This window comes from Salmo salar, chromosome ssa10 (genome assembly GCF_905237065.1).
Source record: "Salmo salar chromosome ssa10, Ssal_v3.1, whole genome shotgun sequence".
In the NCBI taxonomy this organism is placed as follows: Eukaryota; Metazoa; Chordata; class Actinopteri; order Salmoniformes; family Salmonidae; genus Salmo; species Salmo salar.
The window spans coordinates 33,545,285-33,670,707 of record NC_059451.1 but is presented as its reverse complement, the minus strand read 5'-3'; the positions used below and the strand labels follow the sequence as shown (position 1 = coordinate 33,670,707).

The following is a 125,423-nucleotide window of genomic DNA, read 5'->3' as shown; positions in this document are numbered from 1 at the left end:
GCCACCAAGTACTAAGTCATGTTTTGCAGAGAGGTCAAATACTTATTTCCCTCATTACAATGCAAATCATTTTATAACATTTTTGACATGCGTTTTTCTGGACTTTTTTGTTGTTATTCTGTCTCTCACTGTTCAAATAAACCTACTATTAAAATTATAGACTGATCATTTCTTTGTAAGTGGGCAAACGTAGAAAATCAGCAGGGGATCAAATACTTTTCCCCCCCACTGTATGTCTTATTTTCTAACATTGCTTTCGTCTCTGTCTGCTGTCTAGAGAGAGAAATACAGCCGATTTGTTGGAATTTATCAAGGTTTGTTTCTGCTTTGTCTAGTCTTAGGGAAAAAATCTACTTTGATTGACCACTTTGGATTCAGTTCTGATGATAATTTATTCCTCCCCTCTTAGGAAAGTCAATTGTCAAGGCAGAGTGCCAATGTGGCTGTTCGCCAAGGTAACCATGACCTTATTCAGAAAGTAGTATGTTATGCATTGTTGTTTAAATCTTTAATAGATGCATTTCATTGTTTGTCATGTTAACCAGCCTCCCTTCTTTCCCCTAGTTTCTCTAGGAGACAGCTTCTGTATAAATGATGTCAACCCACAGAAAGGCTGTCCTGTCCTGCACCTCTACCTGAGTTTTGTGTGCAAAACTGTGTGCAAACCTGGTGGCCAACTACAAGAAACGTCTGACCTCTGTGATACTAAGTCATGTTTTGCAGAGAGGTCAAATACTTATTTCCCTCATTACAATGCAAATCATTTTATAACATTTTTGACATGTGTTTTTCTGGATTTTTTTGTTGTTATTCTGTCTCTCACTGTTCAAATAAACCTACTATTAAAATTATAGACTGATCTTTTCTTTGTAAGTGGGCAAACGTACAAAATCAGCAGGGGTTCAAATACTTTTTCCCCCCGCTGTATATAAACCCAGTGATGTGTCTAGATAGAGGTATTGCTCCTGAGCCACACTCTGAAACCCCTCTTCAGTTCATCATCTGATTTTGAATCCAACCAGGTGAGTAGTCTTCTTCTAATTGTCCAATTCACCCAGATGTGTTATCTTTATTCATCTTCTCTGTCCCATTCTCCCTCTCTATGTATATCTGCTTTTTACACTTGAATACTTGATTACAGTGGTTTAAAAGTGTCAGTTCACAGATCACAACAATCACATTTTTGTTAGTGTACTGTTTATCAAATAATTATTCTGTTTCTCACAGCTGCAGCAATGGAAAATACAGGTACCCACATTGCCAATGCAACAGACGACAACATTAAGATTTTTTGCAAAAAGTCAAAGTTGGAACTCCAAGACACCCTTATTAAGATTTGTGGATAAGTCCGTGTAGGGCTCATGGACATCCATGCCAGAGCTACAACAGCGTCAACGTTGAACTTCACTTGCAGTAAAGACGTTTCCATCCAATTCATCCCAGCGAGAGACTACATCGACTGCCCTGCCTTCGGGGTCATGTTTGTCACTGGAAAAACAGACAATGGATATCTCTTCAAAAACTACAAGGCGGTTAATTTAATTGAACAGCCTAGATCCTTCATCATCACCGCTAACAAAGCCATCAAGTATGCCAAGTCTGGAGAGATCTGGGTGGATGATCAGGGAGAAGATCACAAGCCTAAAACAGCATTTGACATTTCTACTCAATGTAAACAAATAACAGAAGATAAGGCAGTACAGATGTCTGAAAAATAATACATATTCTGCAGTCCAAGCCAGAGATTTGCTCCAAAACCTACATTTTTAAACATTTGTAAAATGTATTTTTCAGTGGCCTGTGTAATTTGGGGAAATATATGCTTAATAAACACTATCAAGATGATCTTGCATTCTTGATAGTGTCTGTGATATTGTCATCACTTGAAATTCTAGCTAATAAAAACATTTATGATAAATGTGTGTAAATGTGTGTAAATATTGTCGTGTCTTTGGCATCATTAAAACTGAAGACATATTTATCAAATAACTCTCTAATTATTATTACGCGATTAAAATGATTAATCATGTAACTGTAATTAACTAGGAAGTCGGGGCACCAAGGAAAATATTCAGATTACAAAGTTATAATTTTCCTAATATAACTTTCAGATATTTTAATATCTGATCACTTAGTCTTCTGATTAATGACGTATTCTTTACCTCACGTCAGTCTCATTCCAAATGTCGTAAATTGTTGGTTATCTGCACGAACCCCGCCTTCACTATGAGTCATCCATACATCAATTGTCTTAAATCATTTATTTACTAACTAAGTAATTCACAGAAATGCATAACAAACAGTAGATATCGTTACAAAGAAATCATAGGGGAATGTGCCCTAGTGGGCTAAACCGGCATGGCGGCTTGTTAGACAAAAGGAGAGTGTGGGTCAGCTGAGAAGGCACTACAGAGTTGATAATTATAACAATTGAAATGCTATCCCTTTGCACATGAACGCTCACTCATTCGGGAATAATTGCAATCAATATATATATTTACGCTCAGTGTGTCATCGGGATCTCTGTTGAAAAGTTTGTTTCTGTTGGAGAGTCTCTCCGCCCTCTCTCTCTCTGTCGTGGTTAGAATGGGTAGGTCAGAGTGACATTCATTAATGTCGTTATAGGATAGATGTTTCGGCGGTTGTCGGTCTTCGCGTTCAATGATACCGAATTCCTAGCTGCAGACTAGTAATTAATATCAAAGACTTGTTCTTATTCTGTCGGTATCGATAGTCTAAGAGTTTAACCACATGGTATGGTTAAAAGTTCAGCAAGAGGAATGCATGGTCAAACCTTGGCCCTCTCGTTATCGAGGTAAGCTGGTCTCCAACCTTTAGCCATCTCGTAATTGAGGTAAGCTCGGTCTGGTGATAGAAAACCTAGGTGGGGGCTTTATTCGGAAGAACAGAAAAAGGCCTGTCCCATGACTCCAGACCATAACTGTGCTCATGGGCGGTCCTCTGATTTAGTTAAACTCCAAGGGGAATTGGAGTTTCCTTCATTAAACAGTCCAAAATCACATTACACAATTTCACAAACAGTTCCATCCTTAGTCATTAATTTTATACAACCATTAGATGTAAGTCTCATAGCTGAGGCTATTGTATAAACATGATTATGGCAATGTGGCCGTATTGTCTCTCATGAGTTTCACAAAATTGTACCAAACGGACCAGTTCATAGCTGGATTCTTCACCGATCTTTTATACCTTCTCCAGAACATAAATGTTGTTCGGTTCTCCAGTTCTGTGAGGTGGAAGAACTCCTTTGTTCTCTATGAAACCCACTCTGTCTCTATACTGTGGCCATGAGGAGAGAATCTCCTCATAGGAATTTATGACCACTCTTACAGAGCCTGGTGTCAGAAGTATAGAGGTCGGGGGATGGTGCATAGAAAAGGCCTGGTGTAGAGGGAGGGGGGTCAACTGTGCTCGCTGTACCCAAAGAGGGCAACGTCATGACAATATGTTACTCATAATAATGTATGTCCAACAGGAAATACAGTGCATTCGGAAAGTATTTAGACCCCTTGACTTTTTACACATTGTGTTACGTTGCAGCCTTATTCTAAAATGTATTAAATAGTTTTTTCCCCCTCATCAATCTACATACAATACCCCATAATGACAAAAATATATCGACTCACGGATATGACCCAGATGCAAACACAGGAGGCGGAAAGTTCAGTTCTCAGGTAATTTATTATAACACGGGGGCAGGCAAAAGACAGGTCGAGGACAGGCAGAGGTTTGTAACCAGGTCAGAGTCCGACAGGTACAGGACAGAAGACAGCTCAGGGTCAGGGCAGGCAGAAGTTCATAAACCAGGTCAGAATCAGGCAGGTAGAGAACGGCAGGCAAGCTCAGGGTCAGGGTAGGCAGAAAGATCAGAACCAAAATTAAACAAGACGAAATGGCAACAGACAAACAGAAATCAGGAGACAAAGGGCTGTAAGACAAAGGTTTAATCCTTGACACATGAAAGTTGGGATGTATACGGAGGGGCAGGCAAAGGACATGTCGATGACAGGCAGAGGTTTATAACCAGGTCAGAGTCCGACAGGTACAGGACAGAAGACAGCTCAGGGTCAGGGCAGGCAGAAGTTCATAAACCAGGTCAGAATCAGGCAGGTACAGAACGGCAGGCAAGCTCAGGGTCAGGGTAGGCAGAAAGATCAGAACCAAAATGAAACAAGACGAAATGGCAACAGACAAACAGAAATCAGGAGACAAAGGGCTGTAAGACAAAGGTTTAATCCTAGACACATGAAAGTTGGGATGTATACGGAGGGTGCGGGGCAACAGAAGACGAACAGCAGAGGGGCTAAGAATCTTAGAGATTTGGAAAAGGCAGATAAAACGGGGGGAAAGTTTATGGGACTCCACCCGGAGGGGCAGATCCCGAATGGACAGCCATAGCCTCTGCCCAAGACGATAGCGAAGAGCAGGGGCCCGGTGGCAGTCCACCTGTCGCCGATACCTGGTGGTGGTCTTGAGAAGAGGGGTGGTGTCACTATCTGATGGAGGGAGACCAGTAACGAAGTCCAGGGATATATAAGACCAGGGGCATTGAGGAACAGGTGGCAGCCGGAGCTTGCTGCAGAGTCTTATTCTGAGCACACACAGTGCTGACGGCGACGAACACGGAGACGTCAGGAACTATGGTGGGCCACCAAAAACGTTGTCATACGAGGCCAGGGTTCGATGGGAGCCAGGATGGCAGGCAAGTCTGGAGGAACGAGCCCATTCCAGGACCGGGGAACGGGGCAGAGTCCAGGGCAAACATCTAGTTAGCCCCCCCCCCCCCGGGGGGGAACGCTGCGCCTCTCGGACATGGATCTCTATACCCCAGATGAGTGCAGCCGCTAGACAAGAGGTAGGGAGGGTGGTCTCTGGGTCCAACGGTGTAGCAGCGGGGCTATAGAGGCGTGAGAGCGCATCCGGCTTCACATTCTTGGACCCCGGACGGTAGGAGATGGTACAGTTGAACTGAGTGAATAGTGTCGTGGAAATAGTTCTTAAAAATATCTCTTAGACACTGGAGCTTGTGAGTTCAGAATAGGCTTTATTACAAAGTAACAAGCCGAGCTGTTCCGCGGGCAACTGCCGGTCCCAGACTCGGAGATCTCTTTTTTTTAAAGTTTCAGTTTGACAAATCATACATAGTCACTCCCCTTTATGTAAATGACCAACACCTTTTGGCTTTCTGCCACTATTGTTTCCTAGTCTTACTTATAGTTTGTCTAAGCCCATCTTTACTTGGTTTCCCCTCCTCTTATTGGCACATACTCTAGGGCGTAGATTTTATTGGTGGCGTGACCATAGTAATGATACAAAAAAATAATACACACATACACACATAATGCAGGTGCATGTCTGAGGATAATTATAAGATTATGTATTAGCTTCCCTTAAACCCATAATGATTCTGTTTACTACTTTAAGATTTCACAATACATGTACTGCAAAATTATCCATAATAGCAGGGCCCATCGAGCTTGCCTAGAGTTGAGGCACTTGGCGGTGCAGAGATATTCCAGGTTCTTGTGATCAGTCCACACTACGGATGGATGTTCCGCCCCCTCTAACCAGTGCCTCCACTCCTACAACACCATTTTGATGCGAGTAGTTCTCGATTTCCTACGTTGTAGTTCCTCTCAGCGCGGTTAAGACGATGGGAAAGGAAAGCGCAGGGATGCAGCTTTTGGTCCTGGGCAGAACGCTGGGACAGGACGGCCCCCACTCCGACGTCCGAGGTGTCGACCTCCATCACGAACTGACGGGACAGGTCCGGATAGATTAAGATGGGAGCTGTAGTGAACCGATGCTTGAGGTCCAAGAACGCCCAGTCAGCTGTGACCATGTGAACAGAACATAGGGAGAGGTGAGTGCTGAGAGGGGGAAGCTAAGGTGCTGTAACCCCGGATGAAGCGGCGGTAGAAATGAGCAAACCCCAAGAAACGTTGCAGCTGCACTCTCGATGTGGGTAGAGACCAATCCACCACCGAGTCCATCTGAATATTTCCAGCAGCAATGGCCTACCCTAGGAAGGAAATGGTGGAGCGATGGAATTCATATTTTTCAGCTTTAACAAAAAGCTGGTTCTCCAGGAGATGCTGAAGGACCTGTCGGACGTGGAGGACGAGTTCTTGAACTGACTGGGAAAAAACAAGGATGTCGTCAAGGTAGACAAACATGAACTGGTTCAACATGTCATGGAGCATATCGTTGACCAGGGCCTAGACAACTGCGGAAGCATTGATCAGTCTGAATGTCATAACAAGGTACTCGTAGTGCCCGTTAGCCATGTTAAAGCTGTCTTCCATTCGTCTCCTTCCCGTATCTGAACCAGATGGTAGGCATTCCAAAGGTCCAACTTTGAGAACCTGGAGAGGCTCGAAAGCCGAGGAGATGAGTGGTAGAGGGTAACTTTTTTAACCGTGATGTCATTCAGGCCGAGTTAGTCGATACACGGGCGCAGAGTTTTGTCCTTCTTCTCCACAAAGAAGAACCCTGCGCCGGCGGGGGAGGCAGATGGACAAATACTCCCTGCAGCAAGAGAGTCCTCAATGTACCTTTCCATGGTCTTGGTCTCCGGACCCGACAGGGAATAAGGCCGCCCCCGAGGCGGTGTAGTTTCCGGGAGAAGGTCGATAGCGCAGTTGTAGGGTCGATGCGGAGGGTGAGATGTAGCGCGGGCCTTGTTGAAAACTTCCCGGAGGTCCTGGTACTCTGCGGGAATGGCGGAGAATCCGAGGAAGATGCCTTGGGGCAGGCTGCACCGACTTCAGACCAGTAGCCCAGTCGATCAGAGGATTGTGCCTCTGGAGCCATGAAAACCCCAAAACTACGGGTGCATGAGGGGATTCAATGAGCAGGAACTGCATAGACTCACTGTGATTACCTGACACTCTCAGGTTAATGGGAAACGTATTGTGAGTGACTCTGCCAATAGAGCGCCCATCCAGCGCTCTGATGTCCATGGGAAAGGAGAGGAGTTGTGTGGGGATTCCCAGCTCCGACACCAGGGTAGCGTCTATAAAGCTCTCGTGGACCCCAGAGTCAATGGGCAACCGGAGAGATTTGGACTGGTCACCCCAAAACAGGATAGCCTGGAGAGGGGTATGAGTAATGGAAGATGGGAATCTTCTCGTACGGCTCACCAGTGTACCTACTTGATGAGCCTGGTCTTTTAATAGATAGGTAGATATGTCCTGTTGTCCACAACACAGACAGCTCTTGGTGCTCAGTCTGCGTAAGCGTTCAGCAGGAGACAATCTGGCCCTGCACAGTTAACCTGTTTGGGATAGGGGGCAGTATTTTCACGTCCGGAAAAAAAACGTACCTGATTTAATCTGGTTACTACTCCTGCCCAGAAACTAGAATATGCATATAATTAGTAGATTTGGATAGAAACACTCTAAAGTTTCTAAAACTGTTTGAATGGTGTCTGTGAGTATAACAGAACTCATATGGCAGGCCAAAACCTGAGAAGTTTCCATACAGGAAGTGCCCTGTCTGACAATTTGTTGTCCTTCTGTAGCATCTCTATCGAAAATACAGCATCTGTGCTGTAACGTGACATTTTCTAAGGCTTCCATTGGCTCTCAGAAGGCGCCAGAAAGTGTAATGGGGTGTCTGCTGTCTCTGGGCGAAGAACAGCAGGAGAATTTGTTAGTGGTCAGCCTGGGAACAGTGAGACTGAGAGGCGCATTCACGAGAATTCTCAATTTTTTTCTTTCAGCCTTTGAATGAATACAACGTCGCCCGGTTGGAATATTATCGCTATTTTTACGAGAAAAATAGCATAAAAATTTATTTTAAACAGCGTTGGACATGCTTCGAAGTACGGTAATGGAATATTTTGACATTTTTTGTCACGAAATGTGTTCGCGCGTCACCCTTCGGATAGTGACCTGAACGCACAAACAAAATGGAGCTATTTGAATATAACTATGGATTATTTGGAACCAAAACAACATTTGTTGTTGAAGTAGAAGTCCTGGGAGTGCATTCTGATGAAGAACAGCAAAGGTAATCCAATTTTTAGTGAGCACCAAACTTGGCGGGTGTCAAATTAGCTAGCCTGTGATGGCCAAGCAATCTACTCAGAATATTGCAAAATGTGCTTTCGCCGAAAAGCTATTTTAAAATCTGACACCGCGATTGCATAAAGGAGTTCTGTATCTATAATTCTTAAAATAATTGTTCTGTTTTTTGTGAACGTTTATCATGAGTAATTTAGTAAATTCACCGGAAGTTTGCAGTGGGTATGCTAGTTCTGAACATCACATGCTAATGTAAAAAGCTGTTTTTTGATATAAATATGAACTTGATTTAACAAAACATGCATGTATTGTATAACATAATGTCCCAGGAGTGTCATCTGATGAAGATCATCAAAGGTTAGTGCTGCATTTAGCTGTGGTTTTGGTTTTTGTGACATATATGGTTGCTTTGAAAATGGCTGTGAGATTATTTTTGGCAGGGTACTCTCCTGACATAATCTAATGTTTTGCTTTCGCTGTAAAGCCTTTTTGAAATCGGACAATGTGGTTAGATTAACGAGAGTCTTGTCTTTAAAATGGTGTAAAATAGTCAAATGTTTGAGAAATTGAAGTTATAGCATTTTTGAGGTATTTGTATTTCGCGCCACGCTCTACCATTGGATATTGGTGAGGCGTTCCACTAGCGGAACGTCTGTCCCTAAAAGGTTAAATGGGCTCCGGAGGAAGCGAGTCGAAAGCACCCTTGTTATTCCCGAGGGTACTTGGGTGACATCGGATTCTCCCGGGGACTTCTGGGATTCCTCGGAGGTGAGGTCGGCATAGTGGACGAGCGAGTGTGACTGGGAGCAGACCTCCTCTCCCTCCTATGTTCCCGTAGCCGCCCATCGATTCATATGGTCAAGGCTATGAGAGAGTCGAGATCCATGGGAAGCTCCCATGCTGCGATCTAGTCTTTAACCACCTCTGATAATCCATGCAGGAACATGTTGAACAGAGCTTCCGGGTTCCCTCTAAATACACCTCTGCTGTTTTCAACCAAGATCTCAGCGATCACTGACTCATTGCCTGCATCCGTAATGGGTCTGCGGTCAAATGAACTCCCCTCATCACTGTCAAACGCTCCCTGAAACACTTCAGCGAGCAGGCCTTTCTAATCGACCTGGCCCAGGTATCCTGGACGGATATTGACCTCATCCCGTCAGTAGAGGATGCCTGGTTATTCTTTAAAAATGTCTTCCTCAACATCTTAAATAAGCATGCTCCATTCAAGAAATGTAGAACCAGGAACAGATATAGCCCTTGGTTCTCTCCAGACCTGACTGCCCTTGACCAGCACAAAAACATCCTGTGGCATTCTGCATAAGCATCGAACAGCCCCCGTGATATGCAACTTTTCAGGGAACTTAGGAACCAATATACATAGGCAGTTAGAAAAGCCAAGGCTAGCTTTTTCAAGCAGAAATTTGCTTCCTGCAACACAAACTCAAAAAGGTTCTGGGACACTGTAAAGTCCATGGAGAATAAGAGCACCTCCTCCCAGCTGCCCACTGCACTGAGGATAGGAAACTCTGTCACCACCGATAAATCCACTATAATTGAGAATTTCAATAAGCATTTTAGTACGACTGGCCATGCTTTCCACCTGGCTACCCCTACCCCGGTCAACAACCCTGCACCCCCCACAGCAACTCGATGCAAGCCTCCCCCATTTCTCCTTCTCCCAAATCCAGTTAGCTGATGTTCTGAAAGAGCTGCAAAATCTGGACCCCTACATATCAGCCGGGCTAGACAATCTGGACCCTTTCTTTCTAAAATGATCTGCCGAAATTGTTGCAATTCCTATTACTAGCCTGTTCAACCTCTCTTTCGTGTCGTCTGAGATTCCCAAAGATTGGAAAGCAGCTGCGGTCATCCCCCTCTTCAAAGGGGGGGACACTCTTGACCCAAACTGCTACAGACCTATATCTATCCTACCCTGCCTTTCTAAGGTCTTTGAAAGCCAAGTTAACAAACAGATTACCGACCATTTCGAATCCCACCGTACCTTCTCTGCTATGCAATCTGGTTTCAGAGCTGGTCATGGGTGCACCTCAGTCACGCTCAATGTCCTAAACGATATCATAACCGCCATCGATAAGAAACAATACTGTGCAGCCGTATTCATCGACCTGGCTAAGGCTTTCGACTCTGTCAATCACCACATTCTTATCAGCAGACTCAACAGCCTTGGTTTCTCAAATGATTGCCTCGCCTGGTTCACCAACTACTTCTTCGATAGAGTTCAGTGTGACAAATCGGAGGGCCTGTTGTCCGGGCCTCTGGCAGTCTCTATGGGGGTGCCACAGGGTTCAATTCTTGGGCCGACTCTCTTCTCTGTATACATCAATGATGTCGCTCTTGCTGCTGGTGAGTCTCTGATCCACCTCTATGCAGACGACACCATTCTGTATACTTCTGGCCCTTCTTTGGACACTGTGTTAACTACCCTCCAGACGAGCTTCAATGCCATACAACTCTCCTTCCGTGGCCTCCAACTGCTCTTAAATACAAGTAAAACTAAATGCATGCTCTTCAATCGATCGGTGCCCGCACCTGCCCACCCGTCCAGAGTTCTGACTTAGAATATGTGGACAACTACAAATACCTTGGTGTCTGGTTACTGTAAACTCTCCTTCCAGACTCACATCAAACATTTCCAATCCAAAATTAAATCTAGAATTGGCTTCCTATTTTGCAACAAAGCCTCCTTCACTCATGCTGCCAAACATACCCTTGTAAAACTGACCATCCTACCGATCCTCGACTTCGGCGATGTCATTTACAACATAGCCTCCAACACTCTACTCAACAAATTGGATGCAGTCGATCACAGTGCCGTCCGTTTTGTCACCAAAGCCCTATATTCTACCCACTACTGCGACCTGTATGCTGTCGTTCGCTGGCCCTCGCTTCAAACTCGTTGCCAAACCCACTGGCTCCAGGTCATCTACAAGACCCTGCTAGGTAAAGCCCCGCCTTATCGCAGCTTGCTGGTCACCATAGCAGCACCCACCCGTAGCACACGCTCCAGCAGGTATATCTCACTGGTCACCCCCAAAGCCAATTCCTCCTTTGGCCGCCTCTCCTTCCAGTTCACTGCTGCCAATGACTGGAACGAACTACAACGGGAGACACTTACTTCCCTCACTAGCTTTAAGCACCAGCTGTCAGATCACTGCACATAGCCCATCTGTAAATAGCCTTCATCCCCTACTGTATTTATCTTGCTCCTTTGCACCCCAGTATTTCTACTTTGCACATTCATGTACTGCACATCTACCATTCCAGTGTTTAATTGCATTTACTTCGCCACCATAGCCTATTTATTGCCTTACCTCCCCTCATTTGCACACATTGTATATAGACTTGTTTATCTATTGCGTTATTGACTGTTTATGTATCCTATGTGTAACTGTGTTGTATGTGTCAAACGGCTTTGCTTTATCTTGGCCAGATCACAGTTGTAAATGAGAACTAGTTCTCAACTTGCCTACCTGGTTAAATAAAGGTGAAATAAAAAACCTCACTAATGCTCGTGGCTGAGTGGAAGCAAGTCCCCGCAGCAATGTTCCAACATCTAGTGGAAAGCATTCCCAGAAGCGGAGGCTGTTATAGCAGAAAAGGGGGGAACCAACTATATTATTGCACCTGATTTTGGAATGAGATGTTCGACGAGCAGGTGTCCACATACTTTTGGTCATGTAGTGTATACGAAATAGAAAACATAGCAATCTAAAACAGATGTTTATACATATGAATCACTTTATTAAGGGAATGATTAGAGAAATGTGTTGTAGGGATGATTTTACATGGTAAACATTTCATTAGACATGACACACAGTGACCCTTCACAATGCCCATCTTGGAGAGCTCTGGCAGGGTCTGGAATGGTACAGTACAGGGCGTTCCTTACAGGCTACAGGCCTGCAGCTTCTTGTCAGCCTGCTTCAGAGACACCCAGGTGTTGAGCATGGAGGCCCTTAGTTTGGACCACACCAGGTGGTCACTGAGCCCAAAGATCTGAGCTGCAAACTGGGCTGCAGCATCAGGGGAGAGGACTGTGGAGCAGCCAAGACCTGTGGGAGAGAGGAGCAGTCAGGGTAAACACACAGATTCATTTCCAGGAGAATAACCATACATTACTGTACACACACACACACACACACAGCAAGACAGACCACATGGAGGATGTACTCACCGCTGGGCATGCGAAGGGATGACCAGATGTCCTGTGCCCCCCAGTCAGGGGTGATAGGAGGGCAATTGATGACTGGGTAGGCGGTGTTTCCTGACATTACTGGACCAAGGCCATTGCTTCTGCCCGCCACAGCCACAAACACAGTCGGTACTCCGTCTCCTGAGAAAATACTGTACATTAGCCCATCCATACAGAAGAGTAAAATGTATAATGTTTTATATTAGATAGGCATTATTTTAGCCAGTATACAGCAGTTACTCCACATACCGAGCCATTATTCAATATGTATGTACCATATAATCTTCCACTTTCAATAAACATAAGCAGGCAACGGCTTGTACAATCTATTTAGAGAGGGGTAGCTATGTTCTTGTTTTTTGTCCACCCACACCAAAAGCGATCAGGACACGCAGGTTGAAATATCAAAACCAACTCACAACTAATTATATCCATTTGGGGACAGGTCAAAAAGCATTAAATATTTATGGCAATTTAGCTAGCTAGCTTTTGCTAGCTAATTTGTCCTGGGAAATTGTTATTTGACCTGAAATGCACAAGGTTCTCTACTCTGACAATTAATCCACAGATAAAATGGTCAACCGAATTCATTTCTCGTCATCTCCCCTCCTTACTTCAGGCTTCTCTTTCTTCATATGGCGATTGGCAACTAACTTTAATAAGGTGCATTAACACAACCGACCTCAGTTCATCTTTCAATCACCCACGTGGGAATATGCTCCTAAAAACCAATGAGAAGATGGGAGAGGCAGGACATGGAGCGTCACAAATATGCAGATGCTTGTTGGCGTGCGCGAGCAGTGTGGGTGCAATGATTGAATATCATGCATGTGTTCATTTATCTTGCAACGCTCGCAAATGTGACATGAGCGGTATGGTCAGCATGTTAGGGGTTGCCAGTAAGGTTAGGGCTATAAGGATGAGCTCAGCCCACCTTCGTATTCAGCTTTGATGTGAAGAGTCTCGTCTGGTCCTTTGTGTGCAGAGGTGACTCGGAGGACACAGTGGATTCCGTAGGAGCCACAGGCCTTCCTGATCTTCTCACAGTGGGCTAGGTCAGAGGTGGAGCCCATCAGAACCACCACTCTGCCACAGGCCTTGGGCTCCAGCAGAAGCTAGGGACACAGACACCCCGTCAGCATCTACTGAATGCCAGACCTAAACTATTTCACCATGGGCTGTACTTGTACCATGTCTCTGTGTGTGTCATGTGACAGATTAAAACAAACTGGGTTAAATTGACAGAGGTTGTGAGGGAGTATGCAAACCTGAGATTACTCGGGTTGATCAAAGACTGGCCACAAAAGGTTGAGCCATTTTAAATGCTGGGATTTACATGAGAATCCCATAATGTCTAGGTTATAACACTGGAATGGAGCTCAATTAACAGACAAGTTCATGTTAAACTACCTGGGCCCAGATTCACAAAACCTTCAGAAATTTCTTAACTATAGATTTAAGTCACCATTCTTCAAAAAGGTTCTTATGATTTACATTTCGACTTAACTTTTTGCTTAAGAAATTAGATTGTTGAAAATAAAGTTATTGGAAATGTTGCTAATTCCAAGATAGCTAAACCCTCGTCTTAAACTCAGGGCAGTGAGAAACTCATGAAAGCAATTGTTTGTTTATTTCACAAACTTAATCTGAAAGTTTCAGTATTGATTATTTTAAACCCAAGAACATGTTTTAGAACAGTAATCTCAGTAAGAAATAAGCTAACATGATTTGCTATGCAACTATTTTAGCTAGCAATGGCATACACATCTTAAAGACACTTAAGAACTTTGTATGAACATCATTCATTCTTAAAGTATTGAGGGATTGCACTTACGAAGTTATTTTTTCTTCTTAAGAACCTTTAAGTTTTTGCATAAGTAGTGTTTTGTAACTCTGGGCCCTGATCCTCTATCATTATGGTATGTTGATTCAAAACAAACTAGTGGCCGTCGTCCTGACAAGAAATACAGCTAGTTGGCTCCTGTTATTTTAGGCTAAAGGGCACAAAGCTAGCCTACCTTCACTCTTTCAGAGACCCACTCAAAGTTTTTCTTCACCATCTGCATGGCCTCAGGAGTCACCTCCTTCAGGTCCCGGTACACCTGCAGAGGACACAAGTTTTTACTACAGCTAACATGGTGTAACTCAAAATCTGAGGTGGTTAAATTATGGCAAAATTAGCATTTTTCCATGAAGGGAAGGCAGGATAGCAGCATTGGACAGAGCTACGCAGCAGACGATCTCACCTGCTTGTCTTTCTGCTGACTCCGATCTCCCGCAGGCCACAGCCTCCAGGAATCATTGTCAATCACGTCAGCAAGCACAATCTCTTTGGTGCGCACATTCACACCAAACTCAATCTGTCAAACAGTCAGAGAAATGCATGTTAACGGGAACTAAGAGCAAAACAATGGTCCACTTCATTACCTCCCATGACCATCTGAGGGTGGTGCTGAGCCACATACCTTCATGTCCACCAGTGTGCAGTTCTGGGTGGCCCAGGCCCTCTCCAGAACCTCAAAGATGGCAACAGTGCTGCGGTTCATGATGTCCACCTCACAGCGGCCGACGTTGAGCCCAGCCAGAGAGAACTTAGTCTCCAGCAGCTGCTCCTCCGACCACTGAGGGTCATTGTTGGCATCATCCTAAGACAAACAAATAGTGACCAAGATTTCAGATAATGATGTAAACTGTAGAACACGGCAATATTTGTATGAAGGTGGATGAGTTGATGATGGATGAAGCACCTAACTTGAAATGTTTTCACTTGAGTGGAAAATTAATGTGTGCAAATTAAGTAGGAAGATTGGATTATCAGAGAGACTGAATTTCTCTGCTGGACATGATTGGACAGATACAAACACCTTGAAGAACATCTCCAATTTCAGAGGGGAGAACCTGTAGCCCTCCTTGACCCCTGGGTTCCTCTTCAGGAAGGATCCAGTAGCCACCCGCCGACAGACCCACTCGATGGGGATCATCTCACAGTGGGCCGCCACGAACGCAGTCTCTGACTGCTGCCTTACAAAGGCTGTCTTGATGCCTGAGGTATAAAAAGAACACCACGAGGACTTACTCAGCCATTGGTGATTAAACAGCACCACAACTACAGCTGTGAAGGAAGCCAATTATCAGTCAGTGAAGCCATTGTTTTACATTTTAGCAGACGCTCTTATCCAGAGCGACTTACAGTAGTGAATGCATACATTTTTTTTCTCTCTCTCCGTAGTAGCTAGATGAAGGGGAGGAAAGGGGGCTGGGTCACGTTCTGTTTGATTAAAAGATGTTCCGAATCAAGGAATTCCTTTCCACAGTTTAGCTTACATCATGAGGGACACATCGGATGCAATTACCCCCCCCCCCCATTTCTTTTAAAATTGCTGTGATATGGAGAGTCATTTCTGAACAGGGGGTGTTTAATAATGGACTACCATGATCTCAAGGTCAAAATACAGGAATACAACATGACCTGGATACCCAGGACAGCTGCCCACTGTGGTCAGTTATAGACAGAACATTCACTAATCATAGCTGTTTGTTTGCATTCTAGCCTGTGGACAAATGCATTCATGAACGTTGGCACACTTTACTGACCCAGACAATATATATTTCTCACATTACCATAAAGCTTTAAAATTGATTACAGAATATTATGAATATATGGAGGGAACAAACTAATCATTAGCATTAACGAGCTACAATCATGAATGATAATTGAAAATACTGTGGCCTGAAGACTCACCCGCTTCCTGCAGTAGCTTGAAAACACAGCTCGTGGTTCTGTTTGCTATCGCGGCCTTGCCCTCCATCTGGTCCTTCCTCACCGCATTCCCGGCTGTGATTTGGTCCTTGGACTGGACCAGAACATGGCCTGGCTCATCCACGAGCTCGAAGATCTGCTTGGTCTTTCCCTCATTTAGTTTCTGTCCAAGTTTCAGCACTTTAACAACTGAAAGCAGAAAAACATCAGTACGAAATCGACGCTGAAACAATTTTTTTTACGGGAAACGCGGGTTTACAGTGGACATCCAATTATATTGTCACTTCGACTATCAATCTGACTTGATGCTGTTTGCAACTGAAGAAAAATATGTTGTACAAGTTTTATTTTACATGAAACCATACCTGATGCAGGCGCCATGTTGGTTGATAATCTGAAAACCTGAAAAATAAAGCAAGTAAAGTTAAATGAAATCAACAGTGTGGGAAATGTACACCAAAAATATCTTACTTTCATCTAGATTTCTCGCCACTTTACCTGCAACTCGTGGAGTCCGCGCAGAAAGATAAATGTGCAGCAGGAATCACGACTGCTTTTCTAAAGCCAAAAAGCCAATTACAACTTAGTATCGATTCAGGAATAACCAATTATAGTAATGTAGTCCTCACCACGTGGGGAAAACTTTTTTTCTTCCGCTGCTCACCCCAACATATCCTATCATCCCAAACACGGGCATAGTTGTAAAATAGGTGTCTTTGAATTTTTACTTAGTATCTATTGAATACTTTCAAATAAATCTAATAACTTTACCACCAAAAAACATAGGGTGAATGATTGCATATCGGTTCTCAGTCAAAGTCCTAATCGATATTTGAGTTTGTATTACTTTCGCAATTTGACACCGAGTACTCCGTCTGTTGTCAGGGGATGTCAACGAAGTTCCCCATTTTGTATCCCTGTAGATTGAGCCCGTTCGTGTAGCCGGAGCTCTGTTGTCAACACGTGGCCAGTGTTTGAGCGTGGAGATACACGCTGTGTGAAGTAGACAAGCACCGGAGGCCCAGGGACTTAAGAATGAGCGAGTTCGAAGAATCTGGCATCGGAGAAGAGTGCGGAGTTTTCGGCTGTGTTGCAGCAGGAGAATGGCCAACACAACTAGAAGTTGCCCAAGTGTTAACTTTGGGACTTGTCGCGCTACAACATAGGTGAGTTGATATTTTCTAGCTAGCAAATTTATATAGCGTCGTTAACGTTTGTATAGCAATCCGCTAATCACAAATTCCCACAATCTTGCCCATAATTGACTAGCTACACTGCTATAATGGTTACAACTTTCATCACTTAAAAAAATGCATTGTAGTGGGCAATGTCTCAAAACAACATGGAGGTGTGACGTCAACGTTACACATTGCTTTGCAACTTTGTACATTGTGTTACATTGTTTCCCGTTAAAGTATGGCGATCTCTGGACTTCCTTGGATTCCAGACTGCTACATTTCTCCAATGCAGACTCCACTCAATATCTTTCGTAAAGGTATTGTGTGCCACAACTTTCAGACTTCTATTGTATACAACAGTCAACTGGTTACAATGATAACATCATTTGTAACATTCGGACGTGATTAGGCCTACCTGTTTTTGTCGGACAGAGGCTGCCATTGAGTAGACTGAGTTGATCTCTATAATGGGAATGTATTGGTCCTCCTCCAGTTTGCACTGGAAATGAATACTCTCAGCACAGCTGCCCCCAGTATCATGTCCCTTCACAATTCTACAGGTATCTAAAGAAAACAAGGATTCAAGAGGGCTAATACATCAGAGTTTGGGTTGAGGGGTTAAATGCCTTCATCATTGATTCATCAATCACTTTTGTGTAGAAGTTTGATTCTTGACCTTGGTCCTCTCAAGTTGATTGTGCTGATGTGTTCTGAGAACATTTAAAAATGTATACTAAAGAATGCAATCTGCACAATCTTCAGTTTACTGAAAACACTGTTCTGCGTTTTGAGCACATGGATACACAGAATTCAAATTGCAGTTTTGTAAAGAAGGCTAGTGGTTTTGCCCATTCTCAGACATTTTCTGGCTACTCTCACCAGCCCGCTCTCCCATGATTAGATTAGGAGTCTTATTGGTAAGTCACAGGACTGACTCACACAGTCACACCGGCCATCATTAGTCTGTTACTGAGCCTTTGGTCACGAGTGGATTTTAAAATGACATGAGACATAATTGTGGTACAATTTGAAACCTTGATCCAACGCTTTCCTTTTCAGTCCTCTTTTTGCAGTCAGATCCTGTCTTTTATCGGTATCAGAATTGTCTGGAAGGAACACAGAGGCATGCGACATCACTGTTAATGCACAATATCATCACTTATTTTCCTCAACCAGGTTCTACTGGCTCCAACTACCAGCAGTAGGGCCGATTGGGTTTATTATTTTATTTTATAAATTAGCTTGTTATAGGCAACAAAAGACTTGTGGGATATGTCTGAAGATGTAATGGCGTGCGTTGGAGTGTCTGCTATTTTTTTATATAGTCACCACTAAACTACAGCTATGAAGGAAGCCAATTATCAGTCAATCAGGGAAGCCATTGTCTTAGATGAAAGGGGGCTGGGGTGGGTCACGTTCTGTTTGATTAACAGAAGCATCTTCCGAGTCACAAGGAATTCATTTCCACGGTTTAGCTTACATCATGAGCGACACATTGGATGCACTTACCCCATTTCTTTTAAAATTGCTGTGATATGGAGAGTCATTTCTGAACAGGGAGTGTTTAATACTGGACTACCATGATCTCAAGGTCAAAATAAAGGAATACAACATGACCTGGATACCCAGGACAGCTGCCCACTGTGGTCAGTTATAGACAGAACATTCACTAATCATAGCTGTTTGTTTGCATTCTAGCCTGTGGACAAATGCATTTAGTGGTGACTTTTATATAGTCACCACTAAATGATTTGGAGTGACCTTAGGTTGATCTACAAAGGAGTCACTTTCTTACCTGTGTGTGTTTGTTTGTCCTCATTCTTTGGGATAACCTCATAGCTTTGAGCTGTGTAAGAGTTAACTGGACAAGTTATGGCATCTGTGTCATCCTCATACCCCATCATGGCCCCAGCCAAAATGGCGCCAGCCTCTGCTTGTTCCTCATATCCCATGGCAGGTCCACTCTCCGACCTGGTCAAAATGGCATCCACCTCGTCATAGAACCTCATGAGACGGCGTGGGTCTGTGCTGTCAGCCCTGCCCCTCTGTAGGGAGCGATACAGGTACTTGAGGTTCTTGTATTTGGTGTGACACTGCTTCCAGTCGCGCTCCACCCCCTGCTGCAGGAGCCGGCAGGAGATCTGCACAAAGATATCCCTCTTCCTGGTGGAGCTCTCCAGCTGCCTGCACACACCCTCCTCAGACCACACCTGGATCAGAGCACGCACCTCCTGGTCACTCCAGTTCCGGCCTGTGTCAGACACCGTTACCACGTGGAACTGCTCGGAGCTAGATTGATCCAATGGTGATAGATGGACTCCTAGGATGGGAGACAGAATGTAGAATAGAGTGAGCATAAGCAATTATGCCAAGCCCATGTACTGCACAGCATTTCAGAAGGCTTTTCTGCCATAGGTTATTTGATTACACATACCTGATTCCCTTTGGTTTTGGTCTGTGTCTAGCTCATAATCGTCACTGTTGTCATCTGAAAGATGCATTGTTCTAGAAATGTTAAAAATAGGTCTAAGCAATGTATTCATTCAGTATCTCATCACCATCTGTAAACTTGTAGTATTATTTTTGTTGTTGTTAAAATCTCACCATCGTCTATCTCAATGACCAGGTCTCCTTCAGGTTCTTTAGACTGTGTCTTGCCTTCCAGAAGGCCCAGCCTCCCAGCTCCCTGGTTCCCTTCAGGTCCTCTCTGCATATCCTGGTCCCCATCAAATCCCCTGTCCAGCACTATGGCCTCTACCTCATCAAAGAACTTCATGTACCTTCCTGGGCCACTTCCACTGCTGCCTGCAGCGGCCTGGGCGCTCTTGGCTGTCTTGTACTCATACTTGAGGTTCTTGTATTTAGTGCGGCATTGTTTCCAGTTGCGCACCACTCCAAAGCCCCTCTGCATGCAGCGGGCCATCTCCTGGAAGATGGCCTTGTTGCGTAGCGTTCCTTTGAGGCGTTGGCGGACGTGGCGGTCAGACCAGACACAAAGCAGAGCTCGCACCTCCTCATCTGTCCAATGGCGGCCCCCCTCAGGGCCCACGTATTGGCCATAAGGGAGAGCCTCGCGAAGAATCTGACACAGGCCTCCTAAACAAACACACACATACATTTTTAAAGAATGTCAATCAGGGGATCTATTTTTGATATTGTCTGTTATTGATACTCTGGTTTATTTAGATTCAGTGTAACCCTTTTTCTAGGCTAATGGTATGTGACTCCAGTTATGTCTGAGTCAACATTTTGGTCATGAAGCAGCCTCTAATCTAAATGAGGGATACCTCAAAGATGATGCTAATTAGACTACTGCTGTGTATACTAAACATCTTCCGATGTTATTCTTTGTAAATTAGTCTATAAAAGTCCAGTGTGTCAGCATTATAATATTTTTTCTCAGCCAGTACACTTTTCCAGTTACCTTCCTGTATTATGACTGAGGAAGAGTGAGCCACTTTCTCACTGGTCAGATCCTCCTTTTCCTCCCAGTCACTTTGGTTCATTTGGGTGTCCATCATGGCTGCTTCCCCCTGGCTGTAGTTGGTGGATGTGCCTGGCTGTTCAGCCTTCCTGCCCTGCAGTCCCAGCCTCCTGCACTGGGCCTGGCACTCCCTCCAGCCACGCAGCACGCTCAGCCCTTTCAGCTGCTCTGAGATGCATTCAAATGTGGCTCTACTGCATACACCTGAATGCTGAGCTGCTCCCAGCTCCCCCCACACTGACAGAAGAGCCAGCACCTCCGCTTCCCTCCACTGCCCTGCTGCACCTGTCTCCTCCACCTCTAGAATCTCCTCCTCTTCACCTCCTCTTTGTCTCCCTGCTCCTTTCTCCATGTTTGAGCTGACCTGGAAATGCTTCTTTCTCTCCCAGCCCCCCTTCCTCTGGTGCCTGGTTCCCAAGGCAACCAGGCGGTTAAGCCGAGAGGAACGCCCACCAAATCAAAGCAGCCTCACTACTGGCTTAAGCTGTGTGGTGTGGGGGAGGGATGGATGGACTGTAATCCGAGAAGCAGCTTGGTAAATCGGCTGATGCTGCAGTGCAAGGCCACTCCATATAAGGCAACTCCACTGCAGATACACATAGCCCATCATTTTTCCTCTGTTCTAAAACCCTTCTCCTTTACCAAACCGGTTAAGTCTGCCCTAAGACGATATACATACAGAAAAGCTAGCCTCAAACATGTTGCATCAAGCAAATTGTCTGAAGACTAGAACCTAAATGTTATTCAAGCAATTTATTTGTCTTTGTTTATTTAGGGGTCAGGAAAGTGCTGGAATCGTCACAAGTAATGGAGTCAACCCACCAACGTACAACACCCTCAAGGTAAAAATGTGTGACATATAGAACCATTCAGTACGAAAACATGAAAGAGAAACATGGCTATAATCACACTCATTCCAAATAATGATGATTACTCAACATCCTTTCAGTGTCCTCAAACTAAGCACAATACCACCACCTTTCCCCCAAAACACATTAACACGTCAACTAAAGTCTCAGACGGGGAGGGAACCTACTGTACAGAAATAAGACAACAGTTATATCATCACGCTAAAGCTTTACTGATCACATTTAGGCTACAATTTGTATTTATTTTTATGAATGCTCAAGATTTTAGGAGTCAATGTTCAGTATGTGTGTCCAAGATGTCTGCATGTGTTATTGTTCTGATTTGGTATGTCGCTTCCCTTCACAGGGGATGGGGTTAGTGAACAATGCCTTTCCGCCTGAGGACCTTCTGAAGCTGCGCTATGGTAACCTGGGCATCGGCCACACACGCTACTCCACCACGGGCATCTCTGAGCTGCAGAACTGCCAGCCCTTTGTGGTGGACACACTGCACGGCAAGATAGCTGTGGCACACAACGGGGAGCTGGTCAATGCAGCCGCACTGCGTAAAAAGGTGGGCCATGCTGTCATATGCAATGACTGTGTGTGCATTTGTTTATATTGTAGTTGATTATTGTGTATTTGTGTATAAGCATACATAACTGTGTGTGTATGGCAGGTGATGCGTCACGGCGTGGGCCTCTCCACCAGCTCAGACAGTGAGCTCATCACCCAGCTGCTGGCTCTGACTCCGCCCATGGAGGAGCTGGATGCCCCTGACTGGGTGGCCAGGTACATACTATGGCCTTCTAATCCATTCCAATAATACCCCATTTCTTTAACCCCCTGTAAAGATCATCATCTTGATTGATTGTTTATTCTCTCCATTGCAGGATAAAGAACCTGATGCATGAGACCCCTACATCCTACTCACTGCTGGTGATGTACACAGATGTGATCTATGCTATCCGTGACCCGTATGGAAACAGACCCCTCAGCATCGGACGCCTCGTCCCCATTTCTAAACTCCACACTGCAGGTGTTTTTGGTCCTTCCTTAGCGCTGCATGGTATTTGTGTATCTTTGTCATGTGTATTTTCGATTTAACTAATCTACGAGCAGAGTTACTAATCTATGTAAAGTTAGTCAAATATATTGGCATACTTGCACTTTATAATGGAGTGCAATGGTGCAGAATGATCTGTTTTCTCTTTTCTAAACTGGTTGAATGGCTATTTTTACCCAGTAGGGACTTGCAACTTACCACAGGTAAGATAAATTAGAATCACTTGCCTCCAACCAAATTATGATTCAGGCATTTTTTTGACTAAAGTGAAAATTCTAAATTGTATTTTTTGGTTCTGTGCAATTTGTAAATCAAACAAATACTTGTGTGAACACAAAGTATAAAAAATAAGTCATCTTATTTTAGAAGAAATAGTGAGTCGTGCAAGTGTGCCAATATATTTGACCGCAACAGCTCTGGAAAAAATTAATAGACCACTGCAAAATGATCAGTTTCTCTGGTTTTACTATTTGTAGGTATGTGTTTGGGTAAAATGAACATTTTTGTTTTATTCTATAAACTACTGACAGCATTTCTTCTAAATAAAAATATTGTAATTTAGAGCATTAATTTGCAGAAAATGACAACTGGTCAAATGAACAAACAATATGCAGTGTTGTCAGAACTCGAATAATGCAAAGAAAATAAGTTCATATTCATTTTTAAACAACACAATACTAATGTTTTAACTTAGGAAGAGTTCAGAAATCAATATTTGGTGGAATAACCCTGATTTTCAATCACAGCTTTCATGTGTCTTGGCATGCTCTCCACCAGTCTTTTATATTGATGTTGGGTGACTTTATGCCACTCCTGGAGTAAAAATTCAAGTAGCTCGGCTTTGATGGCTTGTGACCATCCATCTTCCTCTTGATCACATTCCAGAGGTTTTCAATGGGGTTCAGGTCTGGAGATTGGGCAGGCCATGACAGGGTCTTGATCTGGTGGTCCTCCATCCACACCTTGATTGACCTGGCTGTGTGGCTTGGAGCATTTTCCTGCTGGAAAAACCAATGTTAATTGAAATGCATTCATGAAGCTGGTTGAGATAATGCCAAGAGTGTGCAAAGCTGTCATCAAGGCAAAGGGTGGCTACTTGGAAGAATCTCATGTGAAATGTTTTTATTTGTTTAACACTTTGTTTTGGTTACTACATGATTCCATATGTGTTATTTCATAGTTTTGATGTCTTCACTAATATTCTACAATGTAGAAAATGGTAAAAAAAATTAAAGAAAAACCCTTGAATGAGTAGGTGTCCAAACTTTTGACTGGTACTGTATATAAAATTGAGAAAGGATGGATGATTGACAAGGCCATATTGTGTCCTCTGTCAGGTGCTGGCGAGGGAGACACAGAGGGCTGGGTGGTGTCATCAGAGTCCTGCAGCTTCCAGTCAATCGGTGCCAAGTGAGCTCTCATCACCAGTGACCAACCTCTTATTGCCATGGCAACATGTGGTCCTGTGGCTCACAAGCTTCTTTCTCTCTCTGTCTGTTCCTTAGGTACTACAGAGAGGTGATGCCTGGAGAGATAGTCCAGATCTCTAAACACGGTGTGAAGTCCCTAAGCATTGTCCCTCGCCCCGAGGGAGACCTCCCTGCCTTTTGCATCTTTGAATATGTTTACTTTGCCAGACCAGACTCCATATTTGAAGGTAGGCATAGATAGTAGTTGTCCTGGCTAATAACACAAAAACGTTTTAAGTTGTACTGAGTCAGTGAGAGTAGTAAATACTTTGGCTGGGAGGTTACAGCACATTACTTGCTTTTTAGCTGATGCCAGAGTAGCTATAGTTTCCTCAATGTTTCCACCTGGTGTTGCAGGTCAGATGGTGTACACAGTCAGGCAGCGCTGTGGACGGCAGCTAGCCATTGAGGCCCCTACAGAGGCAGACGTGGTCAGCACTGTGCCTGAGTCTGCTACTCCTGCTGCACTGGGATATGCGGAACAGGTGAGTCGTGGCACCTATTGAATGTTGATAGCAATAGGGTGCATATTCTGACTCGTGCATATACAATATTCTGGGCTTCAGTTTGTACTCTTCTGTTCCGTCTCTGCAGTCGGGATTGCCGTACGTAGAGGTTCTGTGTAAGAACCGCTACGTTGGGAGGACATTTATTCAACCAAACACACGCCTCAGGCAGTTGGGGGTGGCCAAGAAATTTGGTGCGCTGACAGACAACTTTGCAGGCAAGCGGGTGGTGCTTGTTGATGATTCCATCGTCAGGGGCAACACCATCGCCCCCATAATCAAGCTGTTGAAGGAAGCAGGAGCCACAGAGGTGAGTGGCCCAGAGTTGATCATTATCAGTACTCCTCTTAATATCAATTATACTGCATGTTAGTTTCTCTCTCCTGTTTATAATGGTTGATTACTCAAGTTTCAGTAAAGTTTTGTTAGTCGTATGTATGTGATATGCATGGTATACATCGTCCTATGAAATGCTTACTTGCAGGTTCCTTCTCGACAATGAAACGACTACATCGGGTCTCACATTGTCTGTCTGTAATGACCACTCATTTTGGTTGCTGACCTCCCTTCCCTAGGTCCACATCCGCGTTGCCTCCCCACCCATCAGGTTCCCCTGCTACATGGGCATCAACATCCCCACAAAAGAGGAGCTCATTGCTAACAGGCCAGAGTTTAAGGACATTGCTGGCTACATTGGTGAGATTTGGAATACTTATTATTCGATGTGTGTGTGGTCCAGATTTTAAAACGGTGATGTTGTTCTGTAATGTAGGTGCCAGCAGCGTGCAGTATCTGTCAGTGGAGGGCCTGGTGTCAGCGGTGCAGGGGGGAATCCCCTCCCTCCAGAAGGATGAGCGGATCAGCACCAACACCAAGGCCAGCAGGAGAGTGGGCCACTGCACCGCCTGCCTCACAGGCAAATACCCTGTGGAACTGGAGTGGTGACCGCTGACCAACCTCAAACCACAACCACTATCTTGACCACACTACTGCTGTTATTGTACTTAACCTAATGTCTAAAGTGTAAACCTTAACCCTACTCTAACCAAGGAAGTGCCTCTTGGAGCCTACTTGGTCACAGTATGGGTGCCTGGGGCATGGCCTCACCTTGACAAGTAAACACAGAATTGCTGTAGCTACAAAAAATTTCCTGAAAGCTGTTACTGTTTGAGTGGTGCCTGGCCTGCTTTGGTCTGAAACCTTTGGGCCTTGATGCTTCCACGCTGGCAGCACAATAACCTTATGCATGTCAATGTTTTACATTTAAACCCAGCCTTTTCATTCCACATAATATTCCATTGTTATTAAAAACTAGCATTCTGACCCCTTTCTCTCATTGGAGAGATTAGTTACAAGTGGCCTTATCAGCTGTAAGACGCACAACTTCAAACCAAAAACGTTATGTGAAAACAACTTGCTTCCATTTCATTTAACCTAAAACCTGAACTAAATAGACCTGCAAATGTATTTTGCTTATATCCTGTATACAAAGTGGTTGAATCCTGTTTCCCTAACTTTCAGACTAATCACTGTCCCTCCTGTAGTGCATACTACACTGAACAAATATAAATGCAACAATTTCAAATATTTTACTGAGTTAAGAGTTCATAAGCAAATCCTCAATTGGAATAAAATCATTAGGTCCTAATCTATGGATTTCACATGACTGGGAATACAGATATGCATCTGTTGGTCACAGATAACTATCCTTTGCAGAGTTGATCAGGCTGTTGATTGAGGCCTGGGGAATGTTGTCCCACTCATCAATGACTGTGCAAAGTTGATGGATATTGACAGGAGCACGCCGTCGTACACATCGATCCAGAGCATCCCAAACATGCTCAATGGGTGACTTGTCTGGTGAGTATGCAGGCCATGGAATAATATATAGGCCATTTTCAGCTTCCAGGAATTGTGTAGATCCTTGCGACATGGGGCTGTGCATTATCATGCTGAAACATGAGTTGATGGCGGCGGATGAATGGCACAATGGGCCTCAGGATCTCATTCAAATTGTCATCAATAAAAAGCAATCATGTTCGTTTTCCGTAGCTTATGCCTTCCCATACCATAACCCCAACTATGGGGCACTTTGTTCACAACGTTGACATCCGCAAACCGTTCGCCCACACACCATACACACTGTGCCATCTGCCCGGTACAATTGAAACTAGAATTCATCCGTGAAGAGCACACTTCTCCAACATACCAGTGGCCATTGAAAGTGAGGATTTTCCCACGGAAGCCAGTTAGGATGCCGAACTGCAGTCACGTTAAGACCGTGGTGAGGACGTGCATGCAGATAAGCTTCCCTGAAATGGTTTCTGAGGAAGTTTTTCAGTTGTGCAAACCCAGTTACATTAGCTGTCCTGGTGGCTCATCTCAGACCACCCTACACGTGAAGAAGCCGGATGTGGAGGTCCTGGGCTGGCATGGTTACACGTGGTCTGCAGTTGGACGTACTGCCACATTTTAAACCGTTGGAGGCAGCTTACGCTAGAGAAATTAACATTCAATTTCTGGGATCTTTTATTTTTAACCTTCATAAAACATGGGAACAACACTTTACATGTTGCATTTATATTTTTGTTCCATGTAGATTGAAAGACTTTGAACATTTAATTTGTTAATCGTGCTTTCATTTTCCCCATCGTGATAAACAATTCATGAATATGTAAGAAAACGAAAGCAATTAATATAAAATACTTTTGAAAACCTTGTATTTTTTTTAATTACAATTTAAGTCATTCAGTATTTATTATGCATTCAGATATGAAACACCCCCATGGCAGTAATAACATCTATAGGAAATTCAATCTATATACAATACCAAACGTTTGGACACTACTCATTCCAGGGTTTTTATTTTTACTATTTTCTACATTGGAGATTAATAGTGAAGACGTTCAAACTATGAAATAACATATGGAATCATGTAGTAACCAAAAGTGTTAAATAAAAATATTTTATATTAAAGAAGTAGCCACACTTTGCCTTGATGACAGCTTTGCACACGCTTGGCATTCTCTCAACCAGCTTCATGAGGTAGTCACCTGGAATGCATTTCAATTAACAGGTGTGCCTTAAGTTAATTTGTGGAATTTCTAAATGCATTTGAGCCAGTCAGTTGTGTTGTATACAGAAAATAGCCCTATTTGGTAAAAGACCAAGTCCATATTATGGCAAAAACAGCTCAAATAAGCAGAGAAAGACATTCCATCATTACTTTAAGACATGGTCAATCAATACGGAAAATTAAGAACTTTGAAAGTTTCTTCAAGTGCAGTCGCAAAAACGATCCAGCGCTATGATGAAACTGGCTCTCCTGAGGACCGCCACAGGAAAGGAAGAACCAGAGTTACCTCTGCTGCAGAGGATAAGTTCATTAGTTATCAGCCTCAGAAATTGCAGCCCAAATAAATGCTTCAGAGTTCAGACATCTCAACTGTTCAGAGTAGACCGCGTGAATCAGGCCTTCATGGTCAAATTGCTGCAAAGTAACCACTACTAATGGGCCAAGAAACACGAGCAATGGACATTAGACTGGTGGAAACCTGTCCTTTGGTCTGATGAGTCCAAATTAGAGATTTTTGGTTCCAACCACTGTCTTTGCGAGACGCAGAGTAGGTGAACGGATGATCTCTGCATGTGTGGTCCCCACCGTGAAGCATGGAGGAGGTGGTGTGATGGTGCTTTGCTGGTGACCTTCAGTGATTTATTTAGAATTCAAGGCACACTTAACCAGCTTGGCTACCACAGCATTCTGCAGTGATACGCCATCCCATCTGGTTTGCGCTTAGTGGGACTATCATTTGTTTTTCAACAGGACAATGACCTAACACACCTCCAGGCTGTGTAAGGGCTATTTGACCAAAAAGGAGAGTGATGGAGTGCTACATCAGATGACCTGGCCTCCACAATCACCCAACCTCAACCCAATTAAGATGATTTGGGATGAGTTGAACCGCAGAGTGAAGGAAAAGCAGTCAAGAAGCTCTCAGTACGTGGGAACTCCTTCAAGACTGTTGGAAAAGCATTCCAGGTGAAGCTGGTTGAGAGAATGCCAAGAGTGTACAAAGCTGTCATCAAGGCAAAGGGTGGCTACTTTGAAAAATATAAAATATATTTTGACTTATTTAACTTTTGGTTACTACATGATTCCATATGTGTTATTTCTTAGTTTTGAAAAGATCTTCACTATTATTCAACAATGTAAAAATACAGAAAAACCATTGAATGAGTATGTGTGTCCAAACTTTTGACTGGTACTGTATATAAAGACATTGCATAAACATTTCATTATAACAAATTAGTTAATGGTTATTGAGACATCCTAAGTATCTTTTCAAATGCAGATAAACAGCAGAGATGTTTTCAACTCTGACATATAAAACTCAGGTAGAGGTGCAGGACAGGACAGCCTTTCTGTGGGTTGACATCATTTATACAGAAGCTGTCTCCTAGAGAAACTGGGGGAAAGAAGGGAGGCTGGTTAACATGACAAACAATGAAATGCATCTATTAAAGATTTAAACAACAATGCAGAACATACTACTTTCTGAATAAGGTCATGGTTACCTTGGCGAACCTCCACATTGGCACTCTGCCTTGACAATTGACTTTCCTGAGAGGGAAGGAATAAATTATCATCAGAACTGAATCCAAAGTGGTCAATCAAAGATTAGACAAGTAGATTTTTTCCCTAAGACTAGACAAAGCAGAAACAAACCTTGATGAATTCCAACAAATCGGCTGTATTTCTCTCTCTAGACAGCAGACAGAGACGAAAGCAATGTTAGAAAATAAGACATACATTATCATTTTTCTTGGACTGCATGTACATTGTTTCTGTGGCATGCCCTTACCCAAGCAGGAGAGTGCTGATCAACGTGCAGGCCGGACCAGGAGCCTTCAGCTTTCCTGACGGCTGCATCTGATGAGTGATGTTGGTGATGGGGGCTGTGGTGGGTATGAGCCAGACTGGCCTTGTGGGGGCTCCAGTTGTGGGAGTCACAGGAGATGTCCCAATGGGTGGAGGACAAATGGCTGTCTGAGCGGTTCTGGCACCTGAACATTTCTACCCTCTGGTGGAGGGATCCTGGGGAGTACACAAAGGAGCTATCCCTGAAACATTTGGACTCTGGGGACTGTTCTTGGACCAGCTCCCTGCGACGCTTCCTCATGACAGAGTGGTGAGGAGACAGGGCCAGGGCGGCCAGAGCAGAGGATGAGGTTCCTCTGGTGGTCTCTGCTCTCCTCTCACACATACGGCAGGAGGAGGATTTGCCCTGACAGACAAGCTTGTGGTAGAGCTTCTGGAAGTCCTTATCAATCTGCTTAGCAGAGTTTCGTAAGAGACTGACAGATGGGGAGAAGGAATCCAGGGAATAGTGTCGCCGGAGCCTTGGCTGGCCTGCCCCAGACTCATGATCAGATGATGATCTAGACGATTGGAGTTTCAGCTGGTGGGGCTTCCTGGGTGACATCAGAGGCCTATTAAGAGAGGAGGGTGAAGACGCAGGGGAAGATCTGGGCTCCACAGTGTTTCTTTGATGATATCCAGCAAAGCCAGACTTGGGGCTTCTGTGGTGGGCGTTAGATGCTGCACGCTGGCCGTCCCAGATCAGCAGTCTGGCTCTGTTGGGACTCGGTGCTACTGGGGAGCGGTAGTCTGAAGACATCTCCATACAGACCACAGGGCACACCGCTGTGAAAAACCTCTGATGGGGAAGTGTGGGGAGGGCACACTTCCTTAGAGATGGACTGCTCAACCCTCCTGCTGTGAAGGTGTCTTCAGATCTGGCAGGACTGAAGACCAGGGTAGTATGTCTAACCCTGGGGGATGGGGAAGAGGGCATGGACACCATGAAGGTTTGGTTTAAGGGGGGCTCCTCTGGCTCAGAGCTCTCCTGTAGGGAGGAGTCTACAGAGGATAGAGAAGAGGGAAGGGAGGCTGCAGAGGAGGGAGGAGAGGAGTCTGCAGAGGAGGGAGCAGAGAGAGGGGAGGAGGCAGGACTGGAGCCTGCAGAGGGGGGGCGAGAGGAGAAGTCCATCACTAGAACAGGGTGGGGCAATTGTCCGTTCCCTGAATCTGTACCCTTCCTGTGGGACAGCCTCTCTGCTGGCCACTCCTGGAGGTTGACCTTGGTCTGTGGAGGATGGGTGTGGGTTGTTGTCATTTTGAGGTTAAACTTTGGACTCTTGGGGTTACTCACATTCAGTATGGTGTTCTGAGATTTTTGGAGGAAGGATTGGCCATTGTTGAGGCTAGCCTTTCTGTGAGCAGGTCTGATGTTGAAGGTGCGGTTATTGAGGTTTCTGTTAGAGAACCACCTGAGCCTGTGGTACCTCCTCAAAACCCCTACAGCCACGTTGGACATATGTTGGCGCTGCCAGGCCTCTCCTACCTGGCTGACCATGCTGGGATACAGATCCAGTAGAGTGCGACTTTGACTGCTCAGAGAGCGCTCCAGCTCCTCTGGCGCACCCCACAGGCTACTCCTAGTCCCATTCAGTTTGGAATTATCCACCACTGATGGAGGCAATATAAACACAATTTATTAATCAGAAATATGTAAATGAACATGAAAAATGCTGTTGTAATTGTATTTTATATGTTTACTTTGACATGCTCAATACATACACTACCGTTCAAAAGTTTGGGGTCACTTAGAAATGTCCTTGTTTTTGAAAGAAAAGCACATTTTTGGAACAGAACACCATACTGCTCAATTGTGCACAGGGGCCTCCCACTCTTTCTATTCTGGTTAGAGCCAGTTTGCACTGTCCTGTGAAGGGAGTAGTACACAGCTTTGTACGAGATCTTCAGTTTCTTGGCAATTTCTCACATGGAATAGCCTTCATTTCTCAGAACAAGAATAGACTGACGAGGTTCAGAAGAAAGTGCTTTGTTTCTGGCCATTTTGAGCCTGTAATCGAACCCACAAATGCTGATGCTTCAGATACTCAACTAGTCTAAAAGAAGGCCAGTTTTATTGCTTCTTTAAATCAGAACAACAGTTTTCAGATGTGCTAACATAATTGCAAAAGGGTTTTCTTATGACCAATTAGCCTTTTAAAATGATAAACTTGGATTAGCTAACACAACATGCCATTGGGACACAGGAGTGATGGTTGCTGATAATGGGCCTTTGTACACCTATGTAGATATCCATTACAAAATGAGCTGTTTCCAGCTACAATAGTCATTTACAACATTAACAATGTCTACACTGTATTTCTGATCACTTTGATGTTATTTTAAATGGACAAAAATGTTGCTTTTCTTTCAAAAACAAGGACATTTCTAAGCGACCCCAAACTTTTGAATGGTAGTGTACATAAGTCACTAGGGTTAATGTTCAAATAATTGACTTACAGTGGCTGTTCTCTGCAGCCTGCTGCATAACAGAATCATTATTGTTGACAGTGACAGCACCCTCATCTACACAATCATCGTTGGGATCATCCTGGTGGTATGAGATGTCCATCTGTTGAAAAACATGAGAAGTACATAAGCTATAGTCAGGGTTGGGCAGGTTACTTTCTAAATGTAATCCATTACAGTTACCTGTCCAAAATTGTAATCAGTAATGTAATTTTGGATTACAAACTCAGTAACATAAGCTGATTACATTCAGTTACTTTCCCCTTAAGAGGATTTAGAAGAAGACAAAAATATGTTTCTAATTGAACGACATCTATTGCAGGATAAATCAATGTTAAAGTTCACATAGCTGGCCATATATGGATGCTCAATTTTACTTTATGGGTTGGTTATGGAGGCTTCTTCAATCTAACCCATCGCTTTCTACTACATTAAATTATATGTTTATATTAAGTCCAAAAATGGATGTGGCAACTACAGATCGCCCCTTTAAGTCTATAAAAAGTGTGCGAGTTTGAGCGTGTGTCAATTATGCCTATGGATTTACATTTATCAGAATGAATTAGATTGAGCGATAAAAGCCCAATTTTTATTCCATAGGCTTGGAGCCGCACTGTGCAGCTGTTGCAAGAGCGCATTTTTCATTGGCTCTCCACTGGTTTCAAAAACAATGATTGATAGGCAGCTTAAACTTCTTGAATTCAACCATTATTGGGTTCAAATACACATTTAGATATGTGAACAGCCATCCTCAACAACCACAATCCGTACGGCACAAATAGCTAAATCAGAGAGAAGCAGTGCGATTTACATCAATGCGCTATGTAGATATCAATAATAAGTGATATCTGTATCACTGTAGACAACACCACTGCTGTCATCCTTACCTCCAAGTGTGTATTCAAGTTGGATAATCTTTGGCTGCCAAAAGCAGTCGCACCATTGGAAGACATAGCTTGGACTGTAGCCCACAAAAGCCTATTCCTGCTCTTTTCCTGCGATTGATCAAACACATTTGGTGTGTCATCATAGTGGTCTCTGACTTGTGGTCAGACTTGCTCAGGTGGAACAAACTTAAAACTTGCACCTTTTTTTTAATGCTGATTTGAATGTCATTGATAAAACAGAGAAGTGTCAAAGAATATTTTTTCCCGCGAACATCCTTTCTGAATTTAAAAGTAATCCTCGATTCATCTAGTTTTTCAAAAGTATCTGTAATCTGATTACAATAGTTGTGCTGGTAACGTAATGAATTACAGTTACCATAAAAAATAAATAAATGTAATACATATAATCCGTTACTCCCCAACCATGGCTATAGTAATGTGGGCTGTTAACATCTGGTTAGACAAGTCTCCAAAAAGACAGATCTGTTCTGTCCACAATCAGTTGTCGCCATATGTACCTGGAAGTCTCCATTGGTGTTCTGTGGCCTGTGTATTTCAGAAACATCTGAAATAACAAAATATATGACATAAATATACCTTCAAATCAATGTAATAATTAAAGGGCTATATTCAATCCACATCGCGGAAGTTCAGCTTTAGAGCGTGACTGAAATGTAAAGGCAATGTTCCCACTTTAGCAGAAACAAAATATACATTTATATTGCAGAATCTGTAACGCTTCAGTGCAAATCTCACAGAGAAACAAGGTGTTGCAGTTCCTACCTCCTAGTGACAGCTCTGCTAGGTCAACGTCATTCTAAAGAGATGGAGTAAGAGGTGTGAGTGTGATCCAAAAACGTAAGAGATTCCTCAGAAAAAGTACCAAGTGGGTCTAAAATAATTAGCTACAGTACATAACGTCTTATCTTACAAACCTTTGACAATCCCAGCTTTGATAGCTCCAACTCTGACTTGACCATGCATACTCTCACCTCTTCTCCAGCCAATGACAAGACACATGAAATTACAATAAACATCAGAACATTGAGCCAACTCGATGGAGTGCAGAATTTGTAACCATTAATATAAAACTAGCTACTGTATATCGTTGTTGACAAGGCTAAACAATTATTCAAGTACTGAGAAGCAGATCATGTGTGTAACCATAGATAAGGATAATTAACTCGTGTCCACGGACATAACATGGACACTGGAGTTTAAGTATTCTTAGCTAACTAGTGTAACCATAAACGGACTGTTGTTTACCTTGGGGTGTTATGTCCTCCAGGTTCACCTCAGTCCCATTGTCATGCAGCTTTGAATACTGTTGTCAAGGAAAAGTGTAAATACTGGCACATTCTGAGGCTTCATCTGTTACAGGCCTAGTAGTACAGAGTGACATTGCTTACAAGCATTTCGCTACACCCGCAATAACATCTACTAAACACGTGTATGTGACAAATAACATTTGATTTGATGAGGGGGTGCATTGCTTGTGCATTTCGTCCCGTGGCCACAAGGGGGACAGTAAAAGAAGGCTAGTTGGCGAGAGACTACTAGCTAGTTACAATAATACGATTTCAAAAATGTGCCTCTGCTCTGTGCTACTACTACTTGTTGGCTAACGCTAGCTGGGTTAGAGAACATCAATAGGGTGTCTTTGCTAATATGTTTGATTATCTAACAACATCGTCAGAAGAACACTAGTTAGCAGGCATCTGGCTAACGTTAATTATTTAGGTAACTATCAGCACATTTTCCACATACCTTTTGAACTATTCGTTCCAAAGTGTTACTGTAAATCCTGGCATTGCTCTTAAGCTTATTTTTGACAACGTCATCCATGTCGTCGGACAACGTTTTATCAATTAAACATTACAATTCAAGCACTTTATTCCCCTCATTCGTTTTGTTCTCTTCGGGTCCAAAGCCGACGGACGTTTTACGTTAGTCTCGAAAACCCGACGTAGGCAACAAGGGTCGGGTTTTCGAGATTAACGGACGTCGACCGCGACGTGAAAAAAGTTCAAATTTGCCACAATAAAATACTAAATTATGATTGGATATTTCACGATATGACGCAATATTTTCTACACGCTGTCATCTTCATGCGACAAAACGTACTGTAACGAAGCAGGCAGGGAGCAGGTCTCAACCCTCGACCTTCTAGCCCGAAGTCCAGCGCGCTATCGACTTTGCCCCAAGAGCATGCTCAAGCGGAGTAGTTGATATACGCGCTTATAAACCCAGGGTCGTTACACTACACCCTCCTTTCAAAGAGTGCGACCTCGCGCTAGCTTGCGACTCTACGTCTTATAGGAACGCGCTCACTGGCCAAGCACGCGCACTGTCGTGGATGCAAGGTCCGATCCCACTTCTGACACCAGTGTAATGAAACAGGCAGGGAGCAGGTCTCGAATCCTCGACCTTCTAGCCAGAAGTCCAGCTTGCTATCGACTGTGCCCCAAAAGCATGCTCAAGCGGCAGAGTCAGTATACGCGCTTATAAATCCAGGGTCGTTACAGTACTTTTGCAACAATTAAAATATAAGTTAGTTAGTTAGCTACTTGTAACATGAATTTGATAGTGAATGACTATACTTTAGATTTTCCGTGTTCACCCGGAGATGGCAACGAAAACGCTACAAGACATGGTGTTCGCAGCTGTCTCTGCATAGCGGCAAAATAACTGTCACATTTGACAAGGGGACAACAGAAAAATGTCCTGTGTTGCTTTAACCTTATTACAGCGAACTTGTTGCTCATGGAAATGAGTTAACACTTCTACAGACGCAGCGTGTGCAAAATACAAGAATAGTCGCATTATATTTTCAGACAGATGTCAACCTGCCAGTGTGGATTCTGGGGTAAGTTTGTTATTACTGATAGTTAATGTTTCTCAACTGGGGGTTGATCAATTTTATCAGCAGTTTCATACCAAAGATTAGTATTACCCAAGTCTACTGTAAGTTATATGCTTGGACTACTATAAACAGCTCTCAAGGTGGTCCTCTGTCTGTCAGCATCCTCCAGGTACCTGCTGCATATGTACTGTTGCACATAGTACTGTGTTCTACAGAGTGACCTGTTGCAGGTAAAGGGTAGACTTCACAGAGCATTATGATAGTGGTTTATATTATAATTGTGGTTTAAAATTATAATTACTTAATGACAGGTTTCACCCTCTGACTATTTTACTTTTATCTCTCTCTTTTTCCCTGTAAACAATTCAAGACTGCATTTTCCAACCTCATGTCTATAGAGGTGTGTGCAGTATGGTCTGCTCACAACCTAAACCTCATACTAGTACAGCACAGTCCAATTGCAGCCCATGTCCAGGATGGGGTAATGGCCCACAAAGGGCAGCCAAATGCTGACCTCTTTACTCCTGCTGCAGTGATAGAGAGTGCCTGCCAGGGGTCGCTGGTGTATATATTACACACATCTGGAACAACAGGGCTTCCCAAGACAGCGAGGGCACTATACATGTGTTATGCATTTATTTCTGTATCTCAATGTCCATGTCGCTGGTTGTATGTATTGAATTTCAGTGAATGTTGTTTGTTAAACAGCATTCTGTCCTTATCTCTTCAGATCTCTGTTTCAGATGACACCAGATGATGGAGTGTTCCGGGCCTCTCCCCTGACCTTTGACCCTTCAATGGTGGAAATATTTCTGGCGTTGTAGTCAGGGGCGTGCCTCCTCATTGTCCCCAAGGCAGTGGTGTAAAGTACCTAAGTAAAAATACTTTAAAGTACTACTTAAGTTGTTTTTGGGGGTATCTGTACTTTACTATTTATATTTTTGACAACTTTTACTTTTACTTCACTACATTCCTAAAGAAAATTACATACTCTTTACTCCATACATTTAACCTGACTCCCAAAAGTACTTGTTAAATTTTGAATACTTAGCAGGACAGAAAATGGTCAAATGTATATACTTATCAAGAGAACATCCATGGTCACCCCTACTGCCTCTGATCTGGCAGATTTACTAAACACAAATGCGTTATTTGTAAATGATGTCTGAGTGTTGGAGTGTGACCCTGGTTATCTGTAAAAAAAAAAAAAATTAAATAAGGTTTTAATTGTGCCGTCTTGTTTGTTTAATATGAGAAATGTTTAAATATTTGTACTTTTACTTTTGATACTTAAATATATTTTAAACCAAGTACTTTTAGACTTTTACTCAAGTAGTATTTTACTGGATGACTTTCACTTTTACTTTAGTCATTTTCTATTAAGATATCTTTACTTTAACTCAGGTATGAAAATGTAGTACTTTTTCCACCACTGGCCCACGGTGATTAAGAAAATGCCCAACAGAGTGACTCATGTGCTATTTAAGAAACACAAGACAAGGTAAATATGACAGTGGGATGAGAGTAACTTATCAAGCCTTTTGTTGCTTTTTGTTGTTGCATGTGGTAATTTTGTGTCTTGTCTCCCTCTGGTGACTCCCACGCTGCTTGGATGTTTTGGCAGGCTTGTCCTGCAGGAAGAGGTCCTCTCTGCTGGCTTTTCTCTGTGTGTGTTAGCCCTGTGGGGCGAGGCCTGTCCCTCCCCAGCCCTGCTCTGTAGCTGGAGGCAGCATAGGAAATGTACTCACAACATCTATGGCATCACTGAGGTGTTCCGCTGGGCCTGCTACTAGCACTTCCCAGAGAGCCTCCTGCAGTCTACTGATGTGAGTCAGCCCTGAACCCTGATCATGTAGTCATAGCACTAGCTCTTCTGTTTCAGTGATATGAGTACGGAGGTACCTTTTACTCAATTTATCCAATTGTTCTTGCATAATGTAGTTTTTGTGCTCGCCTCACAGGACTGAATCCTCTGTGCAGCTGGTCCTCCTCTGATGGAGACCACAGTTGAAGTAAGAGATGAGGATGGCTGTGTTGTTACTCAGGAGGAAGAACAGGTGTTTATAGGTGGGATGGATAGGGTGTGTCTTCTAGACCAGGGGTTCCCAAACTTTTTGACACCGGGCTCCCTTCCAGCGCTGGGGAACATCTCCCACCCCACGTCTATTTCTATGGGCACAAGCACTGTTCACTCCCGTCTTGTTGGTGGAGATACATTTTTAATTCTACACATTTTGTCATGGGGTGCAGAGAACATGTAGCAGTTTTATAGCATTTTGATTTTGCAATTCTATACAATTTGCTATGTAAACTCAGCAAAAAAATAAACGTCCCTTTTTCAGGACCCTGTCTTTCAAAGATAATTCGTAAAAATCCCAATAACTTCACAGATCTTCATTGTAAAGTATTTAAACACTGTTTCCCACGCTTGTTCAATGAACCATAAGCAATTAATGAACATGCACCTGTGGAACAGTCGTTAAGACACCAACAGCTTACAGACGGTAGGTAATTAAGGTCACAGTTATGAAAAGTAAGGACACTAAAGAGGCTTTTCTACTGACTCTGATAAACACCAAAAGAAAGATGCAATGTCCGTACTGTGAGACGCCTAAGACAGCGCTACAGGAAGAGAGGACGGACAGCTGATCGTCCTCGCATTGGCAGACCACGTGTAACAACACCTGCACAGGATCGGTACATCCGAACATCACACCTGCGGGACAGGTACAGGATGGCAACAACGACTGCCTGAGTTACACCAGAAACGCACAATCCCTCCATCAGTGTTCAAACTGTCCACTATAGGCCGAGGGAGGTGGGACTGAGGGCTTTTAGGCCTGTTGTAAGGCAGGTCCTCACCACACATCACTGGTAACAAGGTCGCCTATGGGCACAAACCCACCGTCGCTGGACCAGACAGGACTGGCAAAAAGTACTCTTCACTGATGAGTCGCGGTTTTGTCTCACCAGGGGTGATGGTCGGATTTGCGTTTACCGTCGAAGGAATGCGCGTTACACCGAGGCCTGTACTCTGGAGCGGGATCGATTTGGAGGTGGAGGGTCCGTCATGGTCTGGGGTGGTGTGTCAGCATTATCGGGCTGAGCTTGTTGTCATTGCAGGCAATCTCAACGCTGTGCGTTACAGGGAAGACATCCTCTTCCCTCATGTGCTACCCTTCCTGCAGGCTCATCCTGACATGACCCTCCAGCATGACAATGCCACCAGCCATACTGTGTGTGAGTTCCTGCACGACAGGAATGTCAGTGTTCTGCCATGGCCAACGAAGAGCCCGGATCTCAATCCCATTGAGCACGTCTGGGACTTGTCGGATCGGAGGGTGAGGGCTAGAAATGTCCGGGAACTTGCAGGTGCCTTGGTGGAAGAGTGGGGTAACATCTCACAGCAAGAACTGGCAAATCTGGTGCACTCCATGAGGAGGAGATGCACTGCAGTACTTAAAGCAGCTGGTAGCCACACCAGATACTGACTGTTACTTTTGATTTTGAACCCCCCTTTGTTTAGGGACACATTATTCCATTTCTGTTAGTCACATGTCTGTGAAAGTTGTTCAGTTTATGTCTCAGTTGTTGAATCTTGATATGCTCATACAAATATTTACACATGTTAGGTTTGCTGAAATAAACGCAGTTGACAGTGAGAGGACGTTTATTTTTTTGCTGAGTTTATAATGTGTATTCAGGTGATATTTAAGTGACTCAAACATTACTTATAAATAGGCACAAAAAAAATAGCTGACATGGACTAGTTGATCTTGGCATTTCTGGCAGGGTATGCAATAACTGACATGACGAGGAAAATTGGTGCTGCACTACCCAATTTCGACGTTTCATCTTGTGCATTCCACTATTACAACATTCAAGAGTAAGTTGAAGGCCTGTCTGAGTTCCTTGAAAAAAAGTTGCATTTTTTAAAAATATTTATTTATTTTTCCAGTGGATGGGTATTTTTCTGGTGTAAATTAAGTGTTGTGTTTCTTCAGGGAAAGTGTCTATGGGTGAATTTATGAAGATCTACCAGAGGCGAAGAGCAAGTTCAGAGTCCCATAGTGCACGTTTTAATAAAAAATAAAGGTAACCTTTATTTACCTAGGCAAGTCAGTTAACCTCTATGGGCTAGGTGGGACGCTACGTAACAGCCACTGCCAGCCTGTGTTGCGATTTTCAAAACCTTAAAAATCCTATTACTTCAATTTCTCAAACATATGACTATTTTACAGCCATTTAAAGACAAGACTCTCGTTAATCTAACCACACTGTCCGATTTCAAAAAGGCTTTACAACGAAAGCAAAACATTAGATTATGTCAGCAGAGTACCAAGCCAGAAATAATCAGACACCCATTTTTCAAGCCAGCATATAATGTCACCAAAACCCAGAAGACAGCTAAATGCAGCACTCACCTTTGATGATCTTCATCAGATGACAACCCTAGGACATTATGTTATACAATACATGCATGTTTTGTTCAATCAAGTTCATATTTATATCAAAAACCAGCTTTTTACATTAGCATGTGACGTTCAGAACTAGCATACCCCCGCAAACTTCCGGGAATTCGCTAACATTTTACTAAATTACTCACGATAAACGTTCACAAAAAGCATAACAATTATTTTAAGAATTATAGATACAGACCTCCTCTATGCGCTCGATATGTCCGATTTTAAAATAGCTTTTTGGTGAAAGCACATTTTGCAATATTCTAAGTACATAGCCCAGGCATCACGGGCTCGCTATTTAGACACCCGGCAAGTTTAGCACTCACCATAATCATATTTACTATTATAAAAGTTTGATTACCTTTTGTTGTCTTCGTCAGAATGCACACCCAGGACTGCTACTTCAATAACAAATGTTGGTTTGGTCCAAAGTAATCCAGCCGTGTCAATACTGCCCCCTAGCCCTAACAGGTTAAGAACAAACTTATTTACTTATCTTATTTACAATGACGGCCTACACCGGCCAATTGTGTGCTGCCCTATGGGACTCCCAATCACGTCCGGATGTGTTATAGCCTGGATTCAAACCAGGGTGTCTGTAGTGACGCCTCAAGCACTGAGATGCAGTGCCTTAGACCACTGCGCCACTCGGGAGCCCTAAGAGAAATGCACTGAGAGAAAGACTCCAGTCTCTGTGGAGGGTACAAGTCATTAGGTTGTATTATTGTCACATACAAGTCAGTATCCCTTTTACATCAAGAGTTTACATATTTGTACATGTACAGTGGGGCAAAAAAGTATTTAGTCAGCCACCAATTGTGCAAGTTCTCCCACTTAAAAAGATGAGAGGCCTGTAATTTTCATCATAGGTACACTTCAACTATGACAGACAAAATGAGGGAAAAAAATCCAGAAAATCATGTAGGATTTTTAATGAATTTATTTGCAAATTATGGTGGAAAATAAGTATTTGGCCAATAACAAAAGTTTATCTCAATACTTTGTTATATACCCTTTGTTGGCAATGACACAGGTCAAACGTTTTCTGTAAGTCTTCACAAGGTTTTCACACACTGTTGCTGGTATTTTGGCCCATTCCTCCATGCAGATCTCCTCTAGAGCAGTGATGTTTTGGGGCTGTCGCTGGGCAACACGGACTTTCAACTCCCTCCAAAGATTTTCTATGGGGTTGAGATCTGGAGACTGGCTAGGCCACTCCAGGACCTTGAAATGTTTCTTACGAAGCCACTCCTTCGTTGCCCGGGCGGTGTGTTTGGGATCATTGTCATGCTGAAAGACCCAGCCACGTTTCATCTTCAATGCCCTTGCTGATGGAAGGAGGTTTTCACTCAAAATCTCACGATACATGGCCCCATTCATTCTTTCCTTTACACGGATGAGTCGTCCTGGTCCCTTTGCAGAAAAACAGCCCCAAATCATGATGTTTCCACCCCCATGCTTCACAGTAGGTATGGTGTTCTTTGGATGCAACTCAGCATTCTTTGTTCTCCAAACACGACGAGTTGAGTTTTTACCAAAAAGTTCTAATTTGGTTTCATCTGACCATATGACATTCTCCCAATCCTCTTCTGGATCATCCAAATGCTCTCTAGCAAACTTCAGACGGGCCTGGACATGTACTGGCTTAAGCAGGGGGACACGTCTGGCACTGCAGGATTTGAGTCCCTGGCGGCGTAGTGTGTTACTGATGGTAGGCTTTGTTACTTTGGTCCCAGCATCTCTACAGGTCATTCACTAGGTCCCCCCGCGTGGTTCTGGGATTTTTGCTCACCGTTCTTGTGATCATTTTGACCCCACGGGGTGAGATCTTGCGTGGAGCCCCAGATCGAGGGAGATTATCAGTGGTCTTGTATGTCTTCCATTTCCTAATAATTGTATCCTTTGACAGCTCTTTGGTCTTGGCCATAGTGGCGTTTGGAGTGTGACTGTTTGAGGTTGTGGACAGGTGTCTTTTATACTGATAAGTTCAAACAGGTGCCATTAATACAGGTAACGAGTGGAGGACAGAGGAGCCTCTTAAAGAAGAAGTTACAGGTCTGTGAGAGCCAGAAATCTTGCTTGTTTGTAGGTGACCAAATACTTATTTTCCACCATAATTTGCAAATAAATTCATTAAAAATCCTACAATGTCATTTTCAGGATTTATTTTCTCATTTTGTCTGTCATAGCTGACGTGTACCTATGATGAAAATTACAGGCCTCTCTCATCTTTTTAAGTGGGAGAACTTGCACAATTGGTGGCTGACTAAATACTTTTTTGCCCCACTGTATATTTGTGTATGTCAGGAGACTTTAGGTCAGGCAGAGGATGAAACCATCCAGGAGGACTCAACGTCCTGTTTAGTGGAGGTGACTCACTGCAAGCCCTGCATCTCTGTGATGACATCACCACCACCGTAGGAGTGACTTCATCTGGGCTTCTGGAGGTTATACTGAACGGATCCTTCTCAGACGTCCTTTACCATGTTGCCACAGAAACACTGTCTCTCCAGTTAGAGCACAGCTGGACGTCCCATCCTGTGGCCAAGAAACATCCAGCAGACCCTGTCTCCTCAGCACAGCCCAAGAGACCGCATACAGACCCTGTCTCCTCAGCACAGCCCAAGAGACCGCATACTGACCCTGTCTCCTCAGCACAGCCCAAGAGACCACATACAGACCCTGTCTCCTCAGCACAGCCCAAGAGACCGCATACAGACCCTGTCTCCTCAGCACAGCCCAAGAGACCGCATACAGACCCTGTCTCCTCAGCACAGCCCAAGAGACCGCATACAGACCCTGTCTCCTCAGCACAGCCCAAGAGACCTCATACAGACCCTCCAGAGACGCCACTGGGAGTTGTCATTTATTCTGTGAAGAGGGCTTTAAGATGTACTGTGGTAAGGAGACCAGGGGAGGTTGTAGAGATGGGTCATTCAGACCCTTTGAGGACCAATGAAAACTCAGACTCAGAGGGACCAATCATAAGAACAAGAAGTACACTCACACAGGAAAAAAGAGCACAGAATCCAGCCACTCCCAGACATTTGGGTCCAATAAGAGGACAGAACACAGCCATTCCTAGGCAGTGGAAACCAATGAGCCTAGTGCTAGCAGTGTTATCCCTCCCCTTAGAGAGGCTGTGGGTCTGGAGATGAGGGTGACCTGGCAGTCAGACAAGAGAGGTGTGTGGATGCCTCCAGTCCTGCTGGTCCAGAGAGGAGGCCCCAGGGCCACAGTGTGCATTGGTTCCCATTCCCACAGGATGCAGGCCCTGGACCTGGTCACTGGGGGGTGTTGTGTTGTAGAGGGTCTCAGGACAGGATCGAGTCCTCTGCTGCTGTGTCCCGATGTGGAAGACTCATCGTGGTTGGTCAGCATCCACATAAAGCATCTGTTTTTTGGTTATGTTTAATTTAGTCTTCTGTTCTATGTCTATTCTACAGTGTATATTGAGGGTCTATGCTGTGTGTTAACTGTGTTTAATCTCAGGGCGCTATGATGGTTGTGTGTGTTAACTGTGTTTAATCTCAGGGTGCTATGATGGTTGTGTGTGTTAACTGTGTTTAATCTCAGGGCGCTATGATGGTTGTGTGTGTTAACATTTACATTTTACATTTTAGTCATTTAGCAGACGCTCTTATCCAGAGCGACTTACAAATTGGTGCATTCACCTATAATATCCAGTGGAACAACCACTTTACAATAGTGCATCTAAATCTTTTAAGGGGGGGGTTAGAAGGATTACTTTATCCTATCCCAGGTATTCCTTGAAGAGGTGGGGTTTCAGGTGTCTCCGGAAGGTGGTGATTGACTCCGCTGTCCTGGCGTCGTGAGGGAGCTTGTTCCACCATTGGGGTGCCAGAGCAGCGAACAGTTTTGACTGGGCTGAGCGGGAACTGTGCTTCCTCAGAGGTAGGGAGGCGAGCAGGCCAGAGGTGGATGAACGTTAACTGTGTTTAATCTCAGGGTGCTATGATGGTTGTGTGTGGAGTCTGGGGAGACAGTGGGTGTTTGAGACTGGAGATGCTGTCCTACTGTGGACCCCCTCGCAGGCTTGGTGATGGTGGGGTCGCAGGATGGCCACGTCTATGCCCTTGACCCACAGGTGTGTGCGTGTGCATACCTTTCTTTCAAGTGTAAATCTTGCATCACATGCTCAGTACTGTATAATTGTGTTTTTGTGTGTATTCTAGGTTCGGCAGTGTGTGGACGCATCACTGTGGGAGTGGAGATGTGTTCTCCTCACCCTGTCTCCATCCCTCTCTGACAGAAGTGTGTCGCCACCCTTGGTGGAAGCTTCCTCTGTCTCCATCCTGTGAGTGTCCATGCCTTCTTGCCTGCAAAAATCACAGATGCTTGTATGTGAATGAGAAAAGAGTCAAACTCTTTTTCTGTTTCAGGACACTGGTATTGTCCTGTAGATGTATTCCAGGAAGACTACATTTTTCTCCATCCCAAGCTGCTTCATTGGAAACCTAATCATCGGCTCTGTGGATGGAAACATCTGCTGCCTCAGCCACACAGGGAAAATGGTGAGAGGAAGAACTGGCACTAAGATAATGTCAATTTTTAGTCTTTCACTTTAACATCTTCATTTTCACCAAGTAACTATTGATATTGCTCACTTATGTGTTTCGTCTTTAATACTGTGTTTTCTGCAGCTGTGGCAGTATGTGACCAAGGGCAGTCTTCTCATCCCCCTGCATCACACTAGACAAGTAGAGCATTGTGTGTGGGTCACATGACAGGTGTGTGTACTGTCTGAACTGTGCTGACGGCTCATTGGTGTGGCGCTACCAGAGGGTGTACTCCAGCCCCTGTTTGTTTGAGGGGTCACCCTGAGGTATGGAAGGTACATTGGTGGGCCTGGCCTCCACAGATGGGACCCTGTGTGTTCTGGATGGAGAGAATGGAACTCTGAGAGCCTCTCTCTGCCCAGGGAGCTCCTCTCCTGTGGTGTGGCAGCGCCCCTGGTGGTCGGATGACGCAATGACATTGTGTACTGTGTGGAGCCGACAGATGAGCTCAAATAGTTTCCTGAGATGACATGTATGACATCATGTATTTTTGTACTATGTTATAATATTAAAGAATAATATAGGAAACAAATGCAAAGTATTGATACTAATTTGGAGAAGGAATATGACTTGAGGCTTTGAGTTCAGACATTTAATTTATAATTCATAACATTTGCATCACTTTAAAGATGTTCTCATGAATACCTTTTTTAAGTGGGACAAAAAAGTGCAATTATTACCCCAATTTTTTTTTACATACAACACTATGTACACTACACTATTGCACACGACCAAAGGTAAAAAATAAAATAAAATGACAAAGTGACTGATTGAGCCTTACGGGCTTCTTTCTGACCAATGTCCTGGTGAAACCGCCTCTAACATACATCCATACTTACATCCATACATACAGATCATTACATTGAGTAGTGAGAGGAAGATAATGGAAGAAATATCCATATGCTGTCGGTCACCAACAAACAGCCCAGCAGAGGTTCTCACAGCAGGGCTGATTGGTTCAAATCACATTGAGGTAAATTAAGAGGATGTGATACAGTTTAACTTGTCCAATGATGGGATTCAGAGAATGTGACTTTCCAAATGATGGAGGACCATGTAAAGGCCTTATGGATCATCACATTAGCGGTGACTTGAGCACATGGATGTTACAGCAGGCAGGTAGTCTCTTTCCATAGCAAAGCAAAATCCATGAACATTAGAATGGTGAGAATACTGTGCAATTCACAACCACCTGAACCTTGGTCTTTAGTGCTGTGTTTCAGTGCAGTCGACATTTGATTATGACAGATTTTAGTGTTATTTTACAAACTGCGGTGATTTTCAAACAACTTTGTTAAGGGATTTTTAATTTTTTTTACAATATAGTATCTTAGACAGCTGTCACAGTCATCACGGGCACAGTGAGAATAGTTATACTAAGTACTGCTTTTGAATACAAGTAAAAAAAATAAGCTTTTGTACATCGCAGACAAGGCTCAGAGATTACAAATATATTGTTTCATCACTGTTAAAATCAGTGCTTGAAATAATACCCACGAGATAAGGTAACAGAAATATTGTTGTTCTAAGGGTGATACAACTGGGTGATCATCTGTCATGTTGGTTTATTGGTTACTGGTAGCCCTTAAAACACTGTTCCCAAAGTACCCCTGAATGAAGAATCTATATCCTTTTTCAGACCTGTGGGATTTATCTTTGCAATACATAAGCTTTTTTTTCTTGTATTATGTTAAGTGCATGATCTATTTACAGCCGTGGTGCTTTGATTGGCTACTGTTGGGAAGTAAGGGTTGGGATTGGCTATTGCAATGGCAAGCAGTGGCCATGATTGGCTACTGTAGGATCTTTTGACTTGTTGGAAGATATACAGTTGATAACATACAGTCAGGTAATCTTAAAGTTTGTGTTTTCAGGTGTTCGTATAAGTGCATGCTTGTACTGAGTGTTGGTGTTTGTAAATGTGTGACTGTGTTTATATTATGAATGTGAAACACACTTTTAATCATACAAGTACATGGTTATGGTGAAATGGGAGGAGGCTTGGGTTGAGGTTAGAGTGCAGGGGCAGAGAGGAGAGGTTAGGATGGTTTGGGACAGGGGTCATAGTTCATGGGCAGTGTGTGTACAGTACTGATGCAGTGTAGAGGTTAAAGAGGAGGTTATTTGATGATCTGAGGGCAGTCACTCCAGGCCTTGGCCTTGCGCTTGGCCAGAGCTAACCAGGCCGGTTCAGTGGACACCTGGGGAGAGTCAGTGGACGGGAAGCGCTTGGTCACCTCCTTCACTGCAGGGGGCGATGGTGTGGAGTCTGCAATCTCAACTGTAACACAAGACCCAGAGAGAAACGGTTATAATGCATGCTGAGGACACCATAAAAGTGTATAATCCACACAAGTTTGATAATAGATTTGTTTGATTATGATGATACAGATGTAATAGAATCATGTTTCATATGTGAGATATCCTAAATGTTTGATGTGATCTTGGGAAAGTGTGATAACAAACAGTTGTGAATATGAAAGCTCTTACCTGTGACTGTGCTGGGCAGAGTGTTGGCTTTCTTCAAGTGGTCCCGGCGCTCAAAGCAGCCCAGGAGGGTGTCTGGTCTCTTGGCCTCCTCCGGTGTCTGTGATTTGGGAGGGCTGGTGTTTCCACTCCCCTTACCCTCTGAAGGACTAACCAACACACACTGTGAAACACATGTACCTTTTAGCGGACTGTCCCAGTCTCTCCTACTGCCCTGAATGCATTTCTCTCTCTTCATAAGCATAATCATAATGGTATGAAGGTAAGGACAGTAATGTGTGTTAAAGTGCAGTAACATACGCTGTCTTTGTCCTTGGCCTGTTTCTCAGGCAGTTTGGCATCTCTATTGCTGCGGCGCTCGTCTCGGCTCTGCTGCTGCTCCTTGAAGCCCTTCTGTTTCTGCAGCGCCAGCGTGATCCACGGAGGCCCCGCCTCCTTGTCCTGGACCCCTACGCTGTCTAACGAGTGCCTGCTCTGCAGCGATGGCTTCCCCTCTGTAAGTGGTGAGATGAGACAACCATCAGACTTGACATCATACACACAAAATCACTCAAGTAATTAAAATGCAGGTGTGACATCCCTACTCGCTTAAAACAAAAAAAATCCATAAAATCTCTGTCATGGAGATTGGAGCACTAGCAGCACATGCACTTCCCAAGGTGACACTAACCTTTCCTGATGAGCTCTGTTTTCCTGTCAGCCTTCTCCCTCCAGGGAATACTGATGGAGGGGAAGAAGGACCTCTTCTCCTTGGGCTCCTCCTCCCCCTGACCCCCCTGGCCCTGTCCCTGGCCGTTCCTGTGGAGCTGGGCCACAGCTGAGGTTTCTTCCCTCCTCTCATCTCGCTCCTCATGACCAGCTGAATCAGCCCCCACCCTCGTCCTCTGGACCACTGCATCGCTTGAACCCCCTCTGCCCACCTTGGGGAGTGGAGAGGGGGGAGGGGTGGCAGGTTTAGGGGATGTGCTCGGTCTTTGGTAGAGTGAGGGTTTGGACGGCTTCTCCTCCTCGCTGTGCATGGAAGGGGTGGGAGACTTGCCTGCTTTGGCACGGGGCTTTGGAAGAGATACAACCATATGTCCAGGCTTTACCCCAGGAATGCTCTCTCTGAGTGGAGACGCAGGGCTGGATCTATCAGAGAAAACTGAGGTGTCAGAGTCAGGGTCAATGGGGGTCAGAGGTGAGGGGACACCGTTGAAGCTGTCACCGGCGCTGTACCTCTTCTTCCTCTTGTCTGTCGACTGATCACTGCGAAAGCGGAGGGAGTAGTTGGTCCTCCTCAGCTTGATCCCAAACGGAGAGGGCGGGCCCTGCTCCCCCCCTTCCTCCCGGCCGTCAGAGTCCTCTGATTCTCCTCCCAGGCTCACAGCGTCTGTCACTGACCCCTCAGGTCTGGGGGACCACTGGGAAGACCTGGGGACTATGAACGATGGGAGGTCTTTGGCAAACATGCACTCCCCTTTTCCGGCTGCGATCCAGACGGTCTTACCACCCCTGCTCTGGGCTTTGCTGCCTGGGGCTGGTGAGGCTGCAGGGGGAACAGAGGTGCTGGAGGAGATGTTGGAGAGAGCAGAGGCTGGGCTTCCTCCTTCCTTCTCTTCCAGATTCAACACCTCAGAGTCCCTGCTGGAGTCGGCAAACTTATTCCTGGCCGGAGTGATGGAGAACTTGGCGCTGGCGGACATGGTCTTCCTGAGGTTGGTATGGGGGAACGGACTCTGGTCCTCACTGCTGTGTCGGCTTTGGTTATGGGGGTCTGGGTATTCCTCAAACTTCCCCTCCTCCGCCCCCTTAAATATCTTGCAGCGGATACTGGCCCACTCTGCAAGAACGGCTGCACTGGACTGGTCTGTGGACTCACTGAGGGATTTGGTTTTTCCAGACTTGCGTACTGGTGGGGTCTTGCTCTCGGTTGGTGGTGGGGTTCCCATGGCAGCTTTCTTTTCATCTGCCAGACCCAGGAGAGACTTACAAGTGATTTCTTTGATATGGTCCAGGTTGACAGCAGTCCCACATAGCTGGGCACCTGTCACCAGGATGGCTGTGTGGCGGACATACTGAGAGGACAGGAGGGTGGGGGAGTCTGCTCCTCCAAGCGATGAGGCCTTGGCTCTGTCTCTGTGTTCAGTCACAGCGCTCCCCTGCTGACTGGAGGCTGGTATAACAGGCGTTAGGTTGACCTTCTGGAGCAGGATCTGCTTCTCCCCAGAGGACCCTTTGAAGGTGAACGGCCTCTGTCTCTTCTCCATCTCTCTCCAGCGCACCTCCTCTGCCCTCCTCTTCCTCTCAGGGTCAGAGCTACTCGCAGCCGCTTCTGCACACAGCCTCTTCTCCTCCTCCTTTTTCTTCCTCTCCTCCTCTGCATGCAGTTTTCTCTTTTTCTTCACCTGTTTTTTCATTCTCTCCTCTTCCTCTTCTGCCTCTGTTACACTCTTTTCCTCATCTACACGAAGAGGCTCTGCCTCCGGTTCACACTGCTTCCTCTCCTCTTCTTCTTTCCTACTTCTTTCCTCTTCCTCTTTCTTCTTTTCCTCTTCCTCCAGTGTCCTCTCCTTCTCCTCTCGTTGCATAAGCTCCAATTCCTCCCTCATCCTTCTTTCTTCTTCTTTCTCTATCCTTTCCTCTTCTTCTTTCATCCTCCTCTCCATCTCCTCTCTCTGCCTCCTCTCCTCTTCTTCTTTCATCCTCCTCTCCATCTCCTCTCTCTGCCTCCTTTCCTCCTCCTTTTTAAGTATACGTCCCTCCTCTTGTTTGCAACATCGCTCCTCCTCTAACTCACACAGCCGCCACTCCTCTGCTTTCTTCTTCCTATCTTCCTCTTCCTCTCTGTGCCTCTGTTCCGCCAGTTCTCTCTTTCTCCTGGACTCCCATCTCTCCTCCTGCAGTTTCTGCTTCCTGGTTTTCTCTGGGGGTGTCTCCTCCTCAGCGTTCCTGTGTTGGCTTTCTGCTGCATCTTTCTCCTCCTGCTGTATGCCAGGGATATCCACCTCTTGCAGATCCTGGAAAAAATTATGTATTTTGATTTCTATTGTTGAGCTTTATCTCACTATATCCAGTCTACATGACAATTCTATGTATGCACATTCAAACCAAAGAAAGACCACCAACTGTAAGGACCATGGCCCCCTCTCACCTGTGTATACCGGTGGTGCTTGCGGGAGATCCTCTGGTTTTTGGGTTTGACAGACAGCTTATGCTTGGCAGCGGTGTTGTCCAGCCGAGGGACAGACTGTGAGACTCCATCCAGGTCGATGGACTCAATGGTGCCGATGGCTGGAAGAACTTGTTTGGACCTGGGAGATTTCACTGGAGTGCTGGGGGCTTCAGCCTGGGGAGCTCCATGGCTCTCACCGGCCTCTTGGTCCTGACTGGCCCCCTGGTTGTCATGGAAACATAATATTTTCATTCTCTTCCTATATTTCCAACACAAATTCTTTGAGTTAATACTGTATCATTATAAGCTAACAGTGAACCAAAGATTATGCAATTAATGATTCGCTATTACCTTTGGCTCTGTGTCCACTGGCTCAGCCTCCACCTGGGCTAAGACCCTCAGAGGGCTACTGGGCACCTCCTCTTCATCCGAGCTGCCCTCGTCTCCCTCGCTCTTCCTCAGAGAGGGGGGCTTCTGGCCAAACTTGATATTCTGTGCTATCTGCCGCTGCATATTCCACACACACACACACACACACACACACACACACACACACACACACACACACACACACACACACACACACACACACACACACACACACACACACACACACACACACACACACACTTTGGGTTTGGTGTTAGACATTGAAGACAGCAGTAACGTTAAAGTGTCTGTTATCTGGGAGCAACAGTTGACTTACGAGTACATGGTAATTAGAGTCATCAACCAAGACTGTGAACATACATCTGAATGTGTGTGTGCCCGTGTGTTTAAGGCCCACCTGCAAGTTCCTGACTTTATCGGAGACGTTTTCCTGGGACATGGTTTGTTCTGGGCTGAGCTCCTGTACTGCTTCCCCTGGAATAAACACACTGTCGTGGGAGAGGGCTTGAGACCCAATGGGGTTCAGCTCCCTGCAAAGACATAACGGGAGCTATAGTTATAGCATACTATTACAGTCAGTCACTCATTCATTCCTGACAAGATGTAGTATCCCTGAGCAAATTAATTTGCACAAACAAAAAAATCATTTCACACACTCTAAACTCCACCAATTAAAATCTAAAAGTCAGTCAAGCAGTTTATAGACCACATTTAAACTGAACTGCACCCCTTTCTCACCAGACTGAGATTTAGTCGAATCTGCTGACTCGAAAATAGATAACATTGCATGCCAAACGAGAAGCCACATGATAATATATGTGGGATCCACGTTGGGTCTTAGTGGAAATAGTATTATAGGCTTTATCTGTGGTCTGGGTGTGGCTTACTGGAAGGGATTAAAGACAATGTGCTCAAGTCCATGCAGTCTAAGTTATTGATAAGACCTGTGTTCAGAGCTTGTTTCATTTTGAGGTGAGGACCTGTACAAGCAATAGAGGGAAAACAGCAATGTTGAGCCAACTCAACTGCATTGCATGACAACATTATGAACAGTGTATAAATGCAACCTGGACTACTGGAGTATTTCTCATAATATCAAACCAAATGCATAGATGTCCTGTTTACCTCAGATGTTGATTGGTCTCCTCATCATCTGAGGGGACTCCGTTAGACACTTCCCGTGTGGAGAAGCTAGCCTTCAGCTCTGCTGTATCGAACTCCCGCTCTGCTGCCTTCTTCTTCCTCTTCACAAACAGGTGTCTGAACGGCTGGAATTTGCCCTGTCGTCGCCTCTCTGCAGGCAGAAAGAGAAATGATAACCAAAGCCACACACTATCACCTTATCGCTCTTTATTATTACATCTGTGGACTGTATAATTACATCTAAATGAGTGGCCCGTAGTGTGAGTGTGTGTGAATGTATACAAAATAACTCCACAGCAGATGAGGTGAAGAGAAAACCTTGGATCGGTTGATAATACTTACCTTGAATAACAGAATGTGCTAAATAAAGTAGGAATAGTCAGAAGGACATGGAGGAAAACCAACATTCGAATCATAAAAAGGCTGAATCATTCTGACCTGGCTGGACCATTGGGAGTCATTCAGGAAATCACTCACTCATTGAACGACTGTCTCTTTTTCTCATATGCAAACATACATTTCTTTCACTTGAACAGATACTCAAGGCTACGCAGATACTCTTATCCAAAGCAACTTTAGATAGTTCAATACTGTTCATGTTATCTACACAGCTTGGTGTGCTATGGACTTTTGAGGTTCCAGGCAGTCTAATTCCACATAGATGTGATTTATCACTGACGTTTGCACATGCTCCTTCATCACATAAATACTCTTCTATCGTGGCATGTGCCAAATTGATTCATAAATTGTCCCCAAGGAGAGTTATTATACCAACTTCACTATACCAACTGCTGGGTGGTATGGAGCAGAGTATTCACCACCACAATTACTCATTACAAATCAACCTTGAAAATCCCAGCTATGTAATCACAAAACCAGAAGTTTACTACAAATGCAGAAACAATGGCGGTGAAGCTCATCATGACTGCCTGCTTATCATCACTGCCTCCTCGTCCTGTCTCTGTGACCTTGTCAGATGGTGTTTCATCTGAGCAGCAACTTAGCTGACCAACAGATCTCTTATTAAAGTGTAGGGAGCTCCTAATGTCAACGGTAAGGTTATTATATTTTTGTGTTTTTATTTCCATTCATTTTTATTTATTTTTTCAAATCAGTTCAGTTTCAGTGAGTTTTCAGACCTGATTTGCTAGTTTTTATTTAGTTTAAGTTCGTTTTTATATTATTTAGTTTCAGTTTTAGGTTTAGTCTTAGGGACAGAAAGCATGCGTGGGAGCCTAGGAGGCATTTGGGTTATATTGTTTTTTGTTTGTCACTTCATGCAACTGCACATAAGGTCAAAGACAGAAGAGAAAGCGAGTCATCTCACTGGCACATTTTCTTCTGGTCGGGCAGGTATGGCGACCAGGGAGAGGACAAAAAAAGGACCAGAGCCAGCTGTTCCCTCTCTCCTGTGAGCATGCCAGATATTATGGAGGAACTGTGTGTCATGCCCTGATCTGTTTCACCTGTCCTTGTGATTGTCTCCACCCCCTCCAGGTGTCACTTATTCTCCCAGTGTATTTATCCCTGTGTTTCCTGTCTCTCTGTGCCAGTTCGTCTTGTATGTTAGTCAAGTCAACCAGCATGTTTTTCCCTGTACTCCTTTTGCTATTCTCTTTTTAATTGTCTTCCTGGTTTTGACCCCTGCCTGACTCTGGACTTTGAACTGGTTTTGACCCTTTTTCCTGTCCATGACCATTCTCTTGCCTTACCCTATTGGATTAATAAATATTCTAAGACTCCAACCATCTGCATCTGGGTCTCGCCTTGTGTCATGATAGTATGAACTGGCCATGACAGACCCAGCAGACTTGGACCAGCTCTGCCAAACAGTCTCCATGCTGGGAGCCACCATTGGGAGACATCAGGAGCAGGGGCGAAAATCTGATATCAACTTTGGAGGGGACAATTACATGAAATTTTCTCAAGAGCAATTCCTGAGGGGGACACCAAAAGTAGTGCTGTAACACATAGCCTACATTGTAATATGGTAAATGTATATTGAGGAACCAAAGAAATAAGGTGTTTGCCGTACTCCTAACTACCGGTACCCAAAACTACACAACTAATCACAACAGCAATACCATTGCCTTTAACAAATCTTAGTTCAGTCACCAGTTTAAGTTGAGAGTGGGGGTATCCATGGCATTTTCCAATTATGTTCCTATTTTACAAGTCAAAAAAATTGAGAACCTTTCATAATGTTGCCAAACAAAGACTCAACAAACTTACCTGAGACTCCCTGTCTCTGCCAGTCTGTCCCTGCATATCTGTCCCCAACTCTGCTGTCTGTGTGCCATCTGTTGCCTGCTCTGCCTAATGACATCATTGTGAAACATTTCCATTAGAATTTCATTTCTTTCTTATAAACATTTTATCAACTAGTCTTTGAGATATTAGGCTACTAGGGTTCTTACTATGCGTTTTGGTGTATTGAAAAATACTCTGATGTCCGTCTTTTATTTTTCTGCCATTTTTCTACCTGGCTGGCTGGCTGGCTACACACACATACAGTGTGTAGGTTATTTACAGTAGGAGATGGGCTTCTATCATTCTATTTGGGCTTCGATCTAAAAGGTAGCTAGCAAATGTGAAACGGATTAAAATGACAAGAGTTGACAGCTGTATGAGTTCACCATTTACACAACATATGCTGCAACCTTTTGTAATTGTAATAGTTTGTTTCATATTGGCTGGCTTCCAACAATAGCTGAATTTGCAAAGCTAGCGAGCACCAATTCAGTTTCAGTGGTGTTTGCTATAATCTTTGCTACCCGGGTTAAATAAAGGTGAAATAAAATAAATAAATAAAAGTTCCCTTGCGACAATTTAGCTTTTGCAACGAGACCATTAAATATATTTAAGACAATGGTAGAAGAGAGTGTAGTTCTGTTCAGTTTGGACTTCAGTTTATCGCTAACCTTATCACAGGGACTTTGAAGCACTAACTTACATCATCTGCATGCTGATCTTGGAATAAATTGACGATAGCAAAGATTCCATCTTTGACGACGCCACATAAATGGAATAGGTACTAGCTAGCTTAATAGTTAATATTTGCGCGCTAGCTCTGCATATTCAGCTAGTGTGTGTGCGCGATTGACTGGATTAACCTTAAGTCAGTTACGTTCATTGAGTGCCTTTCAGACAGTAGACACGACCCCTCTGTTACCTTGCCAACTAAGGAACTGGCAGTGGATCAAACCATTGTGAGGCAAAGGGTGGGGGGGTCGCAATCTTTTGAAACTTAAAAACGCGCTATTAAGTGTCTATAATCAGCACAATTGCTTTCATTGCGTATTATTAATATTATTTAAATTACATAGTTATGTTTCAGTGATATATTTACATTTACATTTAAGTCATTTAGCAGACGCTCTTATCCAGAGCGACTTACAAATTGGTGGATTCACCTTATGATATCCAGTGGAACAACCACTTTACAATAGTGCATCTAAATCTTTTAAGGGGGGGGGGTTAGAAGGATTACTTTAGGTATTCCTTAAAGAGGTGGGGTTTCAGGTGTCTCCGGAAGGTGGTGATTGACTCCGCTGTTCTGGCGTCGTGAGGGAGCTTGTTCCACCATTGGGGTGCCAGAGCAGCGAACAGTTTTGACTGGGCTGAGCGGGAACTGTGCTTCCTCAGAGGTAGGGAGGCGAGCAGGCCAGAGGTGGATGAACGCAGTGCCCTTGTTTGGGTGTAGGGCCTGATCAGAGCCTGAAGGTACGGAGGTGCCGTTCCCCTCACAGCTCCGTAGGCAAGCACCATGGTCTTGTAGCAGATGCGAGCTTCAACAGGAAGCCAGTGGAGAGAGCGGAGGAGCGGGGTGACGTGAGAGAACTTGGGAAGGTTGAACACCAGACGGGCGCGGGGGGGACAAATCATATTTTTCCCAGGATGGTGGGATCGTGTCCCCCCCGTCCCCCCCGGGATTTCCGCCCCTGATCAGGAGTTACTACAGGACCTTTTGGAAGGGCTCAGTTCCTTGACAGAACGCCACGACCATGGGTTAAAGGCTATTATGGAGCAAATGAGCAAAACCACCTCTGAAAAACCCCAATCACCCAGTAATTTTTTCCCTATCTGTGGTGAGTTTGTTCAGCCTATCCCGACTCCCCGTCAACCCCGTTTACCACCTCCAGAGCGATATTCGGGAAATCCTGGTACCTGCCGGGGTTTTCGTTCTCAGTGCTCGCTTATTTTTGAGCTACAGCCATCTTCGTTTTCTTCAGACCGATCGAAGATAGAGTATATAATTACGCTAATGTCGGGAAGGGCGCTCTCCTGGGCTACGGCAGTTTGGGAACAACAATCTGTCATGGAATTCATGGCAGAGGTGAGAAGCTTTTGAGTCTCCGGTATCCGGGAGAAAGGCGGCCAGCAAACTGCTTGACTTACGTCAAAACTCCCGTAGTGTGGCAGACTACGCAGTGGATTTTCGCACGTTGGCCCTCTAGAGTGCCTAGAATCCGATGTATCTTTTCGATACTTTTCTGCACGGATTATCTGAGGAGGTAAAGGATGAGTTAGCTGCTCGGGAACTGCCGGTGGACCTCGACTCTCTTATTGCCTTAACCATTAAAATTGATGGACGCCTAAGGGAACTCAAGAGTGAGAGGATGTCTGGTCTCAGGCACACTCGTGCACCTGATATGGCGTGTTCACCTATGGAATCTGGAAGTTTCCGATGGCAGCTTTTCCGAGAGGAGTCGAAGTCACCCGAGCTCTCTCGTGAATCTACGACGGGTGAGTTGGATACTCCTGAGCCTATGCAGTTGGGAAGAACTAGGCTATCAGTTTGGGAGGGCTCAGGGAGGATGAATAATAACTGTCTGTACTGTGGAGGGGCAGGACATTTTATAGCTACCTGCCCTATTAGGAAACCCTTGTCTCTAGTGGGTACCAGTACATGGTGAGTCAGACTGGGAGTTCCCTAATTCCCATCACCTGCACACCCCTTTTTGCTCTTGTGCTATGGGGAGACCAATCTAAGTCTCTCTGAGTGCTCATTGACTCTGGGGCTGATGAATGTCTTATGGATCCCACGATAGCTTCGGAGCTTGGTATTCCCACTCAGCCTCTCTCTGTGCCCATGGATGCTAGGGCACTGGACGGACACTCTATAGGGTAAGTCACCCATAGTACTGTGCCCGTTCAATTACGGGTTTCTGGTAACCACAGTGAGACAATACAGTTCCTCCTCATTGCATCTCCCCATGTTCCGGTTGTTTTAGGATTATCCTGGCTCCAAAAGCACAATCCTGTGATTGACTGGACCACAAGCTCCATCCTGGGTTGGAGCCCATTTTGCCATTGTCACTGCCTTCAAGCAGCACAGCCTTCCCCTAGTCGTCTTCCTCAGGAGGTTAGCAAGACGGTGGATGTCTCTGTTATCCCCATGGAATACCATGACCTCCTGGAAGTGGTTAGCAAGGCAAGTGCTACTTCCCTTCCCCCGCACCGTCCTTATGATTGTGCCATTGATCTTCTCCCAGGCACTATACCATCTCGGGGTCGGTTGTACTCTGTCCGGACCAGAGACCATTGCTATGGAGGAGTACATAGTCTCTGGCCACTGGGGCCGTCCGTCCTTCTACATCTCCTGCTGGCGCAGGGTTTTTCTTTGTGGAGAAGGACAAGACCCTGCGCCCGTGCATTGACTACCGGGGGCTTAATGATATCACTGTAAAAAATTGTTACCCCCTACCTCTCCTCAGCATTTGAACCTCTCCAGGGGGCTACCATGTTTTCCAAGTTGGACCTTCGGAATGCCTACCACCTGGTTCGGATACGCGAGGGGGATGAGTGGAAGATGGCCTTCAACACAGCCAGTGGACACTATGAGAACCAGATCATGCCATTTGGACTCACCAACGCCCCCGCTGTCTTCCAGGCTTTGGTCAATGATGTGCTTCTGGACATGCTACACTGGTTTGTGTTCGTCTACCTGGATGACATCCTGTTTTTTTCCCCGATCTGCCCAATAACATGTACTCCATGTCAGACAGGTCCTTCAGCACCTCCGGGAGAACCAATTGTTCGTGAAAGCCGAGAAGTGTGAGTTCCACCACTCTTCTATCCCCTTTCTGGGATATGTCATTGCTGAGGGCAATGTTCAGATGGATCCTGGAAAGGTGAAAGCAGTGGTGGATTGGCCTCAACCAACATCCAGGGTGTAGCTGCAACGGTTTCTTGGTTTTGCAAACTTCTACCGCCATTTCATTCGGGATTACAGCACCCTGGCGGCCCCCCTCTCGGCACTCACCTCCCCCAAGGTACCGTTCAAATGGTCTCCAGCTGTCGACAAAGCCTTTGTGGACCTGAAGGATCAGTTCACAACAGCACCCATCCTCATCCATCCGGACCCCTCGCATCAATTTGTGGTGGAAGTGGATGCTTCGGATGTTGGAGTGGGGGCCATCCTGTCCCAGCAATCTGCCCAGGACCAGAAACTTCATCCATGTGCCTTCTTGTCCCATCGTCTCAATCCTGCTGAGAGGAACTACGATGTTGGCAACCGAGAACTCCTGGTGGTGAAGATGGCGTTGGAGGAGTGGAGGCACTGGCTGGTAGGAGCAGAACAGCCATTCCTGGTCTGGACCAACCATAAAAACTTGGAATATCTCCGTTCAGCCAAGCGCCTCAACTCAAGGCAGGTCTGGTGGGCCCTCCTGTTAACCAGATTCAACTTTACCATTTCCTACCGTCCTGGGTCTAAAAATGTGAAGGCTGATGCTCTCTCCCGCCAATACAGTTCCTATGCCACACCCTCGACTTCCAAAACCATTCTCCCTACCTCATGCCTTGCTGCCACTGTGGATTGGGGTATTAAGAACCTGGTTCGCGAGGCGCAACGCTCCCAATCTGGACCTGAAGGGGGCCCGGCTAACCAGCTGTTTGTCCCTAACCCAGTCCAGTCCCGGGTCCTGGAATGGGCTCATTCCTCCAGGCTGACCTGTTATCCAGGGTCCCGTCATACACTAGCCTTCCTTCAACAATGTTTCTGCCGAGATTATGGTGCAGCATGTCTTCCGGATCCATGGACTCCCGGTAGACATGGTCTCCGATTGGGGTTCTCGTCTCAGTTCTGGAAGGCATTCTGCACCCTTATTGGGTCGTCGGCCAGCCTGTCATCCGGATTCCATCCCCAAACTAACGGTCAGTCGGAGCGAGCCAGCCAAGACCTGGAGACCACCTTAAGGTGCCTGGTCTCAACCAACCCCACTACCTGGAGCCGTCAACTGGTCTGAGTGGAGTATGCCCGGAACACTCTTCCCAGTTCTGCCACGGGACTCTCCCCTTTCGAGTGCTCCATGGGGTGTCAGCCTCCACCCCTCCCTGAACAAGAGCAGGAGGTCAGCGTACCCTCGGCCCAGATGTTTGTCCACCGCTGTTGACGTACCTGGAGAAGAGCCAGGGTGGCTATTCAAGACCAACTCCAGGTATCGTCGACAAGAGGACCGTCGCCGGACCCCAGCTCCCCGCTACCGCATTGGGCAGAGGGTATGGCTTTCCACTCGGGATCTGCCCCTTCGGGTAGAGTCCTGCAAGCGGTCTCCCCGGTTCATTGGTCCTTTTTCTATCTCCAGAGTCCTGAGTTCCACTGCTGTCCGTCTTGTCTAGGATTAAGCTTGTGTCTCACTGTCCTTTGTCTTCTGTCTCCAGGCCCATCCCTCCCCCCGGGTTATCGGTGGCCAGCCAGCGTATACGATGAGACACCACCTGAAGGTTTGACCATGGGGCAGGGGTTTCCAGTACCTGGTTGACTGGGAGGGTTATGGCCCGGAGAGGTGCTGGGTCCCTGCTAAAGACATGTTGGACCCAGCCCTCATCGCCGATTTCCACCGACGTCAGACAGGTATGCGCCCAGGGGGGGGGGGGGTACTGTCACACCCTGATCTGTTTCTCCTGTCTTTGTGATTGTCTCCACCCCCTCCAGGTGTCGCTTATACTCCCCAGTGTATTTATCCCTGTGTTTCCTGTCTCTCTGTGCCAGTTGGTCTTGTATGTTAGTCAAGTCAACCAGCGTGTTTTTCCCGTTCTCTTTTTGATAGTCTTCCTGGTTTTGACCCCTGCCTGACTCTGGACTCTGAACTGGTTTTGACCCTTTTGCCTGTCCACGACCATTCTCTTGCCTTACAATATTAATTAATCCAATAGGGTAAGACCCCAACCATCTGCCTCCTGTGCCTGCATCTGGGTCTCGCCTTGTATCATGATACCGTGAGCTCATGCGGGAAAGCATGCTCACGCGAGAGAGGGAACACCCACTTACACAGATGGAACCTTGAAAAAACATTTAAATGGCCTGAGTAAACTATCTTATTTATCCACCATCTTTGATAAGGTGATGGGTCAAGTCATAGGTTAGGTTACCCCTTCTCATGACTCCAATGCTATATATTGGAGTAATTCCACGTCCCATTTGATTAGCTGAGGTGATTTTTGTCAAGTGTGAAACGCTCTATCTAGAAACAATTGATCCTTGATTACTATACGGTTTTGGAAATCTTGAACACTCAACTTAATTATAATCCAAAATAACTTCACAAATACAAAAGATACACTTACAGTTAGCTGTTTTACCACAGATGTAACTTTTTTTTTTGTGTAACACAGTTTTGACTCGACAGGTTTTTTTTTGTTCCCTCTGAGTTTCCATCAGGAAGTGCAACACAAAACACCCCTGTGGGAATCTGTGTTAAAACGGTGCACAGTAAGTGTATCTTTGTATTTGTAAAATAATTTTGGTGATATGAAAGAATTTCTGAGTTTTCTAAATCTGCATTGCACGCAGTGATTAACGGTTAGACAGAGTGTCAGGACTGTTGTACACATTGGCCCTGCTGTGGTCAGTTCAAATGAGAACCATATGGCTGTGTGGCCTTGCGTAAGTTGGGTTCTCGAGGGCTAAGGTTAGGTTCAAATCTTTAAGTCATTATCAGTGACTTGGATTTAAAAGGAATAGCGCGCCAATATGGTGGAAGGAACATTTTTTACTTAAGTAGTACAAGTAAGAAGAATCAAGTTCACTAACTAGACATTTTTCTGTGATAGCTAGTGATAGTGATGCACACGCTAGGACTATTTAAAACATGGCTATATACTAGCAGCATTTACCCTCCAGATTCAGTAGCTTGAAACCCCATTAGATTTTTGCCCAAAGTTTAGAAAAAAAAACTCAAACTGAACATAATTCATTATGGTTATTATTTTAGTTTGTTTTGGAGTCAAAGATAATATTTTCAGTGTAGTTTTAGTTTACTTTTCATGATTTGTTTTCATTTACTATAATAACCTTGGTTCACAGAGCATTTCAGAGCTGCCATGTTGTAGAATGCTAGCACACCAGGTAGGCCACAAACAAAACAAACCAATACATCTACAGAATCCCCTGTAATAATTTAGAGTGAAGCTCTACCACACAGGAAATTATATTAAGATGAATTTCCTGTTTATCAGAGTACAAAATGCGGTTCCCTGAGTAAAGAAGTTAATCTCTGGAAATGACAATGTGCACAAGGACACATCAGTGTCCATATAGTTACTATTCTCTACAAATTAATTTGAAAACCACACTCTCAGAGATATTAACCTTATATTGCACAAATCTTACTGCTATTTTAGTTACAGCTCTTATGAAGGAAGCTTGCTGTTAGTTTATCTACAAGGCGGTTGCTTACTGCTACTATAACATAATGATTACATTACAAGAGCAAAATATAATTTTGTTAGTATTGGCTATGTGATTTATTGACCAATAACCAGGTGTGAAATATTATATCAGTAAATTACTGTCAAAAACATAAATCATAGGTACCTGCTACACAACCCTGGCCGATGTAACCCCCTTCACTAGCAGACACTGACAGGGTATGATTTCAGATGGTAGTGATTGAGTCTTGACAACCAAGCAGTTTCCATGCCACAGAGCTGAACTGAAGATAAGAGGACCTTTGCTTCCTATCTTTATTTCCTCATTAGCTTTCCTTGCCAGTCAGTTATACACTCCCAGGAATATAAAATACACATTTCCGTGTCTAAAATAAAACGTCTGACAGTTGTCTCTCAGGGATCTCCTGACTGCTGTTGACATGATGGGGAAATCAGTGTAGATATGCTAGCCATAGATATTATATTGTTACTGTATCTCAAGAATGGAAGGAGCAGTGCTTGACTTGGGCAGGAGCTCACTGGCGCTGAGTACACCTCAAATGTTTTACTGCTTGACATCCTGTTCCTCTTATAGAATATTAGCTCAAAAGTATTGTGGAGCTCCTGCACCTAAATATAAGCAGTACCGGTACCCAAATTGAGTACCGGCCCCTTATTTCAATCCAAGTCAAGAACTGGGAAGGAAGTTACCACTTCTCCCACTAAAATGTTTTTCTATCCTCACTGAGTGGCCTGGTTGAAAACTATTTCACATGCCAAGGTAAATTAAGAAAATTCGATCGAATGTTATTTTACACTAGACTAGTGCATACCGGTAATTGCATACCTTTGCCTGCCAGTATGAGAGGTGTGTTTCAACACATGTTCAATACACGTACAGTGCATTCGGAAAGTATTCAGACCCCTTGACTTTTCCCACATTTTGTTACGTTACAGCCTTACTCTAAAATTGATTAAATTGTCCCCCCCCCCTCATCAATCTACACACAATACCCCATAATGACAAAGCAAAAACAGGTTTATATTTTTTAGCAAATTTATAACAAAAAAATAAAATGACATTTACATAAGTATTCAGACACTTTACTCAGTAAGTATTCAGACACCTTACTCAGTACTTTGTTGTAGCACCTTTGGCAGCGATTACAGCCTTGAGTCTTACAAATCCAAGTATATCGGACCAATTATGAAAGACAAGAATTGTACTTCTGAATTCCGTAAAGTCGGTGTGGAAGAGGTGAAAAAAGAATTGTTGTCTATCAGCAATGACAAGCCACCAGGGTCTGGCAATCTGGATGGAACATTACTGAGGATAATAGCAGACGATATTGCCACTCCTATTTGCCACATCTTCAATTTATGCCTACTAGAAAGTGTGTGCCCTCAGGCCTGGAGGGAATCTAAAGTCATTCCGCTTCCCAAGATTAGTAAAGCCCCATTTACTGGCTCAAATAGCCGACCAATCAGCCTGTTACCAACCCTTACTAAACTTCTGGGAAAAAATTGTTTGACCAGATACAATGCTATTTTACAATAAACAAATTGACAACAGATTTTCAGCATGCTTATAGGAAAGGACACTCAACAAGCACAGCACTTACACAAATGACTGATGATTGGCTGAAAGAAATTGATGATCAAATGATTGTGGGGGCTGTCTTGTTAGACTTCAGTGCAGCTTTTCACATTATCGATCATAGTCTGCTGCTGGAAAAACAAATGTGTTATAGCTTTACACCCTCTGCAACAACATGGATAAAGAGTTACTTGTCTAACAGAACACAGAGGGTGTTCTTTAATAGAAGCCTTTCAAACATAATCCAGGTAGAATCAGGAATTCCCCAGGGTAGCTGTTTAGGCCCCTTGCTTTTTTAAATTTTTACTAACGACATACCACTGACTTCTTCGTAAAGCCAGAGTGTCTATCCATGCGGATGACTCAACACTATACACGTCAGCTACTACAGCGACTGAAATGACTGTAACACTCAACAAAGATCTGCAGTTAGTTTCAGAGTGGGTGGCAAGGAACAAGTTAGCCCTAAATATTTCTAAAACTTAAAAACATTCACTAAACCTCAACAAAATCTTGTAATAAATAATGTGGAAATTAAGCAAGTTGAGATGACTAAACTGCTTGGAGTAACTCTAGTTTGTAAACTGTCATGGTCAAAACATATTGATACAGTAGTAGCTAAGATGGGGAGAAGTCTGTCCATAATTCTTAACAACACTATCAACAAGGCAGGTCCTACAGGCCCTAGTTTTGTCACACCTTGACGACTGTTCAGTCGTGTGGTCAGGTGCCACAAAAAAGGACTTAGGAAAATTGCAATTGGCTCAGAACAGGGCAGCACGGCTGGCCCTTAGATGTACACAGAGAGCTAATGTTAATTATATGCATGTCAATCTCTCCTGGCTCAAAGTGGAGGAGAGATTGACTTCATCACTACTTGTATTTATGAGAGGTATTGACATGTTGACTGCACCGAGCTGTCTGTCTAAACTACTGGCACACAGCTTGGACAACCCTGCATACACCACAAGACATGCCACCAGAGGTCTCTTCACAGTCCCCAAGTCCAGAACAGATTATAGGAGGCACACAGTACTACATAGAGGCATGACAACATGGAACTCTATTCCATATCAAGTAACTGATTCAAGCCGTAAAGTTAGATAAAAAAACAAACATAAAAAAAATACCTTATCAAACAGCGGGGACTGTGAAGCAACACATGCATATACACAGACAAATCATTCTCTCTCACACACACACACACACACACACACACACACACACACACACACACACACACACACACACACACACACACACACACACACACACACACACACACACACACACACACACACACACACACACACAGATTTAATACTGTAGATATGTGGTGGAGTTGGGGCCTGAGGGCACACAATGTGCTGTGGAATCTGTGAATGTATTGCAATGTTTTTAAAATTGTATAAACTTCCTTAATTTTGCTGGACCCCATGAAGAGTAATGGGGATCCATAATAAATATAAATACAAAATATGACGCTACAAGCTTGGCACACCTGTATTTTGGGAGTTTCTCCAATTCTTCTCTGTGGATACTCTCAAGCTCTGTCAGGTTGGACAAGGAGTGTCACTTCACAGCTATTTTCAGGTCTCTCCAGAGATGTCCAATTGGGTCCAAGTCAGGGCTCTGGCTGAGCCACTCAAGAACATTTAGAGACTTGTCCCGAAGCCACTCCTGCGTTGTCTTGGCTGTGTGCTTAGGGTCGTTGTCCTGTTGGAAGGTGAACCTTCACCCCAGTCTGAAGTCCTGAGTGCTCTGGAGCAGGTTTTCATCAAGGATCTCTCTGTACTTTGCTCTGTTCATCTTTCCTTTGATCCTGACTAGTCTCCCAGTCCCTGCGGCTGAAAACATTCCCACAGCATGATGCTGCCATCACCATGTTTCTCCGTAGGGATGGTGCCAGGTTTCCTCCAGATGTGAATCTTGGCATTCAGGCCAAAGAGTTCAATCTTGGTTTCATCAGACAAGAACATCTTGTTTCTCATGGTCTGAGAGTCTTTAGGTTCCTTTTGGCAAACTCCTAGCGGGCTGTCAGGTGCCTTTTACTGAGGAGTCGCTTCTGTCTGGCCACTCTACCATAAAGGCCTGATTGGTGGAGTGCTGCAGAGATGGTTCTCCCATCTCCACAGAGGAACTCTGGAGCTCTATCAGAGTGACCATCGGGTCGTGGTCATCTCCCTGACCAAGGCCCTTCCCCCAATTGCTCAATTTGGCCGGGCAGCCAGCTCTAGGAAGAGTCTTCATGGTTCCAAACTTCTTCCATTTAAGAGTGATGGAGGCTACTGTGTTCTTGGGGACCTCAATGCTGTAGAAATGTTTTGTCACCCTTCCCCAGATCTGTGCCTCAACACAATCCTGTCTCAGAGCTCTACAGACACTTCCTTCAACCTCATGGCTTGGTTTTTGCTCTGACATGCACTGTCAACTGTGGAACCTTATATAGACAGGTGTGTGCCTTTCCAAATCATGTCTAATCAATTGAATTTACCACAGGTGGACTCCAATTAAGTTGTAGAAACATCAAGGATGATCAATGGAAACAGAATGCACTTGAGCTCAATTTCGAGCCTCACAAAGGGTCTGAATAGTTATGTAAATCAGGTATTTCTGTTTTTTATTTTTAATACATTTGCAAAAACTTCTAAACTGTTTTTGCTTTGTCATTATGGGGTATTGTGTGTAGATTGAGAATTTTTTACATAAATGTTAGAATAAGGCTGTTACGTAACAAAATGTGGAAAATGTCAAGGGGTCTGAATACTTTCTGAATGCACTGTATGTGCTCTAGGTCAGTGTTTTCCAGGATTACTTTATATGTTCATATGAGTATCTGTATGATCAGATGTGTGTAATGTATCTGTCAGTGTTTGTGTGTCTGAATGTTAGTGGGAGATCCCATGGATGAACTGAAGTGGGAGAGGTTACCAGGCTACTCTACACCACTGTGAAGACAAATGCTTTCTGGTCTCTCTGGGTATCCCTTTCAGGGCTATAAGTAGTGACTAGTGTGTGATTTCACTGTGTGTTGCTGCACAGGGGCATTGTGGGAAATTATACAGTAAACTAATTTCTACTCTCTGGTCACAAACACCATCTCTCTGAGCTGTGTGAGTTTGAGTCAGTAGTGTTAAAAAGTTGCATCTGAATCCATCTATCCTTCGTGATTAAAATACTATACTGTAGGTCGACTAACTCCTGACCATGTAAATCATATTAAATGTTCAATAGCCATCAATCACCTCTAGCAAGACCTCACCCAAATCATTATCTGTACTCATCCAAACTACCATATCATCTGTGGTATAATTCAATCATGTAATCAGTGTTACCTAATCATTTATTAACAATGGCGCAATTTAGAGAAACAAAGGCTTCAACAGAACACTGTACCGGCAGTTTACCAACAGGGTATCAACAGTGTGCCAGTCTGTTGACCCAAACTGCTGACTGAGCCAACCCTGAGAGACTACTGGGTTCAGCCTCTGTGTCTTAGTGTGTTATTGAGCAAACTGATGAGCTGCTCCAGCCTATTTCTCTCTGTCTGTCAGACTATTTCTCCCTCTGGGGAAGTACTGAGTGTTGTACTGTGGATGATGTCCTATTTTTCCCAGCATTAGGGCCTGTTCTGCACTGCTTCTGCTCTGTTCGCTGGCCGGCCAATACTGTTCACACACTCATGCATAGGGCGGCAGATAGCCTAGTGGTTAGAGCATTGGGCCTGTAACCAAAAGGTTGCTAGATCGAATCCCCAAGCTGACAAGGTAAAAATCTGTCATTCTGCCCCTGAACAAGGCAGTTAACCCACTGTTCCTAGGACGTCATTGTAAATAAGAATTTGTTCCTTAGGATTTGGCGTCATGTCAACGGGACAGTTGTAAATCATGCAGCGCCTTGTGTCAAGATCGCAGATTTTAGAGAAACAACAAATGTCGGTACATATAACTGTCTTATATTGGCTGAAAACTTAAATTCTTGTTAATATAACTGCACTGTCCAATTTACAGTAGCTATTACTGCGAAAAAATGCCATGCCGTTTGAGGAGAGCTCCTAAATCAGAGCAAGATTTCAGAATGTATCATCCAAAGGGTCCCAGAGATAACATGGCGTTTTGTTAGATAAAATCCTTTTTCATATCCTAAAAAAGTCCATATTGCATGCACAATCAATTTTGTATTTCCACTTGTTCAATTTGCAAAGAAAGGAATCTGAAAATCTCACCCTTAACGTTGTTTCAACCGGTGAAATCACATTTGTATGTATTCATCAGAGATCCAGCACGTAACCAGACTTCACTATATCATTAGGGGTGTAGCATATCTTATAGGACACCATATTTGGTCAGAGCGACGCCTTGATGTCACGCCGATGACGCGGCCGGTCTTCATTTGATCGACTGTATCTTTCATAAATAAGCACCAATCGGGGTCAAACAAAGCTAGCTAGATAGCCAATGAGCTGGGCTTTACGGGAGTATCCGGAAACCTCGTCTGTTGCAAAATGTAGGTGCTAACCTTTTGCGACAGCATGTCTTTTCCTTTTGGCCAAAAATTATATGAATATTCAGAGTTGTGAAGTTACGAAAACTGGTTGTTTTGCAAATGTTGAACTTATAATATGGCTACTAATACTGGAAAAGCTAAATCAAAGTCCAAGTATACAGATTTGACAATATTCTTGCAGAAAAATGTAATATGAATGCAAAGGTCTCCTTCACGATTTGCCCAAATGTACCTGGGTGACTTCACACTAAATGTCATGGAGAACGCTCATACTTCAAGTTATCATCTGAAACCTTGCACATACACTGCTGCCATCTTGTGGACACCATCGGAATTACAACCAGAGTGATGGCTAGAACTGGGACGTTTCTCTTGCATTTCAAAGATGGTGGTAGAAAAAAAACGGTTGGCTTTTTCTTTGTATTTTCTTCTACCAGATCTATTGTTATTCTCCTACATTCAATTTACATTTCCACAAACTTCAAAATGTTTCCTTTCAAATGGTACCAAGAATATGCATATCCTTGCTTCAGGGCCTGAGCTACAGGCAGTCAGATTTGCTATGTCATTTTAGGTGAACATTTTAAAAAGGGGGCTATCCCTAAGACGTGACTACTGGGTTCAGCCTCTGTGTCTTAGAGTGTGTTGTTCAGCAAACTGATGAGCTGCTCTAGCCTATTTCTCTCTGTCAGACAAACCATCAAACAGGCAAAGCGTCAATACAGGGCTAAGATTGAATCATACTGCTCCGACGCTCGTCGGATGTGGCAGGGCTCGCAAACTATTACAGACTTCAAAAGGAAGCACAGCCGCGAGCTGCCCAGTGACACGAGCCTACCAGACAAGCTAAATCACTTCTATGCTTGCTTCGAGGCAAGCAACACTGAGGCATGCATGAGAGCATCAGCTGTTCTGGACGACTGTGTGATCACGCTCTCTGTGGCCGACATAAGTAAGACATTTAAACAGGTCAACCTACACAAGGCTGTGGGGCCAGATGGATTACCAGGACGTGTGCTCCGGGCATGTGCTGACCAACTGACAGGTGTCTTCACTGACATTTTCAACATGTCCCTGATTGAGTCTGTAATACCAACATGTTTCAAGCAGACCACCATAGTCCCTGTGCCCAAGAACACAAAGGCAACCTGCCTAAAGGACTACAGACCCGTAGCACTCACGTCCGTAGCCATGAAGTGCTTTGAAAGGCTGGTAATGGTTCACATCAACAACATTATCCCAGAAATCCTAGACCCACTCCAATTTGCATACTGCCCAAACAGATCCACAGAGGATGCAATCTCTATTGCACTCCACACTGCCCTTTCCCACCTGGACAAAAGGAACACCTACTGTATGTGAGAATGCTATTCATTGACTATAGCTCAGCGTTCAACAGCATAGTACCCTCAAAGCTCATCACTAAGCTAAAGAACCTGGGACTAAACACCTCCCTCTGCAACTGGATCCTGGACTTCCTGACGGGCCACCCCCAAGTGGTGAGGGTAGGTAGTAACACATCTGCCACACTGATCCTCAACACTGGAGCTCCCCAGGGGTGCGTGCTCAGTCCCCTCTTGTACTCCCTGTTCACCCACAACTGCATGGCCAGGCACGACTCCAACACCATCATTAAGTTTGCAGACGACACAACAGTGGTAGGCCTGATCACCGACAACGATGAGACAGCCTATAGGGAGGAGGTCAGAAACCTGGCCGAGTGGTGCCAGAATAACAACCTATCCCTCAACGTAACCAAGACTAAGGAGATGATTGTGGATTACAGGAAAAGGAGCACCGAGCACGCCCCCATTCTCATCGACGGGGCTGTAGTGGAGCAGGTTGAGAGCTTCAAGTTCCTTGGTGTCCACATCAACAACAAACTAGAATGGTCCAAACACACCAAGATAGTCATGAAGAGGGCACGACAAAGCCTATTCCCCCTCAGGAAACTAAAAAGATTTGGCATGGGTCCTGAGATCCTCAAAAGGTTCTACAGCTGCAACATCAAGAGCATCCTGACAGGTTGCATCACTGCCTGGTACGGCAATTGCTCGGCCTCCGACCACAAGGCACTTCAGAGGGTAGTGCGTATGGCCCAGTACATCACTGGGGCAATGCTGCCTGCCATTCAGGATCTCTACACCAGGCGGTGTCAGAGGAAGGCCCTAAAAATTGTCAAAGACCCCAGCCACCCCAGTCATAGACTGTTCTCTCTACTACCGCATGGCAAGCGGTACCAGAGTGCCAAGTCTAGGACAAAAAGGCTTCTCAACAGTTTTTACCACCAAGCTATAAGACTCCTGAACAGGTAACCAAATGGTTACCCCGGACTATTTGCATTGTGTGTCCCCCTCCCAACCCCTCTTTTACGCTGCTGCTACTCTGTTTATAATATATGCATAGTCACTTTAACTGTACATTCATGTACATACTACCTCAATCCAAGACGGCGTAGCAGTGCAGACATGGTTTGTTGTCCTCTCGTTTACTTTTTGTATTCGTCTTTTTTTTGTATATATTCCAATTTATTTTACTTTTTCCATTTTTAAATTAAATATACCTTCCGGTAACCCGCCTCACTCAATGTAACACAGATCCGCTATTTTTTTTTAGACCCTATAGCCAAAACTTTCATCATAAGGTAGGCAGCTAATTAGCTAAGTTACTAGCCATTTAGTCATTGTTAGCCACTGCTAGCGGCTTTTACCCTCTGCTCAGGCACCAGCCGTTTTTTTTGCCTGGATAATACCTGCCAGCCTCGGACTGTTTTTCTCCACTACAACGGCAGATTCCTGCCGACCATTGATCATCACAGCTAACTATCTTCAACTGAGTGACCCAGCCCTGAAGCTAGCTCTGAGCCACGCACATCTCCCGGCTAGCAAACAAAATTCCCTGGCCCGGTCCCTTCGACACGGCTCCCCGCCGTACCACCACGACTGGTCCGCAGACGTAATTCCATCAGCTGTGCCTTCAACCGGCCTTTGCCAGACGACGGAGCAGACGCTTCTACTTACCCCGGACTGCTAACTTGAAACGCCATGTCTTCCTCGTGCTAGCGTAGTAATGGCTACCTCACTGCTTCCCTGTTTCATCTATAGCTGTACACTGGACCCTATGATCACTTGCCTACATAGCTGATGCCTGCTGGACTGTTCATTTATCAAGGTACTTACCTTTGTTTATCTATCAGCCCTAGCCCCGAACTCAGGCCCTGTGTGTAGTTAACCGACCCTCTCTGCCCATTCATCGCCATTTTACCTGTTGTTGTTGACTTAGCTGATTAGCTGTTGTTGTCTTAACCGTTGTTGATTTAGCTAGCTCTCCCAATCAACACCTGTGATTGCTTTATGCCTCGCTTTGTCTCTCTCAAATGTCAATATGCCTTGTATACTGTTGTTTAGGATAATTATCATTGTTTTAGTTTACTGCGGAGCCCCTAGTTCCACTGTACATGCCTTAGATACCTCCTTTGTCCCACCTCCCACACATGCGGTGACCTCACCCAGTATAACCAGCATGTCCAGAGATGCAACCTCTCTTATCACTCAGTGCCTGGGATTACCTCCAATGTACCCGCACTCCACCATACCCCTGTCTGCACATTATGCCTTGAGTCTATTCTACCACGCCAAGAAATCTGCTCCTTTTATTCTCTGTACCCAACGCACTAGACGACCAGTTTTGCTAGCCTTTAGCCGTACCCTCATCCTACTCCTCCTCTGTTCCATGGGTGATGTGGAGGCTAACCCAGGCCCTGCGTGTCCCCAGGCACTCTCATTTGTTGACTTCTGTAAAAAGCCTTGGTTTCATACATGTTAACATCAGAAGCCTCCTCCCTAAGTTTTTTATTTTTTACTCACTGCTTTAGCACACTCCGCCAACCCTGATGTCCTTGCCGTGTCTGAATCCCGGCTTCGGAAGGCCACCAAGAATTCGGAGATTTCCATACCCAACTACAACATTTTCTGTCAAGATAGAACTTCCAAAGGGGGAGGAGTTGCAATCTACTGCAGAGATGGCTTGCAAAGTTCTGTCATACATTCCAGGTCTATGCCCAAACAGTTCGAGCTTCTAATTTTAAAAATTAATCTCTCCAGAAATAAGTCTCTCACTGTTGCCGCCTGTTATAGACCCCGCTCAACTCCCAGCTGTGCTCTGGACACCATATGTGAACTGATTGCCCCCCATCTATCTTCAGAGTTCGTTCTGTTAGGTGACCTAAACTGGGATATGCTTAACACCCCAGCAATCCTACAATCTAAGAGAGATGCCCTCAATCTCACACAAATTATCAAGGAAACCACCAGGTACAACCCTAAATCCGTAAACATGGGCACCCTCATAGATATTATCCTGACCAACTTACCCTCCAAATACACCTCTGCTGTTTTCAATCAGGATCGCAGCAATCACTGCCTCATTGCCTGCATCCGCTATGGGTCCGCGGTCAAACGACCACCCCTCATCACTGTCAAACGCTCCCTAAAACACTTCTGCGAGCAGGCCTTTCTAATCGACCTGGCCCAGGTTTCCTAGAAGGATATTGACCTCATCCCGTCAGTCGAGGATGCCTGGTCGTTCTTTAAAAGTAATTTCCTCACCATCTTAAATAAGCATGCCCCTTTCAAAAAATGTAGAACTAAGAACAGATATAGCCCTTGGTTCACTTGAGACCTGACTGCCCTTGAGCAGCACAAAAACATCCTGTGGCGGACTGCAATAGCATCGATTAATCCCAGCGATATGCAACTGTTCAGGGAAGTCAGGAACCAATACACACAGTCAGGAAAGCAAAGGCTAGCTTTTTCAAACAGAAATTTTCATCCTGTAGCTCTAACTCCAAAAAGTTTTGGGACACTGTAAAGTCCATGGAGAACAAGAGCACCTCTTCCCAGCTGCCCACTGCACTGAGGCTAGGCGACACGGTCACCACCGATAAATCCATGATAATCAGAAATTTCAATAAGCATTTCTCTACAGCTGGCCATGCTTTCCTCCTGGCTACCCCAACCCCGGCCAACAGCTCTGCACCCCTCGCAGCTACTTTACCGAGCCTCCCCAGCTTCTCCTTCAGCCAAATCCAGATCGCAGATGTTCTGAAAGAGCTGCAAAACCTGGACCCGTACAAATCAGCTGGGCTAGACAATCTGGACCCTCTCTTTCTAAAATTATCCACCGCCATTGTTGCAACCCCTATTACCAGTCTGTTCAACCTCTCTTTCATTTCGTCCGAGATCCCTAAAGATTGGAAAGCTGCCGCGGTCATCCCCCTCTTCAAAGGGGGTGACACTCTAGACCCAAACTGTTACAGACCTATATCCATCCTGCCCTGCCTTCCTAAATTCTTTGAAAGCCAAGTTAATAAACAGATCACTGACCATTTCGAATCCCACCGTACCTTCTCCGCTGTGCAATCCGGGTTCCGAGCTGGTCACAGGTGCACCTCAGCCACGCTCAAGATACTAAACGATATCATAACTGCCATCGATAAAAGACAGTACTGTGCAGCGGTCTTCATCGACCTGGCCAAGGCTTTCGACTCTGTCAATCACTGTATTCTTATTGGCAGACTCAATAGCCTTGGTTTCTCAAATGACTGCCGCGCCTGGTTCACCAACTACTTCGCAGATAGAGTTCAGTGTGTCGAATCAGAGGGCCTGTTGTCTGGACCTCTGGCAGTCTCTATGGGGGTACCACAGGGTTCAATTCTCTGGCCGACTCTTTTCTCTGTATATATCAACGATGTCGCTCTTGCTGCGGGTGATTCTTTGATCCACCTCTACGCAGACATCACCATTCTGTATACATCTGGCCCTTCTTTGGACACAGTGTTAACAAACCTCCAAACGAGCTTCAATGCCATACAACACTCCTTCCTTGGCCTCCAACTGCTCTTAAACGCTAGCAAAACCAAATGCATGCTTTTCAAACGTTCTCTACCCACACCCGCCCGCCCGACTAGCATTATTACTCTGGACGGTTCTGACCTAGAATACGTGGACAACTACAAATACCTAGGTGTCTGGCTAGACTGTAAACTCTCCTTCCAGACTCCAATCCAAAATCAAATCTAGAATCGGCTTTCTATTTCTCAACAAAGCCTCCTTCACTCACGTCGCCAAACTTACCCTAGTAAAACTGACTATCCTACCGATCGTTGACTTCGACGACGTCATCTACAAAATAGCTTCCAATACTCTACTCAGCAAATTAGATGCAGTCTATCACAGTGCCATCTGTTTTGTTACCAAAGCGCCTTATACCAACCACCACTGCGACCTGTATGCTCTAGTCGGCTGGCCCTCGCTACATATTCGTCGCCAGACCCACTGGCTCCAGGTCATCTACAAGTCTATGCTAGGTAAAGCTCCGTCTTATCTCAGCTCACTGGTCACGATAACAACACCCACCCGTAGCACGTGCTCCAGCAGGTATATCTCACTGGTCATCCCCAAAGCCAACACCGCCTTTGGCCTGCCTTTCCTTCCAGTTCTCTGCTGCCAGTGACTGGAACAAATTGCAAAAATCGCTGAAGCTGGAGCCTTACATTTCCCTCACTAACTTTAAACATCAGCTATCTGAGCAGCTAACCGATCGCTGCAGCTGTACATAGCCCATCAGTAAATAGCCCACCCAATCTACCTACCTCATCCCCATATTGGTTTTATTTACTTTGCTGCTCTTTTGCACACCAGTATCACTACTCACACACCATCATCTGCTCATCATCATCTGCTCATCTATCACTCCAGTGTTAATCTGCTAAATTGTAAATACTTTGCTACTATGGCCTATTTATTGCCATACCTCATTCCATTTGCACACACTGTATATAGACTTTCTTTTTTCTATTGTGTTATTGACTGTACGCTTGTTTATTCCATGTAACTCTGTTGTTTCTGTCACACTGCTTTGCTTTATCTTGGCCAGGTCACAGTTGTAAATGAGAACTTGTTCTCAACTAGCTTACCTGGTTAAAAAAGGTGAAAAAATAAATAAATAAATTGGCCCGACCAACCAGTGCTCCCGCACATTGGCTTACCGGGCTATCTGCATTGTGTCCCACCACCCGCCAACCCCTCTTTTTACGCTACTGCTACTCTCTGTTCATCATATATGCATAGTCACTTTAACCATACCCACATGTACATACTACCTCAATAAGCCTGACTAACCGGTGTCTGTATATAGCCTTGCTACTCTTATTTTCAAATGTCTTTTTACTGTGTTTTATTTCCTTACTTACCTACACACACACACCTTTTTTTAGGCACTATTGCTTAGAGCCAGTTAGTAAGCATTTCACTGTAAGGTCTACACCTGTTGTATTCGTCGCACCTGACAAATACACTTTTGATTTGACTGTTTGTCCCTCTGGGGAAGTACTGAGTGTTCTACTGTGGATGATGTCCTATTTTTCCCAGCATTAGGGCCTGTTCTGCACTGCTTCTGCTCTGTTTCGCTGGCCGGCCCGTACTGCACTGCTTCTGCTCTGTTTCGCTGGCTGGTCCATACTGCACTGCTTCTGCTCTGTTTTGCTGGCTGGCCCATACTGCACTGCTTCTGCTCTGTTTCGATGGCTGGTCCATACTGCACTGCTTCTGCTCTGTTTTGCTGGCTGGTCCATACTGCACTGCTTCTGCTCTGTTTTGCTGGCTGGCCCATACTGCACTGCTTCTGCTCTGTTTCGCTGGCTGGTCCATACTGCACTCACTGCCCCTGGCATGCTCACACACTCATGCATGAGGCAGCAGGTAGCCTAGTGGTTAGAGTGTTGGGCCTGTAACTGAAAGGTTGCTAGATCAAATCCCCAAGCTGACAAGGTAAAAATCTGTTGTTCTGCCCCTGAACAAGGCAGTTAACCCAGGCTGTCATTGTAATTAAGAATTTGTTCTTAACTGACTTGCCTCGTTAAATAAAGGTACAAAAATGAAACCAGAAAGGACATGTTTTCAGCAGAGTAGAACACCCAGTAGCATTCCACACGTCTACTTTAGGGTTAAGTCTGAATGGTCAGCATGAAACATAATCGACTTCATAGTAAAGCTATTATTACTCTCTACTATCAACACAGACCTATATTTTGAACTATAGCCTAACATCACATCTGGCTGGCTGTAAATGCAGAAAGGAAATGCTTCAAGCCTAAACCTAAGCCTTGATTTATGTAGGCCCATCAGAGTTGTCAACTAAAACTATTCCGCTGATCAATTTCAGTTATTTACTGTAGCTTGGATAATCAATAATCTACAGTGGTTTACTGCTCGCTGTCCTGATACGTTGTTTTATTTCCTTTCGTTTTTTTCTTTTCAATTACATCCTTTCAGAATGTATTAATTCACCATAGGAAAGTAGATATCAATAGGTGATAAAAGTAGGTACAGAGTGCAGAAATCACACACAGGGTCACACAGAGGCCTTAAACCATCACACAAGTCTAAGATAAGCCCTGTAAGCTTTTGATATCAGTTACTGTACAACCCATCACTGCATCACCACACCATGCATTTCTTAAAGAAACAATTAAAAAGAGCCATAAATATAAGCCAACAAAGGCCCCCTTGTATTCTCCCAAGGTTATCACTAATTCTAGTCTGAGTCCTATCTCTTTAAGGCCTTGTCTAAAATCACTTTTTTGTTTTTATATTTACCTTGGCTTTTGGATAAATGAGTGTCACGCTTAGTTTCCCTGGCGTCCTTAGCAATGGTAAAGACACACATTGTCTGTGGTAAGAAAAAAGAACGGGAACATGGGGGTTGTTGTCTTTAGTGTGAGAGTGTGGTCCTGTCCCGTGTAAGGAAGGAAAAAAGGAGATGACAGAGCAGCACTCACTGAGTGAAGGGAGAAACATGAGAGTTCATGCAAAGTGTGCAGTTTGAATAGCACACCTGTCGCTTGCCCTCCTCTCTCTCCCTAGCCCTCTTATCCTCTACCTGGCAATGACCTTCTCTCCCCTCTCTCGAAGTTCCTTGGTGAATTGCTTGTTAATGGTATAGGGCTCCCGAATGGCGCAGCGGTCTAAGGCACTGCATCTCAGTGCACGAGGCATCACTATAGGCCCTGGTTCGATTTCAGGCTGTATCACATCCGGTTGTGATTGGGAGTCCCATAGGGTGGCGCACAATTGGCCCAGCATTGTCCGGGTTTGGCTGTCATTGTAAATAAGAATTTGTTCTTACCTTTAACTAGACAAGTCAGTTAACAAAAAAGAATATATTATATATATATATATATATATATATATATATATTAGGGAACTCCTCTCAGGCCACTGTGCTACACACAGTTTGTGTACTAAATTATTGCTTAGATAGCCAAACAAACACCTTACATAGCTCAAAAAAGGGTTGCAATTAAATTAAAGTGTTAATGAGACTTACACATCTTTCAAATCAAGATAATCCTAACTGAGCAAATCACAGGATACACACAGTACTCTCTCTCCTTCCCTCTACTTCCCTCTCTCAACTATCTCCTTCTCTCACTGAAGCTGTGGATAACGTGTTAGCCCAGCAGGGAAGTGCTTTGTTCCTCCAGACCTGCATTCGATTAGAGATCCTCCACCTAATCACAACGTGAATAACACCCGTCACACATGACTGCAGTGCAACTTCTAAACAAAACCACATGGTTCACCACTTCTAACAGAGACAATTTAAGAAACATAATGTTGCAAAAATTAGATTCAATTGAAAGATGCTGTTTTTATCTCACCAAACAATTGTCTCAACACCTCAATCACACATACAGCTCTCTGGCTGCAACACCTCTCATCAGTCTCTGCACTTTGTTGGCTGCAACACCTCTCATCAGTCTCTGCACTTTGTTGAGCCACCGGCTTTCACATGTACAGTGGAAACACATGGTGTGTAAATCCCAATCACTCAGGCCGGAAGCCTGGCATGTGTGAGACAGTATTGAGAAAGAGAGGGGGGAAGACAGAGATAGAGGGTGGGGGGTAGAGGGAAAGACAGAGGGTGGGGGGGGGGTAGAGGGAAAGACAGAGGGTGGGGGGTAGAGGGAAAGACAGGGTGGGGGGGGTAGAGGGAAAGACAGAGAGAGGGGGGGGTAGAGGGAAAGACAGAGAGAGAGAGGGGGGTAGAGGGAAAGACACAGAGAGAGGGGGGGGTAGAGGGAAAGACAGAGAGAGAGAGGGGGGGGGTAGAGGGAAAGACAGAGAGAGAGGGGGGGGTAGAGGGAAAGACAGAGAGAGGGGGGTAGAGGGAAAGACAGAGAGAGAGGGGGGGTAGAGGGAAAGACAGAGAGAGAGAGGGGGGGTAGAGGGAAAGACAGAGAGAGGGGGGGGTAGAGGGAAAGACAGAGAGAGAGAGGGGGGTAGAGAGAAAGACAGAGAGAGAGAGGGGGGGTAGAGGGAAAGACAGAGAGAGGGGGGGTAGAGGGAAAGACAGAGAGAGGGGGGTAGAGGGAAAGACAGAGAGAGAGGGGGTAGAGGGAAAGACAGAGAGAGAGGGGGTAGAGGGAAAGGCAGAGAGGGGGGTAGGGGGGAAGAGAGAGAGAGGGGTAGAGGGGAAGACAGAAAGAGAGGGGGTAGGGGGAAGAGAGAGAGAGGGATAGAGGGGAAGACAGAAAGAGAGGGGGTAGAGGGAGAGACAGAGAGGGATATAGAGAGGTAAAGAGACATAGAGAAGGAGAGAGAGCGATAGACAGAGAAAATGATCCCATCCCCAGAGGGATCAGCAGCGTGCTGTACTCCCTCTGCTCAATGTTTCTACTTCCTGAGGGTGACAGAGCCTCTCAGAAATGCCTCACCCAGAATGGCTCTTTGTCCTGACTGACTAGTTAGCACAGAACAAGGAGATGTATGTGGAGATGTAAGAGAGGGAATGTGTTGGAGTATACTGTGTGTATTGATGTGTGTGAGAGAGATTGTGTTATTGATTGTAAGGAAGTGTGTTAATGTACTGTATATGTATGTGAATGGTGTGAAAGCGTGTATGTGTGTTCAGTATGTGTGTGTACAGTGAGGGGAAAAAAGTATTTGATCCCCTGCTGATTTTGTACGTTTGCCCACTGATAAAGAAATGATCAGTCTATAATTTTAATGGTAGGTTTATTTGAACAGTGAGAGACAGAATAACAACAAAGAAATCCAGAAAACGCATGTCAAAAATTTTATAAATTCATTTGCCTTTTAATGAGGGAAATAAGTATTTGACCCCTCTGCAAAACATGACTTAGTACTTGGTGGCAAAACCCTTGTTGGCAATCACAGAGGTCAGATGTTTCTTGTCGTTGGCCACCAAGTTTGCACACATCTCAGGAGGGATTTTGTCCCACTCCTCTTTGCAGATCTTCTCCAAGTCATTAAGGTTTCGAGGCTGACGTTTGGCAACTCGAACCTTCAGCTCCCTCCACAGATTTTCTACGGGATTAAGGTCTGGAGACTGGCTAGGCCACTCCAGGACCTTAATGTGCTTCTTCTTGAGCCACTCCTTTGTTGCCTTGGCCGTGTGTTTTGGGTCATTGTCACGCTGGAATACCCATCCACGGCCCATTTTCAATGCCCTGGCTGAGGGAAGGAGGTTCTCATCCAAGATTTGACGGTACATGGCCCCGTCCATCGTCCCTTTGATGCAGTGAAGTTGTCCTGTCCCCTTAGCAGAGAAACACCCCCAAAGCATGTTTCCACCTCCATGTTTGACGATGGGGATGGTGTTCTTGGGGTCATAGGCAGCATTCCTCCTCCAAACACGGCGAGTTGAGTTGATGCCAAAGAGCTCCATTTTGGTCTCATCTGACCACAACACTTTCACCCAGTTGTCCTCTGAATCATTCAGATGTTCATTGGCAAACTTCAGACGGGCATGTATATGTGCTTTCTTGAGCAGTGGGACCTTGCGGGTGCTGCAGGATTTCAGTCCTTCACGGCGTAGTGTGTTACCAATTGTTTTCTTGGTGACTCTGGTCCCAGCTGCCTTGAGATCATTGACAAGATCCTTCCGTGTAGTTCTGGGCTGATTCCTCACCGTTCTCATGATCATTGCAACTCCACAAGGTGAGATCTTGCATGGAGCCCCAGGCCGAGGGATATTGACAGTTCTTTTGTGTTTCTTCCATTTGCGAATAATCTCACCAAATGTTGTCACCTTCTCACCAAGCTGCTTGGCGATGGTCTTGTAGCCCAATCCAGCCTTGTGTAGGTCTACAATCTTGTCCCTGACATCCTTGGAGAGCTCTTTGTCTTGGCCATGTTGGAGAGTTTGGAATCTGATTGATTGATTGCTTCTGTGGACAGGTGTCTTTTTTTACAGGTAACAAGCAGCGGTTAGGAGCACTCCCTTTAAGAGTGTGCTCCTAATCTCAGCTCGTTACCTGTATAAAAGACACCTGGGAGCCAGAAATCTTTCTGATTGAGAGGGGGTCAAATACTTATTTCCCTCATTAAAATGCAAATCAATTTATAACATTTTTGACATGCGTTTGTCAGGATTCTTTTGTTGTTATTCTGTCTCTCACTGTTCAAATAAACCTACCATTAAAATTATAGACTGATCATTTCTTTGTCAGTGGGCAGACGTACAAAATCAGCAGGGGATCAAATACTTTTTTCCCCTCACTGTATGTGTGTGTACAGTATGTGTGTACAGTATGTTTGTGTACAGTATGTGTGTGGAGATGGACGTATATGCGGTGTGTGAGTACAATAGCTTTAGCTGAACTGACCACATGAGAGTGTATGTTAAGCAGGTGTCTGCGTGGCAATGAGACTGTGTGTGTCTGTGTCTGTGCGTGCGTTTGTCTGCGTGTGTTTGTCTATGTGTGTGTATGTGAGTGTGTGCATGCATGTGTGTCTGTGTGTCTGTGTATGCGTGTGTGTGCGTGCGCATGCAGTAGACTGACTTGAGAGCAGAGCTGCAGATAGGATGAGAGAAGCACGAGGAGCGGCTATGTGCTCTGCAGAAGCAGAGAGAGAGAGATGCCTTTGACAAGGGTACAGCTGCAACACAGAGTGTCAGTGGCATAGCATCACACTGCTGTATTGCAGTGCTGCTACTGTGTAGCCACCCAACAGCTCCACATCCCTCCTCTGTGACACAGCCCTGCACCATGGCTTCATAGCACTGGTTATAACCATAAGCATAGTGGGACAGCTAACAGCTAACTGCCATAGCTCAATGGCATAACTCAGTGCCATGATAGAGCAATGGGTCAGCTAAAGTGCCGTATAGCTTGTCAGCGTAAACAGCTTGTTGTCGAAGCGCATGGATGCGATGCAGCAGTGTAACCCTTTACCTATTTCAACGGCACAACTCGACAGGGCTGCGCACCACTGCAGTAAAATCTTAGGGAACATCGATCTGCCCTTCTGCACAATGTCTGTCTCTTTTACCCAGACCAGACCAGCGGCGCTGCTTCTGTTGCCTCCTCTCTCTGGGGCTTTGGGAGAAACAAAGGGAAATACAAACAGAAAGGTAAACAGCAGCTTTGGGGTTGTTATTAAAGTTATTAGGGTTGCTTAAGGCGCTCTATTGAGAGTTAGGGATATAGGATGGAGATAAGGTATGAGATCAAGGCAACTAAAGTAATTGAAGGTATGGATGAGGAAGAAGTTCTAGTCAGTAGTACTACATGTACTGTAGCATGGTGGGAGAGGGGGACAAGAGGGACATAGAATCCATAGATTCAGGTAAGGGCCTCTTCTTGGTTACAGAATATCAGTTGTTATTGACTAAAGTGCCAATAATGTCTGCAATGCTTCACAAAACATTACAACAGGGTTGTTAGTGTAACATTTACCCCTCTCTTTGTTGCCCTCTCTTCTCTCCATACATTGATGAAAAATATGTGAAGTTTAGCAACCTCCGGTTCCCATGGCAAAAGCTTCTTGGCAAATCAGTAACCAAGGAGACACCAAAGAGATCAAGAGGCTTGTCCAGACGAGTTTCAGAAAAAAGTTATTTGTTTCTCGCCATTTTGAGCTTCTAATCGAACCCACAAATGCTGATGCTCCAGATACTCAACTAGTCTAAAGAAGACGAGTTTTATTGCTTCTTTAATCAGAACTACAGTTTTCAGATGTGCTAACATAATTGTAAAAGGGTTTTCTAATGATCAATTAGCCTTTTAAAATGATAAACTTGGATTAGCTAACACAACGTGCCATTGGAACACAGGAGTGATGGTTGCTGATAATGGGCGTCTGTACGCCTGTGTAGATATTCCATTAAAAACCAGCCGTTTCCAGCTACAATAGTCATTTACAACATTAACAATGTCTACACTGTATTTCTGATCAATTTGATGTTATTTTAATGGACAAAAACGTGCTTTTCTTTCAAAAACAAGGACATTTCTAAGTGACCCCAAACTTTTGAACGGTAGTGTACATACACAGAAATATGATGGCCAAATGATGCTGTCTGTCACCATACTGCAAGTCTTACCATATGCAAGTATGTATGATCTATAAAACTGAGAGCGACAACATCAGCTTTAATATAACAGTTGGAGTGAAAAAAATAAAAGGATAGGCTAGAGAAAGAAAGATAGAAGGGATGAAAAAATAACATGAAGTTGAAGTCTAGATGTGAAGAGGAGCAGAAGAGAGATGGTTGGATGGTGGGACAGAGCGTGAGACACACAACGCAGCAGTCACATGACCAGCAGGGTTATAGTTACCCTACTGACCACTAGTGAGGTAATAGGCATCCATCGTGTGCCATACAATGACAACGAAAACAAACAAATAGGCTTTTTTTCTCTCACTGACATCTCACAATGACACAGTGATGTGAGGCTGACACTTCATGTGCAAACCGTTTTTCATGTTACCTACTGCAGCATACCACCCTGCATTCTACTGCTGGCTTGCTTCTGAAGTTAAGGCCGGTTGGTCCCTGAATGGGACACCAGATGATGCGGAATGTGGTGTTGGAGGACCAGTAGTAGGCACTCTTTGCTCTGGTCTAAAAAATATCCCAATGCCCCAGGGCAGTGATTGGGGATGTTGCCCTGTGTCGGGTGCTGTCTTTCGAGTGGGACATTAAACGGGAGTTCTGATTCTCTGTGGTCACTAAAGATCCCATGGCACTTATCGTAAGAGTAGGAGTGTTAACCCTGGTGTCCTGGCTATATTCCCCATCTGGCTGTCATACCATCATGGCCACCTAATCATCCCCAGCTTCTAATTGGCTCATTCATCCCCTGTAACTATTCCCCAGGTCATTGCTGTAAATGAGAATGTGTTCTCTGTCAATTTACCTGGTAAATTATTTTCATCCTATGAACTTTGAGAATACAGTATTACATTATCCATTTACCAGGAAGAAATGTAAAATGCAGTTTTGTTCAAATATGATTTAATGTTTTTGTGTTGAGAGCATTATACGATCCTGCTATTTGTTGATTAGAGTCAAGAGCAAACTAACAGTGCTTTTATCATTGTGTACTGTGCATACATCAATGTTAGATTTGATCTTGATGTTTAAAGAGCAATAATGTCAGTTTATGTGTATAAGAATGCAGTCTTTCCTTGCTGCTGTCGCATCTGTGTGCAAAGATATCTCTATGTGAGTGGTGTGTATGTGTGGCTGTTCCACCCTCCTGCTGTGTCACAGTAACACCATCCCTACCGTGAAGCATGGTGGTGGCAGCATCATGCTATGGCTATGCTTTTCAGCAGCCGGGACTGGGAGACAGAGTCAAGGGAACAATCAATGGAGCCAAATAAAGGCAAATCCTTGATGAAAACCTGCTTCGGAGTGCAAAAAACCTTAGACTGGGGTGAAGATTTACGTTTCCACAGTAAAATGACCCCAGAGCATACAGCCAAAGCAATGCTGGAATGACTTTAGAACAAGAATGTGAAAGTCCTTGAGTGGCACAGTCAAAGCCCAGACTTGAATCTCATTGAAAATCTGTGGAAAGACTTGAAGATTGCTGCTCACTGCAGCTCCCCATCTAACTTAACAGCTGCTTGAGACTATCTGCAAAGAAGAATGGGAGAATATCCCCAAATCCAGATGTGCAAATCTGATACAGTCATACCCTAGATGACTCAAAGCTGTAATCGCGTCCAAAGCTGCATCTACAAAGTATTGACTCAGGGGTTTGAATACTTATGTAAATTAGATGTTTCATTTTCAATAAGTTGGCTAACATTTCTAAAAACATGTTTTCACTTTGTCATTATGGGGTATTGTGTGTAGACATGTGAGAGAGAAAATTTTGAATTCAGGTTGTAACACAACAAAATGTGGAATAAGTCAAGGGGTATGAATACTTTCTGAAGGCACTGTAAATGTGTGAGTGGGCAGGAGAAAGTGTCTCTGAAGAGAGGGAGGGGTGGTCTTTTGGCCTGTGATAGGCTAGACGCCGGGTGTTCTGCTGTGTCTGTTGCTGAGGAGGCACAATGTGATACTTTGCTTCTTAGCCAGATCAGCCAGTGCAGGGGGAGAACAAAGTGGCATTCAGAATTTCAACTGGCTGATGCGCACACACAGCCAATCATTGTGAGTTAACTGTAAATGCGTGTGTAACTGTATCTGTGCCCATTATAGTTGGTATGCTACAGTGGGTCTCATAATGTTATTGCAGTCTCTCATAGAACTTCTCTAATGTCAAGAGACCTGCCTTGCAGTCTTGAGGAATTCAGAGCCTTTGTGGACTCCTTCACTGAGAATATGCTGGTGGAATCATGATGTTGTCAAAGGGTTCTAACAGTAACATGATATTTCATAGGATTATAACATTCTGAGCGGGTTAGAACTCATTAGATCTAAAGAGATGTCACAGGATGATCATAGACTGTCGAGGCTTTATTGGACTTAACGCCAAATGTCATTATAGGGTAAAGCTATATGAGTTCCATCGAGTAATATGTTTTATTGTAATCTGAGAGAATTTACAGTAACCTCAACAGATAACAAATAATCTTATTTAGCTAGCAGACTACAAGTAATCCATAATCATTTCACAGTTGTAACGGTCTCCTCCAGCATCATAATGGGGTTGGAACGGTGTCGTGTTACAGCCTAATAGGCCTGTATGAGTCTCCTATAAAGCCCCTCAGAGGGAATTGTCAGTAGTATCACACTACTGCCTCATAGGGATATACAGTACAGTAGTAATGATGGGGCTTTACCAGCCTGGAGGCTGGCTGACATTACAGCAGCATAACACATCATAGACTCACTGCTCTCTGATTGGCTTAATTCATAGAAACTCCCACAAAACACAGAAGGGTAATGAGAGGAGAATAAGTCTAAATCATTCAACATTACATGAGCTGGGAGGTTTACAGGCCAAGATCAACAGCCTGCAGCGATGATTCTCAGTCATACAGTAGCAGCCTTTTTTTCTTATATCGTAAGGCATTAATTCATTCAGGGATCATAAGTGTGGGTTTTAATTTGAACGCAAATGTGTAATTATTGGAATTCCTCCAGTATGATTGGCCTGTCAGATGATGCATTATGATAAGCTGGTCCAATTCAGGAATGTCCTGATGGATTTAAGTCTGTGGTACTACAGGAATTTTGTCGTGTTTGAATAGTGTGATTGGATCAGATGCCATTGCAAGAGGCTCATGGATCAAACTTGAGTGAAAAAAATTATAAAACAATCTATCATAGGAAGGGCTCAGATCCACTTATGGAAGAGGGAGCCAGAACTGAATACATAAAAAATAAACGCTATAGAGTAGTTTGTAGGCAATGCTGGGAAAACAGGATTCCATTTATTCAGAGAATTCCCTAAAGGATGCTTTCTATGACTGCTATTTTAGGTTGAACCAAATCGATCAAAACGTAATATTATACTTTTATTTAACTAGGCAAGTCAGTTATGAACAAATTCTTATTTACAATGACAGCCTACCCCAGTGACGCTGGGCCAATTGTTCACCGCCCTATGGGACTCCCAATCACGGCCAGATGTGATACAGCCTGGATTTACCAGAGACTGTAGTGACGCCTCTTGCATTGAGATGCAGTGCCTTAGACCGCTGCACCACTCGGGAGCCCAAAACATACAGCACAGAGGGCCAGATAACAATTAGGACAGACCTGGGAAGGAATCAAGTGATGTAATTACACCGTGTGCCACAGAGATATCGTTTTCTGACATACCCTCAATATGCTATTTAAAATATACCGAGCTCATTTCCATTTGTATTTTTTTTTTTACAGTATATCAATAACACTATTTGCTACATGTAGCCTGCCTCACCATAGATGACAAGGGTTACAGACCCAAACATATAAACAAATAACATAGCAATACTGTATGTCTTTGACAAAGTATGTTTCTGTCTAGCAAGAGACGACTTGACAATACAATCTGAGAAACAACAAGCACTTTGGTCAAAGGTTGAGGACCTTACACCTTCGCAAGGTAGTTACTGGAACTTTGGTTTTCCTAGATATTTGCTTTAAAGCAATATCCAAATCCATAGGATGTAGTGATCACAATATAATAGCCAAATCTAGGAAAACCAAAGTTCCAAAGACTGGGCCTAATATAGTGTATAAGAGTTCATACAAGAAGTTTTGTAGTGATTCATATGTTGATGATGTAAAGAATATTTGCTGGTCTTTGGTGTGTAATGAGGAGCAACCAGACACTGCACTTGACGCATTTATGAAACAATTTATTCCAGTTACTAATAAGCACGCACCCATTTAAGAAAATGACTGTAAAAACTATTAAATCCCCATGGATTGATGAGGAATTGAAAAATTGTATGGTTGAGAGAGATGAGGAAAAAGGAATGGCAAATAAGTCTGGCAGCTCAACTGATTGGCAAACGTACTGAAAATTAAGAAATCATGTGACTAAACTAAATAAAAATAAAAACAAACTACACTATGAAACAAAGATAAATTATACAAAGAATGATAGTAAAAAGCTTTGGGGCCAACTCGGCTCCTTCATTTATTGAATCAGATGGCTCATTCATCACAAAGCCCACTGATATTGCAAACTACTTTAATGACTTTTTCATTGGCAAGATAAGCAAACTTAGGGATGACATGCCAGCAACAAACGCTGACACTACACATCCAAGTATATCGGACCAAATTATGAAAGACAAGAATTGTACTTTTGAATTCCGTAAAGTCAGTGTGGAAGAGGTGGAAAAATTATTGTTGTATATCAACAATGACAATCTAGATGGAAAATGACTGAGGATAATAGCAGATGATATTGCCACTCCTATTTGCCACATCTTCAATTTAAGTCTACTAGAGAGCGTGTGCCCTCAGGCCTGGAGGGAAGCTAAAGTCATTCCGCTACCCAAGAATAGTAAAGCCCCCTTTACTGGCTCAAATAGCCGACCAATCAGCCTGTTACCAACCCTTAGTAAACTTCTGGAAAAAAATTGTGTTTGACCAGATACAATGCTATTTTACAGTAAACAAATTGACAACAGATTTTCAGCATGCTTATAGGAAAGAACACTCAACAAGCACAGCACTTACACAAATGACTGATGATTGGCTGAGAGAAATTGATGATAAAATTATTGTGGGGGCTGTCTTGTTAGACTTCAGTGCAGTTTTTCACATTATTGATCATAGTCTGCTGCTGGAAAAACATATGTGTTATTGCTTTACACCCTCTGCTACAATGTGGATAAAGAGTTACTTGTCCAACAGAACACAGAGGGTGTTCTTTAATGGAAGCTTATCAAATATAATCCAGTTAGAATCAGGAATTCCCATGGGTAGCTGTTTAGGCACCTTGCTTTTTTCAATTTTTACTAACGACATGCCACTGACTTTGAGTAAAGCCAGAGTGTCTATCTATGGGGATTAGGGGCCGATTTCAAGTTTTCATAACAATCGGTAATCGGTATTTTTGGCCACCGATTTGCCGAATTATATATATATATATATATATTTTTTTTTTTAAAACCTTTATTTAACTAGGCAAGTCAGTTAAAGAACACATTCTTATTTTCAATGACGGCCTAGGAACGGTGGGTTAACTGCCTTGTTCAGGGGCAGAACGACAGATTTTTACCTTGTCAGCTTGGGGATGCAACCTTACGTTACTAGCCCAACGCTCTAACCACCTGCTTTATGTTGCCAAGGTAAGTTGCTAGCTAGCATTAAACTTATCTTATAAAAAACAATCAATCAATCATAAACACTAGTTAACTACACATGGTTGATGATATTACTAGTTTATCTAGCCTGTCCTGCTTTGCATATAATCGATGTGGTGCGCATTCGCGAAAAAGGACTGTCTTTCTTAAAATCAATACACAAGTATATATATACTGCTTAAAAAAATAAATGGAACACTAAAATAACACATCCTAGATCTGAATGAAAGAAATCATCTTATTAAATACTTTTTTCTTTACATAGTTGAATGTGCTGACAACAAAATCACACAAAAATAATAAATGGAAATCCAATTTATCAACACATGGAGGTCTGGATTTGGAGTTACACTCAAAATTAAAGTGGAAAACCACACTACAGGCTGATCCAACTTTGATGTAATGTCCTTAAAACAAGTCAAAATGAGGCTCAGTAGTGTGTGTGGCCTCCACGTGCCTGTATGACCTCCCTACAACGCCTGGGCATGCTCCTGATGAGGTGGCGGATGGTCTCCTGAGGGATCTCCTCCCAGACCTGGACTAAAGCATCCGCCAACTCCTGGACAGTCTGTGGTGCAACGTGGCGTTGGTGGATGGAGCGAGACATGATGTCCCAGATGTGCTCAATTGGATTCAGGTCTGGGGAACGGGCGGGCCAGTCCATAGCATCAATGCCTTCCTCTTGCAGGAACTGCTGACACACTCCAGCCACATGAGGTCTAGCATTGTCTTGCATTAGGAGGAACCCAGGGCCAACCGCACCAGCATATGGTCTCACAAGGGGTCTGAGGATCTCATCTCGGTACCTAATGGCAGTCAGGCTACCTCTGGCGAGCACATGGAGGGCTGTGCGGCCCCCCAAAGAAATGCCACCCCACACCATGACTGACCCACCGCCAAACCGGTCATGCTGGAGGATGTTGCAGGCAGCAGAACGTTCTCCACGGCGTCTCCAGACTCTGTCACGTCTGTCACGTGCTCAGTGTGAACCTGCTTTCATCTGTGAAGAGCACAGGGCGCCAGTGGTGAATTTGCCAATCTTGGTGTTCTCTGGCAAATGCCAAACGTCCTGCATGGTGTTGGGCTGTAAGCACAACCCCCACCTGTGGACGTCGGGCCCTCATACCACCCTCATGGAGTCTGTTTCTGACCGTTTGAGCAGACACATGCACATTTGTGGCCTGCTGGAGGTCATTTTGCAGGGCTCTGGCAGTGCTCCTCCTGCTCCTCCTTGCACAAAGGCGGAGGTAGCGGTCCTGCTGCTGGGTTGTTGCCCTCCTACGGCCTCCTCCACGTCTCCTGATGTACTGGCCTGTCTCCTGGTAGCGCCTCCATGCTCTGGACACTACGCTGACAGACACAGCAAACCTTCTTGCCACAGCTTGCATTGATGTGCCATCCTGGATGAGCTGCACTACCTGAGCCACTTGTGTGGGTTGTAGACTACGTCTCATGCTACCACTAGAGTGAAAGCACCACCAGCATTCAAAAGTGACCAAAACTTCAGCCAGGAAGCATAGGAACTGAGAAGTGGTCTGTGGTCACCACCTGCAGAACCACTCCTTTATTGGGGGTGTCTTGCTTATTGTCTATAATTTCCACCTGTTGTCTTTTCCATTTGCACAACAGCATGTGAAATTTATTGTCAATCAGTGTTGCTTCCTAAGTGGACAGTTTGATTTCACAGAAGTGTGATTGACTTGGAGTTACATTGTGTTGTTTAAGTGTTCCCTTTATTTTTTTGAGCAGTGTATTTTTAAACCTGCATATTTAGTTAATATTGCCTGCTAACATGAATTTATTTTAACTAGGGAACATGTGTCACTTCTCTAGCAAACAGAGTCAGGGTATATGCAGCAGTTTGGGCCGCCTGACTTGTTGCAAACTGTGAAGACTATTTCTTCCTAACAAAGACAGCAGACTTCGTCAAACGGGGATGATTTAACAAAAGCGCATTTGCGAAAAAAAGCACAATCGTTGCACGACTGTACCTAACCACAAACATCAATGCCTTTCTTAAAATCAATACACAGAAGTATATATTTTTAAACCTGCATATTTAGCTAAAAGAAATCCAGGTTAGCAGGCAATATTAACCAGGTGAAATTCTGTCAGTTCTCTTGCGTTCGTTGCACGCAGAATCAGGGTATACAGAATCTGGCTCGTTGCGAACTAATTTGCCAGAATTTTACGGAACTATGAAATAACATTGTAGGTTGTGCGATGTAACAGGAATATTTAGATTTATGGATGCCACCCGTTAGATAAAATACGGAACGGTTCCGTATGTCACTGAAATAATAATGTTTTCGAGATGATAGTTTCCGGATTTGACCATATTAATGACCTAAGGTTTATTATATTATAGTTAAGTCTATGATTTGATATTTGATAGAGCAGTCTGACTGAGCGGTGGTAGGCAGCAGCAGGCTCGTAATAGTCAAAGGTATATGGTTTAGAGAGAAATAGTCGACGCGTCATAATTCCTGTAATAACTTGCGGCTGAACTTGAAAGGGGTTCCTTCGTTATTTTACCGTTCATGTCTTCCATAGAGAATGTCTTGATCTACTTCAAATAAGGTCTGTGTTTTGTGCTTAAACCGCCTCAACGTTTTGATACCCGTGTAAATCTCACTAGGTAACGTTTGTCAACATATTTTCATAAATCCACTCTACAAAAAAATGTATCTTCGCTTATATTGATCAGAGTTATATCCTATGGATATCTACACAGTTATAAAATTGGCATGGTGGTGTAAGCCTAAACCAAACACAGACCTTATTTTAAGTTAATCTAAAAATATCCTATGGAATAAATGAAGGAACCGCTTTTCAGATTTTGCTAGAAGGTGTCATGGGAATTATGACTCGCACTTTGGTAGTCAATTCTTACCATGCCCATTATTAAAATAGGATTTCCTGCATATAGAAATTACAGTTTTTGTTTTCAGCATTCATCACAGGTAAGTTAAACTCTATTAATTAGCATGACATAATTATTTGATACATCAGAAAAGCAGAACTTAATATTTGGTACAGAAACCTTTGTTTGCAATTACAGAGATCATACGTTTCCTGTAGTTCATGACCAGGTTTGCACACACTGCAGCAGGGATTTTGGCCCACTTCTCCATACAGACCTTCTCCAGATCCTTCAGGTTTCGGGGCTGTCGCTGGGCAATACGGACTTTCAGCTCCCTCCAAAGATTTTCTATTGGGTTCAGGTCTGGAGACTGGCTAGGCCACTCCAGGACCTTGATGCTTCTTACGGAGCCACTCCTTAGTTGCCCTGGCTGTGTGTTTCGGGTCGTTGTCATGCTGGAAGACCCAGCCACAACCCATCTTCAACGCTCTTACTGAGGGAAGGAGGTTGTTGGCCAAGATCTCGCGATACATGGCCCCATCCATCCTCCTCTCAATACGGTGCAGTCGTCCTGTCCCCTTTGCAGAAAAGCATCCCCAAAGAATGATGTTTTCACCTCCATGCTTCACGGTTGGGATGGTGTTCTTGGGGTTGTACTCATCCTTCTTCTTCCTCCAAACACGGCGAGTGGAATTTAGACCAAAAAGCTCTATTTTTGTCTCATCAGACCACATGACCTTCTCCCATTCCTCCTCTGGATCATCCAGATGGTCATTGGCAAACTTCAGATGGGCCTGGACATCCGCTGGCTTGAGCAGGGGGACCTTGCGTGCGCTGCAGGATTTTAATCCATGACGGCGTAGTGTGTTACTAATGGTTTTCTTTGAGACTGTGGTCCCAGCTCTCTTCAGGTCATTGACCAGGTCCTGCCGTGTAGTTCTGGGCTGATCCCTCACCTTCCTCATGATCATTGATGCCCCACGAGGTGAGATCTTGCATGGAGCCCCAGACCGAGGGTGATTGACCGTCATCTTGAACTTCTTTCATTTTCTAATAATTGCACCAACAGTTGTTGCCTTCTCACCAAGCTGCTTGCCTATTGTCCTGTAGCCCATCCCAGCCTTGTGCAGGTCTACAATTTTATCCCTGATGTCCTTACACAGCTCTCTGGTCTTGGCCATTGTGGAGAGGTTGGAGTCTGTTTGATTGAGTGTGTGGACAGGTGTCTTTTATGCAGGTAACGAGTTCAAACAGGTGCAGTTAATACAGGTAATGAGTGGAGAACAGGAGGGCTTCTTAAAGAAAAACTAACAGGTCTGTGAGAGCCGGAATTCTTACTGGTTGGTAGGTGATCAAATACTTATGTCATGCAATAAAATGCAAATTAATTATTTAAAAATCATACAATGTGATTTTCTTGATTTTTGTTTTAGATTCTGTCTCTCACAGTTGAAGTGTACCTATGATAAAAATTACAGACCTCTTCATGCTTTGTAAGTAGGAAAACCTGCAAAATCGGCAGTGTATCAAATACTTGTTCTCCCCACTGTATATATATATATACAGTGGGGATATATACATTTATATGTATATATACATATATATAAAAAAAAATCATCATAATAATCGGCCGATTAATCGGTATCGGGTTTTTGGGTCCTCCAATAATCGGTATTGGTGTCGAAAAATCATAGTCGGTCGACCTCTAATGGGGATGACTCAACATTATACACGTCAGCTACGACAGCGACTGAAATGACTGCAACACACAACAAAGAGCTGCAGTTAGTTTCAGAGTGGGTGGCATGGAATAAGTTATCCCTAAATATTTCTAAAACTAAAAGCATTGTATTTGGAACAAAACACTCACTAAACCCTAAACTTCAACTAAATCTTGTAATAAATAATGTGGAAACTGAGCAAGTTGAGATGACTAAACTGCTTGGAGTAACCCTAGATTGTAAACTGTCATGGTCAAAACATATTGATGCAGTAGTAGCTAAGAAGGGGAGAAGTCTGTCTATAATAAAGCAATGCTCTGCCTTCTTAACAACACTATCAACAAGGCAGGTCCTACAGGCCCTAGTTTTGTCGCACCTTAACTACTGTTCAGTCGTGTGGTCAGGTGCCACAAAAAAGGACTTAGGAAAATTGCAACTGGCTCAGAACAGGGCAGCACGGCTGGCCCTTGGATGTACACAAAGAGCTAATATTAATAATATGCATGTCAATCTCTCCTGGCTCAAAGTGGAGGAGAGATTGACTTCATCACTACTTGTATTTATGAGAGGTATTGACATGTTGAATGCACCGAGCTGTCTGTCTAAACTACTGGCACACAGCTCAGACACCCATGCATACCCCACAAGACATGCCACAAGAGGTCTCTTCACAGTCCCCAAGTCCAGAACAGACTATGGGAGGCACACAGTACTACATAGAGCCATGACTACATGGAACTCTATTCCACATCAAGTAACTGACGCAAGCAGTAAAATTTGATTTAAAATGTACCCGCAAAACACCAGTCTCAACGTCAACAGTGAAGAGGCGACTCCGGGATGTTGGCCTTCTAGGCAGAGTTGCAAAGAAAAATACATATCTCAGACTGGCAAATAAAAAGAAAAGATTAAGATGGGCAAAAGAACACAGCCACTGGACAGAGGAACTCTGCATAGAAGGCCAGCATCCCGGAGTCGCCTCTTCACTGTTGACGTTGAGACCGGTGTTTTGCGGGTACTATTTAATGAAGCTGCCAGTTGAGGACTTGTGAGGTGTCTGTTTCTCAAACTAGACACTCTAATGTACTTGTCCTCTTGCTCAGTTGTGCACCAAGGCCTCCCACTCCTCTTTCTATTCTGATTAGAGCCAGTTTGCGCTGTTCTGTGAAGGGAGTAGTACACATGGATGAACGAGATCTTCAGTTTCTTGGCAGGTTCTTGCATGTAATAGCCTTCATTTCTCAGAGCAAGAATAGACTGACAACTTTCAGAAGAAAAGTATTTGTTTCTGGCCATTTTGAGCCTGTAATCGAACCCATAAGTGCTGATGCTCCACATACTCAACTAGTATAAAGATGGCCAGGTTTATTGCTTCTTCAATCAGCACAACGGTTTTCAGCTGTGCTAACATGATTGCAAAAGGGTTTTCTAATGATCAATTAGCCTTTTAAAATGTAAAACTTGGATTAGCTAACACAACGTGCCATTGGAACATAGGAGTGATGGTTGCTGATAATGGACCTCTGTACACCTAAAGTTGAAGTCAGAAGTTTACATACACCTTAGCCAAATACATTTAAACTCAGTTTTTCACAATTCCTGGCATTTAATCGTAGTAAAAAGTCCCTGTCTTAGGTCAGTTAGGATCACCACTTTATTTTAAGAATGTGAAATGTCAGAATAATAGTAGAGAGAATGATTTATTTCAGCTTTTATTTCTTTCATCACATTCCCAGTGGGTCAGAAGTTTACATACACTCAATTAGTATTTGGTAGCATTGCCATTAAATTCTTTAACTTGGGTCAAACGTTTTGGGTAGCCTTCCACAACGTTCCCACAATAAGTTTGGTGAATTTTGGCCCATTCCTCCTGACAGAGCTGGTGTAACTGGGTCAGGTTTGTAGGCTTCCTTGCTCGCAAACACTTTTTCAGTTCTGCCCACAAACTTTCTATAGGATTGAGGTCAGGGCTTTGTGATGGCCACTCCAATACCTTGACTTTGTTGTCCTTAAGCCATTTTGGCACAACTTTCGAAGTATGCTTGGGATCATTATCCATTTGGAAGACCCATTTGCGACCAAGCTTTAACTTCCTGACAAATGTCTTGAGATGTTGCTTCAATATATCCACATAATTTTCCTGCCTCATGATGCCATCTATTTTGTGAAGTACACCAGTCCCTCCTGCACCAAAGCACCCCCACAACATGATGCTGCCACCCCCGTGCTTCACGGTTGGGATGGTGTTCTTCGGCTTGCAAGCATCCATATTTTTCCTCCAAACATAACAATGGTCATTATGGCCAAAAAGTTATATTTTTGTTTCATCAGACCAGAGGACATTTCTCCAAAAAGTACGATCTTTGTCCCCATGTGCAGTTTCAAACCATAGTCTGGCTTTTTTATAGCGGTTTTGGAGCCGTGGCTTCTTCCTTGCTGAGTGGCATTTCAGGTTATGTTGATATAGGACTCGTTTTACTGTGGATATAGATACTTTTGTACCTGTTTCCTCCAGCATCTTCACAAGGTCCTTTTCTGTTGTTCTGGGATTGATTTTCACTTTTCGCACCAAAGTACGTTCATCTATAGGAGACAGAACGCGTCTCCTTCCTGAGCGGTATGACGGCTGCGTGGTCCCATGGTGTTTATACTTGCGTACTATTGTTTGTACAGATGAACGTGGTTCCTTCAGGCGTTTGGAAATTGCTCCCAAGGATGAACCAGACTTGTGGAGGTCTACAATTTTTTTCTGCGGTCTTGGCTGATTTCTTTTGATTTTCCCATGATATCAAGCAAAGAGGCACTGAGTTTGGAGGTAGGCCTTGAAATACATCCACAGGTACACCTCCAATTGACTCAAATTATGTCAGTTGGCCTATCAGAAGCTCCTAAAGCCATGACATCATTTTCTGGAATTTTCCAAGCTGTTTAAAGGCACAGTCAACTTAGTGTATGTAAACTTCTGACCCACTGGAATTGTGATACAGTGAGTTATAAGTGAAATAATCTGTCTGTAAACAATTGTTGGAAAAATTACTTGTGTCATGCACAAAATAGATGTCCTAACCGACTTGCCAAAACTATAGTTTGTTAACAAGAACTTTGTGGAGTGGTTTAAAAACTAGTTTTAAGACTCCAACCTAAGTGTATGTAAAATTCCGACTTCAACTGTATGTAGACATTCCATAAAAAACAGCCGTTTCCAGCTACAATAGTAATTTACAACATTAACATTAACAATGTCTACACTGCATTTCTGATAAATGTTATGTTATTTTAATGGACAAGAAATGTGCTTTTCTTTCAAAAACAAGGTCATTTCTAAGTGACCCCAAACTTTAGAACGGTAGTATACAGTGGGGGAAAAAAGTATTTGATCCCCTGCTGATTTTGTACGTTTGCCCACTTACAAAGAAATGATCAGTCTATAATTTTAATGATAGGTTTATATGAACAGTGAGAGACAGAATAACAACAAAAAAATCTAGAAAAACGCATGTCAAAAATGTTATAAAATGATTTCCATTTTAATGAGGGAAATAAGTATTTGACCTCTCTGCAAAACATGACTTAGTACTTGGCGACAAAACCCTTGTTGGCAATCACAGAGGTGAAGTAGGGTTTCCCCTTGCGTTGCAAGGGTCGTGGCTTTTGTGGCGCGATGGGTAACGATGCTTTGTGGGGTGTCAGTTGTTGATGTGTGCAAGGGTCCCTGGTTCGAGCCCAGGTTGGGGCGAAGAGAGGGACGGAACCTACACTGTTACATTTGCACACATCTCAGGAGGGATTTTGTCCCACTCCTCTTTGCAGATCTTCTCCAAGTCATTAAGGTTTCGAGGCTGACGTTTGGCAACTCGAACCTTCAGCTCCCTCCACAGATTTTCTATGGAGAATGGCTAGGCCACTCCAGGACCTTAATGTGCTTCTTCTTGAGCTACTAATTTGTTGCCTTGGCCGTGTGTTTTGGGTTATTGTCATGCTGGAATACCCATCCACGACCCATTTTCAATGCCCTGGCTGAGGGAAGGAGGTTCTCACCAAAAATTTGACAGTACATGGCCCCGTCAAATGAAGCGGTGAAGTTGTCCTGTCCCCTTAGCAGAAAAACACCCCTAAAGCATAATGTTTCCACCTCCATGTTTGACGGTGGAGATGGTGTTCTTGGGGTCATAGGCAGCATTCCTCCTCCTCCAAACACGGCGAGTTGAGTTGATGCCAAAGAGCTCCATTTTGGTCTCATCTGACCACAACACTTTCACCAGTTGTCCTCTGAATCATTCAGATGTTCATTGGCAAACTTCAGACGGGCATGTATATGTATTCTTGAGCAGGGGGACCTTGCGGGCGCTGCAGGATTTCAGTCCTTCACGGCGTATTGTGTTACCAATAGTTTTCTTGGTGACAATGGTCCCAGCTGCCTTGAGATCATTGACAAGATCCTCCCGTGTAGTTCTGGGCTGATTCCTCACCATTCTCATGATCATTGCAACCCCACAATGTGAGATCTTGCATGGAGCCCCAGGCTGAGGGATATTGACAGTTCTTTTGTGTTTCTTCCATTTGCGAATAATCTCACCAAATGTTGTCACCTTCTCACCAAGCTGCTTGGCGATGGTCTTGTAGCCCAATCCAGCCTTGTGTAGGTCTACAATCTTGTCCCTGACATCCTTGGAGAGCTCTTTGTCTTGGCCATGTGGAGAGTTTGGAATCTGATTGATTGCTTCTGTGGACAGGTGTCTTTTTTTACAGGTAACAAGCAGCGGTTAGGAGCACTCCCTTTAAGAGTGTGCTCCTAATCTCAGCTCGTTACCTGTATAAAAGACACCTGGGAGCCAGAAATCTTTCTGACTGAGAGGGGGTCAAATACTTATCTCCCTCATTAAAATGCAAATCAATTTATAACATTTTTGACATGTGTTTTTCTGGATATTTTTGTTGTTATTCTGTCTCTCACTGTTCAAATAAACCTACCATTAAAATTATAGACTGATCCTTTCTTTGTCAGTGGGCAAACATACAAAATCAGCAGGGGATCAAATACTTTTTTCCCCCACTACATGTACTATGAGATATGAAACTCTTTCAGAGGCCAAATGTCAACAATGCTCCCCTCCCTGGCTTGGAGACATAAACATGGCTGGCCATTTAAAATTATGTCTTTCCACAGGCTACATCACACATAAAGGTATGGGGCCTTACTGGATCATCATATTGCTTACTCTGCAATGTGTAAACTAATGAGATACTCAAAAGAAGCCAACCATAACTGATATGGACACAACTCGGCATCACCCAACCGAGATACAGTGTGTTTACTGCAGATAACAGCTCTGAATGTCAATTTCTGGCTAAATTCAATGATTCATGTTCTCTATATTAAGATCAAAGTAAAATTGCTATGTATAACGGTACGTGCTGCATTGAAGAAAACTAGGCCAAAACCATTGGCTGAAACTCAACAAATCCGCTTTTACGCGCCTTCCGTGTTCCAACGTTTGAGACAATGATTTCTGTTTTTAGACATTCCATCTGATATCTGGGGATACGGGTCGAAACAATATTGCGTGAAAAGCATAATGCCATCTCTCTGGTCCATGACACAATAGGATATGGCACAGCACAGGTAGCCTACAAAGAGATGCAGGGATAAAATATAATAAGGGTTTATAATATAACGTAGGAGCTGCAATCCTGGTTGTACATTGATATAAAAAGGCTGACTTAAGCATATGGAGAACAAAGCATCTATCGTTTATTTCATATTTTATCACAAATATGCCTTCTGTAAATTGAGACAGTAGCCAACATAAACGAAAGCTGTAGGGTGAACGTGTTCCAATTGCAATAATATAAAATAATATAATGAAAATGCCAAATAGCCAATTATCTCCACAATTCAAGCTATGCCAAATATATTCACGCATGTATACTCAAATGAAACGACACTGTCCTTTTCCAATGCACACACATATCTGAACGATGGAGCAATCGTCAGCAGGTCAATGAAAATGAAAGGCTGTGACAAGGTCAGCAGCTTATTGAAAATAAAACACCATTTATGACTAAGAAAATATGCAAGAGTAAAGGACAAGCTCCCACCACCTTATAAGTGATCTTGTTTGCCCGCAAATCGGTCTTGAAGTTGCCCACGGCGCCTTGTATCTCCCATCCACAGCTCTTCGACCCTCTTTGTGTTACTGATGCTGCGGGTGCTCGCACCGACACGCACGCACGGAAAAGCGCACAGACAACCGTACAGAAACCGAGTCCTGCAAGCACATGAGGCGGGAGGGTGTGGCTGGCGGAGGCTGTGCTTGGCACAAAAATCACCCAACGTTCACAACCGATCTCGGCTGCGATGCCGCTTATCTGTTGGTCGAAAATAGCATATATTCACACAAATATTGATCTTGTATAGGCTATTGGCTATTGATCTTGTATAGGCCTAATGTATGGATAAGCCTAGTATTTTATTCGGAGTGGAGGCGCTTGTTTGTCATTGACAATCTTCTCAGTCTGTCACGGTGAAGTGGCTATCATATTTCTGTCTTGTATAATTAGTTTTGCACTAATCAAAATTTCAATTCCGTCAGCCGCTGTGCAATGGATCTCAACATATTAGGAAAAAAATTATACGTGAAGAATGTGCGCTTTCTCAATTAACTTATGAGGCATAACGTATTCACATCGTTATTGTTCTCTGATCAAGACTGGCATGACTGACTTCTTTGTACTGTGCATCTTGAGCCAACCCTGGCAAAAGGAACCAGATGAATTACCATTTTTACTTGCAATGGGAGTGGGTGCTTTAATAATTCCTAAAGCATATAGGCCTCCATAGTTTGGGACCATTTCAGTGATTTAACACCACCCTAATAGTCCTAGGCTTAAAGTCATGAAAAAATGTAGGCAACCTTTTATTAGATCAATGTGCAAAAATGCTGCTGGAAAGGCATTCATAAACTAATGCAGTCAGAAACTGAAAACAGCTGCTTGCAACTGTAGGTAGCCTGGTCTTCCAGTAGGAGTCGGTATAGGATCAATAATTTATATATACACAAGTCCTTCACTTCCCCTGTCAGCTCCCAGACTCAGGGAGAATATCAATAATTTTCCTTGATTCCTCATGTCCTCTCTCCTCGCCTTCTTCTCAAAACCCATTGGATGAGAAGGTCAGAGGGCCCTCCCTCTGTGGCAGGTAGCCACGGCCTGTCTCCCTGCTTCCATCACTCAGACCTGGACAGTACAGAAGTATCATGGCAAAAACTTTCAGACTGGCCAATAGCTTCTATCCCCAGGCCATCAAGCTGCTGAATAGCCACTAGGCAGCTATCTGCTCCCCCTGTCTCCCTCCTGCCCCCGGGGCTTCCCACCCCCCCAACAAACATTTACCCTGCCCACCCCCCCCTCAATGGACATTGTTACAGTTGTAAATGTGTATATTATTATAATTTGCATTATTGCCTCATTGACTTCACACTTCTCCCCCGGGCTGCTCCCCCTATGGGCATTCTACACCCCTTCCCAACAGACACTTACCCTGCCCCCACCCCCCAATGGACATTTATCATTGCTACAGTTGTAAATGTGTATATTATTATTATTTTCTCATTCACTTCTTTTTTTGTACCCTGCGATTACATCTGCGTACGCTGTGCATGTGACTAATAAACAAATCTAAATAAAATCAAATTGTTTTCGTCACATGCTTTGTAAACAGGAGTAGACTAACAGTGAAATGTTTACTTTTGGCCCTTCCCAACAATGGAGAGGAAAAAAAAGATAAATAATAAAAAAAAATAACATGAGGAATAAATACAAAATGAGTAACAATAACTTGGCTATGTACATGGAGTACCAGTACGGAGTCGATTTGCAGGGGTACGAGGTAATTGAAGACTCATCTCTTCAGTAGGTCCTATGATTGAGTGTAGTCTGGCCCAGGGGTGTGAAGGTGAACGGAAATGCTCTGGAGCAACGAACCGCCCTTGCTGTCTCTGCCTGGCCGGTTCCCCTCTCTCCACTGGGATTCTCTGCCTCTAACCCTATTACAGGGGCTGAGTCACTGGCTTACTGGTGTTCTTCCATGGCGTCCCTAGGAGGGGTGCATCACTTGAGTGGGTTGAGTCACTGATGTGGTCTTCCTGTCTGGGTTGGCGCCCCCCCCTTGGGTTGTGCCGTGGCGGAGATCTTTGTGGGCTATAGTCGGCCTTGTCTCAGGATGGTAAGTTGGTGGTTGAAGATATCCCTCTAGTGGTGTGGGGGCTGTGCTTTGGCAAAGTGGGTGGGGTTATATCCTGCCTGTTTGGCCCTGTCCGGGGGTATCATCGGATGGGGTCACAGTGTCTCCTGACCCCCCCCCGTCTCAGCCTCCAGTATTTATGCTGCAGTAGTTTGTGTCGGGGGGCTAGGGTCAGTCTGTTATATCTGGAGTATTTCTCTTGTCTTATCCGGTGTCCTGTGTGAATTTAAGTATGCTCTCTCTAATTCTCTCTTTCTTTCTTTCTTTCTTTCTTTCTTTCTTTCTCTCTCTCTCTCTCTCTCGGAGGACCTGAGCCCTAGGACCATGCCTCAGGACTACCTGGCATGATGACTCCTTGCTGTCCCCAGTCCACCTGGCCATGCTGCTGCTCCAGTTTCAACTGTTCTGCCTGCGGCTATGGAACCCTGACCTGTTCACCGGACGTGCTACCTGTCCCAGACCTGCTGTTTTCAACTCTCTAGAGACAGCAGGAGCGGTAGAGATACTCTCAACGATCGGCTATGAAAAGCCAACTGACATTTACTCAAGGTGCTGATTTGTTGCACCCTCGACAACTACTGTGATTATTATTATTTGACCATGCTGGTCATTTATGAACATTTGAACATCTTGGCCATGTTCTGTTATAATCTCCACCTGGAACAGCCAGAAGAGGACTGGCCACCCCTCATAGCCTGGTTCCTCTCTAGGTTTCTTCCAAGGTTTTGGCCTTTCTAGGGAGTTTTTCCTAGCCACCGTGCTTCTACACCTGCATTGCTTGCTGTTTGGGGTTTTAGGCTGGGTTTCTGTACAGCACTTTGAGATATCAGCTGATGTAAGAAGGGCTATATAAATACAATTTGATTTGATCGAGGTAGATATGTACATACTGTATAGGTAGGGATAAAGTGACTAGGCAACAGGATAGATAAGCAGTAACAGCAGCGTATGTGATGAGTCAAAAGAGTTCGTGAAGAAAGGGGTCAATGCAGATAGTTAAATAGTTAACCAATAGCTACCCGGACTAACTATTTAGCAGTCTTATGGCTTGGGGGTAGCAGAGAGAACAGTCTATGACTTGGGTGGCTGGTGTCTTTGACAATTTTTAGGTCCCTCCTCTGACACCGCCTGGTATAGAGGTCCTGGATGGCAGGGAGCTTGGCTCCAGTGATGTACTAGGCCATACGCACTACCCTCTGTAGTGCTTTGCGGTCAGATGCCAAGCAGTTGCCATACCAAGCGGTGATGCAACCAGCCAAGATTCTCTCAATGGTGCAGCTGTATACCTTTTTAGGATCTGAGGGCCCATGCTAAATCTTTTCAGCCTCCTGAGGGGAAAGATGCATTGTCAAGCCCTCTTCATGACTGTGTTGGTGTGTGTGGACCATTCTAGTGGTTGAGAGAGTTGAGCCAGTACACGAAAGGTCACTCAGTGGTTCCCCTAGTATCTTTTTCAGCAGCGGTGGCAAGGGTAAGGGGGGGCATTGCTTCCAGTGTCCGTGCAATGACATGCTAGCTGTTCCCATATACTTCCAGCCATTAAGCCAACAACTATTTGAAAGAGCATCACTGCCGAAATATATATAAAAAAATGGAGAAAAAGATTAAGAGGTGGCAACAATTCAAATCAAATGAAATGTTATTTGTCACATAAACATGGTTAGCAGATGTTAATGTGAGTGTAGCGAAATGCCTGTGCTTCTAGTTCCGACCGTGCAGTAATATCTAACAAGTAATCTAACAATTTCACAACAGCTACCTTATACACACAAGTGTAAAGGAATGAATAAGAATATGTACATATAAATATATGGATGAGCGATGGCCGAACGTTATAGGCAAGATGCAGTAGATGGTATAGAGTACAGTATATACATATGAGATGAGTAATGTAGGGTATGTAAACATTATAAAGTGGCATTGCTTAAAGTGACTAGTGATACATGTATTACATCACCTTTTTTATTATTAAAGTGGCTAGAGATTTGAGTCAGTATGTTGGCAGCAGCCACTTAGTGTTAGTGATGGCTGTTTAACAATCTGATGGCCTTGAGAAAGAAGCTGTTTTTCAGTCTCTTGGTTCCAGCTTTGATGCACCTGTACTGACCTCGCCTTCTGGATGATAGCGGGGTGAACAGGCAGTGGCTCGGGTGGTTGTTGTCCTTGATGATCTTTTTGGCCTTCCTGTGACATCGGGTGATGTAGGTGTCCTGGAGGGCAGGTAGTTTGCCCCCGGTGATGCGTTGTGCAGACCTCACTACCCTCTGGAGAGCCTTACGGTTGTGGGCGGAGCAGTTGCCGTACCAGGCGGTGATACAGCCCGACAGGATGCTCTCGATTGTGCATCTGTAAAAGTTTGTGAGTGTTTTTTTTGACAAGCCAAATTTCTTCAGCTTCCTGAGGTTGAAGAGGCGCTGCTGCGCCTTCTTCACCACGCTGTCTGTGTGGGTGGACAATTTCAGTTTGTCTGTGATGTGTACGCCGAGGAACTTAAAACTTTCCACCTTCTCCACTACTGTACCGTCGATGTGGATAGGGGGCTGCTCCCTCTGCTGTTTCCTGAAGTCCACGATCATCTCCTTTGTTTTGTTGACGTTGAGTGTGAGGTTATTTTCCTGACACCACACTCCAAGAGCCCTCACCTCCTCCCTGTAGGCGGTCTCGTCGTTGTTGGTAATCAAGCCTACTACTGTAGTGTCGTCTGCAAACTTGATGATTGAGTTGGAGGCGTGCATGGCCACGCAGTCATGGGAGAACCGGGAGTACAGGAGAGGGCTGAGAACGCATCCTTGTGGGGCCCCAGTGTTGAGGATCAGCGGGGAGGAGATGTTGTTTCCTACCCTCACCACTGGAGGCGGCCCGCAGGTTTTGGTGGCGGCCATGTCAGTGGCACTGTATTGTCCTCAAAGCGAGCAATGAAGTTGTTTAGTTTGTCTGAGAGCAAGACATTGGTGTCTGCGACGGGGCTGGTTTTCTTTTTGTAGTCCGTGATTGACTGTAGACCCTGCCACATACCTCTCGTGTCTGAGCCGTTGAATTGCGACTCTACTTTGTCTCTATAATGACGCTTAGCTTGTTTGATTGCCTTGCGGAGGGAATAGCTACACTGTTTGTATTTGGTCATGTTTCCGGTCACCTTGCCCTGATTAAAAGCAGTGTTTCGCACTTTCAGTTTTGCGTGAATGCTGCCATCAATCCACGGTTTCTGGTTGTGGAAGGTTTTAATAGTCGCTGTGGGTACAACATCACCGATGCACTTGCTAACAAACTCGCTCACTGAATCAGCGTATACATCAATGTTGTTGTCTGAGGCTATCCGGAACATATCCCAGTCCACGTGATCAAAGCAATCTTGAAGCGTGGAATCAGATTGGTCGGACCAGTGTTGAACAGACCTGAGCACGGGCGTTTCCTATTTTAGTTTCTGTCTATAGGCTGGGAGCAACAAAATAGAGTCGTGGTCAGATTTGCCGAAAGGAGGGCGAGGGAGGGCTTTGTATGCGTTGCGGAAGTTAGAGTAACAATGATCCAGGGTTTTGCCAGCCCGGGTCACGCATTTGATATGCTGATAAAATTTAGGGAGCCTTGTTTTCAGATTTGCCTTGTTAAAATCCCCAGCTACAATAAATGCAGCCTCAGGATATGTGCTTTCCAGTTTACATAGAGTCCAATGAAGTTCTTTCAGGGCCGTCGAGGTGTCTGCTTGGGGGGGATATACATGGCTGTGATTATAATCGAAGAGAATTCTCTTGGTAGATAATGCGGTCGGCATTTGATTGTAAGGAATTCTAGGTCAGGTGAACAAAAGGACTTGAGTTCCTGTATGTTGTTATGATCACACTACGACTTGTTAATCATAAGGCATACTCCCCCTTCTTCTTCTTACCAGAGAGATGTTTGTTTCTGTCGGCGCAATGCGTGACTAAACCAGGTGGCTGTACCGACTCTGATAACGTATCCCGAGTGAGCCATGTTTCCGTGAAACAGAGAATTCAGATGAATATAGGGGAAACACTGTCGCTGATTCGAATATCCTATTAGTTGAGAGAAAATAAACAGTCGATGTGCCCTCGAGCAGGGAACTTACCCGTAATTGAGCCAGTAAGTCACTCTGGATCAGAGCGCATGCTAAATTACGAAAATGTTAACGTGAGAGAGGAAGCGAGGAATCAAAGAAACACCATCGAGTCTCCCCCATTGGGACGATATTTAGTCCACAACTCCAACTCCCACAATCCCCTCTGATTGACGCTTTCGTCTTTTTGGTTGCAGTCAGAAGTTATGGTACGTGGTAGTTCAAACTTTTTTCTACTCATAGAAACAAAACAATAACATAGGCTACCCTGTCAGCTACCCGACAGATATCATTCAGCGACCAATGACGCCTCCAGCGAAAGCAGGATTTCGCATTGAAAAGCTCTGGAGGGGCCAGGAGCGGGTACGTGATAAACTTCAGACGAACAGTGAACTCTGGCTCTTTTCACAGATCCGCTGTCTTGCCATCGGCGCTGACGTTCGCTGTCATCGTGGCGTCTGGGGGCCTTCTGTTCACGATAGAGAAAGGAACGCTGAATAGTATGGAGACACCTCCACATCGGGGAAGCAGCAAGGTCATACTACCTCAGACAAGCTCGACATCCTGATCCATCTGTGGATGCAGAATCTCAGGTAAACGGAAGACTTTTAAAACCATTACGATTTCCAGCAGTAGCCCACTTGAGGTACTCCCGTTACTCCTATTTTAAATGGTCTACTTTACAAATTTATTATAATCAGCTGTATTTTTTTTTTATCATTCTATAAATATGTTGGATATTCTTGGTTGCTATTTTTTAACATACTTCCATGTCGTCTTAATCAACAAACTACATCATACCTAAAAACACTTGGATTTTAAACGTAAAAATGTTAGCAGGAACAGATACTGTCGCATGGAATGTACATCATGATTATCAGCCGAAGAGACTTCTTCTTCGATGAGGTTTAATGGCGGTTGGCATGCAATAAATGTTGCATTACCGCTACCTACTAGACTGGAGTACAACTCCCTTATACATTGCTTGAAAAAATAAATCTACCATCTAACACTACACTCACAAAATGTAAAAAAAAGAATAATAACACCACTATTTAAATATATTTAGGCCTACCTCAGTTCAACAACCTGAAAGGATGGGACACCACCACTTGTGTAACTCGCACACCCAAAAACCTCTCTGCAGCTGTCACCACAACTTCAATTTTCTGCGAATTGCATTCCATCCCTACAGTACAGTTGATAACCATAGCTATAAATGCTAAAAATCCTTCTGAAACATATCACTTGTTGGCCTATCCCTCTGTACTGGTACATATCTACTACTCACACACTTCTCTCAGGATCCCTCCCCCCTTGACCCATCTTTCTCTACTTTCTTCACTGCCTCAGTATGACAACTTCTGCACTTCTCTAACCCTGGAAACCTCAACCTGCCTCTCTTGCACGGGACATTTCTGATCCCCAGCCCCATGGGCACCCCTTTAATTAACACATACCACTACTTTCCCCAATGTTACACATTCCTTTGTCTCATCCCCTTCTGCACACCTAGGAACATCCCTCCTACACACTGCTGCCACATGCCCATAAACTTGACATCTGTAACAGCGTATTGTATTCGGCACAAAAGCTTGTACAGGATAACTTATATATCCTAATGTAACAGTTGTTAAAGTACTATGTGAATTTCACCAGGTTCATATATTAATATGGCATGTTGATTTGTTGTTATGCATGCCTGCATCCTGGGAGCAGGGGAGTGTGTACTTACGTTTTGCCCTGCGTGCTCAAATCATGTTAATGCAGTATGAGGTAGGCACGCTTTTTCTGTCTTCTTCAGAAAAGTTTGATTTTTTTAAGCACAAAGTCATACACAGTGTTTTGTTCATGAATAATGTTGTATATTTAGAGGTTACTCATAAGTGGATGCTATTGTTAAGATGCACTTGTAATTGTACTTTTTAGGATGATATCAACATTCTGAATTCAACATGTGGTTAATAGCTAGCTAAGGTATTAGCAGGTTATTGTATGTGTGAACGATGGCTAGCTCCTCGAATGATCCCAGTCCCTTGTATTGTGCATCTGTTGTAGAAAGAGGCGACGATTCGCAGAACATATGTGCTCTACAAATGTTTTATTTTCTTTTGGATGCAGGTATGTGGTTTTATCTATGTAAAATGTGTTGATGCATAAGGAGAGGCTGTACTAATTTTGTATTCAAAAATCATGTTGATGCACTATGAGAGAAAGAGGCGACGATTCGCAGAACATATGTGCTCTACAAATGTTTTTTCTTTTGGATGCAGAGAGTGAATTCTGCTTGATTAAAACTACCTGATCTCCAAAGTCCACGTCTATAGTCTCAATCAACCACACACAACGCAGAGTTACAGCGGTGCAGTAACAGCACCGGTTACACTATCACTTTGTTGGGCAAAGAATCAACCTCAAAACTCAAGAGCAGACAACTTTTCTGTTTCACCACTTACGCCACCCTGTTTGCGTCGCACCACTGCCAAAGAGACGATTCCAACTGACTTTAACTAGCTAACCTTGCTTTTAAAAGAACAAAAAGCTGTGGCGTACAGTTTTGTTTGAAAAAATTGTAGGCGAAAAAGACCACCAAATGAAGTTTCATCAACTGCTCAAGTACCAAGTTAGCCTGAAATCATGAGGTCCGTCTATTACTCCGCGATGCACTTCATTACCGGTAAATCGCCAATACTTGTTTGTATCTAACTAGCAATGTGTATTGCATAAAGCTTGCTAGTTAGCTTGTAGTAAGGACTAGTGAGCTATAAACACCTAAATAACGCTATACTATTCTTCTGCATGTGGAGATTTATGCAAACCTGGAGATTCCACCAAGTAGGTGTAGATAATTAACTATGTGGTAGGATTTTCTCCCCAGCTGTCTCCGGCAAGTTGAAAGGACATAGGCAAGCCAACAATAATCCATTTTTCTAAATAGCCCTTGACCGTTCAATTTGCAAAGACTGCAAGTAGCTAGGTGACTTATCAAAGACTAGCGAATTAGATCTAGATTGACTGGCTAGGAGAGAAGTTAGCTAAATGGGGGGGAAAGCTAGGGGTAAACAAACAGTGACGTAAGCATGATGCGACAGTTTTACTGTCAGTAGGTCAGGTAACAAATTAGTGGCAGAACAAGTATCATGCAAATCATTTGTTGTGACAGCCACGTATGTTAACGACACGTGAGGCTGCTGAAAACATTTATTGAAACGACAAAAAAATGTCCGTTTCTTTAGGATGCCAGCAAAAGTTAGGCTAATTACAATGGAGAAATAGGAGTACCCTACGCGGGGGCATGGTCACGTTAAGCCACGCCTCGCCGTGTATCTATAGTAGAATACAGGTGCAATTTCGAAATTTGGTTGTGCATCCGCAGTTTCTGTTATGTCAGTCACTCAATTAGCCCATGTCTGACTTGCCTAGTTAAATAAGTCAGCAAACACATTTTTAGATCGGTCTTACCAGCTTTCTAAACTTGTAGTAATCGTGGTCAAATGACCTCACCCCATTGATTTTGTTAGTCAGTCTCAGATATAATATTCAAAACTGCAAACATTTCTCTCCACTCCATGGAAGAATGTTTAGAATTGCAGCAAATTTTCTTTAAACCTGCAACATTTTCTCTGCGCCCCATGGCAAGAATTGGGATATTGCCAGGTGTGATGATGGGGCGGTGAGTTGGAAGCAGGTGCAACATTTTAATAAAACCAAGAACATGACACTAACATAAGGCAGTACGCCGATACACAAGAACAATACCAACTAGTGAGTGAACATGGGAGAGTGACATATAAAGGGGAGGAAATTATGAAGGTAATGGAGTCCAGGTGTGAATCATAATGATTCACAGGTGAGCGTAATGATGAGTGCCAGGTGTGCGTAATGATGAATCCCAGGACTGGTGGTTAGTACTCTGGCGCGGTCATACACCGGAGGGGAGGAGCAGGAGCAGACAGGACACCGGTTGACTGTATGTGTGAGTACGCAGCCCCGTGAGCCACTGTGGCCCCTCATGAGTTCAGATTTGTTGTGGTTCCCACCCCATCAAAGTTGCCCATCCCTGGGCTATATCATGAAAATATCATGATGCATTTGCTACATTGTTTACATTTTGTTAGTTGTCCACTCTTTAATGGAATGCATATCATATTGACGTGAGTGACATTGTATTATACATGCATTATTATTTTGTGTAAATCTTACATAATAGTTATATGTCAAAACATTTTCATCTCCCAAATCAGATTCTCCAGGAGATCAATAACCGCACCATATGTGGACAGAAGAACATGCCCCACAGTGTGTGGTCCCTGAGCCCCCTGCAGAGGAAAACCCTGCTGCAGCACATCCTGGTGAACGACGAGCACTGCTTCCTCTACTGCTACGTCCCCAAGGTGGCCTGCTCCAACTGGAAGAGGGTCCTGAAGGTCCTGAGTGGGACTCTGGAGAACGTGGACGTCAGCATCAAGATGGACCACAAGAGTGACCTGCTCTTCCTGTCCTCCCTGAAGCCTGAGGAGATCCGCTACAGGCTAAAACACTACTTCAAGTTCATGTTTGTGCGGGAGCCCATGGAGCGCCTGCTCTCCACCTACAGGAACAAGTTTGGGGAGATCAAGGCCTACCAGGAGAAGTACGGTGCTGAGATCATCAGGCGCTACAGAAAGGGCCATTCCAAGGATACAGCAGTGGCTGGGGATGACGTGACGTTTTCAGAGTTTGTGCGCTATCTGCTGGACGAGGATGGGGAGCGCATGAACGAGCACTGGATGCCCATCTACAACCTGTGCCAGCCATGTGCTGTATCCTTCCTCCTAACTTCATTGGCTCCTATGAGCATCTGGAGAGTGATGCTGGCTATATGCTACAGCGTATTGGTGCACCTCCACACATCCACTTCCCTGAGAGACAGATGTGGTACAAGCCTGTCACCATGGAGATGCTGCACTATTACCTGTGCAGTCTGCCACAAGCTACTCAGGGAACTCCTACCCAAGTACATTCTAGACTTTTCCCTGTTTACTTACCCCCTCCCCAACACAACCACTGAATACTGCAGACATTAACTGCAAGATTGAATCTTAAAACTGGAAAATATTTGTATACAGTATCTTGTTACACATTTGCCATGTCTTTTTATTCCTAAGGAACCAGCAGTATTTTGATATGTTACTTCTTACATTAGATTTGTGACAGCATAGGGAAATATGAATGTGTTGGAGTAATATGTATAAAACCACTAAAACTGGAAAGGAATTGAATTTTAGAAGCAAATAAGTGGTAATGTTACAATCAATTTGTATGCATTCCACTTAAACATTAAGAAATTACTTAATTGTTACCGTCCAATTTCTCTGATAATTGTGCACTCCATCTTGGCTTCAACCAAACATTGACCCAACTATCAAAAGTATTAAAGCCTCAATGACACCTTTTTTTTTCTCAATCTTTTGTTAATCAATTTTCCTCCACATTCTTATAGGTATTTCTTATGGGTAATTTAAAGGCTTTTGTGTTTTGTCTCTGATAGGTACGGATAAGTGCAGTTAATTCATTTTGTCTAAACTTTTATTTGAAGAAAAAGCTGAAAATGTACAGTACTTCCATCAAGGTGTACTTTAATGAGATAATACTATTAGTAGCACAATAAGTAGATTTCTCATAATAAATTTGATTGTCTGTATTATGTTTTTCTAACTATTGGCATTAGAATTATCTTTGGTGAGAAGACAGCATGATTTCACCTTTGATCTGAGTTTAGTGCATCTTCCATAGGGAAGGAGGAGGAAGCTGACATTTCAGACCATTACAAGGATTTTTGTTTGACACGAGTTATGTGAATAGTTTGTGTGGTGCATCAAAACTGATACTCTTACAGGCTTCTCATTCACTCACTTCAGCTCCTTCAGTTCCCTGTCTGTCCTGTGTCACTCTACTCCTTAAAGCTCACAATTTTGTGAAAACAGGAAAAGAGAAGTCACATTAGTTACAGGCTTGAATACAATCAGTGGGATCTGTAAAGTATTATTGTTTTATAGATGGTAGAGTATTGCTGCGAGTGCAGTGTGTGTGTGTTCATGTATGTACGTAGTAATGTGAGTGTGACACTTCTCTGGTGACCTGTCGGTGGAGCGCTCTGGAGTTTGGAGGATGGAATGTTCTGGGGAGGGAGGGCGGGGACTCAGATCTGCTCAGGGGGGAGGAGCTCCGGAGGGAAGAGAAAGACATCTCGTCTGCAAATCTCCTGCACGGCCCTCTCCCGGAGGACAGAGACGGCGCGGCCCTCTCCCCGAGGACAGAGACGGCGCGGCCCTCTCCCCGAGGACAGAGACGGCGCGGCCCTCTCCCCGAGGACAGAGACGGCGCGGCCCTCTCCCCGAGGACAGAGACATCAAGGGCATAAGGGAGAGATAGCAGCCCACAGCCTTTTCAATTACACTGAAATGTATTCATTTAGATCTATTGAATGTTTAGAGGCAAGGTGCCTGATTAGCACGGCAAATTTAGAGTCATTCAGCTCACTGCTCAGCTGTCTCTTCAGCACGTCCATCTCTGTTTGCAGCTGAGAAACCTCCCTGGCATGTCCACACACACACACACACACCACACCTTTATTAAATCAGTAAGACTCAAGATTGTGTGAAATTGAGATGTTCTGGGTCTGATGTAATCAGTGGGTCTGTGGAGCCTTTAGGACCCGATCTCTCACGTTTTGCTGTCAGTAAGGGCCAGTCTGTCCTTTACAACCTTCAGCTCTTACTTCCTCTCGCTGGCGCTCAGATGGGTGTGGAACTCCTTCTGCCGATTGGAGGAGAGAAGTGTCTCTAGGTTACGGACAGTCAGTCTCACTGGCCAGCTGCTTCTTCAGTAGCTCTGCCTCAGAGCGCACGTCCTCCAGCTCTCCAGTCACGTGAGAGAGCAGCACCAACACATAGACATGATGAAGGGCATAGTCAACACTACAGCACCGACGGGGCACATTTTGTTATAGCTAGAATTCCTGCAATTAGCAAGGCTTGTATCACAACTTACTGGTACATGCAGTGTGTGTGTGGTGTAAGTTTCCACCGTTGCTAAATCATGACGGGAAGTGAAAAGGGTGGTGGATTGGGATGCAGTCAGAGGGTTTTCTCCCCTGGGCCTCCTGCAGTGCCTTCTCCAGCAGGGAGATGCCCCTGGCCTGGCCAGGGATGACACCTGGGCCTCGTACGCCTGCAGGGCACTCATGCTGTAGGGTGGGGACAGAATAGGGGTCCTCATCACTAATTGTAACAATGCAAGTGAATTCAGTTTAGTAGGATGTTGGTTAGAGGTGAGCAAGGACAGACAAGATTTAACATATTAAACAGAACTCAAACTCTTCCCCCTGGACTCTTTCCTACAGTATTTGTCTTCATAAAAGCTCTTGGATATCAAACTTTGGTCTGTACCTGGTTCTCTCTGGTCATAGTGGCTAGGTCATCCTGTAGTCTCCTGTTCTCTCTCAGGGTAATCTCCCTGTCTCTCCCCACTCCAGACAGCTCCTCCTGGGCAAAGTCGAGTTGTCTGTGTAGACTGGCTATCTCCCTCTCACGGCTGCTCAGTGTCCCCTTCAGTTGGCTGCAGGTACAACACAATATAACTGATTCACTCTCCACGCACACACATTCGGGCGACATGCCTCAAACACAAATGCACAAACAGATCATTCTCCCTCACATACTGAAAAAGGTTACACTTAATTTAGAGAGCTCACCATGTCTGTAACAGAGTATTTTCCTGCAGAATGAAAGACAGAACAGTGTTTAGTCCCTGTTTGCCTGATCTTATAACTGTACTCACCCTCACATATACAGGTCTGTCAGTGGTAACTAGTGCCCTACCCTCCTGGACAGCTCATCCTGCAGCAGGGCCAGGCTCTCACTTTTCTGGTCCACGTCATCCTTCTCCCTGTCCAGAGCAGAGATAGTATTCTGAAGCACAGTCACCTCGTCCCTCTGGGTAGCGCCATTCCCGACTTAGCTCTCCTGGTGAAGAAAATAATTACATTTTATCACTGAATAAACCAAGAGCAGAGTTTGATAATGTCAAACAAACCCTTTCATCCACCAAAACTCACCTATTTTCTCCATCTGCTGGTGGGCAACATGGACCTTGTTTGTCTTCACAGAGAGCCTGTGTTGAATGTCAAACAGGGACTGTTTCATCTGCTCTTGCAACAGCCTGAACAGACAGAAAATTTGACAATTTCAACACAACAAATAAATATGAACAGCACATAATGACATCATCACACCATTACCAGACAAAGACAGACAGACAGTACCGTAGTGTACTGGAATCAGCTCTCTGCTGTGCTGTCTCTACAGTCTGGACCAGGGCAGTGGACCGAACCTTCAGCGCTTCATCTATAGCCACCCTGCCCTCCTTCAGCACTGACACCTGAGGGTGCAGGTTCAACCGCTCCCTCTCCGACTGGGGACCAAAACACACCATAACTCACACTACTCTTGGTACAGTATGCATGCAAGATCAGCTAAGGTGGCAGTAATGGCAGACATGATTGATAGCACAGTACAGTGGTGGTAACATCTTTGTAAGGTGTTATATCTACAAAAAGTAATATAGTCAACTGTAACAGGATCCTTTTGCTTTGATTTGGTGAAAAGTTGATCATTCTCACAGTCTTGATGGTGTTTTCCAGGTTCAGGATCCTCCTCTTCCTCTGTCTGTCAGAGCGCAGGTTTGAGCAACCTTTAGTCTCTCTCTGAGTGTGTCTCTCACTGAGGTGATCCTTTGCAGTGGCGGTTCTAGCTTGTATGGCTTCCTGGGCGAAACCCCCTTCAGCCCCCCCCCAAAAAACATTTATTCAGACATTTGGAACAACACAAATAAATAATCATAACATTTAAAACGATATAAATATAAAAATATATACAAAAATAAGACTCGTAAATATCAAAAAAGTAAGAAAGACAAATAGAAACAAATTGTAGTATATAAATACAAATAAAAAATAATCAAATTATTACACTATTTCTAACAAAAAACACACAAATAAAACTAAATTGCACAAATCCTATATCATACAAATACACACATAGAATAACACACTTTTATAAAGAAGATAACCTAATTATTGCACTTCAAACAAGAAACACACAAACTAAATTGCATAACTGCCAACTAAACCCTGACCTTTCTTGTCTTCCTTGATGCAAAGTCAATTACATCATCATAAGAAATCTGCCCAGCAATTGCATGGTTAATACTGATGACAGCAAGGCCACTAAGGCATTCCTGTGACATGGTGGACCTCAGGTAGGATTTGATGAGCTTCAGGTTTGAAAAGCTCCTCTCTGCTTCAGCTACGGTCACTGGAAGAGTAAGACACATTTCTGAGAGCTCCCTTTCGTGTATAAATATCAGCAGCTCAAGCAGGGTCATGGTCTTCAATGGCAAGTCAGGCAAGTTCTTCAGTTCCTGTGCAAGCTCTCTGCCATCCAAGTCTGAGTGTTCTTTATAGTGCAGTGTCATACTAAGGGCCTCACATTTGGAAGGTTTGGAAGGTTGACAGCACTCCAAACTTCTCTCCCACATTTTCCAATGTGTAAAATCTTTCCTGAAGGGCTGAGGTTGCAGCATCAACAACGACATTGAAAAATGACGCCTCCAGCTTCTTCAGGGCATCACTCAAAGGCTCATCAAATGATTCGAATGAAAAGTGCCGCTTTGTGGATCTCAGCCTTTTTTGTTGTAGAATGGCCTCTACATTCATACCCTCGCAAATATCCTTGGCTGACATTTGTGCAGTCATAAAGCCTGTTGCCCTGTAGTCGCTGAGACATCTCTCTTTCTTTCTGAGAAGACTGACTGCAACATCCACATACATACTGGGAGACTGCATCAGCTTGCTCACATGTTGGATCTGGCTCAAAATGTCATACCACACCACTGTACAGATGCTGAAGTGGTATGATCCCACCTCCTCTGACAAGGACTAGGCCTCAATCTTTATCACAGGGTCTTGGGTTTGATCCCTCACCTCAATCAGTGCCTCTCTCACCGCTGCTGCCTGATACCTCAGTGGCTCGACACTCTTAACTTTACTCTCCCACCTTGTCTCAGTCCACATCTTCAAAGTGATGTCCACATGTTTTTTCAGGATGGCCCATCGCTGTGTGGAGGCTGAGAACAAGGTGTACAGTTTGTGTAAGATGCCAAAGTAATCTGTGGCATCAACAGAACTTTTAGCAGCATCAGCCACAACCAGGTTCCATGTGTGAGCACCACATAGCACAAAGAGCTCTTGGATTCATTTCCAGGAGTCTGGCTTGGACACCTTTGTTTTTGCCTCTCATGTTGGCCCAGGGGCGGAAATCCCGGGGGGGACGGGGGGGACACGACCCCCCCATCCTGGGAAAATATGATTTGTCCCCCCCAATATATCACTGAAACATAACTATGTAATTTAATTAATATTAATATTATGCAATGAAAGCAATTGTGCTGATTATAGACACTTAATAGCGCGTTTTTAAGTTTCAAAAGATTGCGACCCCCCCACCCTTTGCCTCACAATGGTTTGATCCACTGCCAGTTCCTTAGTTGGCAAGATAACAGAGGGGTGGTATCCACTGTCTGAAAGGCACTCAATTAACGTAACTGATGTGAGGTTAATCCAGTCAATCGCGCACACACACTAGCTGAATATGCAGAGCTAGCGGGCAAATATTAACTATTAAGCTAGCTAGTAATTATTCCATTTATGTGGCCTCGTCAAAGATGGAATCTTTGCTATCGTCAATTTATTCCAAGATCAGCATGCAGATTATGTAAGTTAGTGCTTCAAAGTCCCTGTGATAAGGTTAGCGATAAACTGAAGTGCAAACTGAACAGAACTACACTCTCTTCTACCATTGTCTTAAATATATTTAATGGTCTCGTTGCAAAAGCTAAATTGTCACAAGGGAACTTTTATTTATTTATTTTATTTCACCTTTATTTAACCTGGGTAGCAAAGATTACAGCAAACACCACTGAAACGGAATTGGTGCTCGCTAGCTTTGCAAATTCAGCTATTGTTGGAAGCCAGCCAATATGAAACAAATTATTAAAATTACAAAAGGTTGCAGCATATATTGTGTAAATGGTGAACTCATACAGCTGTCAACTCTTGTCATTTTAATCCGTTTCACATTTGCTAGCTACCTTTTAGTTCGTAGCCCAAATAGAATGATAAAAGATAAGATGATAGAAGCCCATCTCCTACTGTAAATAACCTACACACTGTGTAGAAAAATTGCAGAAAAATAAATGACGGACTTCAGAGTATTTTTCAGTACACCAAAACGCAAAGTAAGAACCCTAGTAGCCTAATATCTCAAAGACTAGTTGATAAAATGTTCATAAGAAAGAAATTAAATTCTAATGGAAATGTTTCACAATGATGTCATTAGGCAGAGCAGGCAACAGATGGCACACAGACAGCAGAGTTGGGGACAGATATGCAGGGACAGACTGGCAGAGACAGAGAGTCTCAGGTAAGTTTGTTGAGTCTTTGTTTGGCAACATTATGAAAGGTTCTCCATTTTTTTGACTTGTAAAATAGGAACATAATTGGAAAATGCCATGGATACCCCCACTCTCAACTTTAACAAATCTTGGTTCAGTCACCAGTTTAAGGCAATGGTATTGCTGTTGTGATTAGTTGTGTAGTTTTGGGTACCGGTAGTTAGGAGTACGGCAAACACCTTATTTCTTTGGTTCCTCAATATACATTTACCATATTACAATGTAGGCTATGTGTTACAGCACTACTTTTGGTGTCCCCCTCAGGAATTGCTCTTGAGAAAATTTCATGTAATTGTCCCCTCCAAAGTTGATATCACATTTTCGCCCCTGTGTTGGCCCCATTATCATAAGACTGTCCTCTACAGTCCTCTAAATGAATTTTTAGCTCCTCTAACCTTTTGAGAATCAGGGATGCCAAATGTTGGCCCGTGGACTCCTCTGCATCCAAAAACCCCATAAAATGTTCCTTTATGTGGGGCTCCTCCTTGAGTCACACAATTCTAATCACAACTGACAACTGTTCAGTGTGGCTGACATCTGAGGTGCAATCTAGAATGATAGAGAAGAATTTTGCCAGCTTGATGTCACTCAGCATTATTGAAATGACCTTGCTGCTCAACAAATCAATGAGTTAATTCTGTATTTGGTGACCAAGGTAGCTGGTGGTGTGACTCAAGTTCCCTTTTTTGACACGGTTAAGGTGCTCTTTCATGACTGGATCAAATTGTGCCATCAGTTCAACCTCTTTGAGGAAATGTCCATTTGATGGAGAGTACAGTGTTTCTGTGTGTCTCCTTAGTGCCAGATTTCTAATTGCCAGAGACTGCACAATAGCAGTCAGACATGTCAACACCTCTCTCCATCTTATCCTCCATAAGTGCCATCTTATGTTTATCAATTGTTTCCCCTTTTTTGATCCTCATTGCCAGTTCATTCCATGTTTTCATGTAGTTTTGGTGTTCTGGACTGCTGTCGTGTGAAGTCAGCAAAGAACATGCATGTTTCCAGTCTGTCAGTTTTGAGATTGCTAAATTCATTTTCTTCTTAGAAAATAGTTTGCAGCAGAAGCAGAAGAGGCTGCTGTTTCTTTCAGAATAAACCAACCAACTTCTAGGGATTATTTCACCACTCACCAAGGTCTTCCTGAAATACTGGTGGTGGCAACTTCTTCCATCACTCTCATTCCTTGGGAAAACAAAGTTAGGTGGTACCTCACTTGGTCCTCTGCAAACTAGTTGTGTCCGAATTCTGTCAGTCAGAACTGAAGGCCAGTCAGCAGGGTCTGTAGACTGTGGTTAATCCTCAGCAGCAGGATTTGGTGGGGATGCTGCTACAGGTATTTCTAATGGAGAGCACATGGGCATTAGTTTACACATGTTATTCACAGCATTTATAGTGGTGGAACATCCCACATACATACCTAGTAATAATAAAATCATTATCTCAAAGCTATTGGCATTGTTTTCTTTTTTTATAATATGTTAATTATTTTCCAATAAAAAATACATGTAAAAAAAGACAGCAATACAGACATTGACATTCATTGTACTGTTGAATGGGATGGCCAATTTAGAGGACAAAACAAAACTAAGCTCACACATACACAAAATAAAACAAAATCCTATTAGGTGGTACATGTATAAGAAGACAGCATATAGTCATTACAAGCAGTGTAGTTAAGCCAAAAGTAAATATTGAGTAGAGCACAGCATAGAGTAGCAGCAGATCATCAACCCAGTTATGAAGCAGGACTAAGACCATTTATCCAGTATCGTCTGCCATTTTTTGTAAAACATTGGACTTCTATTGGAGGTATTGTATTGAATCTTTTCCATATGTATTACATTCCCTAAATCCCGTAACCACATTTCAAAGGTAGGTACAGTCTCCAATTTCCAAAATTGCAATATGAGCCTTTTGGCTAATAGAGTACAAAGAGAGAGCCTTCCCCTCCTGGTTATTCCCATCAACTGTACCAAACAGAGCGATCAATGGGTCTCGGGCTATAACTCTATCGAAGGCTTTAGATAAGTCATCAAAAATGAGAGCCCCCCCCCAGCTATTGGCATTGTTCACTCTGAGCTGGTCTCTCTGCAGTCAGGGCCTTCACACTGGTCTGGATGTCTTCTATGTGTCTTTCAAAGCCCAGCATTACAGCCTGGATCTCATCCCTCTCCTTCACTGTCCAGGAGAGCTCTAAATCTACACGGCCCCCCTAAACAGCACACAAAAATAAATCCTTTACCATACATGCTAACGAATATAATGAACATAAGACTTATACAGTACGTTTATGTATGTATACACAGTAAATGAGAACATAACTATGTATTCTTTGCATTTCCCACTGTGCCATGCCAGCCTGCTCTCCCCCTGGGGCTCCTGCCCCTGCCTTGGCTGCTGCAGGTGGGGCTGAGGTCCATGCCCACACACACCATGTTTAGACCTCATGCTCTCCAGGTCCAGAACCAGCTCATTATCTAAGGACAGCAGTCAGTGGTGCTTGCGCAAACTATAATCAATGAGAAACTGGCTATTGAGTCCAAAAATTAGTGGGTCAGGAGAGAAACTGCTACTCACCAGCTTCAGTCATTTTCTCTAGTTTGTCCCCAGTCTCCTCTTCTCTTCTCTTCTCTTCTCTTCCTCCAGGACATTAATCAGTCTCTCCATCTTCTCATTCTGCTCCCTGAGCTTCCCCAGCTGGTCCTCAGATGGTTCTTCTCATGGTCTCCCTCAGCCTGGTCCTAAAACACCCATTCAGAGGAGTCAGATACAGCTATGAAATAGTCAGTCAAATGCTGCACAGATTCAGTTGCTCTTTAACAACTAACTGGTAAGACAAGGATGTGGTGACAGATGGAGACATTCTCTAGTTGTTTAGACTTTACGTTTTTACAACAGGAAAGTGTAGGCTGTAAGCCATGATACGCACAATAAATCATACCCTTCTTAACTTTGTGATTACATCTTCCAAGTCCTCCAAGGCTCTGTGTTGCCTTTGGATTATTTTCTGAGGAGAAAAACAGGCCACAGATGTCTTATCAGAAACATTGACCTCATATTGAACCCTCTTTCTGCCTGTCTGTATACAGTATTCCACCTATTCTCATTTATCATCTCCTCCCTCTCCCTGCCTTTCCTCACCTTGGCCTCCTGTAGTTCCAGGTCATCAGTCTCCAGCACCAGGTCCTTCTCCAGCTGCTTGGCCAGGTGGTGTAATTGGGTGAGCTCCTGACACAGCTCCTGGTTCTTGGCACGGAGGTCCGCCACCTTGGTGGGGGCATCCTGCTTCCTCTGCTGCAACCCCTGAACATTCTGCTCCAGAGTACTGTTAGTCTCCTGCAGGTATTCTACCTGGGAACACAACAAGTCCTGTTAGTCTCCTGCAGGTACTCTACCTGGGAACACAACAAGTCCGGTTAGTCTCCTGCAGGTACTCTACCTGGGAACACAACAAGTCCGGTTAGTCTCCTGCAGGTACTCTACCTGGGAACACAATACTCAGAGGTCAATGTGTCAGTGCCCAAAGGACTCTGGTGAGCCTAACTTTAGGTTGATAGTTGCTGGTGTCGTCAGTAAGTCATGTGTGGTCAGTTTCAGTTTAAAAGGGGTAGGTTATAGAGATCATTTCAATGGGTGGGGTAATGCCCATTGCTTGAATGGGTCATGGTTTGGTTCTTACCTGCAGGTTAAGGTAGGCAATCAGTTTTTCATTGCTGATGGTCTGAGCCTCTAGGAAGATGACTTCATGAGGACGTCCTCCGTCAAGTGCTTGAATAAGATGCTCAATCTCTCTGTCTCGCTCTTCAACATGTATGTTCAGGTGTTTGATACCGCCTTGAGCTCTTTCATGGTCTAATTTCAGTTTGGTTATGTCCTGCTGCAGCTCCTGGATCCTAGGGTAAAATGTATCAGAAGATCTGTGATGTACGGGTCATCAGGCTGCACCACAGTTTGAGTGGGGCCAGAGGAGGGAGGGATGAGCTCATCAATCTGCATTAGCTGACGTCTGAAAGGAATGCTGTGCTTTTTCCCTCCTGTCAAATCATAATGGAACATTCATGGAAATGTTATCCCAGTCAACTGCAACAAACAGCACTAAGACATGTTGGTATGTGGTTATACAGTATACAGGCTCGATGTATACATGTAAGAAAAACAGGACATGCTCCAGATACCTAAAGAAGGCCAGTTTTATTACTTCTTTAATCAGAACAATGGTTTTCAGCTGTGCTAACATAATTTCAAAATGGTTTTCTAATGATCAATTAGCCTTTTAAAGTGATCAACTTGGATTAGCTAACACAACGTGCCATTGCAACACCGGAGTGATGGTTTCTGATAATGGGCCTCTGTACGCCTATGTAAATATTCCATAAAAAAATCAGCCGTTTGCAGCTACAATAGTTATTTACGACATTAACAATGTCTACACTGTATTTCTGATCAATTTGATGTTATTTTAATGGACAAAAAATGTGCTTTTCTTTCAAAAACAAGGACATTTCTACAGTCTTCCCTGTGGCTCAGTTGGTAGAGCATGGTGTTTGCAATGCCAGCATGGTGTGTGCAACGCCAGGGTTGTGGGTTTTATTCCCATGGGGGGCCAGTACAAAAAAAAATGCATGAAATGAAATGGTATGAAATGTATGCATTCACTACTGTAAGTCGCTCTGGATAAGAGCGTCTGCTAAACTACTAAAATGTAAATATACAGTACCAGTCAAAAGTTTGGACACACCTAGTCATTTAAGTTTTTTTTTTTTTTTTACTCTTTTCTACATTGTAGAATAATAGTGAAAACATCAAAACTATGAAATAACACATATGGAATCACGTCGTAACCAAAAAAGTGTTCAACAAATCAAAATATATTTTATATTTGAGATTCTGCAAAGTAGCCACCGTTTGCCTTGATGACAGCTTTGCACACTCTTGGCATTATCTCAACCAGCTACACTAACAGTCTTGAAAGAGTTCCAACATATGCCGAGCACTTGTTGGCTGCTTTTCCTTCACTCTGCAGTCCAACTCATCCCAAACCATCTCAGTTGGGTTGAGGTCGGTGATTATGGAGGCCAGGTCATCTGATGCAGCGTTCCATCACTCTCCTTCTTGGTCAAATAGCTCTTACACAGCCTGGAGGTATGTTGGGTCATTGTCCTGTTGAAAAACAAATGATAGTCCCACTAAGCGAAAACCAGATGGGACGGCGTATCACTGCAGAATGTTGTGGTAGCCATGCTGGTTAAATGTGCCTTGAATTCTAAATAAATCACCCACAGTGTCACCAGCAAAGCATCCCCACACCATCACGCCTCTTCCTCCATGCTTCCCGGTGGGAACCACACATGCGGAGAACATCCGTTCACCTACTCTGCGTCTCACAAAGACACAGAGTTTGGAACCAAAAATCTCAGATTTGGACTCCAGAACAAATGACAGATTTCCACCGGTCTAATGACGGCCCAAGCACAAGTCTCTTCTTTTTATTTTTGTCCTTTAGTACTGTAATGGTTTCTTTGCAGCAATTCGACCATGAAGGCCTGATTCACACATTTATTTGGGCTGCAATTTCTGAGGATGGTAACTCTAATGAAGTTATCCTCTGCAGCAGAGGTAACTCTGGGTCTTCCTTTCCTGTGGCGGTCCTCAGGAGAGCCAGTTTCATCATAGCGCTTCATGGTTTTTGCGACTGCACTTGAAGAAACTTTCTAAGTTCTTGAAATTGTATGGATTGGCTGCCCTTCATGTCTTAAAGTAATGATGGACTGTCATTTGTTTATTTGAGCTGTTCTTGCCATAATATGGACTTGGTCTTTTACCAAATAAGACTACCTTCTGTATACCCTCCCTACCTTGTCACAACACAACTGATTGGCTCAAACGCATTAAAAAGGAAAGAAATTCCACAAATGAACTTTTAACAAAGCACACCTGTTAATTGAAATGCATTCCAGGTGACTACCTCATGAAGCTGGTTGAAAGAATGCCAAGAGTGTGCAAAGCTGTCATCAAGGCAAAGGGTGGCTACTTTGAAGAATCTCAATATAAAATCTATTTTGATTTGTTTAACACTTTTTTGTTACTACATGATTCCATATGTGTTATTTCATAGTTGTGATGTCTTCACTATTATTCTACAATGAATGAGTAGGCGTGTCCAAACTTTTGACTGGTACTGTATATATCTGTGGTTATAACTAGTTTGTTAGCTGACTGTTTATTGACTAGATAGCTAGCCTGCAATAAAACACCCAATACTATTGGTTTAGCCCAATATGGGCTGTTAATGCACTGACAGTCAATGAAATGGCCTTCTATTGGACCAGAGCAAGTAGTTACAACCTGTCAATCTGGTGCTAGCTACTGTAGCATGGCTAGATAAGTTAGCTTGTTCAGGCCAGGTAATGTTTAGGCAACAGGGAAAACAGGATTTCACTGACACAGTCTAGCTATATAACATCATAATAGCTATATATTCTTGCCAGTAAACTTTAATTAGTAGGTTTTACTGTGCTCAGAAATCCACGGTAAGGTTAGCTACTGTTAGATAGCTAGCGTTAGCTCGTCAGCCTGTGATTGTTGACATGACTTCTGTAGCTATAGAAAGTTGTCGAACCAACAAGGCTGAAGACAGACTCTTTCGCGTATGTGGAATGCCTTTAAGGGGTTTGCGCTGGTGGTCTCTTTTGTGGTCAGTGCATGGATTTTTTTATGAATGCAAAGATCTCATTCGACTCGTCCTGACCTGAACTAGCTTTTTGTTTGACTTTGTCCGCGGTAAAGTAGTTTGAAAATTGCGCCGAAGAACACACAGCCCACTTCCCTTTACTTTATCCATTGAAACGAGACAAGTGAACCTTGGTCAGTACTATCTAGGGACGTCCCAAGGATACTATCTTAAAACAAACACGAACCTTTACCATTATGTGAACTTCAATTGGTTAGGGACGTCCCAAGTACAGATCGAACAATGATGGTATAGTTATACAAATCTTTGTCCCAAGGACCAAGGTAAGGATCCCGGATAGCACGGCCCCCCGAACCTGCGCCAGTGAAAAGCTCCAACAAATTGTAAACTCGTGAGAAAATGCACTGTCTTGCAGTTCTAGTTCTTATTGTAGAACGTGAATGAGCTCAGGGCTAATGCCAAATCGAATCTGTCCTTATCCCCTTTTACAAAAGAGGACAACTGTGACTGTCTATATTATTCATAGGCTGTAGTAGTATCATCAAATATAAAAGTAAAAAAAATGGACAGATGACTGATATTCTGTGACTCTACAAAGTTAAAGACATCAGTGATCACAGAGGGTTTAAGATTTTTTGAGCAGTGACATACAAGCCAACATTTTAACCTCTTAATTTTGAAGAGTTAATTGTGTATAGGTGATTAGTGTTTTAACAAAAGGAAGAAAAATCACACAATTACAATTTCATGAGAAATCAGTAACATTATTGTATGTGCAAATATGAACACACACACACACAGACACTTTAGTCATTTAGCAAACACTTATCCAGAGTGACTTACAGGAGCAATTAAAGTGCCTTGCTCAAGGGACGTCGGCAGATTTTTCTCCTAGTTGGCTCTGGGATTTGAACGAGCGACCTTTCGGTTACTGGCCCAATGCTCTTATCCACTAGGCTACCTGACAGACGCGCACACACACAAACACTACCTTTTGACAATTGTTCATTCATTCATTCCCTTCCTGACAATTTCAAGTGCAGTTCAATCAGTTTCATTCAATCTACTTTATATTGGCCACACACACAGCAACACCGGATTGATTCCAGTAAATAATGTTTATTTTGTGTGAGGCGCTATGAAGCAATAGAGAGCATGTTTAATGTTATACTGAACAAACATAAATACAACATGTAAAGTGCTGTTCCTATGTTTCATGAGCTGAAATAAAAGAGCCCAGAAATGTTCCATATGCACAAAAAAGTGCACAAATTTGTTTACATCCCCATTAGTGAGCATTTCTCCTTTGTCAAGATAATCCATCCAGCTGACAGGTCTGGCATATCAAGAAGCTGTTTAAACAGCATGATCATTACATAGGTGCACCTTGTGCTTGAGGACAATAAGGCCACTTTAAAATGTGCAATTTTGTCACACAACACAATGCCACAGATGTCTCAAGTTGAGGGCGTGTGCAATTGGCATGCTGACTGCAGGACTGTCCACTAGAGCTGTTGCAAGAAATTGAATGTTCATTTCTCTACCATAGCCACCTCCAACATCATTTTATAGAATTTTGCAGTATGTCCAACTGGCTTCCCAAACGCAGACCACGTGTAACCACACCAGCCCAGGACCTCCACATCCAGCTTCTTCACCTGTGGGACCATCTGCATGCTCGTTGTTCTCACCAGGGTCTTAACCTGACTATAGTTAGGCATCGTAACCAACTTCAGTGGGCAAATGCTCACCTTTGATGGCCATTGGCACGCTGGAGAAGTGTTCTCTCCAGATTAATCCCAGTTTCAACTGTAGCGCGCAGATGGCAGTGGTGTGGACGAGTGGTTTGCTGATGTCAACGTTGTGAACAGAGTGCCCCATGGTGGCGGTGGGGTTATGGTATGGGTAGGCATAAGCTACGTACAACAAACACAATTGCATTTTATCGATGGCAATATCAATGCACAGAGATATCGTGTCAAGACCCTGAGGCGCATGGTCGTGCCATTCATCTGCCGCCATCACCTCATGTTTCAGCATGATAATGCACAGCCCCATGTCACCCCTCTGTACAGAATTCCTGGAAGCTGAAAATGACCCAGTTCTTCCATGGCCTGCATACTCACCAGACATGTCACCCATTGAGCACGTTTGGGATGCTCTGGATCAACGTGTACGACAGCGTGTTACAGCAACTTCGCACAGCAATTGAAGAGGAGTTGGACAATATTCCACAGGCCACAATCAACAGCCTGATCAACTATACACAGGAGGTGTGTTGCGCTGCATGAGACATGGTTGTCACACCAGATACTGACTGGTTTTCTGATCCACGCCCCAACTTTTTTTTTTTTAAAGGTATCTAACCAACAGATGCATATTTGTATTCCCAGTCATATGGAATCCATAGATTAGGGCCTAATATATTTATTTAAAATTGACTGATTTCCTAATATGAACTGTAACTCAGTAAAGTCTTTGAAATGGTTGCATTTATATTTTTGTTCAGTG

General features: G+C 44.0%; 5 protein-coding genes, 2 long non-coding RNA genes and 2 pseudogenes across 25 annotated transcripts in view; 4 read left to right on the top strand and 5 right to left on the bottom strand.

The window, feature by feature from the left end:
• Positions 1–11,792: 11,792 nt before the first annotated feature.
• On the bottom strand, positions 11,793–21,053 carry LOC106560280 (multifunctional protein ADE2). Of its 4 annotated transcripts, XM_014123017.2 has the most exons (16): positions 20,627–21,053; positions 19,807–20,298; positions 19,637–19,690; positions 18,998–19,522; positions 18,237–18,308; positions 17,618–17,766; positions 16,523–16,582; positions 16,390–16,426; positions 16,007–16,213; positions 15,129–15,307; positions 14,730–14,909; positions 14,511–14,624; positions 14,283–14,366; positions 13,199–13,379; positions 12,247–12,405; positions 11,793–12,124 (listed from the first exon to the last, which is right to left on the bottom strand). In XM_014123017.2, exons 1-16 carry the CDS (start codon positions 21,036–21,038, stop codon positions 11,958–11,960), a joined length of 3,072 nt encoding a protein of 1,023 aa, XP_013978492.1. In that variant the 5' UTR covers positions 21,039–21,053; the 3' UTR covers positions 11,793–11,957. The 4 variants fall into 4 exon arrangements, 3 of the variants coding, with proteins under 3 accessions (XP_013978492.1, XP_045543646.1, XP_013978494.2); XR_001318567.2 differs by lacking the exon at positions 13,199–13,379; XM_045687690.1 differs by lacking the exons at positions 17,618–17,766; positions 18,237–18,308; positions 18,998–19,522; ... (1 more) ...; positions 19,807–20,298; positions 20,627–21,053 and adding an exon at positions 16,872–17,142 and having other exon boundaries at positions 16,496–16,582.
• On the top strand, positions 16,903–27,297 carry LOC106560282 (amidophosphoribosyltransferase). The gene is made up of 11 exons (XM_014123021.2): positions 16,903–17,190; positions 21,462–21,528; positions 21,902–22,108; positions 22,214–22,326; positions 22,428–22,573; positions 23,938–24,010; positions 24,106–24,257; positions 24,427–24,554; positions 24,664–24,885; positions 25,151–25,271; positions 25,348–27,297. Exons 1-11 carry the CDS (start codon positions 17,060–17,062, stop codon positions 25,518–25,520), a joined length of 1,533 nt encoding a protein of 510 aa, XP_013978496.1. The 5' UTR covers positions 16,903–17,059; the 3' UTR covers positions 25,521–27,297.
• A 1,417-nt stretch (positions 27,298–28,714) lies between these two features.
• Positions 28,715–34,866, bottom strand: LOC106560278 (uncharacterized). 4 transcript variants are annotated; one of them, XM_014123013.2, is made up of 10 exons: positions 34,617–34,866; positions 34,116–34,231; positions 33,785–33,843; positions 33,633–33,666; positions 33,368–33,414; positions 31,954–32,065; positions 29,441–31,107; positions 29,305–29,341; positions 29,154–29,199; positions 28,715–29,044 (listed from the first exon to the last, which is right to left on the bottom strand). In XM_014123013.2, the coding sequence occupies exons 3-10, from the start codon at positions 33,827–33,829 to the stop codon at positions 29,014–29,016; spliced, it is 2,019 nt and encodes a 672-aa protein (XP_013978488.1). In that variant the 5' UTR covers positions 33,830–33,843; positions 34,116–34,231; positions 34,617–34,866; the 3' UTR covers positions 28,715–29,013. The 4 variants fall into 4 exon arrangements, with proteins under 4 accessions (XP_013978488.1, XP_013978490.1, XP_013978491.1 ...); XM_014123012.2 differs by having other exon boundaries at positions 28,716–29,044; positions 34,116–34,173; XM_014123015.2 differs by lacking the exon at positions 33,785–33,843.
• A 276-nt stretch (positions 34,867–35,142) lies between these two features.
• Positions 35,143–38,083, top strand: LOC106560223 (uncharacterized). Its single transcript, XR_006756938.1, has 4 exons — positions 35,143–35,715; positions 36,443–36,587; positions 37,117–37,213; positions 37,337–38,083. It is a non-coding gene; the product is annotated as an uncharacterized lncRNA (long non-coding RNA).
• A 4,338-nt stretch (positions 38,084–42,421) lies between these two features.
• On the top strand, positions 42,422–45,339 carry LOC106597544 (uncharacterized). Its single transcript, XR_006756937.1, has 3 exons — positions 42,422–44,493; positions 44,579–44,710; positions 44,840–45,339. It is a non-coding gene; the product is annotated as an uncharacterized lncRNA (long non-coding RNA).
• Positions 45,333–98,633, bottom strand: LOC106560277 (capping protein inhibiting regulator of actin dynamics). Of its 7 annotated transcripts, none has more exons than XM_045687685.1 (10): positions 61,750–61,803; positions 54,162–54,245; positions 51,912–52,080; positions 51,184–51,316; positions 50,748–50,903; positions 50,376–50,618; positions 47,913–50,241; positions 47,543–47,736; positions 47,246–47,405; positions 45,333–47,036 (listed from the first exon to the last, which is right to left on the bottom strand). In XM_045687685.1, the coding sequence occupies exons 4-10, from the start codon at positions 51,223–51,225 to the stop codon at positions 46,876–46,878; spliced, it is 3,285 nt and encodes a 1,094-aa protein (XP_045543641.1). In that variant the 5' UTR covers positions 51,226–51,316; positions 51,912–52,080; positions 54,162–54,245; positions 61,750–61,803; the 3' UTR covers positions 45,333–46,875. The 7 variants fall into 7 exon arrangements, with proteins under 7 accessions (XP_045543641.1, XP_045543643.1, XP_013978485.1 ...); XM_045687687.1 differs by having other exon boundaries at positions 51,184–51,260; positions 61,750–61,799; XM_014123010.2 differs by lacking the exons at positions 54,162–54,245; positions 61,750–61,803 and adding an exon at positions 98,451–98,633.
• Positions 98,634–104,972: 6,339 nt separating this feature from the next.
• On the top strand, positions 104,973–110,095 carry LOC106560276 (carbohydrate sulfotransferase 14-like; annotated as a pseudogene).
• Positions 110,096–110,846: 751 nt separating this feature from the next.
• On the bottom strand, positions 110,847–120,362 carry LOC106560221 (centrosomal protein of 135 kDa-like; annotated as a pseudogene).
• A 5,024-nt stretch (positions 120,363–125,386) lies between these two features.
• Positions 125,387–125,423, bottom strand: part of LOC106560275 (exocyst complex component 1) — a 17,839-nt gene continuing 17,802 nt past the window's right edge. For all 7 annotated transcript variants that reach the window (XM_014123003.2, XM_045687682.1, XM_014123006.2 and 4 more), the window contains one exon: positions 125,387–125,423. This exon is cut by the window's right edge and continues 226 nt beyond it. The gene's annotated coding sequence lies outside the window, so the exon portion shown is untranslated.

Excerpts from the sequence above, each read along its gene's own strand:
- LOC106560280 (XM_014123017.2), bottom strand. The coding sequence starts at position 21,038 with ATGGAGAAAGGAGCAGGGAGACAAAGAGGAGGTGAAGAGGAGGAGATT. Across the intron at positions 14,910-15,128 it reads AATTGGAGATGTTCTTCAAG|GATGATGCCAACAATGACCC; the intron begins GTGTTTGTATCT and ends TGTTTGTCTTAG. Across the intron at positions 12,125-12,246 it reads ATCCCTTCGCATGCCCAGCG|GTCTTGGCTGCTCCACAGTC; the intron begins GTGAGTACATCC and ends TCTCTCCCACAG.
- LOC106560282 (XM_014123021.2), top strand. The coding sequence starts at position 17,060 with ATGAGCGAGTTCGAAGAATCTGGCATCGGAGAAGAGTGCGGAGTTTTC. Across the intron at positions 22,327-22,427 it reads GCCCCTGACTGGGTGGCCAG|GATAAAGAACCTGATGCATG; the intron begins GTACATACTATG and ends TCTCCATTGCAG. Across the intron at positions 24,258-24,426 it reads ACCAGACTCCATATTTGAAG|GTCAGATGGTGTACACAGTC; the intron begins GTAGGCATAGAT and ends CTGGTGTTGCAG.
- LOC106560278 (XM_014123012.2), bottom strand. The coding sequence starts at position 34,694 with ATGGATGACGTTGTCAAAAATAAGCTTAAGAGCAATGCCAGGATTTAC. Across the intron at positions 29,200-29,304 it reads ATTTGTTGGAATTCATCAAG|GAAAGTCAATTGTCAAGGCA; the intron begins GTTTGTTTCTGC and ends CTTCCCTCTCAG. Across the intron at positions 29,045-29,153 it reads CAATGTGGAGGTTCGCCAAG|TTTCTCTAGGAGACAGCTTC; the intron begins GTAACCATGACC and ends TCTTTCCCCCAG.
- LOC106560277 (XM_045687683.1), bottom strand. The coding sequence starts at position 81,008 with ATGTTCCCTAAGATTTTACTGCAGTGGTGCGCAGCCCTGTCGAGTTGT. Across the intron at positions 50,619-50,747 it reads CAGTGGACACAGAGCCAAAG|GGGGCCAGTCAGGACCAAGA; the intron begins GTAATAGCGAAT and ends CATGACAACCAG. Across the intron at positions 47,037-47,245 it reads TCTGCCCAGCACAGTCACAG|TTGAGATTGCAGACTCCACA; the intron begins GTAAGAGCTTTC and ends CTTGTGTTACAG.